Source organism: Athene noctua, chromosome 10 (genome assembly GCF_965140245.1).
Source record: "Athene noctua chromosome 10, bAthNoc1.hap1.1, whole genome shotgun sequence".
Taxonomy (NCBI): Eukaryota; Metazoa; Chordata; class Aves; order Strigiformes; family Strigidae; genus Athene; species Athene noctua.
In genome coordinates this window covers 23,325,639-23,469,817 of record NC_134046.1, presented here as the reverse complement: position 1 = coordinate 23,469,817, position 144,179 = coordinate 23,325,639, and the positions used below count along the sequence as shown (strand labels likewise).

At 41.1% G+C, this 144,179-nt stretch overlaps 1 protein-coding gene across 1 annotated transcript; it reads right to left on the bottom strand.

The window, feature by feature from the left end:
* Positions 1-51,460: 51,460 nt before the first annotated feature.
* On the bottom strand, positions 51,461-129,758 carry FBLN2 (fibulin 2). The gene is made up of 16 exons (XM_074914005.1): positions 128,420-129,758; positions 87,252-87,363; positions 82,998-83,127; positions 78,758-78,944; positions 77,138-77,344; positions 74,544-74,660; positions 74,008-74,109; positions 66,504-66,638; positions 64,204-64,341; positions 63,742-63,885; positions 60,007-60,135; positions 59,356-59,481; positions 58,603-58,719; positions 57,673-57,801; positions 53,390-53,513; positions 51,461-52,354 (listed from the first exon to the last, which is right to left on the bottom strand). The coding sequence occupies exons 1-16, from the start codon at positions 129,756-129,758 to the stop codon at positions 51,997-51,999; spliced, it is 3,594 nt and encodes a 1,197-aa protein (XP_074770106.1). The 3' UTR covers positions 51,461-51,996.
* Between the last annotated feature and the right edge of the window lie 14,421 nt (positions 129,759-144,179).

The following is a 144,179-nucleotide window of genomic DNA, read 5'->3' as shown; positions in this document are numbered from 1 at the left end:
ATATAGGTAAATGATGTACTCTCTGTTACCCAAATGCTTTACTGCTTAGCTGAGCCTAAGCTTGTTTCCACTTCAATCAAAATAACATGGGAGCAAGTACAGAAATTGGACTTTTAACAGAGCTGTGCTGGCTGGCACCAGCTGTTTTACTGCTTGCTGAGAAGATGGTGAGGCACTGCATATTAATATCAACAGCTTTTCTACTTACTGTTGCACATTGTAGGCCCACTGGCAGCTACTGTTTTATATGTCATGATGGAAAACACTGGATTTGTGGCATTAAAACAAAACAAAGAAGCTGTAATGCATCACAAGAAAGGCGGAAACGCCTGTGACTGGCGCAAAGCAAGGTGCAGAGGACTGGCCTTTCCTTCCTGACCAGTGACAAGCACAACACTGAATTAGTGGCCCTTCACTACTCTAAAACATGCTCCCTGAATGCTAACCCACCTCACCTCCACTGCTCCTGCCTGTTCCACCACGAGAACTTTTAAGGCTAGTACATACTCTTCAAAGGCTATTCTTTTTATGAGTCATTTTTGGGGTGGGAATCAATAACACATGTTAGGGATATTCATTTATACTAGCAACAACTCATTACAGTGATAAGAATTTTCGCTGATTTGTGTTATGTTGCCAGGCTGTTGGAGAGTGCTAGCAAGGTTTTGCTGAGTGCTGTTAATCATATCACTGCTACTGAGCAGAATATATTTCCCTTAAAAAAAAAAAAAACAACCAAAAAATCCCCCCCAAACCCACACCTCAACAACTCACAAATGTCACTTCAATACAGCACCTAAATATTTATCCCTTTAAATAACTGGAACACCAAGACAGAAAAACTATCAAATGCACTGAGATGATTGAGTTCCTACAGTTTATTGGAACAATGGGATCAAAGATATGGAAAAGTTCACATTTACAGCAAAAGTTCACATTTATAGCAATAGTGTTCTAGTTACAAAAATAGATAAATTAATTTGTCCGGCTTATGTATTTTTGCAAAATAAAGTGAATTTCCAAACCAGACATCTATTTCTGACTACAAAAAGTTGTCTCTAATGACACCATTCAGCTGCAACCTGTGCATATACTGCTGTCAGATGGATACTTTTTTAAAAATTTTGCTGTTTCTTCTGCAGCAGGTTTTGCTATATAACCTGAATGCTCAAAAAGGCTTATTCCATCAGACTTATCAGAAGAATTTGCTAAATATTGGCAAAAAGTTTTTACTCTTATTCAGAACGACTGGAGTTTTCCTATAATTATTTGTGCCAAGATTTCACTGTATAAGGCCTTAATCACAATTACTATAAATGGAGCTGCAGAATACTGAAAAATAAATGTCCTGTGTGCATAAGTCCCCGCAACTCGATGAAGTCCTATTTTGAATACAGGTTTCCCTTGTCTCTATTCTGCCCTCCAGTGGTTTAACAACGGGACAGATCGACAGATCTAAACAAAAAAGCACAAACCAAAACAAACTAGCCTGTTCCTGTATGTGGCTAACGTACTAGAGATGGGTATGAGAAACAGGACAGGTCAAATGCTGAAATTATCGTATTTTTATAAAGAGAACAAAATAAGATCATTTTTTGTCTGATAAAGTAATAATAGAACATAGTTCCCAAGACAAATGCTTCTCAACCCTTATGAAGCTCATTAAGAAGTAAATTCACTTTGCAGGTATAATTTTTAAAGCTTCATGCAGAAGACAGATTTTAATTGAATCTTTCTGAATTATATCAAAGATGTGCATGCCTACCAATACAGTAATGTTGATGCCAAAGGAACTACAGCCTTTGGTCATGGTTTATTCTTATAAAACACAACCTCTTCTTTTTGGAAGAAATTTCTATTCTCACCTAAAGCCTTTTAAAGTGATTGTAAAAGTGTATGTTCCCGAAGTGGCTTTGTTTTGTCATTTGGGAATGTACTCAGTGTTTGCTATGGCATCACAATCCACAGAACACAGATGAGAGGGTGGCAGGGGACACTGTATGCATATGCATACCCTGTAAATACACTTCAAAAGCATTACTGACACATTTTCACTTAGAATAAAAATTCAACTTTTGTCCTCTTCTGAAATTCTTGTTTTCCCCTGCAAGAATCATTGCTTGGAGAAAAGAAAGAGAGCTCAGATTTTAACCAGGTGCAGATTTTTTGTAGCCAGTGTCAAGGCCTGCACCTGACCATTATCATCGCATGGTGTGGTTCCTGCCTGGTGGAATCTATGCTGTGAGCACATGGATGGTAAATAGTATCAGCAGCAGAAGAGACTAGCAGGATGAGTGAAATAGGCCCTCCTCTCCTGGCTCTTACCACTGGGCTTTCTCTGCAAAGCTGACCTCAGAGACAAGTGTCTCACACTCCTGAACTCTGCCTGGGCATTGGGATTCCCCCCAGTTTCCCCTTAGCCTGCTCTCATTTCCCCATGTAAGACCCAAGCTGTGCTTGTTTTCTTCTCTCTGAGACTCTCTATCTGATATAGGTGGGGTTTGTTCAGGATTTCTTCTGTCACTCCCAGATGCTGTTTTTCAACCCATGGTTTGACCTCGTGATGTGTTTTTCTGCCTGTGGCAATGTTCTTTCTAATTCCACCTTGTTACAGCCTTGCCTGTTTTCTGTCTCTCTCTGCCACACCACCACCTCACCCCACCCCCCTTCTGTATCCTAATGGTGTGGAAGGATAGGTCCCATGCTATACATCTTCCCTTACTGTTGGTAACTGGCTGGAGAAATACTCCGTGAAAGAGTTGGGAACATGGCACTATGTAGGAGCAGTCACAGAGTGGTGCACAGAACTGTAGTTGCAGTGACAGCTAAAATGCAAGGAAACTGCTCAACACTGTGGCAGCTTGTGGGGCATTATAATATCACAATTCAGCAGCAAGTCACAGAGCGGCAGAAGACCATTTTCACAAACCCAGGGCTGAGGAACAACCCTGCAGTCTCCTCCTCCCCCAATTCAGACAATAGGTTAAAATCAATGAGATTTTAAATTAATACTTCTTTGACTCTATGTTACTTCTGGTTTTGAGCCTTTAAACTTTTCTAAGTGTAGACTGAGATCTTCTCTTAGCAGTGGGAATCCATTTGTTATGATCCTCAGAAAATAAAGTGTGTAGAGAGTTTCAGCCAGACCTCTGATTTTTCTTACTAAGCCATGGAAAGTTTGCATTTAAACAGGAACCATACTGCTTTGCTATATAGCCCTGCTATGAGAGCTTAATATGAGTCTTAATCGGTCAGTGTGTCCAGAATCGGTCCCCCTGGGTCCAGAAATCTATCCGGATATGGAGACAGTGCTCCAGCTCATAGCACCAGTTTAAAAATTAACGAGTCAAACCATCTTTCCCTGCCCCCAGCATTAACCTGTGCCATAAATCCATGAGTTGGTTTCTAAGTAATAAGATAGGTGACTTAAAATATTCTGTCATTTTTTAAACCTCTAAATCACATTTTCATCTGTATAACACCATGAAATCTCTAATTCTCAAAATACCCAGTTTCTTATGATTAAAAAAATGCACATGCAAAAAGAGCAGTCTGCGTTAGTTTATTCCTTGACATTATAGACACTTTACCTGCTGAGAAGGGGTTTAAAAAAGAAAAAACCTGCATAATTCCCTCAGCCATGGCAAGCAGATGAATGGCAATTATTTCTACACCAGTTGTACAGGGTCTTTGTTGCATTTTGACAAAGCCTAGGAGAGTACTAATTCTGTTCTGCATAACAACAGGGGTGGAAGAGACTCTCTTTCACTGGAAGCTTATGAGCTTATTGCTCGTATTACCCAGCACTGTGCAGCACTGTGAATGACAAAATGCCATAGTAGCATTCAGCCCACATCAATACTTAAGTAGGATGTGGATACAAACTGTTACTCTGCTGACCAGGTGGCATTTGACACCCCCCACGTTCATATGTTCTTAGTGCACAAAACAAACCAATTTAGTGTGGAGACTCCATGCCCTGATTTTCCTTCCAGCTTCTGGCACTCAGTTTCCATTCAAAGTCTAAGCAAATATCTTAGTGAAGTTTTAGTATTTAAGGCTAAAATTACGAACCATTCCTTTCCCCTGCATATCAGCTGTCTCAATTCCACAGTCACTGCATATTTTCAAGTTAAAGCTCCCTGGAGGTTCATACCTCTGCACACACCCAGAATCAACCCTGCATTGAGACCTGCACCTAATCAAGATCTAAAACTCAGCTGTTTCACTGCCTGTGCCCTACAAGAGACTTGTCATAGTAGGTATTATTAAGGAATGCGTAACACACAGAGACAAGACTGTATTCCTTACAAACTAAGTACCAATTTCTGTAAATTTCTGATAAGCAGTAGTGGATACGATTTTTACAGTAGCCTGATTTTGAGAAGTGGGAGATAAAGCTCAGTTGTGTCCCAGAGAAGGACTGAAGGCCGTATCCCTCACCTTTGCAACAGAACTGGCTATTCGGCCACTGTCCGGTCTGTGGAACATACACTGAGAAGTACCTAATTCAAAATTCACAGGTGGACAAGCTCTTTTTAGTATACTCACATTGGAGAGGTTAAGGCCTTTGACTAAGTTCTGGTCCCAGCTCCCACATTTGCTTAAGCATTTTTGATTTTAGTTGGTAAAAACTGAAGTGCTACAACAAAGGGCTGAGACAGAGGCTTGCAGCAAAAATGCAGCAAAAGGAGGTGGGATGAAGTTATGAGCATGACTTTGAGAAGCAGACACAAAAATTCTTCCGCCCAGAGCTTGTTGTAATGAAACAGGCTGTCATTTCTGCTCATTGTATGGAAAGCAGGTATGCACATAGTGAATGTTTTGATAATCCCAAACCCATATTTCTGGTTCGTAACATAGCTTTTCCCTTCAAAAGGGAATGGTCAAGCCTTAGCCACCCCTGCTTGCTCAAGAAGCCAGAACTTTATGAAGCATGTTCACAGTTGTGCAGGTGAAGGTAGGATTTTTGCACAGACAAGAGATACCTGGGGTGAGACTGATTTTGGAGTTATAATTGATCCAATATGAACAAGGAAGCACAAAGCACACATGACACACGACACACATGACAGAGGCATGGCAACAGATATACAAAAAGGATATACCTATATACCTCTACAGTCTGGAACATAACTGTTGATACGTGGAGGGCACTCCAACACTACAGTGATGGACAGTACTAAAAAAAAAAAGAAAAAATCTTAGAAAAGGTCAAAATCTGTTCTTGTTTCACCCCCTATTTCTGAGTACTTCACTTTCAGTCGACTGAATTACATTATTCAAGATTTCCTCCATGAGAGTACACTGAACTGGTCCAGTTGAAGTCTTGGTTAGGCCCACTCCACAAAGACTTGAAATCCATGAGCTGTTTTCCTCTCAGCGTCACTGAAGTAACTGAAATAGTAAAGGGAGTTTCTCTGATCTCACACAACTAACTATAAAGGGAGGGTATTTGGCTGTAGCTGAGAACATTAAAACATTTTGATTGATCCTTGTGAGCCATTAGGAAATGCCATCAGTACCTGCGTACCAACACAATTGTTATTTTGGGTAAACTTCTGTTGTGCCCGGAACCATGATTATACAATATACAATAAGAAACGGAGAACAAGGCACCAGCTTCCCATTCCTGTCTCACCACATGACACACTTCTTTCCAAAGGCAATGTTTAAACATTCTCTATTTAATGTTTAATCGCAGATGTGCAGAAAAGGGGAAGGAAAAAAGGGAATTAATGATTACATTACTAAATTTAGTTATAACCACCTGCAAAATTATTCCCTTCATTTACCATAAGTGGACATGAAGAGGGAGATTGGAGCCACCTTTAATAATGTTTAATAATTTTTAATAATAAACTCCATTATTATTATTATTATTATTACTATGACAGACTTCCAAAAAGCTGTGCTGATCTTTAATATTAGTTCCACCAGGCAACCAGAACACTGATTTTTTTAATGTAATGATAAAAAACTATAATCTGTGCAGTTTTCACAAACCATAAGTATTCTGCAAATGCCAGCTACCGTACTGATTATTCTCTTCTAGTTTGTTAGTGAATCTTCTCACCCATTCAATCAGAATGTCTCTGGTTCATTTCCCATCACTTGGTATTACGAAAAACAGCCTGGCATTTAGTCAAACTAGGACAGCTTTACTGATAAAGCCAGTGGGGGAAGCAAATAATTTGTCAAATCTCACTACTCCTAAACATAAAGAGCACTGCAAATCAATACACGGAAGTGTTCTCAGTTTGATTCTGACTGCAGAGAGGAAAGGGCAGCACTGTGTTCACTGTCTCCATGCTAATTGAGTGAGAGTGCATTCTCCATCATATCTACTTCTTACCAGAAAGGAAATGTGCAAGATACTGTGTAAAACTCAAGGGGGAGAAAAGAAGATTAAGAAAAGACTTCTTGATTTGCATCTTCTTTAGGTGAACACCCCCCCATCCCATCTTTATCCTCACACAGCTGACTGCATATCATCTGATGGAGGAAACAGAATTCAACAGTTTCTCATCCACGACTCTTGGCGAACTTAAATTTCATATCAAAGTATCTATATACAGGCTAGGAAAATACAAATCCACAGTGATACCTTTAGTTGCATTTATCCGTTTTCCATGTTATCATTTGACATGGCTGTTATTTTGCGACATCTGTATTTTTGGAAACAAAAACTCAAACCATGCATGCAATCCCTGTGCCAAATTAAAGTTCAAGACTTCAAATTTTTCCCAATGTCATTTATCAAAAAGTTTATTTTATTTTTGTGAAAAAATATTTGTATCTGTTACTATAATGTCAAGCTTATCTGAACTTTAACCAGCCTACATGCTAACACTACAACCTGGAATGTTTACTCACCTCCCCATGTTGAAGTGGTCTATTAAAATATGCGCAAAGACTATGCTGAGAGCCCTCATCTTTCTAAAAGGACAGTGAAGGTAACCTGTTCGCAACTCAGTCAGTAGAGGATTGTCACAACTTGTTTAGGTTTGTTTGCAAGTCAGTAGTTACGCCAAAGACTTCAATTTTATATGTCCCAGGAATAGTAACACTGAGAAGACTATGCAATATTATGACAGTTGTATCTACATTTCTTTTCATCTAAAACTATGCAGTGAAGAAATCTGACTTTCATGTAGTTTTGCTTCCCCTCAGTGTCTCAGGGCTGATGCTTATTATTAAAAAGGAACACAAGTACATTCTTTCATGTTATGCATATATTTTGCTCAGCCACTTTGTATATCTCACATGGTTTCATGCTTTCCAGGCATGTTCAAATCCTGTGTATGGGGCCTCTGCTGGCTAAAGATTTAAGATGCTCACGTCTCCTCTTTGTGGCTGGTTAACCTTTATACCAAAGGCTCATTTCTCAAGTGCTCCGGATAGTTTGCCTCCCTCCCCTTAAGCTACTCAGTGCTACTCTCCTGTTTCTTTTCATCTTGGGCTGGCTCCTGTTGTAGGAAAGCAGCCACCAGACTTCCCTGCCGGCCCTGGCCCGGCCGAGGGCAGCGTGCTGCATTCCCAGGACTCCATTCCCAGCAGAGCACGGGGGCTTATATCACCAGATGTGTTTTGAAAGATAGATGCGGGATTAGGCGGGTTCGTATTCCTTTTGCATTAGTTCACCCAGCCTACAGTTGGTTCTGCGGACATGGTTATGTAACTGGAAATGGGCAGCCTGCCTGAACAAGACAGTGCTTATCCAGAAGATGCAGGTTCTACACAATCTTTCAACATTGAGAATAAACCAAATTAACATAAGCCCTTTAACTTTCATGTTTGTGGACTTTTCTGTTACCCTAAAGCTTCAGCAATAACACTGTTACATTTGTTATTTTTAAGTACATGTTGAAAATATTTACACAAGCCAGGAAAGCAACGTGCATGTGTAAAAACCATTTCACTGGTTCATGTTAAAACGACCGTACAAACCACCATTTCTTTGCCCCAAATCCTTTGTTGTAGCAGTGTGCAATATATCAGAGCTTATCGCCTTTGACATGACAAAGCATCTTCTACTGCTTGCATTCTCAGATCTCAACCAGCCAATTAATTCTCGTTCCTCCATCAGGGCAAGTACTCCAGAGTTAATAGCACACTAAGGAGCAGCTTCTTAAGGAAATTCTCCCTTTCTGGGATGTTTGCACTTGTATTCTGAGAGGGGAAAAAAACCTGAACACTTTTTCTCTAAAAGAAAGCTCATGAAGTAATTAGAAGAATTGGAGACATATGATTTTGTTCTTATTAAAGTGGACATTAGGAATGTGAATTACAGCAATTCTTTAAGGACCTTGATACTCTGAAGCTGGCTGAATGTGAGCTTCTGTCTAGAAGTTGTGTAAGTGTATTAGTATGGCATGATGTCTGGGCTATTAAGTCCCATATCTACACAGCTCTACACCCAAGATGGCTGATCTTTGTCTGTTTGAAGAGCAGAAAACCAGCTGTCTGCAGGTTCCTAGACATGCTGTGAAAATTAAATGGCTGTACTAGCCACTACAAGAACAAGAGTCAGCAGGTGAGTCTGTCTGAGGCTAGGAATAACTTAACTGGGTGTAGAACAGTACCTTTGCTTTATTTCAGAGCCCAACAGCAGCACTAGATTCAACTAGATCCAAAAGGGATACAGCAGTGCAGAAAGTTAGATCTCCAGAGTGAAAACTAAAACCCTAAGGTGAGTTCATAGATTCTGTATATGGTACAGCCCTTTAAAAATTCACTGTCCAAACTCAGCCAGCAATTGAGCAGGAAGATTCCTAAAGTCGTGCTTGGTTTATGGTTACTGATAACAGTACAATAAAAACTCATCTTAGCATGTTTTAAATCCCAGCTCTCCTGCAACACCTAAAATTTTCCCTGAAGTGAGGGTATCCACTTAGAAACACAGCCCAGTCTCTATGATTAAAAACATCTACCCCTTTATTCTGAAAAACCTGAACATGACACTTTGCTGAAAGTGGAGGTGGAAATGCAAGTGGTTAGAGCACTCATGCCAGCAATGATTCTGCTCCAGTCTCCATCATGCCCTAACCACCAGCTGGCAGCCTATTCTGAGTGGTCACACTCACCTCCCTTCTGCTGGAGCCAGAGCATTACTCAACAATGACTTTGCTGAGACAGCAAGAGAGTATGAGTGCATAGTGCAGGGATTAGAGCACTTACCTGAGAGGGAAGAGTCCTGTGATCTGAACCCTCTTTCCACAGCTCCTGCTATATTTGATACACAGCTTAGTGCTGTAAAAGGACAGAACTAGTCCTGGGAGCAGGGAAGTGAAATCTCTCCTCCTGAATTACTTGCTTTCCCCTCTATCTGGCCTAATTAAAATTATTTACTACAGAGTTCAGCGGGATCGGTGAGCATTGCCCATGCCCAGACTAGTCTGGCAGTTTAAGCATTCTCCTTCAAGATGGGAGTTGAGGATGTTAATGCAACCAGACACAGGAGGAAATTCTGTATCTCTCACTTCCTGACATCGAATAGCAGGTTGCAGAGCAACAAGCTAAAAAATAAAGAAAAAAAAGTGGTTTTTTTTAAAAAAAAAAAAAATTCCTGCTTTCTGCAGGAAGCCTGATCCTGTCTGTGCCACAGAACACATAAATTGTCCAAGGTCATGCTTCCTATCTAAGATGATATTTTCTTGAACATGACAATCACACTAGCAATAACACAGTATAAATGCTGTTTTCTAGGGCAGAAATAGATTGCAAAAATATTTAAATCATAGCTGGAAATTATATTTGGGGAAAAAAAAATCACTCAGTTTCAGCCACACAAGACTAACCTCTAAGACTGAATGTTCCTTGCTTTCAGTCTTGACCCAAAGAAACTTTCTGTTGAAGCATTGCACATCTAATGGCTGTTTGGAGCTGCATAAAGACACTGAACATTGAAACTTACATTATAAGGTAAGAGAAAGAGAAGAGGTTTAGTGGCCACAGTGCAAATGAAGCTGCCAAAGAGCCATATTTAAGAGCACTTCATTAAATGTTTTTTTCAGCATCAACTGCTTTATATTGATTGTATGCAAACATTTTGTATTCCAGATCAATAATTCTTTTTCTCCACATTCAAGTCCTCCCAAGACATGAGAATGGCAAGGTCTACACTGAAGTAGGAACGAGTGATATGGATCTAGATAGCACCAGAGATGAGTACCTAGAAATACGTATTTTAAACAAAATAGGTCAATTTATATGAAAGTATTTTTTTCATCACTATAATGATTTGGCCAATGTATAACAACATAGTGCAATGCAGCATCAAGACACATACCTTACAAAAATGTCTCTTTTCTGAAGCCATATATAATAAAGCATCCCAAGCAGAGACTCTGTAAAGAAAAAGGATGCCCATTTACCTTGTGCCAGTAAAATTATTGCCCATGTTATATTTAGCTAACAGACAAAAACGTTATAGGGCGTGATCAGACTTTTGCAGGAACATCCTTTGGCAGCTGATTCACTGAGAGACATTGACTGTGGCCTTGGGAGGAGAAGGCTGCAAGATTAGCTTTTTCCTTCTGGTGAGAGGAAGGCCCATTGCCTTGCTGATTGCAACAGAGGCAGAATAAATTACATTGGGGGGGGGGGCATTAATATGTGCCAGGAGGTATCATATTCATATGCACCAGACCAGGATTGGGTAACAGCCATGGATGCTCATCATATCTCTTCAGAACTATAAATCACCTCTTTCCTGCCTGTTTGACCTCTTGTCTCCTACTTTGCAGTCAGGAAGTACTCACACACTTCATGCACCCATGCCCAGTGTGTGAAGGGTATTCAGAAAACAGCTCCTACAGCTGTGCTCTGGCAGTGCAAGCTAAGACATAACCCTCAGTGTGATTGTTAACATTATCTGCACTATGCACATACATCTGGGTTGCGATTTATTGAGCAGAGGAAGGGAGCAGAGGAGAGATGATGTGCGAGATGTAAACAAATGTCAATGGATTCAGCACTCCTAATTACCTAACTGAAAGATACAATATTTTCCTATGCAGTTACAATCAAAGAAAAACTATTCTTGGGCGGGAAAAATAGTTCTGGGCTTTTCTCTCTCTCTCTCTCTCTCCCTCTCTCTCTCTCTCTCTCTTTTAAAATAAGGAATTTAAAGGTGTCTCTCATGCTTTCAGATATTAGATTATTTCTGGCTGAGCATAATCACATCCAACTGCATTCCTATCTAATAAAGTGAGATGATGTATCCACATCTCTAGTCAATGTTTCTTTTCCTGGAGCACTGTAATGCGGCCCTTTGTCTTAATCGATAGATCAAAAAGACACATCAGAGTTCCCGAGTTACTGAGGAATAGCAGGTGACGTTTTTCGTCTCCAGTTTATGTATTCAGGGGAGGACTAAATGACGCACACAACAGCCCGAACTGACTTGCTGCTGTTGCACAGCATGTGCACAGACTGATTATAAAACTCTGACTCATGAGCTTCTGCAGCATAGATTTACAGAATACCTGCCAAAGCAGCACAAACAGGCAACAAAAAGCAATCATTTAAATGAAAAGGAATCACTCCTTTGAACAGTATTTCACACAAGTATGTGTGTGTCAATAGAGTAACATATATATATACGTGTACATATATATTTGTATATACAGAGACTGAATTAGGGGAATAGAACTGCTGCTAAAATAAAGAAGATTAGCCTTGCTTCTGCAAAGCTAAGTGCCACATCTGCAAGAAAACTCCCTTCCTGTCCTTTTGCAATCAGCTGAGAGAGTTGGTTTGCTGCTATTTCAGCTAGTGATAGCCGTTCACAGGAGCACAAAGGTCCTGTTCAAATGAATGTTTTCTTAATAACAAAAAGAAGTGTGTGCCTTACTCTTTAGCAAAAAGGAGAAGTCCTCCTCTCACCTGAGATCTGGACCTTAGGAGACATGGGGTTGCTACCTTTGCTGTCAGATGTAATGCTACAATGTAGAGCAGTTTTAGGGAACCAGTTATGCCCCCAGACAGGTCTCTGGAGCCCTGAAAATGGCTCAGGGTTAAGTAAAAGGATTGGGCACCATCCCAGTAACAATATACCCAGCTTCCCCAGCAGCATTCAGTTCCCATTGTTTCCTAGTGGTATTTTCCATTTGCTTCCTAAGTGTTTACATCTCTTGTACTCGGTAGGCTCTTCAGGATACCCAAGTACTAGAGAATGGTCACCAGGCAGTCTCAGACCACGGAGGGTGAAAGACTACAATGACTTTAAGAAACTAACTAGGCCAAGATATGCAGTGCCCAAAGCTCATAATCTGCCTGCAATTAAGATACTACCTAAGCAAGTAAATGTGTCCAGTCTGGAGAACTTGAGCCATAACTCCCTGAGAGGAGTCGCCAAGACAGTGAACCTTAAAGAAAGATTCTGGATGCAGCTGCTGCAGGTGAACCCATGCAGATGAACAGCTGGACAAGGGCTCCTTTGTCTCACATTAAGCTATCCTGGATTAACATAGAGGCAGGAGCTTTCTTCACTGGTAGAGATTTACATCCTGTGATGGAGCTGAACCCAGTGGTTTAATTATTTTCCCTCCTTTCAGTGCAACTGGGGAATTTCTCAGAACACTAATTTTTCTCAGAAAAGTCTGTAGCTTTAATAGGTAAATAATTTACAACATTTCTCTCATAAATACATGTGTGGTATGCCTTCCTGTCCACACATGTCCAGTGCTAACAAGGGAACTCCTTGGGGTCTGAGCTTGTGGTCAAGAAAGGGAAGGGTGAAGACTGCTCTTCTAATAATTGTAAAAGATTGTGAAAAGCATAAATGGAGCCACTTGGCCCAGCTCTCTGACTGCCATTTTCCCTTCTGCAAGCTTTCCCCAGTGAAGATCAGGCCACCCGTGAAAAACTGATGTGGAGAATTCACAGGAGGAATGTTTGACAGCAGCTTCCACTACCAAGTGAACGTGCTTCCAAGGGGGATGGCCAGGACCGGGGCAAAGGAAGGAAGCACTCACAACACAGCAGGTCTCCAAGAGTCCAGCAGATCCACCACCCTGCCTTCTGCTGGCACTTGTGCCCCTCCCAGTGTCTCAAACTTGCAACTTGCCTCAGCAAGGGGATAAATGCTTGCTGATCTGATGATACTGCCTACCAGCTCATGTTAAACACATCTTATAAGCCAAGTGAGCTGTAGAACAGAAAACCTTCAAGAGAGTAGATCAGTCAAAACTAAAACCAGTACAGACCAGAGCGAATGAAATGGTATTTTTACCCAGGAACAATGTGAAAATGGACAAGCCCCATCTGTAAGTCAGGCTTTGCCAATAAACTGATACCAGTGCCACTGTTTACAACGGGATGGTCTGCAGTGTGTTATTTCCACTGAGAGAAACAGAAGGGGATCTTGGGGGGAGGGGGTAAACCAATGTATTATGAAGAGAGAGTGAAACAGTAATATTATGGAAATGCATGTCAAAGAGAAATTAAATTACACTGTAATAAAGGAAATTGAATTAATTGTTTACAACTAGCTACGATTTATTTTTAATGATACAAAAGACAATGATCTTGAATGGAACATTCAATCCCATATATATCAATGTCCAAGTCTTTTTCACACCCTTTCCTATATTTATAATTAAGAAGGAAGTCTTCTGATGACGTGCCTCAGGAAGAATGAGAAATTACTTAGGTAAGTTAAATAGCAGTTTCAAGTCCTCCTGGAAAATGAATTATGATCAGAGGTCGTATTCATCAGTAGATCTGAACAGAATGAGAGAAATTCTTTGGGCATATTACCCATGTGTAAATCAGCCATGTTTATGTCTAACCAACATATGGCATATAAATAGTAGGTGACTTAAAATGGTGGGTTTCATATGAATCGCTTTTTACACAGGTACTGAGAATTTAATTTTAAAGATAATGTTAGAGCTTTACTTTGATTCCGATGAGAAGAGATCCTAAAACAAGAGTATGGGTGCACAGAATGGTGGCTTTGAGTAGGTTAAACAAATTAAGAGACCTTTTAGTCATCGAATAGCATCTTCAGATATAACTGAAAAAATAGTACTGGCCTTATGTTGGCCTGGGTGAGGTCAGCAGAATAACTGAATGCTGTACTGATGTGAATCTCCACCTGCTTTAAACACAACTGCACTTTCCTAGAAACATCCTCCAACAGCTTGTGACACCCCATTTACAAGATCTGAATGTGAAGCACGCATATAATTATCACAACTGTGTACACAGCGTAGGTAGGTAGAAGACTAAATTAGTTGTCATTTAAATGAAACACTCTAAAACACTTTAATGCTGCCATAATGGCACCCAAACTTTACTGTCACTGCTGCTGTGGGTGAGCATAGGTCATTATAAGAAACTATGATTAACTACTCTGTTTTCATCTCTTAGCCTTGTACAAGGGCTTTGCAATCCAAATTCTTACAATCTGTTTTCAATTTACTTCTTGGATACTGAATCTTTTACCTATATGAAAAATTTTCTTTGCTGCTCTTAATGTGCACTGAATTTTGTAAACTACCTAAAGTCTTCTTGAGGACTGCACTTTTCTGGGTGGGAACACAGCCACTGTGAGAAGGTTGCTTCCCCCCATAATCAGTAGCTTTAATTCTTGAAATGAGTGTCATCTTGAAAAAACATGACAAAACTGGATTGAGCTTGACAGTGCACATTTTCCACCTTCCCTTTTTCATACACAACTCTAAAGATCCATTCACTTTGTTTTCTAGCCTCTGAGATCAGCCTCTCTCCTGCAGCCACAACCTAAATTATGGTATTGTATACCATAGGATATGGTAGTTATATGATATGTTATCTATGGTTTCTACATATCACATAAATATTTGGTTCCATATTTATCTAGAATTTTGTTCCTTTTGTGCTCAGCTTGCATTTATCCATAAGAAATAGCCATTTTCCTTATGTAATAGGTCATGCAAGTCTCGCTCTCCTAAAAGGCAACAAGTCAGTAATATTCCGACAAAGCAAGTAAATGCAACTGAAAGAGCAAGCTGCTGGGAAGAGGCGGGCCAGAACTTCCCTCTGTTTTTTCACCTATATTGTAAGGTACTTCTTTTGACTAGTCCAATCTGAAACAGCCTGGGACTAATCCACCTGAATTACTGCTTTTCTCCTCATGGCTTCTTGCCAGAGCTACTGAACCCCCTGATTATGAAAAAGTAAGGAATGGGTGTTCTTTGGGTGGAGTCCAGGATGCTGAAAGTAGTTCTTTATCTTGGCCCACACAAACTGAATTTGTTGCCCTGCTAGGCATACTGGGAATAAAAAGGTTTGAAGCAGGTCCAGTTCTGCTTCCCCCAAAGATCCAGAGAAAAAAGGCCTGAAGAGTCTTTGAGCTGTCATCATTCACCCACTCCAACCCAGGCTTAAAAATACCATTTTGTAAGATAAGCGCTAAGAGGGAAGGGCAGGCACTGACAGGGTGGGTTCATGCAGCAGGGCACTGGCAGTTGGGAACAGAGCCCAGTACCTCTCCCAGGTCAATATGCTGCTTGTAAGACTAAGATAGGGGGCATTAATGAACTGAACAGTACACAATGAGTTTCTATTTGTGCTGTTATTGCTGAAACTGACACTCTGCATTTGAAATCTGGAATAGCTGTGAGCTTGTATTATTTTAAACAGTCAGATTTTTACTTGGTATGAATTTGACTGAGTAAAGATTGCATAAACGCTGAGGGAATCGGGTACATGCAACTGGGTGTCACTGAGACTGCGCAGCGTGTCTGGGTTTGCCCGTCTCAGAGCAACTTCTGAAACCTCTGACGTGACTAGATGTAATCTGGCTTGTTCTGGTGATGCATGTTCACAGGTCACATCTTGTGCGTAACATAAGGTGACAGCTTCAAGGAAGCAGGACATATCAGTTATTCCGCATCAGCAGATTTAATTTTTAAAGTTTATAGTGAAAGTTTCCTTTAGAAATACCTCCTTTTTCCCCTCATTATTTTAATTTGTTAGTGAAAAAAATTACATGCTAGGGTCAGCAGTGTACTTGGCACATGCCTGTCCCAAGGAAAAGGATGAAGCAATTATACATGCAGCCTCACAGCACAGAAAGTACCAGATTACATCCCAATTCTGACAAGACCTGTGCGGCCAAATTCCTCTAAGTCAAGCATCTCTATGGCCAGACTCATTTATGCTAAATTTACACTACTGTAGTCAACACTATAGCATTAAAAGCATGGCTAAGGTTGAAAAGCACTCCAGAAATACCAAATGTCTCTGTCCAAGTCAGTGTGTCCAAGTCAGCACCTGTCGCACAAGCCAAGAGGAAGAGATTCCACTGGTTTTGGTGGGGTTTTGAGGTGCTTGGTGGTGCAACAGTTTACAACTCCTACTGGCTTTGCCCACTGCCCGCCAGCATACTTTCCCTCAAATCTGTTAACCTAGGATCTCTTTTAACCATTCAGAACATGAAATTATAGCACCTTTTCTCTAAATTCTTGGCTGCCCATGGTCCTCTCTCTCCTGCTTCCCTGCCTGGACCTCCCATCACACCATCACACAGCCCTGGCTCCCCATTACCTCTCCTCAACCCACTAACATTTGGCCATTACCTCATGTGCTCCCAGATGAGGCCTCTTGTGCCGTGTCCCCGCTTCTCTCCGCTGCTCCCCACAGCTCCATGCAGGCCCCTACCATGCCTTGTGCTCTCCACCCCAGCCCTGTGCTGGGCAGAAGTCCCTGGTGAACAGCCCAGAGGAGGCTTGTTCCACACTGAGGGGGACGTGCCCTGCAGAGGGGGACCCACTGCCCCCCACGGAGGGGGACACCCCACACTGAAGAGGAGACCCACCACATCCAGAGTGAGGAGGAACACACAGCCCTGCACTGAGGGACCAGGTCTCGCCTGCTCCACACCAGCTGCCCCTTTCCACAGGGCCGCCAGCCAGCGTGGCCTTTTGGGGAGGATTTGGAGGATGTTACCAAACATCCCAACCTGCCCAGCACATCCCACCCACTGGGTCTGCCTCATGCCTTCCTCAGCCCTCCTCTTCGCCACCATGTGGGACTCCAGGCCCAGACCAAGCCTGGCCATGGCCAGTCTCCCCTTTCCCCTCCCCTCATATCCCTCTGACATTTTTCAGTGCTGATTCTTCAGCTCCTTAGCTCATATGGGGCAGGTATTTCGCTTCACTTTCCTCACAAAAAAGGTTAAAAACACCAGAAAGCGTCCAACAGAAAAAACAACAAAGAAATCCAAACAAAACAAAACAATCAACAAAAATAGCCAAAACAAACACCAAAACCTCCAAAAATCCCTATTACAGAAACAAGTATTTTAAGGGTTTAAAATCACAGACTTAGGGTAAATACAATATTGTCTGTTCCTCCCTCTTAAAAATCTACAAAAGATGGTCATGCGAATGGCAGGCAGGTTACTTGTCCTCATCACTGGTAGGATATTACTGAGAAAACCCTGTAAGGAATCCTTGACGACTTTTGCAGGAGTCTCAGGAATGTGCAATAACACCAAACACCACTAGATGTCACTGTTGGCGCATAAAAAGCAAAAAAATGGCCCGTTTAATGTTTTTAGCTGAAAACGCCTTACTGTCTTAAGAAAAGTTACTGCCCATCCGTGACAACATTATTGGAGATGAGTGGTTTACCAGGCACATTCCTCCTTCCAGGAATCCTGCACACGTGTCAGGCAATGTGATGCTTTTGCCACCTCTGCAACCCTGCCACAGGTCTGGCAGGGAAGGCAAAACACTTCTGACTGACTTAGCTGCATATGTTCTGGCAGGGCTGGAGTTATCACTCAGGCTTTAGATGGAGTTGGCCATCAGGTGAAAAAGAAACCTTTCTTCCTGGGGTTTGAAATCCCAAGTCTCAGGTATTCGAGAGCAAGTTGCCTCCCCTTCCCTAGCTGGGGCCCTGTGCCACCTAAACCTCTCCTGCTATCCCAGTAAAATGTTTTTCATTTGTTTAAATGGGGGTAAGCACACTTTTCCCCGGGGATATATGTTACATTAGGGATGATGAGAAAATTATTTTTTATTTCTTCTTTTCTAGAGTATAGCTAAGGAGGGGGATGCTTGCAGAAACAAGTTTTCAAAGAGATCCCAAAACTAAATGGCACATCTCTACCCCAAAAAGCAGAGAAGAAAAAAAGAGGGAGAGGAGTTTCAGGGATACTGCTGAGCAGAGGAGGCAGGTGAGGGAGTGAAAGCAGATAAAGTAATACATGCTGGCAACTCTGATGTTTTGACATTGGCAGCAAGGATAAGGTGGCACTTGATGTACCTCATGACAGTGAAATGACCCAAGTAGTAAAGGCTAAAATTGGCATCTTGGTGAGATAACAATCTACCACCTGGGAGAGAGCCCTGCATCTGGAGGCTAGATGCTTAGAAAGAGGAAGAGGGACAGGATTGATTTCTCTTTCTTCCTGATAAAGAAGGTGAGGAAATGGCAGCAGTGGTGGTGAAGGGCATCAGCAGAGTTTATGGGGATGCACAGCTCATGGGAGAACAAAACACAGATCAGAGGTCCAAACAGCAGGGGTCACCTCAGGACAGTCTACAGAGAGAAAAAATGGTGAGTTAAAATACGAGAATGAAAAAAGCAGGTAGGTCGTTTCCTTCACACACTATCCACCAAGGAGTGGAAAGCAGAAGTGTTCACAGTTACAAGTGTCCCAAACCTTAAAAGCTAAACTGGGACTAATGGTGAATAACTGCATCAAGAAGCACAGCACTGTTTGGGGTAACAGGTCTGCAGTTTCTATGTAAGAAGGTCCCAAATTGTTTTTAGTTCTCAAGCATGGGAGCATCCCTGAAGCCATGAAGGCCCATGGGCTTCATCTGGAAGAGATTTGGCGAGTGGTTAAAGCGATGTGCACTTAATAAGAACTCAGAGCAAAATATTCCTATCAGTTGGAGAAAATATATTAAAATTCATGCTGCAGAAAGGGAGCAAAGACCTTTTCTATATTCATTTACACCAATAATTCACATTAGTGGAACTACGCTGATATAAAACTTTTAAAGAGAGAACGGGACTTGTATTTTGACAGCTTTTTTTCTTTGTTAGATTTTTATGGCTTGTCTAATTGTTCCACTTCCTATTCTCCCTGAAGAATCCTGACTAGCTTTATGCTAAATTGCTGAAAGTCAGAAATCTAGTAAAAATATAATTCTACTCTTGCTAACAACTGGAGAACCAAAATCAGTTTCAGCAGCTTTGAGTAGTAAAATTAGAGGACTCAGAATGGAGAGAAACCTCACATGACCAAGTTGGAGAGCAACACCATCATTTTTTTTTAACCCACTGATGAGACACCCTTCAGACACAGCTCAGAAGGCACCACTAGGCATATTTTCTTAGTGGATGTTTCTGTTAAAAAAAGTGCAATGATAGATCACAAAAAGCCTGATTTGAACTAAATTATGAGCTAATCCACAAAGGAAGATACTCTGTAAGTTCTGATACCTGTACATGTACATCAGCTATCTGCACAGCTCAAACCTCCTGTAGGAGTAAGAAATGTTCACTGGGAGAGTTAGTTGTACTCACCAGTGTCAACTATTAACCTGGGAAGCTGCCAGAGCTGACTTAGCCATTTTTAAAGTTAGTATCTGCGGTTCATTTTTACTCAAATTCTTTAAGAAGAAAACGGACAACCTGCACCATTGTTAGCCAGAGTTCTGTTCTGCTGTACATCTACTGGAGGAAGCTCCAAAGAGATGCTCCTCTACAAGACAACTAACCTGAGTGAGACAACTCTCATAGTCACCTTCCAGATATGACTGGACTTCCCTGGCTGCTGACCTACCACCCTCCATAAAGCTCATGAGAAAAAGTGCTGAATTTTCTACTCAGCAGTCATCATGCAATCTGAAATTAAGGATTTGTCCACAGTCACACAGGTCTATAAACAGACTGAGGGTGAAAATAAGCCATGGAGCAAAGAAAGAGCTATCTCCATCACTGATTAAAGAGCCATTTCTTAAAAACAGACCTATGGTTTGCAGGTATTAGATTACAGATGTTGCTGCTACCAGGTACATGTAATGTCTCTGAGAACAGGGAAGGCTGGTATCTAGACCAGTAATGTCCATTTTGCAAAAACTGTAAAATGAGCTGAGGGCTCTCAATGTGTGGCCTAGAAAGTCAACAAGTATATTTGGATTTGTTATTGTACTGCTTACTTGGCACACCCCCTTTCATCGAGAGGATCCTAAAGCCTTTGCAAGGATCAACGGGTTGAAAGTCTCAGCTCTCTGAGATGGACAGGTAGGTAACAAACCTGGAGGGATCTGCAGGACTCAGAGATGAAATCAGCAATGCCTCCAGCTCACAGGGAAACAACCCTCCGTGGGCTTTTCCTTTACTGTATGATCCTAGTTATTTGGAAAGGCAGAAGAATACAAAAGATTTTGTCCCTAATGAAACCCAGAAACTGCAATCCTCTCCCACTACCCACCTCCTCCTCCTCCTCCTCTCTCAGGTGGTTATACACAGCCCTGTGTGCTGCTGCTTACTTCCCAAGCGTGTTGGAAATGAGAGCAGTAAGCTATGCCAGAGGCAAGAATGCAGTCTGGGCTCTGCCCGAGTAGAAGGACTTCATATTTTTCAGAAAATGAAGAAGATTTACATTTTTTGGGACACTGTAGGTACTGGGTGGTGCAGGCTGTGGTGCCTGAGGCATCCTGACTATCCTTGCTTACAAAGGAGCTGTGCTCAATGTTTCTGTGAGAGAGCTGCTGCCTTTAAAAGCACCTCAAGTACAGTTCACAGGGAAAAGGATGCAGAAAACAATTAGTGGCTTGAACTGTTATGTCATGGAAATTAACTGAGCTTTAAAAAGCACTGATGTACTTAATACCCTAAAGAGAGACTACAAAATGGCTGCTGTAAGGCCTATGTTACAAACATTTGCCCTTTCCCTTCATGATATCCTTCCACATAATAAGGAATAAAGGGATATCCAAAGATCATATTTTCTTCAGCAAAGAAACCTTTTAGGGGCAGCAGTCAGCACAACAGTCCCTCCCTTCTTGCTTCTCCTTGGCAACCACCACAGCAACTCAGCTCACATGCATAACAACAATGCTACTCTGCCATTGGTAACAGCAAGATTACCAGCATAGGGGTTGGTTTTATTTTATTCCCCCCCACCAACATGATCTACCACATGCTTGATAATATTGTTTTTATAGATGCTTTATTTTGTACTTCTAAAAACTGACTACAGTAAAATGTGATATTCTGGTTGGCAGCCTCTTGAGAAATAAGGAGGAAGGAATTGATGTTTTGTAGAAAATAAAGTGATTTAAATGCAGAAAGGAATACTGAAAGATGATGGCTTTAATTATGTTTATTATTCTCTTGCTTGCATAGAGGGAAACGTTTACAGACTGGCTTAGAGATTAGAAAATCTGATATTGGAAAGTGGCCGATAAGTGGGGTTTTTTTTAAAGCAGGTTTTGAGTTTGAACTAGACTGCTTTATACGGCAGAATATTCATTTATCACCAACATACAAGAACCTCCTTTTATATCACCAATTAGTGATGTTGGCAAAGTGTGTACTGGGGGACACACTCCTTGCAGGATAAACATGTTTATGGATTGGAAGAAACCCACCACTTTGTCAATGACTGTTTTCTGAACTGATGGGTGGCAGCAGCAGCAATGCTACTTCCAGACGTCTGATTTATGTGGGCATGGAACTGCTCATTAAAATCCATAATGTTTATTTGCAATATGCAGCTGGCAGGGATTCCCTGAGAGCCAGTTCTGCCAGCAGGTATAGTTTCCTGCTGGATAAGAACTGCCTGTCATCAGCAGACTAAACCCAGTCATTTTTCCATGCAACTGAAAGGCAGGCAAGCAGTGTCTTTATAGGGAGAAAAACTATTAAAAGTCAATCTATGCAGCTATGAAGGCCACATCACCTTTCCCCCATCCCTTTCCTCAGTATCAAGCCAAAAAAAAAAAAAAGAGTTTCAATGGAGTCAAACTCTTGACTTAGTGTGTAGACTTCAATATAGTGTGAACTGGGAAGTCTTCAGAACATGGTATCTACAGTGCAAGTACCAAAACCAGCATTTCTAGCAGAAACCCTATTCCTTGTTGCATGCTAGCCACACTAGTTCTCTTCTGCTTTTACTCCTCGTACAGATGTGTGAAATAAAGGCAAAGGCAACACCCAGAGAGATGGAAAATACCTTAATGATGTATTTGAACAATCTGTATAACAATCTGTATTTTAATTTCATTCAGGTCCCAACTTAACTGTATGTTACCTTGCTCCTTGTCCCTAATTCTTGCCTAAATTATCTGTTTTTCTCTTCTGCAGAACAGATAGATTCCTAAATCCTCTGAGCTCATTTCCTGGCACTAGCACACACAAAGTGCACAGAGCAGCATGAGTTTTATGCTGCTCAGAGTACTATGGTCCTCAGGGGTTCATCTTCCCCATACAAAATAACTTCAAACACTATATACCTGAGGTTATACTGTCAAACAGACCCTAAGAGACTGCAGAATATGAGATTCAAACATCAACTTTTTACTGCAGTGCAGAATCTGATCAAGGAAAAAAAAGCCCATGAGGTAGCACAACCTTTATCCCTCACAAAGGCATTGGAAGCATCAAGATATGACTTACCTGCAAGAGACTAGACTGCCTGGGGTACTAACCATCTCCAGACTGAATGCTACTATATGATGACAAGAAGAATGCAAACAAGCTGATTTATCTGTCTGAAACAGCATGAAGTTCTGTGCAGGCTCTAAAATCCTTCCAAGACTTTGTGAATACATGTGTGATTGACCTACATAGGGCTCCATGCTGCTCTGATGGCTGAAGCTGCTCAAGTTGAAGCTGGCTCAGGATTAGGTGCATATGAGGCAGTCATGCTTTTGACTGCAATTTAAACTTAACTGAACTGTCCATACAGTATTTAACATAACAGAGGCCCAGTGTTTGAACTCTTGAAATAAAAACATTTCCAACCAGAACCTGTTTTTATATAAAAGAAGAAAGAGGATGAGAAGTTATAAAGAAAAGAACATAATTCTTAAAGCTACTCACTCTCACAAAGTCTGTGCTTCCTCCAGCCTAGTCCGTGCTTTCTCCAGCCTGCCTCCTTACTCCAGCACTTTCACTCCGGCAATTTGGTTGCCCATATTTGTGGAAGGAGGACCCTTGGAGAAAGGCCTCTTGCTCTTCCTAGAGAGTTTCCCCTGCTGTGGAGAGGAGACTCAAAACCAATCAAACAGCAGAACCCACTGGGCCAGTGCACCTGGCCTGGTCTCATGCCCTGAGTCTACAGGGAGAAAAGGAGTATCTAAATGGAAAATCAGGTTTTAACCTAAGATAGAAAAGCACAGAAAAGCACTTCACCCTCCAGTAAAAGCACTGAGTAAAACAAAAGAAAGCAAAATCCTACTTGAAAAACTCTGGCTTCAAAGAAAACATGGCCATGATATTTTCAATACTTGGTTTAAAACGATTTCCAGGTGGTAGTTTACACTTGCATTAACTTCTTGTGCCTGGAAGAAGAAAAAGAAAGTATTTTAGTGTAAAAACACTCTGAGGTGTATCAAGAACAACATTGCCATGACAACAATAGTGATTCTGACTCAACACCACCAAGAGAAATCCTTGCCTTAAGTAAGGAACTCAGTCTCTGGGGCGTTTCACACACACATCAAAAAAAAAAAACCACCAAACAAACCCACCCCAACAACAGCAAAACCAAAAATAAAAAATCTACCCACAAAACAAACAAGACAAACCCAAAACCAAACACACCATGTAAAAACCAAAGTGATCCACCACCACTACCCCCCTCCCCCCAAACCAAAGCCCAAACTAAATACGCTCATCCAAAAAAAAAAAAAAAACCCCAAAGGATAACTAGCATAGCAGACAGTAGTATTAATTGCACAGGTGAACCACTTAAGGCTAAGGGGAAAAAACAAGTAGAATAGAGCAGAAGTGAGAAATGAAATCACAAGCAGCATGTAACTGTTAAAGACTTTTTTTTAAAGGGGTACAATGAACTCAGATATTTCCTTCACACATAGCACTGTGCACTTTATTTATTTTCATGAAATTTTCATTCTTTGTAGGCAAGAGCACCCTACAAAATTTAGGACAGTTTTCCTAGTCTAACCCAAACCACCTCAGCATTTATATTCTAAATGTTTTTCTCATGATTGATGCAGTGTATTTGTTTTTTAACATTAAAAAATATAATCATGTAGGTAGATGCTTGACATTCTGGCTCTCAGCCCAGGAGCTCTTAAAAGATGTCTGAAAACAAGAATCCCTTGACTCTGTAGGTTTTAAGAATGTACAAATACAGAAGTTTACAAATAAACATGGAAATCTAAGAGGCCTTTCTTCAGAAAGTTTTCTTCATTTTTTTTTTCTTTTACAATAACAACTGAGAAACAAACAACTCCCTGAGTGACATAAGCTTGTCTATGAGGAGCTGGACTCACACTGGACTCTGAACATGGGCAGCTGGTCTCCCAAGGCAGAAAGTCAACTTTGCCTACTGCATTGTTATCCACTTTCTTTCCCAAACCTACAAATACATTCCACATCTAAGCATGCCTGGAGTTAGGGGGAAGGACATTTAGTATGAACTGACAGCTACTCTTTGGAATAATTTGAAGAGATGAAATAGGAGGGCTCTGTGCAGGAAGAGGAGGGAGTAGGGATCTGGAGGGCCTGTGAGGAGCAAGGCAAGGCAGAGCTCTGCTGCAGTTACTAAATATAAGAAGTGACCTCTCTCATGTGAATGAAGCATTCCTAAAGCAGTTCTTCCTTAAGGGTGGAATGAGTCTCTATCCCGCCCAGCAGTGCAGATTCTCTTGTGGGATTTCTTTTAGCAAAACGGCCTGCGGAGAAATATGGAGTAGCTTCTGGCACACAGCAAATTCTCTTAGTTTTGAATTACTGTGGAGGTGGGCCTGCGTAAGATTTACATACCTTGTAAACTATGTATTTATGGTGAACACAGGTTGTAAATGGGCATTATGTTTTCATGAACATGAACTTTATGTTCATTGTGATTCAAGCATGTTTTAATATGCATATTTGCAAAGTTTCCAAGAGGAAGTTGGATTAATTTTGCACCATTTATGATCCACTGTGCATCACTCACTCTAGCAGCCAATGTTTGCCAAATTTTAATCTGCCTGGGATTTTAAAAAATAAGTATTAAATAAATAAATATCTCAATAATCAGATTGGTTGGCTAACATCCCAAGGCATGATTAACCTGCCTAAACCATGAAGCAGAGCTGAAAGTGCTCAGCTGCATTCTATATTGGTTTTATCTCCTCCTAGGCCTAAGAAAAACAAAATCCCCTCAGTAAAATCTTTCAGCAATGAGATTATTTAGGTGGCTCTTGTTTAATGAGTTAATATAAATTCTTCATAATCTAAGCACGAAAATGTGTGCCTTGTGCTTTCTTGTGTCTCAGAGGAGCATGTATCTCAGCCCATCCTCGCTCTTCAAAATACACTTTCAGTAAAACTTTTCATTGGCAACAAATGTCCATGAATGCATGTCTGCAGTTAAATCACATGCAATTCATACATCTGTTAGGACACTTACCCTGAAACATAGTTATGTTGATAAAGATTTCAAATTCAGAAACCAGTCTTTTGTATCTTGTTTTGCTACTGATTCGCTATGGCTCTGTGGAAATCTCTTCATCTCTGTGTGTGGCAGTTTCTCATCAGACTCAATAGATCTTCATGTCTTTAAGACTAGGACAGTCTCTAACCATCTTTTACAGCTGGTTAATAACCTTGACTAGTTATTAACAAGTTTTAGTTGAGAATGAAATTGTAATCCTAATAAAAAAATACCTTCCACTTGTTTCTAAGGAAAAAAAAAAAACCTTTCCAAACTGTCCTAAAGTATCTTAATGAAATATTTTTTCTTAAGTCTGCTTTCAGAAGTCTTTCATATCAATTTGTCAGCTTTGCATCAGCTGAAGTCAATTCTGTTTTAGCAGTGCACTACAGTAAATCATAGCTTTCCTCTCATTCCCTTCCCATCTTTCAATGCTAACAGTACCTATATGGTTACTAGACAGATAGTCCTTGCTAACCTGCTTCTGGTGTTAGCACACTGCTTGAAGTCAAAAACCATCCTCAATGCCTGATTCTGCTTGGAACTACGGAAATAACTACAAACATGTAAGCAGGAGATAGGAGCATATGTTTACGGCTAAATGCACCTAGTCTGGAAGTGGCCCTTAGTCCCTAAATGAAACGGTCAGAGTGTTTTTATGCACACTGCTCAGGGCTGGCCTGCTTTAGGCCAGGTGTTTCTCCAAGTCTTCTCTGGGCTTCTCAAGATGATCATGTGGTCATAGGTCATTACTATAATTTGTTTCTGGATTTGTATTCTGTTGTGAGAATTTCTTTCCAAAGCATTTGAAAGAACTGATGCCTTTCTTGAAGGCCACAAGGGTCATACATTTTTTGGAATGAATCCTAATGTGTGTACTGTGGGCCTCGCATTTGAAGATGCAAGTCTTTCTGGGGCAGCAAGGACTGTTCAGGACAAAGGTAGCCCTGGCCTGGTCTCCTGCACTCTGCACACTGGGGAGGGTTTCTTGGTGAGATACCCCCAGACCTGCACTGAATTCATCTCAGAAAGAGCTAAATGGTTCACAACAAAAGCAGCACCCAAGGGGGAACACATGCACAAAGGGACCTCAAAACAAACCAGAGCGTTAAGATATTGCCTGTACAGACATTCCCCAAGGGTTTCATGTTGGTAGTCACAGCAGTACCACACAAACATGCAAGAAGTTGCAGTATGCGTTCACTCTTGGTATTTATAATCTCTGTTGTAGTAACACTCACAGGTTTTGCACCATCTGTATCCAAACAGCTAAATGACTGATAATCACAAAAAATGACACTTGTGAACAAAAAAAAAAGTTGTGATGGAAATATTATTTAGAGCACATTTCTACAGAGATAAGTACAGATCTACTGATACATCATGAAAAACCACAAAGCATGTGCCCCTGCAGTTCTTAAGTCTCCTAAAATGCTGCTGCACATAGGACTACTGCTGCACAGAGGACTAAGTTTATTTTCTTTACGATTCATCATGATCATATGCAGCAAAACAAAGCAATTCTGTTGTAAGGGCTGGAAATTTTGAAAAGCTCCACAGTAAAGGGAGACCATCTGAATGACCCTGTGCAAATATTGTGCCTTTCTGAATGCAGCAGTGAAACAAAACTTTTCACTAGGTGGTGGTCATGAACCACTACAGAACAGTGCAGCTACATGCTTGGTTAATGATGAATTCCAAAGCACCGTGGAGAGAAAAAAAATGTTCAGTATTTAAAGTAATAACATTCAGCTGGTACGTGTAGAGCTTTACTTAAGAATTCATTGTACATACCTGTGAGTTTGCCCTCCCCAGTATGCTCACTAGGGCCCTCTTGTCTTCCATGCAGGAGGGAGGGTGGCTCAGAGGTGCACAGGGCTCAGCCAGCCTTGGGGCTGTTTGGCTGAGGAGGATGTCCAGGAGGGATCCCAGGCATGGTCTGCAATCGCTCTCTGGAAGAAGGGGAGGCATCATCTTTAAGCTAGCAGCTTGAAGCTCGTCTCTGAGCACCACAGCAGTGCTGATAGATGGGGTTGAGGGGAAGGTGGCAGGGCCTTCTCACTGCTTCATGGCTGTATGTCTACTGGACATGATGATGAATGAAATGCTGTCATGGTGTCTGCATCTGAAAAGGGGTTATGCAGGGTGAAAACCCTCCATCTCCCACAATAACCATCATAAGCTACAGGTTAACATTTTCCTAGAGGCCCTGGTTTAGGAGGGAATAGACTCAGATTTTCGCTGGATCCCTCAGTCTTTTTTCAGAGTAGCAAGCTATGATTCTTTGTCAGGTAGTAAATTATTTTTCTACCATTTAGCTTTTTCACAGTGGAACTATGTGTTTTTTAAGACTACTGTATAAACCTTACATTCCTCAAAGAAAAAATTTCTAGACCATACTTGACAGCAAGCCCTTAAACACACACACACACACACACACATACACAGACACACATCCACACACCCCTCTATTGTCTTCCTATTTCTACAAGTAGTGTGTTTTCAAAAAAAATAATTCTCCCTAACTCCTTTGGGCCATGAGTCCAAGATGAAAAAAATGAAGGTACGAGTGGGAGCAATGCAGTGAGACTGCAGCATGAAGTTAAATGACAAAAGCAATCTGTTTGGCTTGATTTAAATTTCAGTCTTCACATTAGAGACTGCAATAAACCTGAAGGTCAAGAGCTGATAAGCACTGTTGAAGGGCAGCCTGTATCTTGCCCGTGACACACCAGCAGGGTTAGAACAGTAATGTAGCAGCCATGCCATCCCTCCCTATACCAGCTGGCCTGCTTTAGTAATTCCAGCAATAGAGACAAAAACTACACCCAAACAGGAGATTCAGGTACTATCCTGAGTCACCCACAATGGTGTATTTTCCCTTCCCTTCCCTTCCCTTCCCTTCCCTTCCCTTCCCTTCCCTTCCCTTCCTTTCCCTTCCCTTCCCGTTGATCTATTGTCTTTCAACATTACTGACTGTCCCCCTGTTCAGAAACTTTTTCTTCCTAGCCATCTGCCCACTGAAGCCCGCTGAGAAGACAGCAGACATCTGGATGTCTCAAAGCCCAGCAAGTATTTTCAGCAAAACAGTTTTTCACACACTCATAGTCTGTCTTCTGATCAAAGAAATCATGAAGCAGAGCCTATTTAATAGCAGGAGTAGTAATGGGAGTAATAGGGTAGCCCAGTGCTAACTGTGGCGCTTAGTGACTGTGACACTGTCTGACATTGATTGATTAAGAGTCTGAAAGTCTGACTGTAGCACTGGGCTGTTAAGAATAAAACGAACTTCTCATTTGCACACATCCATCACTAGCAGACAATGTTAGCTTTTGTAGTAACGACTGTCGTTTCTTTTGTGAGAGAGAGATACAAGTAAGAAATGTAAATGCATGTGATTTCAAAAGCTTTTTAATTCAACATTTTTTGAAAGGATCTTTAAAGAAGAAATAAAACTATTCGGTAACACAGCTGGGTTTCAGCATGCTCAGCATCTCAGCTATCAAAGATTCTTCCTTGTTTGGCTGAGAACCTGGCTAGAGATTTTGAGGCAAATGGCTGTTCCCTTGAGGAGGCAGCAGTCAGCCCCAGTGCAGGACAGCTGTCAGCGCCTGCCAAAACACCAGGGTCTCGCCTGTGTCTTGAGCGTTAAGGATGCTCTGAAGCCCTTCCTTGAACAGAGGACATACGTGGGTGCTATAAAGGGCATCTCTGTGGGATCAGCTGGAGTGTTGCAGGCTGCTCTCGTGTTTCTGTACTGTCCTATATGTGCATCTCCAACTGTTTTGGCTTCAGGATTGACCGTTATCGTAGCTGTGTGATTCAGGGCCTGGCTAATCTAAATGAGACAGTTCTGTGTATTAGACATTGCCAGTTTTTAAAAAATAGAAGGAGGTTCCCCCTTACTTTGGGCTTCTGCCTTTGGCCTTAGGGGACCCTCATGCTAGCAATTCTTCCTGTGACACTACTGTGCCCATGGGCTGTTGTTGGAAGATGCCTGAAAACTTCATCAGGATAGCAAGTCACAACACTGAATTAATAGGAAGAAGCCAAACCAAGCTTCTAGAATGTAAGGATTATCCTTAGAAGTAATGACAATACCACAGATTCCTGAAGAGGTTATTGTTCTCAGCAGACACTCAGGAAGACAATATTACAAAGTCATGTAATACTGCAATTTGAGTGTGTCACTAAACAGAGACAGTGAGTGTGAAAGCACAAAGACCAGCTCAGCTAAATGTTTAAAGAAGCAAATATTCATCAGCTGAACCATATACTGCCTAGACTGGCTCATATGTAAGTGAGCTGCTGAACCAAATCTCTCAGTACTGTTGGCATTGCCATGTAGAAACCATATTACAGTTTCCAGTATTCATCTCTTGTTCAGATCATAAAGTGATTAGGGTTATTCCTAATTAATTTCGCATTTCCCTCGGCTGCATTTGGCTTCAGTCTACTTTGATCTCTCTCTCTTTCTCCCTCTAGCCCAATTTTGGCCTATCTTAAAAAAAAAAAGAATTTACATTACAGTCAAATTAAAGCACATACAAACATTTGCCATTTTGAGATATGGCTTATTTGTATTTCCAAAAATAGAAAAAAAAACTTCAACACAAGTTTCAGGAGAATTCCATCCATCCATCCATCCATCCATGACATTTCAGTTGTTTGAAACATGGCACTTCCAAACTCCATCATCTTCCTCACAGGGCTACTGCAGCAACCGAGTAAGACAATGCTGCTGAAAAAAGCTATTTCAGACTACAAACAACTTCAATATCACTTGCTTAGTTCCCCACTTCATCAACCTCAGTTCCTCTTTCAATCTGTCTCATCCAGTTACTGTATCTTGTCATAACCTATACTCCAGCTGCTTCACAAATGGACAGCCTGTCACGTAAGTGCACGTCATCTAATACGGTGCTCTAAAATGCAGCAGCTGTACCAAAGAGCACATGTTCTTCACTGCAAGTGAAAAATGGAAATTACCAAAGGTTAAATGCTGTTTCATTCAGACCTTTACTAGCCTCAGATCAAATACTACACAAATGTAGGCATCAACTAACAACATTTGAATAATTAATTTGCCAGGTTTTACTGTCGTACTAATGTACTACCCAAATCACTATCAGCAGCTTCAATTATTCCCAAGACACACACATTGCTCTAGTTTCCTAACAAGATGAGCATAACTTTTTATATTCTTGATCAAAATAGACCTCCAAAGCAAAATTAAAAGTCACTATTTGCTGATGTCCATGCTTCCAAGTTAAAATTAGTTTGCAGTGAGCATACCCACGGCAAAAATAAAACCCTAATGCCTGGATGTTCATACAAGAGGAAAATACAAAGAGAGAGTGAGCATAGCCACAGCTAATCCATTCAAAAAGTTGAACAGCTATCTGCAGAATGCTTTTTTGGAGTAGTCAATCAGTGCAGACAGATACGATGCTTTCCTCTTCAAAGAATGCCAGCCTTTCATGTAGGCTGGCTTTGTGCATAAGGGAAGTATTTTTAGCAATGCATTGAATAACTTGACATTGAGAGAACTGAGGGACATTGTCAAACTGGGAAAACTTAGATTGTTAGTACTTGTACTGAAGACTTTCTGGGCCTAGAGAACAGCTTTCTCTGATACCAGTCTGGAAGCATTCATAGACACTATAATTATTTACATTTCTACATCATGCATTTAAAAGAAACCCTCATACTCTCATATCGTTGTCCAATCTTCACAAAGATTGCTAAAATATTCCTGTGTGGACATCCCTCCTCCTATTTCAGAACCAGGATTTAGGTAGACAGAAGATCAAAGATGTTGGAACAGGAAACTGGCCTGGTGCTTTAGTGGGTATAAAACACAAATAGAACGAAGTTTTTCTCCAAATATAACCCAGTATAGTAGCTGCATCCTTGTAGCACTTGCAGTCTCTGGAACTTAAGATTTCATGAATAAAGGTCGTTTCCACAGAAAATCTTTGTTCCTTGGTCATCCCTATTGCAGGAAGCAAGCCTTTGGAGCCATAGCATCCAGGCAACTTAATCTAGTGTGGGCAAGAAACTACCTCATCCCAGCAGCCTTGTGATGTGGAATATAGAAAGGTGTGGCTGGATGGTGTCCTTCCCCCACTGTCCCTGCTGAGCACAGCTTCCCTGTACCAGAGATACTTAACCAGTGCCTGGAACCAAGCAGATACTACAAGGATAGCACTATATACTGATGTTATTACAGTCTTAAAAGGAGAAACCATGTAGACAACATCTATAGTTATAAAATTACATTTTCACCTTCACTAGCCAAGTTTTTAGCCATCACATTAATATTCTGCCACTGCAAATCCTGAAATCTGTACTTGGCTAATTAGGAGCTGAGTGTTACCTATATCATATAAAATAGATCCGTGCCATTGCCTGCTATTACATGATGAAAACCTACAGTCCTTAAAAAACTACTCAAAGCACAACATTCTTAATGTCTAACTGAAAAATAAGAAAGAACTAATCAATATGCACAGTCTTTCATGAACCAGAAATTTAAAATTATGGCTGGTATTAATTGTATAGAACTGAAATGATCAATTCCTCAGTATAAATCATCTCTCACTTGTAAATTTTACAAATTTTTTTTTCCTAAAATTTATAAATAAGTTCTCACTCATAAGCATGTACAGATTAATGCAGAGCTATGGAAGTAATTTCTTTTCAAATGAAGCTGTGTCAGTGTCACTGTTATTTGTTAATCTCTAGACTTTTTTTTTCTTTTAAATCAAGTGTAACAAGTTATGAATCAAGGCATTTTTTAATTGTTTGGTGTGTAGGCCTTAAGAATCATAAACAGGCTTTATAATCCAATTTCTCCAGAGATTATGTAACAAAAGTGATAAACTTATAGTTAGTACAGCAATGGTTTTGACAGCTATATTTTTTTCCCCAGAAGAAAGTAATTTGAATTTAGATTAAGACACATCACTATAGCTTTCCTTATAAACTGTTGGATTAAGTTTCTTGATTGCTCTGTATGCACATTTGCCTGAGTGAGCCAAAATGTGGAAATTAAAAATGTAGGAAGAGAGGATCTTACGCATTCCATTGACCTTTATATTAGTTAAGCATTTGAATTTTAATATATGTGTGATACATACTTTAATTAAAGTGTAAATCAGAACTCTGGATTTCTCAGATTTATGAGCCATGGATCACTGAAGCTTCATTCTAAAGCCTTTCAGCCAGCAGGCTCCTTTGTGGTAGAAGCACCATTGCCATATGACACACTGCTAGATGTGGATAGTAAAAGAGCATATAAGTTAAAGGTGTGAACTTCTGGCCAGTTTTCATTTTCTTTAATTTAAATTCGAATATGAAGGCAATCAAAAGAAAAGATTAGAGAGGAAAAAAAATCTAGCTGACTGTGTAAATTAATAGTGACAGAGGAAGTCTTTTCTTTCTGCTTATACCCAGTACTTTTATAGTATAGTATGTCTATATTTTCCCCCAACCTACTCAATATGTAAGGTAACACATATGTGCTCATCTTCTTGATGTAGAGTTTAATCAGTTCTTAGAGCTTCGCTTTAGTATATTGAGATAATAGAGGGTCTGCTGGCTTCCCTGCTGCCATGGAAGGGACAGGCTGTATTCCTCTTGCTTTCAACACTATTTCATAGGGAGATATACAGAAAACAAACAAATAAAACCCCCAAACAAAAAACTCCAAACACCCCCCCATCAAAGTCCCCCACCCCCCAAAAATACACCCTCAGCCCAAACTACTGTGGAGTACGTGAGGCTCAGAAACCTGCCTACGTACATATTTTTATATAAGTGGAACACAACAAGCACATCTTTCACAAATAGCAACTCTGGAGGATGTTAAAAAAGATAATAAATACTCAGATTGTCTGTTTATTACTTATCCTCGCAGATCTTTTACAGTAAGTTGTATATTTATAGCAGCTGAAACACATTCGTCACAGTTACCATTACTCACTACAGCATTTCCAGCATGTTCCTTTTCTCTCTTACCTTTGGTTGTACTGCAAAGCTGCACAATTCTAAAAGATTCTAAAAAAACAACCTTTGGTTGAGGAGATCTCGTTCTGCATTTCCATTGACTTTCATTAGATTATTCATACGAATGAATGAGTTTAGAACACCAATTTGGATGGAAGAATTCCAACAAACTGGTTTCTTGTTTGGATTGCACCTCTCACGAGGGCATCCCAGTTTATGCAAAATAGACCACCCTTGTCACCCTCTGCTCCTGAAGAAAGGGTTGCATGGCTTACACAGCCCTCAAGATCTGAAGTACGCCTATTTGAAAGCCCTGTAACTGCACTGTGTCAGAAAAGCAGGATCACAAGAGAAATTAATCTCTGGTTGGAAAACTTCTGGAAGGTTGTTTAGTTCTGAAAGAAACCCTTGAGGTGTGTGATTTGATATTGCTTGTACTTCTCTTCCTGGGTGTGATGGTGGTACCCATCATCTTTTGGACTATTTCTGCTGATAAATGTAATGTCATGATGTGAATTTTATCTAGTTTTAGATCAGCTGATGCTCCTCTTTAAAAAGAGGCCTTTATTCTCTGAAGCTAAGAAACAGTTGTCTCAACAATTTATCACAAATGACAAATTCTTTCAGAATACCGTTCTCATTCTGGCCTATCTATAATACTTAGATGTGGTTTCCACTCAGAACAATATTATCTGAGAAATGCATTATCGTTTGGTTGTAGTTCTGTGAACGCCAGTGTAGAAGAGCCTCACGGTCTGTCTGCTACCCACAGGCAGCCTGATCCCGCCTCTAAGGCCATGCACGGGGAAGGGGCAACAATACAAAAGCAGAACTTTGTATGTATGAAGGAAACGTACAGGAACAAGAGGCTACCAGTAACCCTGGAGTTAAATGAAAACTAGCAATTTGTACTGCTGATTGTCTTTGAAAGCTATTTGTTGCCCCTTGTGCATCCTGCAATTTTTGCCTACTCAGTTCATAAACTAACTAACTAACTAAATGGATTTATGCCATAACTGAAGGCAGTGGTCATTAGTTATACCTTTATTTTGACTTATAAAACCAAAAACTTTTGCTTAGTCAGAGGGAATGAAGAAACCAAAGGGGGAATGACAGCTGTAATGTTGTCTTCTCATATTATTGTCCAGTATGTGAGCATGCTGCCAGAACATCACTAACTGCCCACTAAAACCAAAGTCTACCTCAAATGTTAGCGCAGCATCAGTCAGTTTGCAGAATCTGATGTAGCACCAATTTATGCAATGCAGCAAGATAATTAAGCAAGGTCATTGTGGGTATAACTCTGTAAAGTCGGTGGATTACATCAGGAATGACTTGGGCCCAGTGTAAGTGGTATTGGCACACTCCAAGCCTGGCTGACTAACTGACTGGGGCTGCAGCCAAAAAAGGTGAAGAGGTGCAGGTGTGGGATGCAGTTCCTGTGAAAATGCTGTGGTAAGAGAACTGCTAATTAATTCAATACCAAAATACTTGCTTAGGTAGAAAGCTGCTTCTGTCATCCATGCAGACTGAAACAGCCAAATTGCAGCTTCGACATTGCTTTGAGATTTGCAATACTTTTCTGAAAGACTCCAGAATTTTAATCTTAGCAAAGGAGTGAGATAACTGTAAATCAGCTCTCCTCTCAGCCATATGTGGTGGTACCCCCGTTCAGCCCACGCAGCAGAGTTCCCACTCCTGTCCTTACAGCTAACTTATCTTTAGAAACTGTCCTGCTACCCATTTCCCTCCTCTGTCTCATTCATGACAGCCCCTCCAGATTTCCACTCTGAAGGGAGCAGAAAACATTAGTTTCCCTTCATGTATCTGTGGGGTAAAGATCATATTATTTTCACTGTTTGGTGGTAAGCCCCTAGGAAAGTAAGATAATTTGAGGAGCACTGGCATGCTCAACGCCTTGGAGAAGTTGCATTTATTTTACATAACAGGTCTTAGCTGTCTCTGATATATCAAGGGCAGAGTCTTCCTTTCCCTGAAAACTTGTTTCCTTGGGCAGGTTTGTCCTTTCTTCCCACCCAGTCTGCCTTCGCTCCTCTGCTGGCAGAGCGGTCCTATCTCCCTCCCAGCTACGGCTGCCATTTCTTTCTTTCCAGTTACCATAATCCAGTTTTGTCCTGGAAAACACCGTGTAGGTGTAGCTGCACCCATCACCCCTTCAAGAGGTTAAACAAAACAAGAAAAGGGATTTCTTCTCACGTCAGCTCTTCTTTCCCCGTGTTGCTGCAGAAGTACAGGCAATGTTTTAAAAGGGTTCAACTCTGGCATAGTTGTTATTCCTTCCATCTCACAGAAAGGGAGGAAACACCAGTGCAGTGATGGTGTGTGGGGGTCCCTGCGCTCCAGGGAAGCAGAGCTGTGGCCTGGGCCTCGTCAGGAGCTCCCGGCTGAAGGTCGCTGCTGTGTTTTGCAGTAGCAGCGGGCTGGGCTCAGAGTTACCCTAGTATCAACTTAAAGTGCTGAAACCCAGAAAAATGCAGATTTTTGTCAGTTTTCCACTTTACTAATTAAGGCTTCACACAAAGGTGGACTTTTGAGAAATTAATGCAAAATACCTACAAGCAACAAACTTTTCCTATGAGGTTTTGAAACGTATCTGACAGAGAATCCCTAAGGCAGTCATTTCCATTGATTAGTTTGGGTATACATATTTATTCCTTAATGCTGTTAATTTCACTTCTGTTCTATAGAAGATGGATAACATAAGATTCAACTCTATTATGATTATGTAATTCTCTAGCTTAACATACACCCTGAATGTATTTCACAGCACTTGTACGAGGCAGAAGAACATTATTATATTTCACTGCATGTCTGAAATAGCAAGGCTGGTGGGCTGGGCAAGCAATGAACACTTTTCAGTCTGAACATTTTATATAGTTTAGGGGTAAAAAAATTAAAATAAAAAGAAGAAATAAAGAATCTATCTTGAAAATATTCTACAACCATAAACTAGTTGCCTAAGGTTAGATAGGATGTCTTCTGCGAGAAGAAATTAAACTCGGGTCTCCCAGACCTTGTGAGCATCTTGTCACCTATCTAGCCTGACAGTCGTCTATGTAAAGAGCAAATAAACACCCTTGCTGCCTTAACAGTAACCACACAGCTAAGGGACAAGTTTTAAAGGAGAGAAAGGAGGAGGGAAAGAAAAAAAAAGAGGCAACTGTGTTCTTTCCTTACTTATTCCTTGAAAGAAAAAAAGCATCATCTCTTTCACTGCCATTTTGCCCATCTGTTTTGAAATCCCCCCTGAAAGCTGCTAATTGTCCTTGATAGCTATAAATTTATTTTTGGTTTCAGCTTACGCTACTCCATCGCTTGCACAGTAAGATCAGTGACTGCTCTAACTTTGTTAGTCTGGATGTTGCATCTAAATGGGAGCAGCAAACCTCACAGCAGTGACAGTGGTCTGCATAAACTTATGAAGACAGTAGTGGTTTTACTTTATAACAAATTCTTTCTAAAGATTCTGTGTGTTTGTCACAGAAAAGACAAGTTGTGTCAAAACTGGAGACAGCCAACATTGTCTCCAAGAAAATACATATACTTTCTGCATTCCTCAGTGCTGGTGCCTGGGGAGGCCATTAGGATAAAGCCCAGGAGTCAAGAGGAAGCGTTGGGAGCTGAGGGACAACAATCCTAGAGTACCAGAAAAGGTTAGCCTGACCCATTCCCCTTCTAATGAGACTTGTATCTTCCATCAGTAAACTGATGAAGGAAAAAAACTAAGCATTCTTGTTCTTTGAATACATTATGTTACTCTGCATGATGATAAAAATGTGATGATAATAATGCCAGTTTCTCCATTTGTAACTTGATGTTACCCAGCCCTAATCTACTGACAGCCTTGGTAGAACATGAAAGTAGTGGGAGAAGCATTGAATAGAGAGTTCCTGCAGGGTCCCAGTTTCTTCAGCAAGCCTAAAGGTATACTTAAGACTACATTTTTGTGCATACTTATTTAATAACACTCCAACATACGTTTACGTTAAATGCATTTATTTAAGTTAGAGCTTCAATGTTTTTCAATTCTTCTGCAAATAAATCATTAGATCGGTATCCATCATTTACCATCCCATATTTGCCTCTCCTAATAAGAAATAATTTGCCTTTATCACCACATTCTGTCATTGTTTATCATGGTTGTATTCTGTTATAATCCTTGGACAAACCTCTCTTCAGCACCGAGGACCTGCAGGATTTGGCCCACTTAAATTTAATGATAGAGACAAATTCTTTCTGAAGTTTTTCCGATGTTAGTAACTCAAATGGTTTTCTTTTCTTAGATTTGGGTTTTTTTCCTCATATTTAAGGCTCAGATAATTAAGTAGGTTGACCTTTAAATTTTCTTACGTATTTACTCAAGCCTGTTACTTAAAACAAGCAGTGACATTATTACTCAAGTACTTATTATATCCATAATCTAAATTAAGATCCAGTACAAATGACTGCTTATTCTGACTTGGTGGATAAATAAACATTCATCAGTAAAAACAATGAGAACCACAAATAAACCCTTACTCTCCCATCCCCTACCAAGTGTTCATGACAGACAGCATGCCTTAAAGGTGGGTAAACACAGACATTGATATCAAATATGGGAAAACGAGTTAGAAAGTCAAACCCTACTAGTATAATTCTGGACATGAAGGTCTCAGGATACAAGCAAGACCAGGTTTGAAGGAAAGAGATAATATCTTTATTGCACATAAGGATAAATTGGAAAGAAGAAAGAAATATCCAGGCTCAAAATGCTTTTTCAGCTTGCATGCTCTAAAGCTTGTCTGTTTTTTCCAAGTATATCATTATATCTCAGGAACGATATTATCTCTCCCTTAAGACTTTATAGTGCTTAAAATGTCAACTCTTCTTGAAGATGTCTGCTTTGCACCTTCCATCTGTTCCCAGAGATGAAGCTGCTGTCCATCACTGCTTCTCACCCCTCCCACAGCAACGTGGGAAAAGGTACACTTTTGTAGATAAGAGTTTCCAAATAAATTATGGCTTTTAGATGAACATTAACCTTATTTCCATATCCAAAACTAGTGGCAGAGACCACAGAGCATGGGTATTACATGGTTGCCATATGAAATTCTATTTATAGGACCCCGCTCTCAGAGTGGGCACAAGAAAAAAAAGTTACCAGTTGTTTCAGTACACTATGTGTACAGTAAAATCAGTCTAAAATCTTTAATAAAAAATTTTTACTAGAAAAAAAAGAGTTAAGAGGTAAAGACTTTCAGATCTTCCCAAAAGAAAAAAGAAAAAATTAAAGCAAACAGGAAATACCCTAAATTCCTATTTTAGATGCTTAGCTGGCATTTATTTTTATTAGAACTGGAAAAAATATTACAAAACGGTCTTCTGTGTTTGTACAAAGTGAGTTAAGGGGTGGTATATTTCCCATTTTGGAAAGGAGAGCAAGGTAGAGGGTGTTTAGCTGATTTGCCCAGGCACATCAAGTCCACAGCAGCACAGGTCTCTTCCCAAGGAGATGCCCATACCACAGCAGGTCTCTGTCCTTTGGACAGGGCATCCCCGTGGAGGGCCAAAGTTCTGGGCCGAAACAGCGCTCTCGGGTAACACCCCACCATGTTTTTACAGAGGGCAGAAGGGAGGACAGGCCTTTCAACCAACAAGGCATCTTTTACACTCAAACCATTTTGCATCATTCTCCCAGGGTAAGGCAGCCTTACAGTGAAGATGATAGGTACAATTTATGTCCACTGAAATTAATTTATACACTGATGAGGTAGTGCATGGTGACCTCACCATCAGTGAAAATGAGGCCCAAGATCTCAGGTGCCGTGTTCTGGGCTGGCGTCCGTCTCAGCATGCAGGCAGTGCCACCAGCCAAACATAAGGGGACAAGGTCACAGACAAATGTGGTGACACCTGCATTCCCGTGAAAGGTCACTATCTTTCTGCCATGCAGATGGAAAAGATGCTGTCTCCTGGCCACTGCTGGTACCTGGAGCAGCCCAGTCTTTAGCAGCCCACTCACACTGAGCACTCATATTACAAATGCCAGCCACACTCGCGTACTCAGGAGTGCCAGCAAGAAATCCACCCACACTTCTGGCTCCTTTCTTCAACATTATGTCAGACTGTTATAAACCAGTGAAGCCAGCTAGCTCCCCCATCAAAGCCCTCTACTCATATAGTCAAAAATATTCCTCCCTTCTGTTCCTGCCAGCTTTCAGCAACAGGGAGTTTTGCTTTGCACCATTTTTTAAGCCAGCCGCATGCCATAACGTGATGACTTCATGCAAGTCTATAGACGAATCTTGCCAAGAACCCAGAACTAAACTGCATCCACTGAACCATGGTAAACCTCAGCGCTTATGGTATGAGGGATGTAATTCCTGGCAGTGATGTCCTAAAGTGGTGCTTTCCAACACTTCACAGTGGAAAGCCTCCAGAAGCATGGCTGTCCCAACATTCAGTCTCTGATGTGTATGCCACTATGCAAGGAGCTGGTGCTCACTGCATGGTGAACAGCTCATCCCGTCTGTCCATGGCTTTATTGATGTGCATTTCTCCTCTCTATGAGAAAATGTGGGCATGGCAGAATGAATGGAAATGCCTGGAGGTGTGCTACTTCCCAAACTGGTACGAATTAAAAGTAGATTATGAACCATCCAGTTTATTGGTTCAGGGTCCTTAAAATCTGACACTGTTAAGGCTAGTTTTAAACATTTATTATGCCTGCTAGCAGATAATTAGCAGACAGCATAGCTGGGATAACTGCAACTAGTTCAGTCATTGCTTTTACCAACTGCACTTAAAAGAAAGTCTTAATTTTTCCATGGGTGACACCCCCATTTATTTTCCTTTTTATGTGGTTCTTCCATTTACTCCTTTATTATGGTCCTCTCTGGCAAACTGATAATGGTAATGTAATGAAATGAGGTTGGCCCTTTGCTTTCCCAGGATACTCACAGAGGAATATTCTTGTCCATACATGCAAATGCAGATCACAGATATATACACAAGGATGACTATTAGGCTCTGAACCCCTTCTGCCACTTGCAGGGAAAGTTATAACTGTTGTTCAGGCCACAGAAAAACTGTACCACAAAACACCCCAAAAAAACAGGAGCCAACCATAAGTGTGGAACAGGTATAGAGAGCTATAATAACCACAATTGAAATTGAGTCAGGTCATCAAAACTAACTTCTTTCACACCCAAAAACATTGTGCCATCTTGAATCACTAAGATTCAATGTTGCCTTCCCTTTCAGTAAGTATATATTAATACTTTCAGACACTTTCCGCCTTTTGTTCTCAGTTGAGTAGTTATTCATTGTTTCTAAGATGGTCATTCAGTACAAGAATGAAGGACAGTAGTAATTTCCCCAGGCAACTCATAAAAATCCTCTTTTAGTCTATTCCAGAACACTAGTCAAGAAAAAAAGAGCAAATCAGAGCATCTCCCATATTTCTGGGAGTCTTTACATGTATCATGGATCTTGAGATGATTACATGCCAACTCAAGTAAACACAGAGGCTTCTACCAAAAAAGTCAAGCTTTGTTTGAGACAAAAATGTTATTTTTCATCTCAGCATCAAATTAAAATGTGAGGATTATTAAAGATGTCAGGATTTCTGTGAAAATGGTGTTTATGAAATGACAAGAAAAAAGTCTGCGCTGCACAAAGGCTATCCAACACCTTCAGTCAGGGGCTGTACTGTGGTACTAATTCTCCAGCCCAAACTTCCTCTAGGAACTTCAGCCCTCCAAGTGATTGCAGTGAACTCCTGGACCTTTGCCACTCAGCGCAAGATATTCTTGGCAACAGTGATAAGGGCACTTGCTCCAAATAAGGAGAAAACTAGAAACTGGTTTGTCTCGGCACCCTTGGAGCCAAGCAAATCTGCCAAAACTCATGGAGCCGGACACAGGAGGGGGGAAAAAAAACCCACAGAAAAACCCAAATGAAGCAACAGAGTGAACTTATGACTGCCTGTCTAGCCAGTACCAGCAAAATCTCATTACAGAGCAACAGTGATGAAATCCATTGACAGTAAGAGTCACATATCTGATGAAAGACCGTGAAAAGTTTATGCTAATTCAAAGTTTCAGTTTCACGTTCCACACAAGCTTTTCAAACCAGAACAGTGCCAGAAAACACGGAGGAATGATCTTAAATTTTACCTCTTTTAAAAAAACAACAACCAAACTAACAAAACCCCCGCTCCCCATTTTTTCATTACAGCCTGTGTAGTTTGTAGGACAGGTAAAAAAAGTCTTTCAGCGTTGGAAAAAAAAAAAAAAAAAAAAAAAAAGATTCAGCTTGCTTGTAAGAGAAACCTGCGTTAAAGCCATACACTCCTTCAGACTGCAGTGTGGCCTAAACATCAGTTTAGAGTTTGGAGAAACAACGTGGTCCCAATGGAGCCCCTGGTAGACAGCAGCACAGCTGCACAGGCTGATGTGGCTATAAGCCTTTTTTTACATCGGGGAGGATCTATCCTACTACCTTCACAGTTACCACGCATGTATTCACCAGCAAGACACCCGTATGCAGAGAATGAATAATTTTGCACTTTGAAAGCAAAACAAAAACTCCAAGAAAGCTCTAGTCCTGGTCCTACTCCAAACATCTATTATTTATTCTGACTGCCCCCATTCTACTTCCTCCACTTTGATCAACTAATGGCCAAGAAAAGCAATTACCAGCATAAGAAAAATATATTCTTGGTATCTTTGAACTGCTGTGGCAAGTGTAAATGCATTATTTTCTATGAGAACAGAGAAAATGTGGCTGAGAAATGAGGGGGAAAGGGGTAGGAGGAGGTAGGGGAGAAACTATTATTTTTTAACTAATTAGATCAGTGTTAAAAGAAAATGAGCCTGCCTGCAAATCTCTACATTATTGATTCTGAAGAGGAGCTGTAGTATACGATGGAGATAATGAATCACCTTGATTTGCATTTGAAAATGGCTAGCCCTGCCTGGGCAGGGGAATATAGTGATCTACAAAATAATCTAGTTATTGTAATGAGAAAAACAAAACCAAAACCCCCACTGCCAACTGACAGGTTTTAGAAAACACTGACTGCAGGTAACAACTGGTTTTGGACTCTGTTGGTTTTTTTCAAAGTCTTCCAGTGCCAGCATGTGAAAGAGAAGCAGAAATCCCCCTGCCACTCCTTTAGTTTTTGTGACCGGTTTATGAGCCCACTATTACTCTACTGCTGCTTCCCACAAATGTCTCCACTTCCATTGTTCTAGAGAGTCAGCTGTACCACCACTAAAACCACCCAGAATAAAACCAAGCAGATCTGCAGTCACAACAGGGCCAAAACTGACCAAACTACTTGAACACCAACCGTGGGTTGGGCCAGGCACTGCCACGGCAGCACCCACCACTCTGCCTCACGGTGTTTTTTATGTGGCCCATAGTGAAGATGATGCTTAAGGACATAAACTGAAAAACCCAATACCCTCTCAAAAAAAAACACCTTTACCTGAAGAACACGTGGGAACAAATATTTAACATTAAACCCCACATTTGGTTTCTTCTACAAAAGGACTCCAAGAAAGAATGAAACATAATGCCTTATAAAAAAATCCAAATAAATCAGTGGAATTTGGGAAAATATAAATCATCTTTTATTAGTGATTTCCCAGGGCGCTCATTCAACAACGCACTCTGCAAAGTCCCAGAAGTGCACAGAACAGCTGCCTTCCAAACTTGCAACACTGTACAGTTTAAAGCCATGGTGTAATTTAGAATAATATTATTCTTCAGATTCTGGACTGGCAGCTCAGTGGTACTGCCAGTGGATTAGTGAGCTGCTAACACTGGTGCAGTCTCTAAAGCAGCAATGAAAAAGGGTTGATGGATTTTTGGATGTTTCTCTTTTTGACCTGTGCCCTTTTAAAAGGGAGAGAAGTGATGAAACAAATACCTCCTGGCAATGGGGTAAAAGACAATCTACAGGAGGCAAGTGCAGACGAGAGGCTACAAGTGGAATTCATAAAAGGAAGAGATGAAGTAGGTTAAAAGTACCAAAGTTACCAAATACAATGTGAAGCTCAGGGATTCCTAAGGACGGGAAAGTTGTGAAGTGGGGCTGGTGGAGGCTTTTTCAGTCCTGGGCTGGTAAATACCACATGTAGCAGGACTTAAGCTCTACCCAAGTGGCGTGCAGATTACCTGTACAACATACCCATGGCAGAGATGTGGATGCCCACTACCTCCTTCTCTGGACGCTCACTAATCCAAATCACTAAACACACAGACAAAACCCCCAAACTCCCACTGACAAACTCCCCACACACCATCTTCATACAGGGCGCAGGACTGATGGGTGGCTGTGTGTCTTGCACAGTCTGACATCTCTAATACTGTCTCTTAGCTTCTCAGTGTCCTTCTGAACTGGAGGCCTGGCCTTCACCCTCTTCTGATCACTTGATTTACAAGTCAAAAGACATTCTTTGAACTATGGTACAGGTACCTATATGGAGCAATTATATTTTTAAACTGCCTTCATTATTATATATGTCAGTCACCCAGGTATGATTCAGGCAACACCACACGCTTCATGTGTGCCTTTCTTCCTGTCCCCAGAGGAAGATTAAGTTATGATTAAAGCTGTGTCATCACTGCACCTAGCCTATTCACTTCAATGGAGCTCTGCATCAACAGCTGTTGGGAAACTGTAGAAAACTCTGCTTTTTTTAATTAAGTATTTTTCTTAGGAAATCATTATTTTCAAGGTTATTGAGGTTGGTTGTTTTGGGTTGGTTTCTTTTTAGTGCTTCCTGAGTTAGCAGATGATGTGGTACACGGCACAGCCCACAACAGCTGTACATTTGTGACACCTTGAGAACACACTTAGCCTCATCCTCACCCCCTCAGCTACCGGCACCATCCCTGGTGTCTGGTACAGGAGATCCTCAGTGACAGGGAACAGTCAGTAGGATTTATTCCACCCTCTAACATGGTAACAATAGATAAGCAACCACAAATACTCTTACAGGGTGAAGTAGAGAGTTTATTTTATAACTCTTATACTGGATGCAAGGACACGTAGAGGTTGTAACCGTGTGCATCACAATTGCTTTGTGCTCAGTTATCCATTTGGACAGAGCTCAGAAAAGACTCCACCTCTTCCAAATCCCAGTCGAATACTCAAGCCTTCCCAGCCAATGGGATTACTTGCATCCATAACTGCTCCTTTTGTATAAAGGGAGAGTGCAGACTCTTGCCGATGTGGACCATCATAGTTCAGAGCACCATTGTCTAATATATGGGAACATACAGGAGAGCGTCTGCTATGGAAAAGTTTATGAATATCTGCATCTCCTGTTACAGACTCCCCTGGTCTGCAAATATAGTAAGTGCTGACTTCGGGAATCCCTAAAATTGTGACTAAACTCCACAATTGTGCCCTTCTGACTCGAGTGATAATTGAGCATGTCATTACAGGACTATCTTTTGCTCTCAGCATTACCACAGCACTTCATGTCCATTCCCATTGGGTTAAGCATTACAGTACATTGGTATAGTATTGCGTACTTGCCCTGAATCTAAGTTAGACAAATATCTGCAGTGTAGAGTTCAGTTATTATGACATGTAGCTAGTGATTATGCTAATGGCTAGGCACAGTCCTTCCCCTATTCATAGCAGCAATTCTAGACTATGTTGTGTCATTACTCCGGAATTACACTTCTACATTAGTCAACTTGAAACTCTGTCTGAAATATTCCTGGTCAATGTGAAAGTTATTTCTCCAAGGTGCAACTGAAAGATAATAGGATTAACTGTAACAGACCTCTGCAACAGCTAAAATTAACTGGGATTACACTTACAAAACTACTGTGAAGAATGTCCATAAAAGAAAATTATAATTTTAGATTTCAGTGGCTACAGCACTGGCATGGTACAAGCTGCCCCAGACGGTCAGAATTTCTGATACCAGCATAGGAAGGCATATTCTCATCTACCCTGGAATTAGTTTGGGAGCTGGGCTTTACCATCCCAAAACCAGGAGGTCAGTGGGCACCTCCTCCACTTTCAAGGTTGTGTGAGCTGTGTCCGTTCGATATTCCAGCCACGCTTAGATGTGGGAAATGGCCTGGTCAGTCTCCCAGTCATGCACCCCCAGGTCATCTCACTACTATGATCTTTATCTGTTGATCAGAGCTTTGTTATCACCAAAAAAGCAAACTTTTCACCATGTATCTTCAAAAGATCACTTTGTGTTTATCAGCCCTGTACCATTAGTTTACATAGTTTATTCAGACTCCAAAGATGGCAGCGCTCCACTTCAGATGTACCTCGTTGAAGATTATCAGTCTTTTTCCTGTACTGAAAATATTCCATGTACATTTTTTCTCCTGGCCATTAATGCTGGGGAGGATCTATCCTCTTCTACAGTGCATCTGTCTGCAACCAGTAATTCTGTAATTACAGTGAGTCAAAACCCCTCTCTGAAGTGTAGCCTAGTGGAGTCCACTGTTGCTGCAAGGCACTCTCATTGACATAGAGAAAGGCATCTCCACCCTCCAATTCTCTCAAAGCATTTATATCTCCATTTTCGATGTATTTTTGTTAAATTGGATCAACTGGTGTTACCAACATGGTTCAAAATTACTTTCTGGAAATGGTGGCACAGAGGAGAGTTTCGTACTCTGCACATTTGACCATTATTCCAAAATAAAATTAGATTTTAGATCTTTACACCCTCCCCCACCCCCACACCCCCCGGGTAGCATTCATCACTTGTTCTATTGGGAACAATTTGTTGAACTCTGACTTCTTCTGATGGCCCTTTCTATAATCAGTGTTTCTCTTCAGAAACTTGGAGTTTCTCTGTGAGATTTGATGCAATGCTTTAGTTATAGACCACTACCAAAGAAACAAATTTCCACAAACCTTGGCCAGAACTAATTTCTATCTGCCTTCTCATACACTGTATGTTGACTAACCTAGCCCTGGAACACTTGTAAGTACAAGGGATCACACCTGAGACCAATTCTTTACCTAGAGTGGACCCAGGGTTACTTTCCCATCAGTCCGTTAGATCAGATTGCCCGTTTTGCCACAGCAGCTCCTTCAAGCCCTGCATCACCAGTTCAGTTCTCTCAGCCCACCACTACTGTTACACTGCCCCAAGCTCCAAGCAATTAAAACATCCTGCTGTGAATTTATGCAGTTAGCACAATTCTTGGCTATGACACAGAGGAGTCACTAGTGTACAAAGGATCTCCTCCTATCCCTCCCTTCACAGTATGTGGGGCACCACAACGGCATCCTCTTCCTTTCCAAACTCAGCTAAAAAAAGAAAATCCACAGCAGATGTTAGAATATTTAACTCCACTATGATGAGACCCTCAGCTCATGGGAAGTCAATGTCACCATCTTCCCTGAAACCCTCCCTGGGCCAAGTGAGCATCTGCATTGAGGTGCAGCTGGAAGAGGCCATTCTTCTTTGGGAGTTGGACTCAATGACCCGTATGGGTCCCTTCCAACAGGAGATATTCTGTGATTCCCACACTGCCAGCAGCAATGAGAAGAGCCCATGGGGCAGCCTTGGGACACGGAGTGACACTGAGCTGGCCTGGGGCTGCCAGCCAGCTCCCCCAGCAGCATGTCCCAGGGGACATCAGGCAGAAGCCTTGGGAGGTTGAAGCTTATCTAGAGGCTCCAAAGCTCTGGAATAGTCCTACACATTGACTGCTATTTATAGAGAACATGCAAGATAAAGAATTGTGCTTTAGAAGACAAAAGGCTCGAGTTTGTGGCTTCAGTTTCACATCACTGAAACTGAGTATAATTAAAACCTGGTTTTCAACAGTCACTTCAAAATGAAGTGATGCAGAGAACACTGAAAGTGGGAAGATATTTATTTAACCTCAAAATCTATTTTTACTCCAGAATCCTAATTCTGGCTGGCTGGAAGTTTCTCTTCCTCATGGCATGGGTGTGTGCAATGGAAAGATGAAGAAAGAAAAAAAGAAAAATGAATGGGGAAGAACAGCCAAGGCCTCTCACATAGGCTACAGGGAAAAAGGAGGGAAGGACACAAAGACTATGCAACAGATTCCCTGTATCCTGCGAACCAGATGAAAGCAACTCTGCACCCTGCAAAGGTATGAGGGGAAGTACAAAATTTACCCAGCCACAAAGGACACCAATTTTAATTACATACTCAAGACTTTATGCCAGGACCACACAAATGCCCAAATTCAGCACCATAACAACCTATCACAGTACCAGTGAACTGCAAAATCCTACTTCATTTTTGTTGCTTTAGTTCATTGTTCTCCTCCTCTGCTTTCCACCTTGTGCACACCGTTCTCAGCACTCTTGCTTTTGACTGGACTGTGAAGAGCAGCATTTTTCAGAGCACGCCAGCCCCCAGGGCCAGGTGAGTGAGCAAAGGTGCAAACACAGGCAGTGAACCAGCAGATGCGGAGGAGAAATGTCACCATGCTGGGGCCCAGCTCCACCCAAAAGCTGAGCACTGCCCGGTGCAAAGCCCTGCCAGCTGGGAGAGGGAGGCAGCCTGGCAGCTCCAGTGCCCCCTGCTCCCCAGGACTGGGGTAGAGCCCATGGGAGGGCAGTGACCTGTGTGCTCCCTGGCCCACGGCGCCGGGGGCACTCCGGCCAGCTTTCTCTGCTCTGCAAGGCAGCAGCCTCCTCGAACAAACCCCCCTAAGTGAAGAGGGGTGAGGAGGAGGCAGCTCAGCTTCTCCCCCACTCTCTGAAATACCAGTATCTGTGCTGATAGAGGTGTCCTGAGTTGAGCAATCTGATGCCTTTTCTCTACATCAGGCGCATAGAGGGATGCTACCACAGGCTAGTCAGCACCTGCTGTAATCCACATACATGTGTTTTTCACATGCAAAGAGATTGTAAAACACTTCTTCCCTGGTGCAGAAAGGCAACCATTAAAAATACTAGTAAAAACATCTTTCTCACCCATCTACTGTTATTTCAACTATATGTTATGTAAATTCCAGTCAAAACAAAACCTGATGTGTCATTCTGTGACAGACATATCCAAATTTCCAGCAAACACACAGATTTTCATTTCTTCTTCCTTCCAGTGACACATTTGACCTTCCTCAGTCTCTGGAATTACTGGATCTCTCAAGGAATACAACAACCAAGTAGAGAGAGGTCAGATTTCATACAGGCAGGAGTAAGTAACCTGCAACACTAAGCAGAACATGCATTGTTCAGACAGGTCGCATAAAGGCCATTTCCTATTTTGGGAACATACTAATAATCTGAGTTTTTACACATATATAACCATATGACCCAAGGCTGCTATAATTCTTTATTAGGTTTGCAGCTGTTGTCTTCCTCATGAATTTATCAGCTTGCATAGTTCTTGCGTAGTCGTTCTTAATTCACCTCAACCAGGCAATGCAGGGGGTGCAGGGGGTGGGGCAGGAAGAAGCTAAGGGGGTACATAAAAGCTACTTAACTCACTTGATAGAAATGGAGAAAAAAGAAGAAAGAAAAACATGGCTGTTCAAGAGAGGATTCAGGAAAGCTATTGCTGTCTGAAGAAAGTATAAGAGACCATAAAGGTATAGTCCAGGTCTGAACTCTTTCCACTGAGATCTCCTTTGTGTACACGGATACACACTCTCAGTCTCTGTCTAGGTTACCCAGACAAATAAGGTGGAAGGTGCATTACTGAAGATGGTAACTCAGCCTTCTAGGAGCTAGATCGCTTGAAGGAGACTCAAATTCCAGTCCAAAGCCATTGTGACCTCACTGGTCAGTGGGTCTTTGGTGGACGTGTCTGTTCAAGTTCAGTCATGAGCATGATCCTAAGAAAAAGCAAAGGATGCTGTGCTAACTGTCCTGCATTGCAGCTTCTACTGAAACAGACAGGGCATACACTTTGGGTTGGTAAGAGGTAAAAGATTCCTCTGGTGATCTGGGGAACAGAAGAATGTAGAATTATCTTCCATAAGCCTTTCTTTTGCTTCGACCAGTTGCACCGAGCAACTATTTCTAACCTTTTTGAATGCCTACTGGACACAGCGCTGATGAAGACATGTTTTTTTATAACATAGTGTTTTTCTTATAATAGTATGCAAAGCCTCTCCTCAAACTTTCTTAATCAATTACCTGTCTAGAAAATGAAAAGTCAGTGTTACAACTGCCAGATCCTTAATATGATTGACTATGGCTGTTTTTAGTCAGCAAAAGGTCTCCAAGTAACAAATGGCTTGTCCATTCGTTCTCTGACAAGAAAGACTGTCGAGTCTTGAATATCATTTACGCTCAATCGAATACTAATGTTGATGGAAAACTCAGGGTTTCAGTGACTCTAGATGTGCCCCACTGGGGCATGGAGAAATGTATCGCCACTTAACATGTATACTGCATAACGGATCTGAAAGGCTCTCCTACTCATTGCTGAGGCTGCCTCTTCATCTTGCCAGGCCTGTAGCTGTAAGATATGCATTAACCAAAATGACAAATTGCATAAACATGTGTTTCTCAGTTGGCACTTCCCTGCTAAATGCTTATGAAACTGTTAACTACAGAAAACAAAAGATGGATGGAAGAAGATCACTTTTACAAAATTATTTTTATAGAAAAAACAAAGGAAAGCTTTATGTATGCAAACTCACAGATATCCTGGATTTTACAGCTGAGGAATATCAATAATCTTTCCCTGGTAATCAGTCTTTATAAAGTCAGACACAGGAAGATTTGCACTTTATTATTGATAAGAGAGTCCAAATTAAAGAAGTGACTTGAAGTGGTTGAAATTGGCCTTGGGATAACAGTGAATGCAGAACATCTTCCTTCTCACCATATAGGTGGTGTTTACAAGATTTTAAGATGCAATTCAAACAAATACTTTACAATATAATAAAATCGTTGATTATGGCATAAAAAGCCGTAAGATTTCATTTCTCCATATTTTTTTTTGTGTACACACTGGTCAAAATAAGATCAATTGTAGAAAAGAACAAATTATTATTTTGCCAAGAAAGGTTGGACCAGATCATCCTTGAGGTCCCTTCCAACCTGGTACTCCATGATTATTAAACTTCAGTGTCGTAAACATCAATATATTGCAGCTATGTTTTTCCTTTAAAACACTGCAGAATAATTATAGCAGGAACAAAGGAAGCTCAGAAAATTTCGACACTGGAGCTTTTTTGCTTTTTGGGGAGGAAAAACAAAAGAAAACAGTCATAAAGAAGTTCTGATATCAATTTCTAAATTCTAGAAAATACTTTGATGTTTTGCTTTGCCACATCTGGCCTTCAACTTTGGACCTCATCCAGTTTCCTGTAGAACTAGAGGAAATTTAGCTTAAAACTTTGGTTGTGCTGTTTTCTAAATGGCATAATACAAACTGCCAATTTAACTAGCATTTTCCTCTGTGTCATTTAGTAACACAACAGAAGTAATTTTCCAGAAGAATAGAAGCAACTCCCCTTTTTGTTTACTTAAAATTGCAAGTGACTTCTCAGTGGCACACCCAAGCTTTAAATTAAAGAGCAGTAATATATTATTTCATTATTTCCGTGTTTCCTCTTGGACATTCCTATAAGAATTACAAAGCATCGAATCTGCACTTATAGGTACCTAAATAGAATGAGTCTCTCTAGAGAGGAATCCCAGCACCTATAAAGACAACTACTAAAACCAGCAATATGTGAGCTTTTACCCTAAAGCATGACATTCTCTTAAGGCCTTGGTCTTGCAAATATTTAACCCGTAAGTAGTCCTACTAAAGTAAGACTCATTCATAGGCTTTTCACTATTGGAGTTTTCTTTTATTTATATATATTTTTAGGCAACATATTATGAAAGTTGGAAGGAGGAAAAAAAATGGTAATATGAGGTGAGCTAACCGTCAAATGTACACATAAGGCCTTTGACACAGCATCTCAACACAGAGAAACCTCAGCGAAGTCAGTGGCTAAATCAAACCATAAGTTGGTGTAATAAAGAGAAATGCTCAAGGCTTTTTCCCTTAGTGGCAAAAACCAATACTCCCAAGTGAACATCTTTCCTCTCCAGTGCAACACTATGCAGATGTGACTAAACCTAAAAGTAATTTCTAATAAAAGGTTCCAGCTTTTAACACAACGTATGTACTGCCTTTCTAACCCTTCCTTCGTTCATTGTCAAATGATGATGTAAAGAATTGCATCAGAAAACAACAACAAAAAAAGATAAAAATTAACTTAATTTACACAACCGATAAAAAAGTATAAAGCAATGATAGAAAAATAATATAAAGGCTAGATACATTAAATGCCAGTTCGACAGTATTAAGCTTTGGTAGAGCAGTTAAAGAGCATAGCACCAATAAAATCCAATGTCAATACATGCTTCAGTACGCATGAGCTGTGATGAAAATGTAAATTTTGGCAAGAAAGGTAGTGTATGTTCCCTGACGCCACAGTTTCATTTCAACATCTAGCAAAAAGTCTTTAGGCTCTTTCACTTGTCGCTGAAGATAGACGATGCCCGTGTATGAGTTCAGCCTTCGAGTGCTGAAGTAGTTTTCTTCATTTCCCTTGTTGATAGTAAGGATTATGTTGTCTCCAGCATAGGCAGGCGATGGTCCAATACGGAAAATATGAGCTGGGACCACGATATTGGTTTGGAAGTTCAGCTGGTAATAGGTAATGCGCACCGGGGTATTCTGGCAGTCCACATAATTAAAACAACTGATTCGTTCACACCTCCTGAGAGATGAGAAATGAAGGACATTCAGTGTCCATGTAATAGCAGGTGAAAACATAGGTATTTCAGAATATTGCAAAAGAGTTAGACAAACAGGAGTCCCAAACTTGGGCTGCTTGTTCTGCTTCTACAGTGCCCACAAAGCATTTGTAATTGTTAGAGTACAACAGTGTGAGAAAAAGATCATGGACACAGGGGGTTCTGTTGGACATGGGGAGATGTGTTGGGAAACTCCACGAGAAGGAAAGAGCCAGAGTCATGCTGCAAGCAGCACAGAGCTTGGAAGAGGAGTCTGTGGTTCATCACTGACAGCACAAGCCTGGGACAGTGCTTCAAGAAAGTAAGAACAAAACCACTTTGAAAGGCAGCTAAAACACGGGAATGGGAAACAAGCTCCTCAGCCTGAAAAGCTGCTCAGTTCTATAAGGCAGGAAAAGTATGTTTATAGTCACAAGCAACTAAAGCTGTCTTCCCAAAGCACTGTCAGCCATCGAGGCAGGAAATGGGTAGGGAGATTTTGGGGCTCCCTAGCCTCAGCTGCTGAGAAGCTGGGAGCTGTGGAGGTGCACCATTCCCAGAACCCTGTAGCCTAGCAAGCTCATTCTCCTGCCCCCCTTCAGTGTTTCAATACACTCTGAGGAACCACAATCTGAATATTAAACAGGGAGCCCCCAAACCGCTGTAGAAGTGGTGCACTGAGCAGCCTGGCAGCTACTGCAATGACAGGAGCAGCACGGAGGAGCGTATTTTTTTTTTAAATTTACACAAACTTAAACAAACAGAGCGCTTTTAGAGCTGCAGGCTCTGATGACTGCTGTCATAGCAGCAGTTGGAGGGCAAATGGGGGATCTAGGGCTTGGAAGAAGAAAGAGGCAAAATCAGACAGAAACTCTATATGGGGAAGGTCCATGTACTGCAGGTACCAAAGCATCTTCTTAGAGCTCTGAGCGCTTACACCAGCCCACAAACTAAAGCACTACGTAACATCCACAGCCACTGGACTGGGCTGCTCGCTTTGTTGCAACGGCGATACTTACATGTCAGAGACTTTTCTATAGTTGGAAGGGCACTCGAAGGACAGGCAGCGGAAACTGCCCTGGATGTTATAGCAAGTCTCTGCAGCTGAACAGTTATGGGTTCCTATTGCACATTCATCGATATCTAACAAGGAGAAACACAAGGAAAAAGACATGGTGAGTTCAAAAATAAGAAGGAATCACTATTTATGGGCTGTAGTATGCTTGAGACTGTATGCATGACAAGCAAGAGGAGTCTGTGGGTTTGGCTCTGCAAGCTGAGGGCTCTCGTCTTCACCACTCAGTTGCTGTGTGCTACCTCTGCAGTACCTGTGCCTGCAGACCAGGACTGCGAGACCCCCAACACCCGGGGTATGAAATGCACATTCAGGTGCAGTGTGTCAGGTTTATCTCTGTGCACAGACACTTGCTGGCATTAGGAGTGACAGGGTAAATCACGCTGATTCCAATTCTGCTAAAATTCATGTGTCTTCAGTGGAAAAAAACTGCCTTCATTGACATTATCAGTTAATAAGAGATGCCAGTACCACTTGGCAGTGTTTGCAATAAACAAGGGAGCCTCCTCTTTCCTACAAGCAGCTTGTGATCCTTTTCATGCTGTTTGATAGTTCTTCCCCAGCTTGGCAGAGAGCGTGGCCACTTGCAGCCACCCAGCACAAGGCCAGGGCTGGCCTTCTACCACAGGGGAAGTTTGTTTCTTTACCTGTACTTTGCAAACACTGACATGCTCCTATGAACCTAGCCATTCTCATTCCAAACACATCTGAAGCAACACAGGGTTTAATTTTCAGTGGAGAATAAACATGAGAAGGAAAATAAGTTCTCAAAACCCAAGATCCTCCTAGATTGCCACTTCCCACTGCAATAAACACCAAACTTGAATATCTAGATAGAATGCCTGTGTTCTCATATTCTCCCTTACTCCTGAGATGTGTTGTAAGTGATACTATAAACTAGGCTGAAGGGAAATTGAATAAAATAAGTAGATGGCAGTAGTCTCAGGCAGTGGAACCCTAAACTTCTCAGACGAGCCAAACTCTCCATCCCTGCAGCTGCTGTGTAAGCTCTCCACAGCTGTTCTGATTGAAGATAGTATTTAAATGGTTTCCTGAAAGTGATGTGTCCATTTTTACAGCCTCACAGGTCACTGGTACTCCCTGAACCACAGTTTCATGCTTAGAGCTAGCCTATGTCACACGAGGGGTTTCTAAACAAGTGTGGTGCTCATACGCTGTTCAGCACGTGAGCACAATACATGCATGATAAGCTCCATAGCTGGGGGAAGCATCCAACGGGTTTCACACAGCAGAGCACGTGCACAGACTTGTGCATCTGCAGACGCTGCATGCAAGCACAGGAGTATGAGAGACAGTCCTTGATGAAAGGTAGCCACTGCTATAAATCACTCATACCCTGCATAACGTGTCTGTGATCACAACGGCTCCTTCTTCACGGACAAGGCTGTAAAATGCCCACATATCCCAAGCAAACATCCCCCCATCATCCAGTCTGCAGAGAGACCTTTCCCTCCCCAGAGCAGACACACGTGACAGAGGGAAGGATACCCTATGTCTACCTACACGTTAGCCATTCACGGCCTGTTGTGACAAAAGCTATCTCTCAGGTACAAACAAATCCCATCAGAATATAACCAACCCATGTTAAAAGCCAACAGGACCTTCTCACTGACTTTTTGAGAAATGGAGAATTGAGAAAGCTGGGTTATAGCTGGAGAAGAATTTATCTATGCATGAAGGTTGCTCTGGATTAAAGCAGGGGGCAAATACAAAGCAAAATAACCACTGCTGTACAGCCGTACGATCCAGGAGATGTAAGCTCCACCAGACTATTATGAAATATGGGAACTTAAGAACAACACTTTAGAGCAAGGCATGCATTTTTGAAAATTTAAGTTAAATATAAATATCGCCCCGTAATGAGAAGTAATGTTGCAGAAGACAAAAAACTGAACACTTAAAGCTCAAAGACACTTTATGGCCTAGAGTATAAACGTGGTTACCTAAATAATACATAAGCACAAGCCCAAGCAATGGACCTTAAAATGCTGAAAACCAGATGCAGTAACAAGGATCCAGCTTGAGCAGAAAATATTGGCAAAGATCTCACAGTCACATTGTGTACTCCCAAATGTCTAGACAACGCACGGAGGCTTTAAAATGAAATAAATGCTAACAGACAAACCATGTGGACTGTGTAGGGCTCTGCAGTTCTGCAAATTGTCACAGAGGAGAGAGATTCTTAGAGGAAAACTATAAACTCCCGCTCTCTCCATTCCCTTGGGATGAGAACTGATCTCATACACTGAACTGACTGGTTTAAAAGTCTTGCAAAGAAAGGTATATAATAGGAAGTAGGAGAGAATCAAAGTAAATGAAATCCCTTGCTGATTCTCAGAAGTGCCCCTAGGTGAAAAGAAAATTTCTTCCACATTGCAATCATTGCCATGAGAGCACTCACTTCACCAGTTCGGCTGTGTTGCAAAATACCATAGGCAGTTTCTCCAAAAAGATCCATATGTTGAGATCCTATTACATGAGATGCAACTCGTCTGTTTGAAAAAAAAGGTACAAAGAATGTACCACCAGTAACTCTTAAGAACTGGAGATGAGGAGCAACTGGAACCAGATCTTCAGCTGGAAACCAATATAGTCTTCTTGAGTTTAGTGAAGCCGACATTAATTTCTCTGACCACGTTTTCAGAGAGACCTCAATATATAAGCCTGCTCAAACTTGTAACTACAACTTGCAGAGCTCAAAAAAGAGGCACTTACCCAGGGGTTACTTCCAGTGCCTGACTAAATGCCAGATCACCCAGCCGTGCACAGAGCTGCTGCACACACGCCAAGCTTTGCAAGTAGACCAACTTTGCTCTCTAAGCATGTACCAGGTGGCACAAGGATTTCAGAAAGCTTTTCCGAGTGCCACTGTATAGCTCACTTAGCAGGGCTAGTCTATACAATAGGAACCCTCTCCACACAGGGTGAGTGTGCAGGCTGATGTCACACCACACCAACAACACAAGTGCGATCCGTAGGTCGGTGTGGCAAACCTTCCTCCACCTCCAGCGCCTGGAGCACGCTGGGTGCCTCCGGCTGGGGAGAGCTGTGCTGGCCCGTTACCGCAGTGACTCACACTGTTAACTCTGGAAGATGTCCTCAGTCCTCTGCTCAAATCTCACTGCTGGCAGAGGTGGCAACTAACATGCCAGCACTCAGAGTTAGCATGAAAAAAACACACAAACAAAGCCTGAGGAGAGTTATAGCTGCAGTTTTCTAAAGGTGACTTCTATGTAAGAATTTAAATGCACATGGATGTAACTGCATTCATACTTAAAAACACATTTTAAAAAAAAAAACCCAACCAAACTTAAAAAAGATTTTGTCATTTAGTCTGTTTCTCTGCTCCAAAGTCAGGAGCAGGTATGCTCATGTCATTCATGATTTACACAGTGTAAATTCACTGCTGTTACCACAGAGAAGAGAATTTAAGCTTAAGGAGATACATAACCAAAAGTTATGTGAAAGGTTCCTGAAAAACTAAGAGCAGGAAATGCCTGGTAGTTAGTGTAACTTACTGCAGGAATGCGTGTAAAGTACGTAAAGGTAGTCAGATCTTCAATCATAATTACACAGTCAGTGCATCCTTTGGAAATAGGGGATTTTTACTTCAAAACCAGACAGCTGTGCAGCAGATGAAAACCACCACATATCCAGAAGATATTTCTGTGATTTTGAAGAAAAGGGGTGTGTGGGGAGGATACATGTCATTTACACTAACATCTAACTAACGCCAACATATTTAAGTTTAGGTTGCAGACTTCTGGATGTCCAAGTCCCCATTATAGCTTCTACATTCACTCTCCCCATTTTCTGGGGCAGGAAAGTGCAACTCATAATGAAGCCACAGATTTCTACACCTGGCACCTCTAAAACACCAGATCGCTTCCTGCTGTGCCAAGGTGCACTGCACATACAGCTCATGCAAATAATCCAGTGCCTGAATTTGAATGAAGTGGGCTCCCTTAGGAATTAATTTAAACAATTAGCTCACATTGACAGCTGAGCTGCCACAGTACTTTTTTCTAACATGGGAAAAAGCTGACATTGCAGATACCAATATTTGGCAACTTTGCCAAACACTGGCTTTTTAACAGTGACTAATATAAAACATGGAGACTTGACAGAATAACCATAACAGCTCAGATTACTCCAATGATCAAAGCTTCATTATATAATCCTTTCAGTTTTTAAACTCCTCATTACCTCGACAGGTTCTTCCATTTGCTGCCATGGTATATCCCTGCTCAGGACAAGCACACTGGTAACTACCAGGAACATTCACGCAGCGGAAAGTACAAAGAATGCCTGCACTCTGTGTGCACTCATCGATATCTGGGGGAAAAAAAACACAAATACAAACATATGAAAAAAGAAAACCAGAAATCTGAAAAGGGAGGGTGTAGAACACAAAGCAATTCTTATCTGATGCATTTATAATATATTCTTAAACAAGACACAAGCATGTAAGTTTGACATTGCCCTAGGACTGCTGATGGTGCTTTCTGAAATGCTGAACACAAGACTGATCTCAGAAATACTGGTTGCAAGTAGGATGGACTCATGGAAAAGAACAAGTCTAGAGCACATCTGAGTTTGAAAACCTCTCCCTGATACCTCTGTAATTCTTCTAGAATTGCTTCGGGGATTTTCTTGTGCTGGGAAGAATGTGGGCTTCTTCACCATTTCTTAAATCAAGATTCTCCAGTGTGTCAGTATTGGTAACTTCAAGAAAATAGGGAAAATCCTTCCTTTCTCCATTCTGATTACTCCTCATTTGCCCACCAGGAACAAGAGCAAGGCTTCACTCAGCTGTGGCTGAGTGGAGGCTTTAACTGATGCAGTGTAGGTAAACGTATCTTCCCTTCTAATTTTTTCAGTCCTAAGTTCTAGCCCCATAAAACAATAACCTCACTGGTTCTACAGTCACACAAGTGTGTTCCAGCCCCAAGCAGGAGACATGAAAATGAACTGCATTTTCCAGTAGATGGAGTTTCCTTTTGCAGCTTCTGCAGTGGGCTGTAACTCACAATCGTACTTAGGCATCATGTGCAGCATTAGGTGCTGCTCAGAGTTAGACAGCCCTGACTGTTAAAGGGTCTACACACCTTTAACTTGACAAAGCAGTGGCCTTACCTTTACAAGAATGCCCATCTTCTGCTAGCTGGAAACCTTGCCTGCAGTAACACTGATAGGAACCATAAACATTGGCGCACTCCTGGCTGCAGGGACTAGTATCGCATTCATTCACATCTGTATCCAAAAACAAACCCAAAGACATTGCCACAATGGTTCAGAACAGTATCTCTCATCTCTTGCTTCTGAGAACAGCTACCAGATCCTTCTGGTCAGAGTGAATAAGGATGGAATAATTTGTCCCAAGACTACTCCTTGGCACAATGCCAAGAAGTGTGAGGATGCCTGTTGCACCTGAATTTAATTTCTATATATGCCAATGAAAACACGTACACATGCAAACATGTGTTTCAGATGTTATACGTTGAGGTTGATTACATATTTACAATCATTGCCCTAAGAAAATCGTGAACTTAAAAAATGTCCTTTCAATTTAAAATAAAATTTTTCAAGTTTTGTCACTAGCAACTTTCATCTGTATTAACATATGAATGAACAGTCTCCTATTCTAAGTTTGTTATGTTCTCCTTTTCTCCCATCTGTACAGAAAGGAAAAAATGTATGTAGGGGAAAGAAAGAAAGAGGAGAAACCTGTTGGCCTTCATCTGACTGTTTGAATGTTTGACTGAATAACTGCAGATTTGAGCACACGTTAATCATGGGTTTACTGTATTTATATTTCACCTCAACTCCTTCTCTAAAGTCCCTTAATTCACACTGTAATTTATTCTTCATGGAAAAAATGTCTGGTACCTTCACAATGCTTCCCATCATAAGACAAGCGGAAACCAGAAGAACAAGTGCAATGGTAGGACCCAGGGGTGTTCTCACATGTGTGCTGACACAGGCGTCCAGGGTAATTCCAGCACTCGTTTATATCTGTCAGCATAACAAGCAAATATACAATCAATCTAGAAATAAAAGCATCAAACAAGATGCAGGAGGATAATTTAAAAATTGTCAGAGATTGATTTTCAAAGCATGAAAAGCTGCAACCTCAGGTTTTATGCTATCTGACTTTGTGCTCTAATTAGTGTAGAGTAGTGATAAAATACAAAATGTTGTATCATGGTCTCTTATGAAAAAAGTTGTGAAATCTTCAGAAAGATAAATTTCTACAGCGGCAGAAGCATAACCCGTAAGAAATTACTTTGCAGATGACTTTAATCGATAACCTGCAGCTAAACCAAACCAAGGACACCTGGTCCAAAATGACAGCACGGGGCGGCAGAGCTCTAAACGGCTGGTCGCGCTGAACGACGGCTGCTTTGGAGGTGATTCCATTATCTTTTGAGGCACTGCACTGCAGAACTAATAAGTGCACACTACAATGGTGCTAAACACTGCCTTGAGGTCCAAGGCTCAATCAATCAGTCATTTCATCTCATCTTGTGCTTTACATACCAATACAGCTTCTGCTGAATGCATCGTACTGATATCCCATCTTGCAGTCACAGCGATAAGCCCCAGGAAGATTATGACAAATCTGTCCTTCGCCACAACGGTGTACACCAGTTTGACATTCATCCACATCTGCAGAACCAGAGAAAGGAATTAGTTTAAATATAGTTTGCTGAAAATCAATGTTTAAGAAGAGAAAAGAAAAAAAAAAAAAAAAAAAAAAAAGAGAAACTGTTAGGGTTGTCCCCTGGACAGAACAGCGGATATCAGCTTTTCCCACTGTGCTCTTCTCAGAGGCAGCTTTACATATCTCTAAGTCAAACTTCTCTAAAGCAATACATTATCTTAAAAGTGCAACTGGTAACTGTAACTGCATAGACCTTTCCCAGCATATTCTGCATTTCAATGTAAACACATTTTGATTCTCATCAAACCATGACATTTAAACACCCTATTCTGATGTTCTGCCATTATGTGAGTCACGGCAAGCCATTTAAAGCAAAACAAGAAATAGCCAGAAATTCTGCTCATCCCTTCAATTAAAGCAATTGCTATTTTCATCTCCAACTGCCCTTTCAATCTTCCTTCTGCTGTCTACCTTTGCTCTTTCCCAATGTTGATCTTTTTTATTTTCTCAATCTACTCAGATTTTGATATTCCTCGTGGCCTCTCATCCAAAATCCAATACCAACAAATTAGTCACTTCTCCACTCACATGCATCACTTCCAATCTCATTTTAAAAATCCTCAGATGAAGATGAGAGTTTTCAATACACGCTGATTTACAAGACTTGCAACATGACTAAATAGCTCATCAGTATCTAACAAATCCCTGTTACCATCTGTGACAAGAAGCATCAAAAAGTCTGATTAACCATCAGAAACTTGTATTTCTTCAAGTATTCTGAGTTCTGACATTTCTTAAGACATCAGAACCTGCTTCCTTCCTATTATTCACATCTTCAACTACTTTCACAGTCCAAATCCCTGTTCATGTAATATTAATTAGGATGGTAGTCTGAGGCTGGGGGTTCTCCATAATGCCCTATCTGAGGTCACAAATGTGAGCACTATTTAATTTTAAAGGGTTTCTGGGCAGTTCTCCGTCAAACAACAGCCTTGGAGAGTGCTCCAGAAAGCAGTCATTTGTTGAGAAAATGATAGGGAAGTGAGAGTTACTTAATCACAGAAAGTTATTTATCACAGAAACTTGGATTTGGAAAAGTGGGTCAACCCTGATGAGAGGTGCCAAGAACTACTTTGTTCAGTATTTCAGCACCAATTCCCACCAACACAGTCCCTGATGGCACCGGGGTGAGGGATGGCAGGGAATGCCACTCACCAAGCAAGGGATTCCTGACAGGTTCATAGATTTCTGCTGAAACACTGTCTCCCCACTTTCTTTTAAGATCAGAGGTAGCATCAAAACAAGGAGTTTTTAATGCAGATACAAGTTTGTAAAGTAGCAGTTTTATTTGCAATTAATTAATCTGTGCAACCATTTCATTAGTTTGTCCAAAATTATATATTCCATTGAGTTCAGGCTTCAATTAGTTCTTAGTGTGCTATATTTCATGATAGTCACAGTAGTTTTCAGTTAAATGTAAGAGGTAGTTTTTAATAACTCATTTACTAAACTAGAAAATATGAACATTTTAAAGAGAGATGAATCCTCTAACAGAGAAGATGGCCATACAAGTGTAGTTCTGCTGGAGAAACATGTGCAGATGATGTATTTACTACTGTGACTAAATCTGAATCAGGAATCTAATTAGCTATTGTAATGCCTTAAATAAACTAGCCTTTGTAACAGAGAGCGGAAATTAGGATCATATGCTTTTCTTTTCTCCTCTCCAAGCTTTCTGTCTACTTAGAGAAAGTCATACCAGAAAAATACCAAAAGAGACAGACTGCAAACAGAGCGCATACAGCAAAGACAGAGAAATCACCAATTAACATTGAAGATTTGTCTTCCCAAAATCAAACCAGGAAGCTTCCTTATAGGTGCTCCTTAAAAGCATTGTCAATCATGTAGAGAGAAAGTATAATCAGTAATTATAATACATTGTGTTATCTCATCATGCTTTAAAGATACAAATGCTGTATGAATAATAGCAATTTCCTCCTCTGTCACATATTTACACATAGTCACTTTCTTTTAGGAACAACTGGGAGAAAAAAGCTGGATTCTTTCTATAAATCATCAGTTTGAAATTTAGGAACATAACTTGCCCTAGCAATTAGCATGGCTTGAAAACAAAGGCCATTAGCTCTACAGCCAGGACTTCTGTGCTGCTCAGTGGTGACTGACGACTTGTGAAAGAAATGGTATACATGGACATGTTGGCATGGTGGTAACCCTAAAACCAGTTTCAGGGTCACCACACTTCAGGTGGTGCAAACATACCTAACCCAGCTGACTTTGCTGAAACAGGACTGACTGAAACCAGCTGAAGAACTGTATCTTCACAGCAATTGAGAGAGATGGGACTTTTGGACCTTCCCTTTGTACAGGCAAAATATTTCAGGCTGCTATATAATAAGACAGCAAATAAGACTGCACTACTTTGCCCTGAATTTATGAATACAGTGCCCTAGAGGGCAGGAAGCTTTCTCAATTTCCTCAGTTACACACATAAACTGTCCCCATTTTCTGCTGCTTCCAAATCTTCCCCACATTCTCACTGGCCAAGCATAGTCTGGACAGTCCTGGGGGTAAACTCATGAAGGGAGAACAGCGTAATGAAGAGCAAAAAGGAGAATGCGGAAATTGATGCGGAAATAGGATTTTCTAGCTATAGCGCTATTTTTACTACAAGTTGCTAGTCGTGACCAACAAGGCTTCCACCCATCTGTAGCATCACAAAACTGTATTTTGTTTATTTTTTCATCGTTCCTTTTGTTAAAAAGGAACATAAGTAGGAATTACTAGGATATAATCACTAAGCAAAACACTGATTCGTCTTTTTTTTTTTCCCTGAAGTTGTTTTATAATTTCCTATCTCATGTAACACAGAACATAGGGAATTCAAAAAAACATAGCCAGCCTTGCCTTGGGCACCAAGGACCAAGCTTTCAACTCCTTTGAGCCTAGTGTGCTCGTTTACAGAACAAATGTTAATAAGAGATGAAATCTGCTATTCTGAGTCAGTAACTCCATAAACACATTGGAACAAATACAAATCAGTATCAAGTTGCATGCCAGCCTATATGAATATTTCAACAATCTCTTCACAAAGAAAGTAAGAATTTATCCTAAACATACACACAATTGGATGTAAATGGGGAGCACCATTCACCACGCTACAAAAAACATCCACTGAGTACTACTCCCATGAGTCCTCAAACTCAGTGGTTCTTGTTTGCCCTCTCCCATGGCTACAGGTCATATCACTTACAGTGAGATACTGCAAAAAATAACAAAGGAACGTGTTTTTTTCTGACAGCATGAGTTTAAAAAGCAACTAAATCCCATTCACTCCAGAACAGAAGCCAGTAAATCCCATATGCAGACAAAACCTGTCACCCAGGGAAACTCCATGCAGCAGTCAGACATCAGTGCAGCATCCTGTAGTGTAAACAAATCACTGAGCTGCTTGGACAGCAAATGCATATGACAAATTCCCATTCCTCAAATACATTTAGGAATCCAGAGGTAACTCGAAACCTCCTTTTAAGACTGAAATGTACTTTTTCCTCTGAGAGGGCACCTGACCAGACGCTGGAGTCTGACCTTACCAATGCATCGGGTTCCCTCCTCGTTGGAGTGGTAGCCTCTGCTGCATGTCAGCATGTTCCTTTGGCAGGTGTAAGACCCAACGGTATTGATGCAGTTGAATCCTGGTTTACATGGCTCAGGGAGAGATGTGCATTCATTAATATCTAGTGAAGAAAATTAATTAGAATAGTGAGAGAAGCTAACTTTTATGGTCTGTTTTCTTCCATCTGTCACTTCTTTTTCTTCATTTGAATTTATTGTGGGAAAAGTTAAGGTTGATGAAGGTCTGTTCTAGTAACGCTTTCAAATTCAATATGCAAGTATGCATATCTTTAAAAGGACAGCAATGTTTAAATTAAATTCACAGCAGGATTTGAGGAAAACTACATGTGGTCAATATACACTCCTTGGACAGGCTAAAAGGAACAAGAGTGGGCCAGTACTGCTGCGCATATTACAAATATATTGCTGGTCACACTTACCAACACAGTTTCCCTCAGGGTCTTGTAAAAATCCATCCATGCAGCGTTGCTTTGACTCACAGTAGAATGATCCTTCTGTATTCTGACAAATGAAGTTTACTTTACAGCTATGAGTTCCTCTCTCACATTCATTGATATCTGTTAATCAGATCAAACCACCAAATTGTGACTAGTTAAGCTATAGTTTTTAGTAGTCTTCATGTCTTCATGACTAGTTAAACTTCTCAGAAAGAAGTTAAGCATTATTTAAAATAGACATTCAACATTGGCTATGGGAAATCTGAGATTTAGGTGTGTTTGTTCTTGGACATTCACTTCAGCATAGGCTTCAGAATTTGTCAGGTCCTGGAGCAAAGCTGATTCAGGTCTCAACTGTCTTGTTCACAGCATCTCTTGTAAACCACAAATAGTGAAACATCTGCAGTTTTAAAATCCTGAAGACCCAAATTAAAATTAGGAATAAGGTACACATAATAAAACGTGCACTACACTCTGTCAAAAGCAAAACAGTCTCTTATTCCTTATATAGTTCAGGAATTCTAGGTAGAAAGCCAATTCCACTGAAATTTATACTAAGAGGGCACCTCATTTGAACAGGGCTGGGATTTCACCGTGTACACAGGCACATGTGTATATATATGTACTTATGTACACAGAACAAACACTTATTTGACTCTAAAAACTTCTGAAAAAATCTGAATGAGAGGTTGTAATATTAGTAACAAATTTAGCTTTTTTTTCTTACTCTGCAGTTAAAGCCCAACACAGCTTTTAAATTTTTTATTATGTATATGAAATTATTTATCAAATTATAATCACCAACTTAATGCTTGCTTTCTAGGCACATTGAAACCTCTTCCTGCAAGTTTCAAATTTATAAATTTACACTCAACAGATACATGTTGAGTAACTGCATGGATCAGCTGCTATAGTGGCACTGCTTACATTTTCCAGTTGAAGAAACCCCACCTGGGAACAGACTTTAGCTATAAATACGTTCGAAATTCAGTTCTTGTGATTATTTACAAATGCTGCTTTAACATATGTTGGTTCCTGAGAACACTCCCTATGATTAACATCTTTACTAGAAGATAAAGACAAGTGGAGGAAACTCTACAACTGAGGAGTTCCCACCCCTCCAGGCAGACAAGGGGAGAACTGCTGGCACTTCTCTTTCTATCCTAACTCCTCAGTCAAATGTTAAGGACATGAGGGAAAATCACCAGTCTCCTAGAAGGTACTATATGGTCTTCCTACCATATTTATTGTCTGAGACAAATAAAAAATGTGGAATTCCGTATTTCACAAACCTCTGCAAGTTCAATAGTTATCTGTAGGCAACTTTACACAGAGTAGTTCTGGAATTCTAGTCTTTCTTATAAGCAGGTAATTTAAAGGCTACTTTGAAACAATTCTGTAAATTTTATAATCTGTTACAATCTAATTTAAAAACTAGAAAGTAATTTCGATTAGCAATAAATGCTACAAAGCTACAGAATAAGACAACAGAACAAGACATTCACAAACAGCCTCTTCAAGTAAACCAAGGTTTCCTTATGACAGCTCTATATAAAGCAAGATTTCCGATCGTTTTGATTTTATAACCCTATGTTATATGTCAGACTTGAGTTCTTTCCTTAGGCATCTCTTCGTCCAGCTGTCAGGACACTCTGTGTAAAACATTTAGGAGTAAATAGCACTGACTTATGCCCCGGAAGGCAGAGCACATGTGTCTCTTGCATACTCCTGTGCTGCAAAGCAACTTCTGCTGTGCTTTGACTACTGCTGTTAGCTTCTCCATTAGAGCTCAATACAGGCCAAGAACGGGGAGATGAAGAATAACTTCTTAACCCCAAGGCCATTCAAATTGTAAATAAATACAGACAGACCTCCTAAACACAGGAAGGTCTGGACCAAGTCAGCCCCATGATCCATTCAGGCTGTGATTCAGTGTTCAACAGCAAAGAGTCTCAGACCCTTCAGAGAAAAGCAGAGCTACCCAGAGGAGCTAACAGGAATTCCTCTATCAGTAAGGTCTCTCTCTAACCCCTTAAAAACAAGGTATATCCCATTTCATAAGATTTCATGCATTTTCCAAATTATTTATATTTATTGTTGGAAAGTGTTTCAAATAAATGAATGTACAGAAGGGGCTCAATGAAGCTAAACACTTCCATAATGATCAGCCTTTTTTAGCTACAATCCTGGTATCACAGACCAGTAACAATAAAATGCTTTCAAACCCTTTCCTTTCCTTTTTGGTAACAGCAATTGCATCAGCTGAAAAACACTTGTCTTACCAACACATTCTCCATCCTTAAGTTCATAACCTGGCTGACAGCTCAGTTCCTGGAGACATTTGAATGATCCCATCGTGTTGACACAGTGCTCTCTCCGCTGGCAGGTGTGCGTATCTGTTACGCATTCATTAATGTCTACAAGAAATAGTTAAACAATTCAGTGCCACATATTTATCAAGTGATCGGCAGGAAGAGTCCTGCTCTTTTGGAAGGAGTCAAAAACTCAAGTGAAACCATTTCTTCCAAAAGATAATCAAGACAGACTTTGCTATAGTGTTATGATGAAAGATGATTTATTCCAGGGTCTTTTGTTAACACAGAGTAACTTGAGACACAAATCACAGGGAGATTTCCTTCTCCTCCTCTCTTCCCAAATGTGCAGTGGATGGTGCAGGCATTGAGGACAGGGGGTGGACACAACTGATTAAATGCAGGGTGGGCAGATAATCAGCTTATCTTATACTGGATAGAAACCTCCTGGACAACTGAATGAGAAAGTGATTAATGCCTATTGCTCATTACCAGGTCTTCACAGCTCAGGCTATATATCAGTCCTGCTGCTTCATGCCAGATAGACAGGTGGTGGTGCTGGGGTGGAACTGCTGCAAGAGATAGGTACTGAAACTGCCTGCCTGGCTGCAGGTGGAGTCATGTAACATAACTGCTTCCTAAGGAATGCCTCATTAGAACTGGATACACAAGCAAATATAGAGAAAGGAATCCTGAAGGCCCAATCAAGTTTGTAAATTTGTATTTAAATTTTTAAAGAGATCTGATTTTAACAGGTGGAGTAGTAGAAATGTTCCTCGAAAAAAATCACTTAAATACCAGATCACAGAATGTAGGACACAATTTGGAAGGGAATATGCCACACCTTTAAAATGGTACATTTTGATAGGCTTGGATGAAATAATCTCAAATTCAGGTGTTGCTTATGTTAATAATGAAAGCTAGGAATACCATGATGAGAAAATACTTACAAGCAACAAAAAGGGGTAGAGATGGGAAGAGAAACTTTCTTGCTCTTCTCCACAAAATCTTACACGTTCACAGTTCTATATAAAGCTAAGAAGTATTTCTAGAGATAACAAAAGCCAAATGTGACCATAACTATTACCAATCATCCAGCCTCTCTGTACATGAAGCTGTTTTCATACTACACAATAAAGCAACTACTGTTTAAATCAGATTTTCATTTTGGCTGTAGAACCTCATTCCCAGATAAGTACAACATCAAATATATTACTTCCCCTCATGGAGCATGAAAACAGGAAAAGCCATTTTAAAAGCCTTTTGTCTTAGAAAATGTGTCAGCCTTTTTTCTACCAAACATGAAGATGAGTACCAAGAAATTTCAGTTCCTGCTGAAGTCAGCTAACTTCTGATGTGCACTTAGTTTTGCAAGACCACTATGTTAGCTTGGTGCCATTTCACTTTTCATTTATTTGTGTTTTCTTTCTGTCAGCCATTGTTATTCTTCACACACTGTATACTTGTTTTCCAAAGCCAGCTGATTAATCCACAGCAAGGTCACTACCATCAGCTGGATATCTTTCTGCCTGTCCCACTAGATGCTTGTGTACTTTCACTGACTGGCAGGCAACTCCCTACCCCAAAGGTTTTTGGGGTTATGTCCTCCTAATGCTTGTACAGATTCCAGTTTTCACACATTAGCTTGAAGTGTAAGCAGCAATATTCTCATAAGTGGTCTTGGAAAAAACCCAAACTGAACAACAACAAAACCCAACAACTAAAAAAACCCTCACGTGTTGGGATAAGAATATGAGCTACTGTGGTAGACTCCTCCCACCTAATTAGACTTAGATCTTAAATAAATTTGAGGTTGTGTGGTTTTTTTAATTTTGGGTAAAAATGGCTGTGGATAGGCACTTAACAGCATCCAAATCAGTACAAGAATTTCTACTGATTTAAGAGGCTATACAATAGATCTGAGACCATCTTTTCTTGCAAAGCACAAAAAGCCCTCTCATATAAAAAGTCAGCACTATGCTGCATCACGTAAACTTGTCAGTTCAGTATGATGTCAAAAGAGCCACGAAGAGGAAAACGTATTTGTCTGAAATATTACCTAAATAATGCAGGAAATATTCACCTGATTAGCAGGTGTAAACAGGTAAAAAGAAGGTTAAGATTTCACAAAGAAGATCTGATGTAATTCCGTGTTTACTCTATACTTTCTGATTCAATTTTCAAATTTCTTAGTACTTGAGAAAATAAGTACAGCTGGCCAGAACACATTGGAGGAAATTAAAATTATGGAAACTGGAAGATCACATGCCAATTTTTTGCGTTCAATGACAGTTTTGTGCACAAGTGATATACTGATGATCTCTAAAGTCAAATGATTGTGACCTGGGCTGAGATGCAACGCTTAACCTATGAGCCATGCAGTATGCAAGGCTCTGCCCTGTCCTATTCAATGTTAGGGCATAAATCTCCACCTCTGATGTCAGGCCAGTTGCCAGCCCACCAAAGTTTCCTTTCCATTTTATTAAACAAACATTGCCTTTTTTTGTTCATTTTCCTAAAATAATTCCTAAATGGTCATGCCACAACATGAAATCCCAGCAGACTTGAAGCATCTTTCTCATGAGTTCCCATCAGTCCGTGTCGTTGCTCTATCAATGCCTATTGCAAATCAATGTCCTTTAGCATGAGCGTGAGGGTGGGAAAAGGCATCTTTGTGAATATAGTCCCAGTTTGTGTTGGGGCAGCACAAGAGCGCCTGTATTAGCTCTGTTCAGCCTAGGCTGCACCTAGTATCATTTTGCTCTGCCAAGGTAGAGGGGAGTGAGGACTGAATACGTTTTTATAGAAGAAGACTCTCTGCCAATTATCCATAAAATCAAGAGAGACTACAGCCTGTCTCTCTTCAGTACTGGAAACCAACTCAACATGTCAGTAAGATGCTTGACAGAGCACTAGGAAAAATGTGAGTTATGTTTGCAGTTTGAAACAAAGTTAATTCCCAACATTGGACCAGTGGTAGTCTTCATCCAACACAATTAGGATTGTGAGTTAAGGCAAGATTCTATTTATAAAAAAAACAGGAATAAGAGGGAAAATAATGCAGTAATATATTAAAAACAAGTCATACAGTTAATTTTTGAGAAATCTACTAGGTCCATGTGTGTGGCAACAACACTGCTCACTTTATGTCAGTAAAAACCAGAATGAAATGTTATTGTGTAAGCTTTCTTTTTTCCCTGGAATTGTTGAAAACAGCAACATATACATGATCCCTAAGCATATCTGTTGCATCTAAGAAGCTGACATTTTTGTAAAGGAATATCAACATCTACCTACTTCTTTTTAATATGCAATTCAACATTAAAAACTAATTTTTTTCACATTTTATAAAAATGTGAAATGCAGACTTTTTTTGTCCTGCATATGTATTTTCTCATGCTTTTTTTTTCCTCTTCAAATTACTTCAGCTCAATTTGTTTTATGGAATACATCTGTTTTATTTAGACCCGTTGTTATTTTGCAACCACCCATCCTGTGCTGACGCACAGTCCCTATGGTTCAGCAATAAAATGACCACTCACTGCTCACTCTGGCAGGAAGGAAAATTTAAATAGGAGTAACAAAGAAAGTAGCAAAGTAGTCTCCCATCAGTGTGCATGTGGGTGGTGGTAACGACTTTGCCTGAAAGTCACCAGGAAAAGCAATCGACCTTAAAAACACCCAACTTGGCTCTTATCTCTAGAGAACATGGAGCTTTCAAGCCTAAGACATTTTAATATCTGTTCACAAAGTTACACAAAGCTGGTGTGTGCAAGCTATTTAAACAGCTGGTGGCTCTTCATTGTGCATGGTTGGCTTTCAGGAATTCTCGATATCTGCTTGTGAATGCACCTGGAGTTATCATCTTCTACAGTTTGACTAAAGGAAATTCAATAGATAAAAGGTTATCAGCTGTTCTGTTGCTGTGCAAAGATTGTTCCTCCCATCCCTAAAATATGCAAAGAGTAACATCATTAAAACAGTAATAATTTGCAAACAAATTACCAAAGCTTTCCTCGTGATGTTTCAGATAGCTCAAGATGGAGCACAAAAGCAGTTAAGCTGGAAAAGGATACCTTAGGCGAATATGGCTGCAATGAGGCAGTTCAACAAAACAGAAACCACAGTATGCTTGTGGCTTTCCCCTTTGACTAGAGAAGTAGGAAAAATGTTAAATACAGCAAATGTTCTCCAGCCACCAAACACAGAACAGAGCTGCATACAAGTAGGGAGCACACAGGGTGTATCTATCCAAAAAGAAAGAGACACTACAAAGTTTTCTAGATTATTTACAAGGATAGCTATAAAAACCTGACTTGCACTAGAGAAATACAGAGGTTTATTATTTAGTGAGGGAGAAGATCATCTTTTAGCTTTAGAAATGAGAGTTGTACCTTTCATTCTATTAGCTATGCCTGAGGTTTATCTTATATCAGTCACAATAAAACTCTGTTATAAGATCATGAGGTAGAGGACAGGAGAGGAAGAACGTGAATAAAAGGAAGCACTTGGCATCGACTATAGCACCTTTTGCCAAAATTGCTGACAAACACACATTAATTTGGAACAAAACACTCCTGAGACGTAGAAAAGGACAGATGTATTTCTACTGCAAAGTCCAGGAAAAATGTCAGGGCATAAAATGGCAAGATTTTCAGAAGCAGAAAACAAGGTGAGGCAGCTTCTTCACTGCTCACTTACTAGACCTTATATTCAGAAGTGTGGTACATGCAGCAGGCTCTGTGAAAGCCATGAAACACACCATGCAGACTGTGGCCAACTACAAATACCATCTTCCATCTCACAATCTGGTATTTTCTCTGTAAAGTCTTCCTTCCAGTGGTGTCATCTCAGTCATTTAATTTAATCTAAATCATTTCATTAGTTTTCCATGCTTACCAGTATCTCTGATTTCAAAATATTTTTTTTTTTAAATCCCATTTTGAAAACAGAAAATCTGAGAAAGACCCAGAAGATAGCAAATCACATTTCTGCTCTAAACTATGCACTGTATAAACTTTCCCGCTCGTGCCCTTGTGCCATATGATGCTCACTGGTAAGATGAGATCATAGAGCTTTCAAAGACAGGAACAAAACCAAAGCTGTGATGATCAGAAAAACAACATTATAAATGTAGAGAGAAGGACAAGGGTGGAAGAAGGTAAATGTATTCACACATGACATTATAGTCACAGGCACTGCTGCTTTCATTAATTACTAGAGGTCTCCAGTGCTCCGTTCTTCCAGGCATTACCACACAACACTCCTGCAGCTCAGGTGCCTCCTAAAGCAGCCTCTAGAAAAGTATCCCAAATAGAAACTATTTCATAAGCTTGGGGCTTGGCACTTTGAATCAAATGAAATTCTCATAAATACACTTTAAAAATAGATTAGTTTCTTATATGAACTTAAATAGAAGGGATGATACAGCAGAATTATGATGCAACTTTTGACTTTTACACAAAGAAATTTGTGCCAGAATCAACAAAGGATTAATCTGAATTTTAAAATTCAATCACTGTGTAATGGATCTTTACCGCTGCCTAGACTTATGCTGATTTTTCTAACTGTATTTGTGAAGTTTTGTTTCATGATGTCTGTGGATTTGGCAGTATTGATGCTGTCCAGAGAGATCAACTGCGATGTTTTCTTAGTCCAGTTTAATAGTCACCAGTACTGCTGTGGCCATCATACCTGCAAACCTTTTTGACTTATGTGCAAAGTTATATGTGTCCTGAGAATGTATTGCTAGGGAAAAAGCCAAATAGCATACAACTCATGACGTTAAGTGGCTGAGAAAATGGTGCACATGTGTTTTTACTAACACATATTGAAATGTCATATGCAAAGATGGCCAGAGAGTATTTTAGCACAAATGGTTTAAATGCATTGCAGAGCATGAAGAATTATGATGCTGTGGTGAATGGCTTATACCTATCATCTTACCAACACATTTTCTATGCCTGTTGAGTACAAAGCCCTCTGCACAGATCACTCTGTGGTTGACACAGTAGAATGATCCCAATGTGTTCACACATAATTGTCCTCTGGAACAAGCGTGAGCACCTGTGAGGCACTCATCCAAATCTATATCAACGTGTTGCAACCAAAAGGGAAAAACAGAATTCTATTAGAACAATTTCTGAAATGAAACAACACTTCTTTCACACTGGAGATGTCTAAATGAGGTGTGTCGGAGCTACCACATCAGCACCGTGCTCTAATATATACAGTGTTACACTGAAAATAGGGCTGGAATAAACCCTCAGAGATCATCTAGTCCTTGCTTGTACCCCTACACTTTTGTAATTCCAGAAAGAGCCATTCTTAAAAACAGGCAGTCACACAGATGCACTCTTTGCAGGAAACCTGTTCCAGTGCACCACCATCCTTAGCATCAAGTACTCACTTTAATATAGATTATAAATGTCCCTTGCTACAATTTAAACTCACTACTTCCACTGACATTTCTGAATTTTTTCACCTCCTGTTGGAAAATGATTGCTTTGAAATGCCCGTTTTGATTCTGACATTAATTAATCAAATTAGCTTCCACCACACTTGAGTAAGCAATGCAAAGTGAATATTTTATCCGGTGATATTAAATTCCCATTTTCTTCACAGACTATCTAGAATTTAATGAAAATTAATCGTTATTCAATAAGATCTGAGATTATGAGGGATGTGGATCACTTGTGAGCAATTCTGAGCATCAGAAGCATCTACTTGCATTTCCCTGCTGGCTGTTATTGTTCACATACTTAAAGATTTAGAATTAGGGTATGTCACAGGGCATTGCTTCTGGCCCCCAAATCTCTCCTGGGCAAACATATCCTTTGTCACTACCCAAATATGTCCATTTAAAATTTATATAATGTGAATGATCATGATGCCACTTTAGAATTCACTGTTCACCACTGTGCAGGCCTGAACTTCAGTGTCAAGTGAAAAACATGGAGCTGGACCGTCTCACAATGGCACATTCTTCATAGCAGTAAAGCCTCACTGAATTCAGGTTTTCAAGGCAGGCAGAAATAAATCCAAACAAAACCAGTGACAGAGCTGTAGCTCTGAGGGGGTTCCTCAGGACAGGTCCTGCTAGCTGCTCCCATCCTCGGGAGAAAAGCTGCATGTCCACAGCTGCGTACAGACACCCTGGGGAGGAACAGCAGTGCAAAGAGAAATCAAGAGGGCTGAAAAAAAGCCTGGAATGTGAGAGGAAAAGAGCACAAATCCAGGCTTGCCTTCACCTGAAGTCCCCAGGTAATAGGCCCACTGGATAGATGTGCTTCAGGAGTTATCTGTGAAGCAGATCTGGTGGTATTCCTTCTGCCAAATGGTCTCTGTGCTGCCACTTGCAATTCACAACACTGAAAATAAGGAACCCTTAGAGAAACGCATAGTGGTATGAGATCAATGAGATCTATATAAAAGTGTTTTAACCATGTCTCTGTGGTGAACCTGAACCACTTACCTTCACAAGAAATCCCATCAGCCATGATAGTATATCCAGGCAAACAAGAGCATACAACATTTCCTTCCACAACACTGCAGATGTGCTTGCAGGGGCCATTATCTAGACAAAGCAAAATTGGAAAATACATTAGCATTCACAACACAGATCAGCTGAAGTTACAAACCTCCAGGTCATCCAAATATAATCTCAGTTTAGGCAACGGGGAATGCAGTTTGTAAACAATCTGTCCAAGCAACCTTAATCACTACTTACAACCCTCCTATTACACAGAAACACACCTGTGCCACTCCTACCTGTACTGTGCACATTACGCTGCACAGCTGCACTGCTTACCTTAAACTAAACAGCAGGTGTGTAATAACCCTGAAATCAGAGCATAGCCTCAAATTACTTCCTCAGGTTTCCCTTGACAATTCCTCTGCTTATGCCAGAGGTAACAAATTAAGGATGTGTGCTGAAATCATATTGGTGAAGGGACGTGTGGAATTTTATTCCAGCTCTCTAAGCATCTGCAGTTTACACCTCCAACATACTTTTACACTTATCCTGCTCTTCTTGTAAGGACATGATGAGAAGAGGCTGAGAAGGAGAGGTTGCTGGAGGGATGGTGGCTTCTGCTTCCAGCCTTGTCACCTGTCCTCTGTCAGGATCTGTAAGGCAAGGGAGGCAGACAAAGATCAGGGACGGCGTCATTTCCACCAGGCACCCCATGACAAGGGTCCTGGTCCCATTCATCCCAGTCCATCATGGTTTGTAGGAGGAAACATTTTGGTGACCTGGACAACTGTCTATGCCTGGAGGTGAACAGTCAGTTTTGGAAGCTGCCATCTGTTTGATGTGAACAACTGTCTGACAGCACACACACACACACATAGTGCTGCATGCTAATGGAGACGCTCACGAATGTCATGGATAAAAATCAGGGAGCTTGGCTGAAAATAGCTTCCGTAGAGTAAAATATTGCAACACCTAATGAATCAAACAGAAAGTGTTAATTTTATTTTCTAAAAGGCTGCTATTGAAAGACAGTGGCTTTCAGAGACAGAGACAGTGGTTGTCTTTCATTCAGTCTATGACAAAAAAAATAGCTGAACCTAAAACAAGTCTAAACTTATTCTGTACATCCTGTTTCAATGCAGATGAAAAGCAGATGTTCACCTTTACAAGCACAGGATACTCTGGAATGACTTTTACACAGCCAAAGGGAAAACATGACAGTTGCTATCTGTCATGAAGATTTTCAACAAACAGTAATGTTAAAGGTATCAAAATAGTTTTTTAAAAGTTCTGTTACATTAATAAGAGTAATCCATACCATAAGAGTTTATCAATACCATCAAAACAGAAGCCTAAATCCTAAGGCTAAATTCTTCCTTAAGAGGGATGGTCCTGTTACCACTGATTTGAGTTCAAGTGTCACTTGGAGCAAAGTGTGAGCCACCAAACAATGACAACATTAAATGATGAAGTGTGATTGCAATACAGGTCTTGGGTACAGGAAGAATGATTTCATTAAAACAAACGAACAAACAAAAAACCACAGACATACAATGGGTTGTGACACAGAGGTAAATACAAGACACCTGCTTGTGGCATATGCTGAATGATCTCACCAGAAGGAGAGCAGAGAAGTGAAAAGCAGCTTGTGAAGTTTCATCAATGCATGCTTTCTCCTTGCCTCATAGAGCCACTCCAAGAACATCACTTCTTTCAAGCCTCATGAAAAAGCGACATGCATTTTAAAAAATGAAAGTTAAATACAAAAGCATTCACGGTCTGGCAAAGAGCATGAAATGTACTGGGACAGGTACAAATACAAAAGCATCAGATAGAATCACGGGAACGGCATGAGATTTAAAACTGCTGGGTGTGGGTCTCCATGCACAGACCACATGACAGATGTACACATACACAGAGGAAAAATGAGAAATAAAAGGCCAACGAGCCATGTTGACAGGTGGAGCACATACAGTTAGGCAAGCATAGCAAGTGAGGTGTCCTGCCCTGCCATCTCCCTCATCCAGCCTTTTATGTGCTACAGGACTCCAGAATGACCCTTCCTCACTCTTCCGATGTGTCCCAGACGTCTCACTTGCAGTTCCCTACCCTCGCAATCCTCTACCTCAGCTGAGCTCTGTAAATCCCTCTACACTTCTTGGCACAGCCGTAAGCACTGCAGTCTTGAAGATCTGCCAAGAATACTGACTACCCAGATACTAGATGTATTAACCCAAATCTGCACTTCAACGGAGAAGCAAAGCAAAGCAAAACAAAAACACACATACGTTCCAGGTGAACCATCAAGCCAAATTTTGCAGTGCTAAAATAAGAACCATTTTCTTTGCCTCTTTTGGATTAGGTTTCTTCCCCAGAACTTTAATATAAACAACAGAGCAGACAGCTGCCACAGAAACACTGTCAAACACATTATTGATGTAAGTGCTGTAACATCATGTTGAGGAGAATGACATAATGAATGCTCATTGTTTGGCTTGGGCGGGAAGTATTTGAAGTCTAAGGAATTTTGTCACTGGATGGCAACACTTATTTTGCTTGTTAAATAACTGAAAGCACTTGTAACTAATATAAGGTTTCAACTTTTCAAGTTATCTGATTTGAAATCTTGCCATTGGAGAACTCCAGACATCAAAACAATTACAACACAACAGGCTTTCTTTTCAAGACTTCCACCACACTAGATATACTTAGATTTTGTATCAACTGAAAGATGTTAACGATTTTAGATAAATATCAAAGTTCAGGAAGCAATGCTGTCTGTCTGAACTGAGTAAAGTTTATCTAAAGGAATGCTAACTGTGAAATACAAAATGACTCTAAGAAGAAAAGGTATTTCATTAATAACCTTTAGAAATCCTCTTCTAAAAATTGAAAGCAGTCTGGATTTGAACATATTAAATATCACCCCGATCTCATGCCACCAATACACAGTAATAAGGCATAATAAAGTTTCCTAAATGGTTGCTTTTCTTTATTAACCTGTCCCATGCATCAATACCCATAAAAAAACCTCACAGACACTACAGAGAAACTAATGAAAAGCTTGGTAGATCAACGCAGGTGGCACAAAGATACCATCATTCATGGTGGTTCCTGCCCATTTTCTCACCCGGAGAGCAGCTGGTCCCATCATCTTGCAAGGTGAATTCTGGAAAACACGAACACTTGTAGGACCCCACGGTGTTTATACACAAATGCTGACAGAGTTCCCCACCATAGATAAGACATTCATCCAGGTCATCTCCAGGCAGGTTATTTGACAGTTCAGCTTCATTACTGATGGACAAAGCTTCGTTGTGATCTTCTGTCTCTGAAACTAGAACAGAACAACACTTGTTGGTTCTCTAACAGGTGTTTTAGCATTAGGACTGTACAGTATGAATTGTTTGGTCACACAGACTCTAGATACAGTCAAATCTACCCAGAAGAGTTACTCCAAGAAGAGCAAATGAACCCATCCTGAAGATAAGACCGTTGTGCTGGAGGTCTACCACCTCCTTCCATAAGGCTGGAGGGACAGACATTTTACAAAAGCCACTGAGAAACAGGGGGACCCTGGGAGGTCAGGAGCTCACCTTTCACACTGACTACTCACACCATTGCTAGTGGTATTTGAACTAAGGTATCACATTGAAGTCCCATCTGAAATTTGCCCCACTGAAGAACCACACGGAATTTCTAATTTCATGAGAAAAACTTCCCAGCTGTCTTGGAAACTCTGATACCACTATTAATTTATTGGTTATTTTTGTAGCTATCACTGCAAACATTCTGGGATCCACTTAATAGTGACATGGCTATCCTACCTACTGCTTTTAAACACTGGCAAAAGCACTATCCCCTTCATTTCCTACCAAGTTTGACAAGACTTTCTGCGATACTAAAATAAATTGTTCGGCGAGTTTCTCAGTCAGCTTTTCTTAAACACATACATGCAAAATTCCTTGCTCAGTGAGGTCTCAGCTCGGTCAAAATAAACCCTTACATTTGTTGGCAAAAGAAAATACACATTTAGCTCATGAGAAGAGAATGGACAAAAAATTAACCCTAGCATATGCAGGAGGTTACCATGCAACTCACGCATGACAGGTGGCTGCAGTGTGATACTGGAAGGAGCGCGTCCCCAGGCTGAGGGAGGAAGCACAGCTGTCCAAGCTCCAGATTTGTCATGCTGCTTTGTCATGCCTCTTTGGCTGCAGGGATTTGACTCTTTAGCATCACTATGTTCATATGTTGAAAGAGTGAAAAGAAACTTGCAGTGCTCTGGGGCTTCTTCAGAGTGTGCTGTGAGAGAGCTGCTGTGGTGTTCAGCAGTACAACGGGAAATCTATTCCCAGGATATTTCACTGGTATCACAACAATCTATAGGACTACTCTGATTGGAAAAACTTCATAATTTGCTTTATGCAGAATCTTCTAGGATTGCTTCTGCTCAAAGACAATGACCAGCTTCAACTTTGCTTCTTACCAATGGCTAGCGGTAGGTCTCTGTGCTATGTGACTTGGGGAAAAAAACAAAATAACCCCTGAACTATTAAAGAAGGTATGTTTTAAGGATCAAAACCGCATATTTTTTTCTTTTTCAAAACTGTTTTAGGAACAAGGAAGTCTGTCTAAGAGGTAAGGCAACTGTGCCTCTGTAGCATTACTCCTTCCAGCACCTCTCTGTACGATCATGTGAGGCAGAGACCTTATTTGTAATGTCTTTGAATCATAAATGGACACTTACCCTTCTCAGGTGTCACTGTTGGCAACGGTTCAGGATGCCGTTTTATTTCTGGATGGATAAAGTGATCTCCCCCTTCACAGCAGGACAGCATCACATGACTGCAGGGGTAGCCCAGATTTATGTTGGACTCACAGGTTTTCCCCTCACTCCTTAATCGCAGGCCCAGATTGCAGCAATCACAGCATTGCTGCAAAAGAAGGAGACTATCATTAACAAGGGTTTAATACAATCCGCTTCAGGTATGAGCCCACACACACCCCTGGAACTGCTCTGCACTTTCTTTAATAGTGGAGCATGTGGAAAAGCACTTCGGGTTTAGACAGTTGCAGACATCAAAGCTTTACTTGTGCTTGTTTTTGTCATCCTGCACAAATGGGTCAACTGCAAGCAGGTTAAACACAACTCCTTGCTGTGACAATGATTTCAGCAACCTCGCATGCAAGGGAGCGACGGTGCTGCAGATCACCTCTTTCTGGCTCTTGCACACAGCCATGGCTTTGTATATAGTGTATTATAAACAAAATAATACAGAACTATACCTCTTCACATTACATCTCAAGAAATGGTTAGTTGTTTGAAACATGTGAAAGGAACTGTAAATATCTTGCATGGACATGAGGATCAGCAGCAGCGTCTGAGCTCTGTCAGTATGTCAGTAAAGACACTTTCCTCTATGCACCACTGCCCTGCAAACCTACTGACCTTTAATTACTGCACTGTCCTGGACAGCATCCCGCTGAGCCAGTGGCTAGAGAAAGGCCAGGGTATATTTTATGAGCTATTTGCCCTCCTTTCATTCCTGAGTGCATCTACACAGCAGCTTCACTGACAGGTTGACGCAACGGGGCATCCCTGATTTGTAGCCTCTCTTGCAGTTTCCTCTGCTGGAGGTGGCAGACAAAAACTGTGTTGTGCTTTACTCAGCCACATACAAATCACAGTCAGGCGACAAAAATACATCAGATAAATGATATCAAACTCAAGAAGTCCATACTGCATATGCATAGTGGATACCTAATCAAGCAAGGAAGCTGAGGAGCTGTAAGTCTGCTACAGAGGCATACAGGAGCCATATGTGAAGATGACTGTCTGGATTTAAATGTAAGTGTCCTGACAACCCTCATATATATATATATTTAGGTGCCTTCACTGATAGAATAGTTATAAAATGCAGAGTCTCCTTCCCTCTGCAACTCCTTTGATAGTCAAGACATCCAGTCCAGCAGTACTCATTTATCGTTTGCAGCTACACCGAAACAGCTTCTCTGAATCAAGAGAAGTGATTTCACTCTATTCAAATATTCAGTCTAGGAAAAGGCGTCAGACACATAAAATGAAGGTCATAATTCAAACTGGCACCAGTTAGCTATGTCAACAGAAAGACCAAGGACAGAACAGAAGAAAACTGAATGAAGGTCCTGCTTCCCAGGAGAGATCTCTGACCTGAGGAGAGCAAATAAGAGAAGAGGTGCTGTAAGGGTTGGACACAGTATGGAAAGGGAAAAGAATCATGTTTCATGATTAGCAATCCTAGATTGGCATTCGCAATAAACCAGAGTCTGTCTCCACAGCTCAATCTGCAGAAACTCGTCTGCCGAGTCACTTTTTTCAAGATTCAAATGCTGTAGCTTTGGGTTTCTTGAGCATTTCACATGCAGTATGTATCCTTTGCACGCTCAATCCAGTACCTGTGACTACAGCTCATGTTTTATGTCCCTTCTTTCTAATCTGAAAAATCCTCAAACATCAAAAATAGTAGACATTATTCACATTTGCAAATATGCACAGCCATATAGAGCTGCCTTTTTATGCCCGAACACACGTTTGTGAAAAATTTACAGTACAGGTCCTCAAGATGCTGAATTATCTTTGATGCTAAATGGACTAAATCATCTTTTCAAAAGAAGTATTAAAAAAAAAAACAAAACAAAACAATAATGGTTTGTTGTCATGCTAGAAAAGAGAAAAATCCTGGTTTTATCCTCCCCAAATTCAGAATTCTATGAACTGAAAATTTTACTTCCTGTAAATATTTTTAGGTTTGGTACAATTTTTTCAGCTTCAGTATGCAAAATAAAAGAAGTTAAGGATAATACACATTTTTACTGAATTATTGTAAAAAAAATGGAATATTTGCCTTAAAGAATATGGCTTTTTTCAGTCATAGTTTTGGTTCACAATTTATCCCATGTGCAGGCATCACAGAGAGTATTAAATCAGTCATACACCTTTTGGTTCACATATTTTCCAGATGAATACGAGTGTCTCATTTTCTAGTGAAAAAAACTTGTTCATCAAAAAGTTCCTTTTAAAATGCAAAAACTTGAATATCTTTATCTTCTATTAGCTATGTTTTGAATTTCACCAGAATTCTATAACTGATATAATAAAAAATATTACTATTTTTACATTGCAATCGAGAAACATAGAACCACTGTTTGATTCACAGTTATCTATTTCTATCAAAAATATCTTTGCTGGAATCCAGCATACTTTCATTTATGATGGTGGCATCCTCATCCACTAGGAAAAAAAGTCCCTAAGCATATGCTTTTTGTAGTAAATAATTAGTAAAAGCAGCCTAAGATTAAGTTCTATTGAACACAAGCTGAATATCTGGATCTAAAGAAATGGCACTGCTGCATTCATCTTGAAGCAAAACTAAGGACCCCACATCTAAAATGCCTGAACAAGACCTACACATGTTTGTTACCTGGAAGCAAAACCCTCGGCTTTTGGCCAGGACAATGTAAACGTTGTGCAAAGTCTTTGGGGCAACAAACTTATCTTTCCACATTCCAGACAAACTTCTTTGTCTGGACAGAGCAGTCATTAATAGTGGAGCGGATCAGGGGAAACACAGCTATACACTGTCAGCATTTTCTGCGAGGCCACCTCTGAAAGAATGTTTAACTATAACAAAATTAGAAAGCTTTCATAAAGTCTCAATATTTATTCATTTTTATTGGTTTTTTTCAAGCAGTAGCTGCAATGACTAAAGAGCTAAAGGAGCTAAAGAGGAGGGCAAAGCTGTTCCTTCAACAATTTTATCTTTTTAGATGGTTTCTCTTGAAGGAAAACATTACACTGCAACTGGCATGAGGAGCTATTCCACGAGAGTATTTTCTAACTTGTTTCGGTTCAGACAGGAATGATGTTTTTCCTCTCCAGTTCTTTCTCAGGATAGCATGTGTGATAACACTTACTCTGCAGCTTGTGCTCTGTCTGGCATGCAAAAGACTCACAGTGAAAACCTAAGAATAATAATTTTGTCACACTTCACAAATATTAATGTCTTCTCCCAAGTGCACAAATTCTCTGTTTATTCTAATGGTAGACTCCAGACCCAAGTAAATAATAGTTCTGAAAATGACAAATTGGTATAGCTAATTAAACTTTAAACTCTGCGGTAGACATCCATGTATTTTGCTTTTTCAATGAACAATTATCTGCAAGAATCACCAATGTATAAGAACAGACAGAACTAACCATTTTCCTGCTGAGACAACGGAAGCTGCACTTAAGCTTAGATATAGCTATGCAAATTATTATCAGAGTGAAATGACTTCTGAAATGCACCCTTCTGGTAAAAACAAGACAAGCGATCAAGGAAGATGCTGAATCTTCAAACTGGTTTAAATTGGTTTGGCTCCACTGATTTTCATGAAGCAAATCTCATTTATATAAGCTGAGGCTGTGGCTTGTGATTTGTGATTTGAACCATTCGTTAATGGTCTGCCTTTATTTATGAACAAAAGCTTCCATCATCATCTAAAATGCTTGTTCCTCTAGTCCATCATTTTGTTTAACTGAGAAATGAGGCTGCACTTCAACACTGTAGCCAAGCAAACTGTTCAGTAATGGGTTTTGCATTATATCTTCTATTAAGTTTTGCCCTATCATTTTGTAAATTCTTCCACATCATAGATATAAAAACTAAAATGGTCTTTTCAGCTACTTCCAAAGTGAGGAAGCAAAAGTAATACAGCAAGTTAAATCTTAAAAATGGAGATGGAAATAATTCAATTAAACTTTACTGTAAAGTTTTAAAAGGGGCTGCATCACCAGGCAATAGAAACCTAAATACAAATAGTGTAATTTCCCTGCCACATTCCTGCAACTTTATTATGGAGCAACTCCTGTGCTCCATAATAACATATGAAGAAATTACTGCTGAATGCAGGAAATGAGGATGCCTTGAATTCGGAACAAAACCTATAGAAGCATCAGAGAAACTTACCTTATAAGATGATCCTCCACAGGGATCACTTTCTTCTGGTCCACACACATCTCCTTCCTTTGCAGCAATCATGCCAGCCAGGCAGCTGTTCTCCTTTACGGTGGAGACACAACACTGCTTCTGAGCAATTCTGCAAAGGATCACAGAGGTCAACTATTCACTGACATGGACTGGAAAAAAACCCCAAACCTATTGGATTCGTAATACATTCCACAGATTTGGTCTCTCTTTGACATGTGTGTCATTGCTAGTATAATACAGCAGATACCACTGACCTTTGCAGAATATATATTTTATTTTTATTTCTAATAAAAAGATGTACTCATAAATGCCGAAGTAGTCTTGTGTTTAGATCACTGTCCCTCAAAGTCTGGTCACCAATATGCTTTACAGCTCATCTATATTTGTGTAACAGTCTGTCTTTCCCACATTTTGCTTCTCAGAAGGCTTCAGAAACAGAAAACAGACAGAAACCTTCTTCCCTAGGAAGTGGGGAAAGGGAAACACACCTGTACACACTTACTTCTTCACCAGCTAGAGGACTGAAATGCTGGACAGGACTTAGGGAAAGTGTCACATCACAAAATCCCTACAAACTCTCCTTTATAGCCCTGCAGATTGTAACCCAGGATTCAAGCCTTCCTCTAACTTCAGTTATCAAAGAGAAGGTTATGGGCAGCTTGACCACTGTATACTTAGAGAATGTGTATTTCCTGTATATGGCTCTTCGAATCAAACATTTTAAGAAGATTCAGTGAAGGTTAAAATGAAACAGATTAAAAATCTAAGTGGTAAATTCCTAAACAAAATTTAATAGATGTTCGCTGAAATAATAAAATACTCTTCCATACTATTTTAAAGTCTATAGTGGATTTCCCCCCCACCCCTTCCAAGAGGTATGTGCTTCTTTCATGCATATACAAGAGGGCAGACAAAATCACACAGTCCCTTGGGCTTTACTCCATGGCCCTGCTTCTCAACCAACGCAGCATGGAGACTAAGAGCACCTCAGGAGGGGGGTGTGTCTGGTCCCGGGGTAGGGAAGGGCCGCTACAGTGGGGAAGGGTGAGGACTGAGAGCTGCAGGACACAAGAATTCTCCTGACCAGGTTATGTTGAGCACACGACCTGTAGATTTGGCATATGTGACACAGAGAAACATGTTAAAATTCAGATGAAATTATATGTTATGAATAAGGGTAAATTTCAGTTCTGGACAGCTTTGGTGGCAGGAAGGAATTAAGCAAAGTTTTTGTTTTCCCAAGAATAACCTTGATTTGTAACTATCTTTTGCTGATGCGTTGCCACAGGGCACACTGCCTTATGGGGCACCCTGGTAATGATGAATGGGAGGTTGACACATTTTAATAGCCAGCGCCTCATAGCAAAGGAATTCTCCTGCAACAGAAATATTTGCAAGGGAAGAACTTCTGCCAGTCAGATACCATTATTACTGCAATAAAATACATTTGTTCTAGGAAACAAAACCTCTTCTGAGAAGAATTCACAGCTGTCATCTTAGTGCTTCAATTAAAAAAAAAAAAAAAAAAAAAAAAAAAAGGAAAAGGAAAGGGATGTCTCTTATTCTAGCAGAAACCACCCAGTGACAGCCACTTAGACACTTTCCTGATACCAGTGGCCTGTTGTGGCAGCTTTACGTTATGCTGGACAGGATAAGAGAGGTGTAACCAGAGCAGAGGTTTCAGTTTGATTACAGGAAGGGGATTACCACCTCCATGTGCCTTGTTTTCAAGGAAATTAGTTTTCTAAACCAGTATTAATTGCCAACTGGGGAAATACCATTTTTTGAGCAATGAATGGTTATTACCCAAATATATGCAAGTACCAATAACTCAACTATTATTGCTTACATAAGATGTACAAACTTTCATTTAAAAAAAAAAAAATTAAAACACCTAAATGAAACATTATTGTTTGTAGAAATGACAAAATGCTACTAGAAGCATTTTTATATGTGCAAAGTGTTTACCATATTAAAACACTGAAATCTCTATAGATTCATGTCCTTCTGAAATGTGACATTTTGCCATAAGAAATTCATTTCATGTATGAAATACATAGTAGGAACAGAATTGTCTGGAGCACTGAAGTATCAGTAGCCATTTTTTATTTTAGTATTTCTTTAACTAGAAGCTACTCTATTACCAGAAAAGGAATTGGGAACAATGCTAAACACATTCTCTTGTTTCTTCACAGACCTACTCTTCAAAGACCAGATAAATGAGTTGTTGGTTCAAAGAAGATTCAGATCATTTCTGCTTTAGGGAAAGAGTTAATGAGTTAAGATTAGTGAAATTCCATCAATATATTAAACTGATGTGAGTCTCTAAGTGGTACACAATGTCAGCAAAAAGCAGGATTCATACTTGTACAGCTTATATAAGTGCCATCCAGAAACACCGTTCTGTTACAATAAAAGACATACCAATTATGAGATAAAAAGTACTATACTGGGTCAGATGAGATTTCATCTAGCCTAACATCCTATTTCTGATAGATCCAGTGGTACAAGCTCTGGGAGTAATTTTACACCCGGCTATCAATCTAAGGATTTCCTGTAACTTGCTTTATTTGAAATTCATTCATCTAGTTACTACCCATGATCTCTTTTAGGTAGTCCCCATTCTGCAGTTAGTGGTCTTGGTCACTACACTGAGACAGGCCAAGTTGGTACATGAATGTTCCAGAGACATCAAGATACATCAACAAGTACCTTTAAGTTTTTGCCACTTGAAAACCCCAAAATGGCATTTGGATACAACAGACATCTCAATCTGCAACCTCTATATAAACAATCTGCAGCCTCATTAGACACAGGGGGGCTTCACTCATTTGCCTCAGCTGAAAAAATCAATCCTTCTGTGCAATGATGGTCACTTGTAGAGCCCAAGTATTTACAGAAAACTATGGCAGAACAGTTACTAATTTTTACAATTAGTATATACATTTTACTTTTAAAAATCTTTAGACACCGAATCGAGGTAGTGGCCGACTCCTGGGAGCCTGCGTTACTTGCCAGCATTCTGGCACACAAACCAGGACACTTAAGTTTGGATATGTGCCCAGTGACCAGCTCTGCACGCTGGCATGTCTCCCAGTGGGAGCAGTAAGTTTTTGTCTATGCTTTCAAGGTTCTGAGGGCACAGATTTGAATACTTTTTACATGAAATGTTTTCTTTACACAGAATATTTACAGGTGTTTTTTAAATCTTTAAAACATGGACACCACTGAAATTCTGAAAGTAAAACAACTGAACTCCTGATCTCTTATTCTTTTAAATCCCAGCAGATTTACAGGGACTGAAACATTTAGGACCTGGCTTTTTCATCTAAACCCAGCCTCAGATGTGCAGGTGCAACTCATTAAGGTATTGGATTTGCACCTACTTAGGCCAAGGCTGGAATTTTTTAATCTGTCTTTACTTCATATACAGTTGGTATGTGTCAGTTATGTCATGCCAGATCCCAGTGGGGAGGATTTTAATCTCCCACTAACTTCAGAAAGGTGCAGTGACACTGACTTTGATAAAACCGATTAAGCCAAGCTTTTTTAAGGCCAAAAATGTTGGGATGGCTATTAGAGAAATCCATCTGGCTTTTGATGCACCATGTGAATCTCAGATAACTTTGCCTTCATCCCTCCCTAAGGCCTCTTTCAGACTAGGAGGGAGAAGAGAGAGATGGGATGAATTGCAGCAAGTGTCAGATGTTGTCCATGTTACCCTGCACCCATTCTTCTTTTCTTGCTGTGCAGTTTGAATCTGGCACCCTCACTCAGACCAGATGCTACTGATACCAGTGGCATTATCACAGCGTAATGGTCCTCCTCCAGCTGAACGCAGACATCAGAACCAGCAGCCATTCATACTGGACAATAAACACATCATTTAATGATATGGATAATCATTGCATTTAGCATTTGCCAAATGGAAGACAAACTCTGCCCTTCTATTTATCTGCAACTCCACAGATGCGCATAAAACTGGGAAACAAAAAATTGTGCTCTGCTCACATGAGAGAGGAAAAGAAACCTTAACAGGCTTTTGTTTAGATTAGACTTTGGGGAAAGGGAGGGGGAAAATCATTCTTTCTAATTTGCCAGCCTACCAATAATTTATACAATGAATGGAACAGTTCTCAGTTTCCTGGGCATCTCATGAATTGTACAATCATTTGGTTTCTTCTAAAGGGCTGCTCTTTGTTAATCTAAAATGCTTGGGTTTGCCTTACGTACCTGCATATATCACCATCCATTCCACTTACAGGGATTTCTGTGCATTCCCCGTTGTCTATAGCCCACTGTTGTCCAGCTCCACAGCAGCTCTCAATCAACTCCTTTGTGGAACCTGTATAAAACATAGACCCAGAATTTTTTGTATGGAATGGATTGGTTTTAGCTCTGTTTTCTTAATTGAGAAGATCTTTAAAATAACAATAGTTCATCTTTTTCTTATTTTTTTCTTTTTTTCATTCCACATTTTATTTGGTTATATGCAAAAAAGAAAGAGGCAACTGATGGCTGCCGTATCTTGACATAATTGATTACCTGGTAATGTCTTTCATGGAGGAATAGCAGAAGCAAATTAGAGTTTTAAATACAATAAAAGACATAACTGGTTTGAAGACAACTCTACCTTTGACATCTCTGACCAAAAAACCCTGAAAAGTCATCCTTGGCCACTTAACACAAGTTGATTTAATAAGTCATTATGCTGTTGTAACAGTGCCTTCACTACCACTAGCTGGGCTGTTCACAGCAAATGAAATACAGTACACAGAGTGTACAGAGCTTGGTATATGGCACATACAAGCCTCAGTAAACTACCCTTACACCAGATTGTAAATATGAAGTTTCACTGATGAGTAACAACAAACCCAAATGCATTCCTTGCCACAGTCCTTTACAGTTCTTGATATTTAGCAAGGGTGGCTTTAGTAGGCTTGACATACGTAGCATTAAGAAATTGTTTCCATAAAACAGATTAAGAAATTTCACTCCTCAGAATTACCCGAGTACATATACCTAGAGTGCCCTACGGCTGAATTTGAGGGTTCAGCTGGTTTAAAACTATAAGGAAAAGGGGTTGAGAGACATAACCTGAGACTGCTAATGAGCTCATGTAAAACACTGGCACCAAGATGTAGTAAAAGAGACGGACTTGAAGAATGCTGCACTAGTTTTTACATTTTTCCTTGTGGATTTCCACTTAGGATGTAAATTTTCAGGTTACAATGAAAAAGGACTTAAACTAGTGGATTTGCAATATACTACATACCTCTGCATAGAACAGACTCAGGTCACATCAGACTAGGCAGAAACAGTGTTTTTTTGAGTCTATACAGAAGTTTACTTCATGATGGGACATGTGCCATGCTGCTGTGGAGCAAACACCAAACAAGCACTAATATAAGCCAACTAAACAGATGCGTGGAGTGCAAGGAGCCTGCTCTGTGGCAGCAGCTGGCTCGTGCTGTGCTGGGGCTACAGGAAGGTTTTCCCTGCGACTGCTCACGCAGTGGATGGTCTTCGCTGCACGAAGCATGTGGTCTCCCCCTTACCAGCTTCGGGTCTGCAGCAGGAGCTCTCTGTTTTGGGAACAGTTACACAGATATCAGGTAAGAAAATGATTAAGAGGTGCCTTAAGAGAGACATGAGGTGCACTACAACTGCTTGGGAACTAATTTCACAGTATTGATATACATGCCAAACGCACATATTAAAGATGGTGTATCAGACACGGGCCCTGTGCTGATGAGCGGGAGCAGCATCTGCTCTCTCCACTGGCTCATCAGCAGCGCTCCTGTTCCTTTTAAAGTCATTTATATGGCTATAAGGAACATTTTGTGCCTTTTCATACTTCCATACTGCTCTGTCATAGTTTGGTGTTACCATCAAGAGGAAACAGGACAAAACCACCCCATAACTGAGTTCTGGATGTCTGAGTGCAATGGACCTTGGGTAGCTCCACATCTGAGCACTCCTTGACCAACACCCAGCAACCCACACTGCAGAAAAATGTATTTTCAAGAACCCTCAGTCAGTTTTTAGATAAATCTCTCCTGAATCAGTTCTGCTTACAGCGGGAGGGGAGAATGTCTTTCTCTACAAGGATTTTTGGAAAAATGCCATTGCTGCAGAATGGCACTGCTGAAGGTGCAGCTCTCCTGTCAAGACTTGGCAAGAAAGCTAAGCCTTTGGAAGCCAGCCTCTGCTGGACTGGCCTTGCGCAATTTTGATCTGTCAGGGAATTACATTCTGGTTGACAGGAGGGACTCTGCAGTCATCCCATCTGAACTGAGCAGCCTCTCCTCCTGCATATTAACAGCAGTGTTAGATGACAGCTTCTCCAATAGGCCAGATTTGATGAAAAAGTCAACAGAGTCCTTTTCTTTGTCTGCATTCGGTATATGGTATTAAGGCAAATAAATGTTCCTTGCAAAACCGTAACACTTAGCTGTAAGTGAGACATTTTTAGAAATGGCTACAATTCAAAACATCTGGGTATCCACGCTGCACAATTCAGAAGAAACAGAGACAGCCTACATTACCAGCACATTTCTGCTGTCATGTATTTACAGCAGTTATTCTGTGTTTCAAACAACGGTATATGAACTTTATACAGTGTCTTGTAAAGCTAAGTAAGTAGTCATTAGATATCAAGGGTAAGAAGTTTAAGTGAAATGTAGTGCTATCTTCAATGTTAAAAAATACTGGCACTTACACAAATAACACAAACCTCCTCAGCGGAAGACTATTCCTTTATACTTACTACTGTTAATTTAGCAGATAATATTACATTTTGGAAACTGGAAAGTTCTCATCACCAGCATGGCTTGCTTTATAAAAAGCAACTAGAAAAATTAAGCACACACAAAACATAGTGCTTGCTAGCATGAAATGCCTGCTCATGAGAAAACAACTTGAAGAAACTATCCAACAGGAGGGAAAATGAGGGGGAGAAAGATGTCCCATCACTGACCAAGAGCTCATGGGAGAAAAATTAACAAATGCCATTTTCTTCTGTGTTTTTTGATCCCTGATAGGGTCCATTTCACGCACTATAGCAGTGCTTTGCCAGATATGAGTTTAATTTGGCTGAGCAGTGTTGACCACTCCAGTAGCCAGATGACACACAGTTTGGGGGACAGTCTTGCAATACGATTATGGTACCAAGGATAGGTAGGATTGCCACCGCTCCTCCTGCAGGTAACCTCGGGGCCAAGCCTGAGCCACCTCCGGAGGTGATGGGGCTCGGTGAGGGCTGCTGCCTCACGCTCTGCTCTCAGCTGCGCAGTGGTACTGCGGGAACTTCATTTCCAACGTAGAGCCCACACTCATGGGTGGATGGGAATGTTAAAGCATTTCCAAACCACACTTCTTGTTGAAAATATTTCCACTTTTTAATTACATTTTTCCCTGAAAAGAGAAAATAGTCTATGGAAAAATATCTCCATCACTAACTCAGACGAATGGGTGAGAGGAGGAGATTACAGCAAGCGACAAGATACGGCTCCTCACAGCTGCAGCCACGTGTGCCCAAACCAGCAGCAACCCTGTGGCCCTGAGCATCAAACCTCACACCACCTGCCACTCAAGCACCCTTCTGCCCCAGCCCTGATGCATCTTCTGTTAGTGCATCAATCAACAGCAACTCAAAAAAAGTAGCAACAGTGTTGGCAGCTGACACCAAGAGGGAGATTTGGGCTTCCGGGACAAAACCCGCCCTTTCTGTGCCCACAAACTCCAGTCGTGTGACTCCAAAGAGAATGGGAGAGATGTTATGGCAAGTGAATGCTGCAGAAAAATCCCACACACAGTAAGGACTGCAGATAAGATCATGGCACAGAGCACCTCTACCCTAAGTCCTTATTTATGTGCTGGAAAAAAACCTAAAGGACTGATGGGGGGAAGAGGGTGCACTTCAAACTTTGGTAAATTTTACTTTGTTTTCTTTAAGGCTTCGGGGAGAAACAACCCAAAACAGTCTTGAAGCCATTGCACCCTCACCCGGTGGAACCCCGCTCAGAGGGGTTTTGATGACTGAAGCCATTTCTGCCCTCCCACATTGCCACATGCATGCTCACACACAAGGGCACATAGCACCATAACAAACTGCAGCTGGACATCAGTCGATGTAATGCTTTCATTTTATGCAGCATACTAACAACGATAAAAACATACTTGAGTCTTGAAAGCTGTATTACGAGTAAGAGTTGCTCTATGACATGAGAGGGATGATATATGCAGTTAAACTAGGCAGGAAGTACACCTGGTACCAGATAATTATAAAACATTGCTGTAAAACATATTTTCAACATAGTTTTAATTCAGTCCCTTGGTGGAAATTCCATTCATTTTACCAAGTGCTAAAACACATTTGCTGCTACAGTATTGCTAGGTTTAAAACGCAAGAATACAGCAGAACTTACTAATCTATACTGCAGTAACCTACATGATTTATAATTCAAATAAAAATGAATTACTCATTCCTCACTAAAGATTCAGTATCAGATTGCTGTACTGAAGTGCTATGCTATTAAGCAGTCATATTTACAAAATATATTGCCTTTTGTTATGATCTTATGAATAATTAAATCTAGAATGCAGTTATAATAAAATGAACAAACTGTTGCATTTTATCTCAATCAAGACTTAGAAAAGCTGAATAATTCATAATAGGACTCACAGTCATTGGCATGAATTTACGATGTTTTGATTATACATTAGCAAGAACAAATATACACAAGCAGATACATGCAAAAGACTGAAGATCACTCCCTTGCTGGATAGTGACTTTTAAGCTATATGTATAACAGACTTTGAAATACTCAAACATTCAAACAGAACTTTGTTTATTTGGGGCTTTCATGATATTAGCAGATCTAGAAGTAGATTTGAATTTCCTCATGGAAAACAAAGCCATTTTATTTGAGAAAACCATAATCCTGAATATTTGTTGTACTGTGTGCATCTTTGATACTTCATACAGTCATTTAACAGGACACCTGTGAACAGATAATTTGCTATTTATTAATTTCTTCACTAGAGAAAAAAAAAGTCATTTATTTCAGGCTGCACTATAAAACAGCATCATGTCTCCTGACTTGTTTTCAATTTAGTAACTCATCTCCTACAATTATCACTCTACATCACTCTGAAGATACGAACTAAAGTACATTTTGGCCTAATTTCAAAAGTTTGTGTATAGCCTTTTAGAGACATTTATAATTTAATTCAAATATTTAGAGAAACATTTTACTCCCAGAGAATTTTAACTCATCCTTGACCGTGCCTTAAAACATCATGTTGTCTCAATGCCTGCTTCAAAGCTGACTAGTGGTGGGATGGCCTCCCACTGACTCAGGGTCACATCGATGTTTTCTATAGCTACATGATACCCACGCAGCTTTTACATGCTTCTACCCAGGAATTTCATCTTTCAGCTAGAAAAATCTGGTGGGGGGTGTGTGTGTATTTTAAAAAGTTTAGTTGAGGCTCAAACATTACACTGAGGAAAACAGAGATAAAGACTACTAAATTATTTTCCCCCACTCACACAGTGAACCATAAGTTTATTAGAATAGCAGAAGAGACAAAAGGGATTTTCAAAACCCCTCCTCTCTTTTTTCCCCCCCAGTGTTCACAAATTATGTTCCGAGAGTGATAGAACATCAGCCAGCTCTATGATGGGTCAAGAAGGGACAGAATATTTCAGTTACTTGCCAGAGCTTTTTTGACACTCAAGTTTCACTGCTTTTAGCTTCACTTGAATTTCCACTCAGAACATTTAAGAGGTTTAACATCTCTGATTTCATTGCTTACTTCCATTCTCATTTTAGTTTTGCAGCTCTGCAGACATTTGCATCGATTGACTAACTCCTGTTGTGCATTCTTGGAGCAAAATGCCTGGACTCACTGACTGTGCTATTAGGCATGTTTGCCCTGCCATTCTCCTGTTCTAAAAGGGTTTTTTGTCTAAGCAGAACACAGACAAACAAACTTTAAGACTTCAGCACTTCCTCACATGATGAAAGCAGGGAGCACTGACCCATCACAGTCTATCCAAGCCTTACACCCATGAGGGGCAAGTGATGGGTTAAATCTTGGCCATTAGCTTTAACAGTACCAAGATTTCGTTCAGTTAAAAAACCCAATTATTTTCATTTCTACTAAAATTATTATAGGAGCCATGACGCATTAGACAGTAATTTTTATCTACAGATAGACCCATGTAGGTAGACATAGTGCAAGAGTTTGGATATAACCATTTGATACAAGATATAGATGAAGTCCAAAATTGATATTATTCCCAAGTAGGATTACCTATTAGCCAAGGCAAGTCAGCGCACAGTATTCCAGATGAAGCATGAATCACTGGGATGATTGGCATTTCAGGGGCAGCGTGATGTTGTCAGCCCCAGGCAGCTACATCTCCTCACTGCTGGCTTTAATTTAAGCTGTTTATTGATGGATCAGCACTCACATGCAGAAGAGAGAATGTTCATACCTACAGAACAGAGCTGAGCTCTTGTTCTTATGATGAAGCACGCTATTCAATTCCTATACCTGAGGAAAATAATTCATTTTCCCCAAAACTATAGTATTTACTCTTTGGGGTGGGGGAGGGGAACAAAAACCAACAAACAACACCGGACCTCGCAAGGAAATGAGCTTGTGGACTAAGATTAATTCTGATGTGGAACCTTCTAGAAATGAGGCACTTCATTAAGACAGATCTTCATTTTGAGGATCTCATTGCTCATCCACACAGGAAGCTGACAGCCGTAACTCTCAAGCTATAATGTAATTTTGAAAAAAGTGACTGCATTAACTGCCTAAATCCTAAACCAGTATAAATCACCCACCCCACAGAGCTCGGTGGAGCGGCCTTGCAGCCCAGCATCATCTGCATGAGGGCAGCAGCTGCCCACAACACATGAGGTTAATGACTCGGCCTCTGAAAGCGGTTACTCAGTCTCCTCAGCAACACCCGTGGCAGATTAGGACCTCCCGAGTGGGAAAGCATGAAGGCTGACTCCTGAGATACTGGAGTACACTAGCACCTTTTCACACCTTAAAAGAAAATTGTTATGAAGGCTGATCCAGTGGGAGAGGTTGATATCACCTGCTGCAACCATCCTCACCCACCAGAAATGAGCGGAGAAAGAACAGAAATGGCATCGAGTAGAACAGGAGCAGTTTCCACCACCTTTCCATGAGCACACGTGGTCAAGGAAGGGATCAAAGCAGAGTGCTGCTTTTCCTGTCTAGTCAGTGCTCATGACTTTTTCCCACTCCATTATAAAACAACCAAAAAGCACCTTAAAAATACATTTATAGTTTTATATATGTCTATCTTTCCTTTTAAAGAAAGGGGTATCTAGACCTGCAATACACCCAGCACATACATTTCACAAGAACTGTTTGCTCACACTGGAGAAAAAGGGATTGTATTTCCTTATCAAATACCTGCCTGAGAACATAAAACCATATATTATAGCAAATAATGAAGAAGAACTTCACAGAACAACAATTAACTTGATGGAGTTCTCCAAATACTGAAAAATAACACTTCCCAGTGGGTCTTTTTTCTCCTCTAATCTCTTCATCATTTAAAGCTTTGATAAATAATAAAAAAAGTACTGTAGCTTTACACCTTAATAGGTTGTCATTTCTTATCAATAGTCTGAGAGGCTTTATTAAATTCCTTCATTGTATTTCACCATTTGGTTGTGCAGTCTAACGTGTTCTTAACTTGATTTATCTGAGATGTCTATGAAGACATTTTAATGACTAAAGGTAAAGAGAAGAACATTTATCTTGGCAAAGATGGGGGGGGGGGGGGGGGGGGAGGAGTGACAACACAGCCCTGAAGCCAGCTGCTTTCACTTGAAACTGAACTATCACTTACGTCATCAGAACTGCTTAAGCTTTCTTCAGGACCTGTTCCCAGATAAATTAACGTATAGTTTATTCTGTGCAGGTTACTGCAGGCTTCTCAAAGTGCCTCAGTGTTCAGCAGCCTGTTTGACTCTAAATCTTACTGAAATGAGAGTAGCACTCGAGTGTTTCCATGATCAAATTCTCAGTTAGCTCATTGCTGGGGAAGGGGTTTTAACCCACATGCACTCATTAGACTTTTAGGCTCCTCTCATTGGAAGGAACGAAAAAGCAGATTGCAGGAGAAATACAGGCTGAGCTGCAAGTTCAACACACATCTCAAGGCTTCAATCCAGTACCTAATCCTTCTCTCCCCTTCTCCATCATCCTCCTTCATTCCTACTGGACTCAATTTGCCATGCCATCACCACAGTGATGTAAGTGAGGTCCATCACACTTGCAGCAACCTGTCTTCATTTTAAACTTCATACAGCGAAGCGTTTTTCTACGCTCTCTCACTTCCTCTGAAGTCACCTGCGTCTCTTTAGAAATTCATCCCACCATTCATCCAGGACAAGTTCCTGTTATATTGCCTTTACTCCTTGGGAGGCATCTGCTTTCCATTTCAACCTGAAAACACTCTGTTTCCTACATTATTCTTTTTTCATAAATTCCTTATGCTGGCTTGCTTGGCAAAATATAAAGAGTTGTGTCTGCCCAAAGGCACAATGAAAAACTGGATAAAACAAACTGAATGTTCTCATTTTACTATGCACTGTACAATAGAGACATACATCAACATAACCTCAGCCAGGATTGTTTGGCAGATTTTGTTCAAAGTGTGAATGAATAGCAACCTTATATTCCCTCTAGCTTTAGTTCGGGATAATCCTCCTAAGTCAAAACTTGTATTACCTGTGCCAAAGGTCAGATAATTCAGACTATGTTTGGTCTTTCATGTTTCCATGACAGCACCCCTTATTAGCTCCAGGTTAAAAGAAGGCGGGGAGGGAAACAACTAGATAAATTCTTTAACCTTTTTCACCAAAAACCTAAGCAATTTCTCTTCCTACCTTTAAAAAATTTGGCTCATTTGGATCTATCCTGTTGCTGAGTTTAAAGTGAAATGGTTCATACACAATCATCCTTCTATTAGCTACAATAATAACTGAAAGTAGGCATCATGTTTCTTGCCCTTCAGCACAGTCTTGGCTGTATTTTCCTCAACTTTCCTTCCCCAGATATTGCACAGAGTATATTTATGCTATTAACTTTCAAAAGAGCTGAGGCTTTGGAAAGCCTGGTTCCGATTATCCTTGTAATTCCTGTCTAAAGAATTTTATCTTGGGGGAGAGCATGGTCTTTCCATGCTCCTTTTTGTGGCTAGGTAGGCTCCTTTCTTCAAAGCCGGCATTTCCACCAGTCCTGTTTAATTTTCAAGTTCAAATTAAGAGGCATACTGTTTATCAGGGGATGTAGTCAGGGACTGTCCATCAGAGCACTTGGGAAATTTAGGCAGGATCACTGAATCTGTTGCAACTCAAGCATTTAGTAACACAAGCACTTTTGGTGTGTTCTTAGCCAGTTACAAATTGATCTGAGGTTGTAATGGTAATTAAATTACAGAAATAATATTCAATTTGTTTAAAAAAAGCAAACAAGCATAAAGAGGCAAACATATGTGTGTGTAAGGCTTTAATTGAGGAGCACTCCTCCTACTTCTGCATGTTTATCTACAGAAAAAAAATCATTAGTTTCACCGCGTAACTATTAACCCCCCCCTACAATATTAGGGACAGCCATCCATCAAAACATGTTGCTGCTTTAAGTTTTAAGACTGTAGCAATGAAAAAGGTCTTTGTTTTGGACTGGGAACATTGATCAAGGATAAGCCAAGCTATTGTGCTGTTCTGGAGTTCAATCGGTTAACAATGCTGGACATCTTAATCATGCAACCCATATAAATACATAATTTGATCTCTTATCCTTCACAGCAGAAATTGTACTTTTGTTTAAAGCCACAAAGGAGGATGGTACATTTGTATCTGAATCATATCTTCTTCACAGATTCCAGGTTTAGACACCACACACTGGCAGAGCTAACATGCAGGAGGGAACTGGTTATGAATTGTCAGATGAAGTAATTCCAAAGTTCACTTGTCTTTCAGGTTGCAGTTGTGAGATTTTAGGGATTTGAGTTTTGCAACTTTGGTAACTAAAGAAAAAATCCCAAGCAGATGACCAGTGCTTGATCTGCTTTGATCAGTATAACCACATGCAGCACAGACTAAAGATACACACCTTTTAACTGCACTCTAGGAGAGCCCATCCAGAAACTGTTCACAGAAAAAGTCTTGAATCATTTTTTGGGGGAAAAAAAAAAAAAAAAGGCCAAGATTTTCTTTCTCTTCATAACCAATTCATGCAAAGTAGAAAAACAGTAAAATTCATCAGAGAAATTATTCACTGTGAATTGGATGCTCATCTCTATTCAGAACTTTCCTGAAACAAACTGGGAAAATTTACTCACTGAGTCATCCCCAGCTGCTGGTGTCAACTTGTTTTCTCTGCTATATTTCTCAACACAACTTTCAAAGTAACTTGATACAGTCAGTATGTTAACAGCAACAGCAGCCCTAGCCAAACAGCCTTGCACACCTTGAAAAGGTAAGAAAAGATTACACTATAGCATCAATCAGGGAAACGAAGCAAGGAGCCTGACGTATTCCTAGTGAAGTATGCGCCCTCCAGCTCGGTTTGGACAGGGCTGAGCATTGTTGACCAGAAAATTCTGAACATCAGAGGAAGGAAACCTCCGAGTTTCATTGAGTTTCTAATTAGTGCATAGGGATGCTTAAACTGAATACAAAAGTTGTTGTAGGGCTCCAGCTCTCCTTATTTGGGTATCCCACTGTACTCCTTGCTAGTCCTTGTCAGGTTTATAATCATAAATTACATTGTTTATTTATTTTATGATGTTCTGAAGAGCTCTCTCATTTCCTTTGGCTTTTCTTTATGAAGTTCTGCAATCATTGTTTGTGCAAGAATTTCAGCAATAATGACTGCAGCCCAGGGCATTTCCTGGATTAATGACAGGCTGGAAGAGCTGATGGCCCACGGTTCTGCCTTGATCCATTAACCCCAAGGAGATTTAAATTCTCCAGGAAGCACCCACTGCCAGAGCAGTTATTTTGAAGGAAATTCAGTGGGACACTTTAGTCAATAGCAACAAAACAAACTTCCTTTTATCCCTCACAAATGTAGGAGGAAATATTAATTTGAATGGGATAGTAATGATGTCTAGAGTGTTTCTGGGGAATTTAGCAGCCACTAGCAGGAAGCACAGCAGGAAATTTCTCTGCTGCCATGCAGTATGAACCCGAACCAAAGCTGTTTGGAAACAAGGTTTTTCAATTCCCTAAGAAATTAATGATCAGGGGTGGAAATTAGGAAAACGGAGTTTTTAACTTCTAAATGAAGCACCTTGTTTGATAGTTACTGTGGTTTCACACAGGAGGTATTGGGTGAGTCATTTCGCTCATTTCTGCTTCTTACTTTATCTCCAGGTCAAACTACCTGGTCTCCCATGGTGCAGCTCAGTGTAAGTCCACTGGAGCCTTTGGCCACAATATACCAAGAGAAATACAATTTCATGAAGTGTTTAATTCCCTAATTCCTCCCTGTCAAAAATCTACACCACTCAGATCACACACAAAATTCATGTTTTATTTCAACTCCATGTTCCTAATTAAAAGTAGCAAGTCATGCTTGTATGTGTTCATCAAGATTAACAATACTATTGTATACTTGCAATCACTGTTCCTGAAGTCACCTTCGAATAAGGCAACCATTTGCAAATTGTTGTAAACTATGGTAGAAGTGAATGTTTCCATCTAAATCTAGGGTTTGAACCAGTGCCCATGGAAGCCTACAGGCCCTGACTGATCCTTTACTAAAAATGAAAGCAAAAAGCCTTTGAATATGTACAATAAATATGAACATGTTTATATTTAGGCAAATCCTTAGTTCAGCAGCACTGATGAAACTCGGACACGTGTTGAAGTCCTTTGCTGACTCAAGTCCTGTATGAGGCGCAGTGAGATCGAGTATGACAGTGTTTCCTACAGGGAAAATTCAACAAGTAACATCTGTCTCCTACAAAGTACTCAATAATCATAAGGATGTTGTGAATAGATCAGCATTTCATTAGATGACGGCTTGTATCTGTTTCTACAGAAGCTATTTCTTCAGCAATGTCAGCATTTTATGCGTTTTGTAAGCTGCAGAGAGAGTCACAATACTTTTCCTTCTCAAGCTCTTATGTATACACCACTTGAAACAAGCACAAACACGACTGAAAAGACAGAGCCACGGTCCAGCTTAGCCATGCACTCCATACACAGCTGGGAATGTTTTTCTTTCTGGTCCTGACCAGCCAGAGGAGGAGGCCTGTGTGCCACAGCAGCACTGGGGCAGGCTCCACCACCCCACACGCAGCACCTGAAACAGGCACAATTTAAATCTCAACTGGAATTCGATCTCCCTACAATGGACTCTGGCTATACTTCCTACTTGGAAACTACAGACTGCAGCCAATTTTAAAGGAATTTACATTCCTGAACATATTTTACTTTGGAACCAGAAATGAAGAGAAAAGGGACTGACTTGTGAAATGCTCCAACTCTCTGATTTAAATGTGTTTTGGAGCATTTGGGATAAGGCGGCAAATTCTAATGAAGGGTGGAGGAGTCTCTTCATCTCTCCCAGAAAGGTTCATTACAGTTACTTACTGCAGGAGACATCTGAAACAGTAAAAAAAAATATTAAAAGAGGTAGAACTTTGCATACCACTTCATCAATACATTTCCAAAACCCAGGTTCTATTATTTGTATGTAAATAAGTAAAGAGTCCACTGCTCATTTTCTTTCTTTTTTAATATTCAACCATGAACTGGGAAAGCAATGTCCATTCACACACAGCACCAGTTCAGGCTGAGGAAACAGAAGCTAGATAAGGGAGGAGATGATGGAGAACAGAAGTAACTTAAAGCCACAAAAGTCTGGACATAGCTGCAAAAAGAAAATAATCTGCTGAGTTATCATCCATGAAGTAGGGATCTAAGTGGTTGAAACACCAGGCTCTTGGTGGCTGAGACGTTCTGGAGCACCACCAAAGCGTACAGGCCCACGCAGGCAAGCACAATGCTTAGGAAGGCCAAGGTGCTTTACATTATCCTCAGAATTTCAGTTGTTAGCTTAACAACTGTGCTCCATTAGCTAAGTTAGCCAATAGCTTCAAGTGGGACAGTGTTTGTTTATAGTCTTAGACTACAAAATGTTGATGCAGAGTCAAGCTTTTTTAATGTTGCATGTGTTTAAAATAAAAGTTTTTCTCTCACCCCTCTTGAGGGGCCTATTCATACGAACACAACCCTTGCATCTTCACTGAGAAGGGATCTGCCCATTTTTTCTAGAGAATGGAAAAATACATTCACAGCCCAATGAAGTATAAATTTTGTCTTCACATATGAGAAATTACTTCATACTGAGCTGCTTGCATGCTTAAGAGCTACAAACACATGCACCATTCTGGTAACTACGGACACATCATTAAAAACATTGTTTACATAATCTGCATTCAGTCTGGAGGTGGCTTCACAGCCTGAACTCTGTCTGAAGTATGTGGTTACCACCTCGACCGTGTTTCAATAATCCAGCTGCATTTCCACCCTTGAAATCAAAGGGATATATTTATATCCTGCACAGAGACCAAAATCACTAGGCAGGTACTTTTTTCAGTGCCTTTTTCTTCCTGTGTCGATATACTTCATGAAAAACAGATTATTTGAATAAGGTCAGAGACTACTGAGAAGATGGGTAAAAGATAAACTCATCCCTTTCGGTTTTTCAATAGATCCAGGCCAGGAGGAGAAATATCTTAGTGCTAGCTATGCACATTGGCTGTACTACTTACAAACACTGACATCATTCTGTAACAGGCACTGTAGATTTTTAGTTCTGTACCCAATTTAATCTAATTTATTTTGTTATTTATGTACATGAAGGTAAATCTGCACAAAATAGTTCTTTTATAAATTGCTCCATAGAAGCAGGACTCTGACTCTATGCATAGTATTTGGTGTCTCCAGCAATTTTAAAATTTTGACTTCTCACTGAAATCTAATTTGTTTTAATTTGGATTTGCCAATTACACCTATCTATTCTGTATCTGCAATCTCAAATGGGTGTGAAATGGACCTTTAAAAGCAAAATACAACACCAGGGAGCATCCACAGGCAGCCCGTAGGTCTCAGTAAAGTGGCATCCCCTTACTTTCTTTCCCTCATTTTCCTCATTAGGTTCAATTTCTTCATATTAATTTCCAACAAAAGCCTCTCTTTCTGAGAAAGGCCTCTGATGAACCAAACAGCACATCCCACACATCCCAAAAGGGATCCTGGAGGCAGGAAAGGAGGCAAGTTCCTGTTGGAAGGACCCTTCTTACCTCTACCAGTCTCCAGGTCACACGTAAACCCACTAAGTCATAACCTCAATACATGATTAACTCATGTGAGGGGAAATCCTCTCTCTTACAGTGCTAGAACTCAAATGTTTTAAGACTTCAGAGATGAAACCTGATGTAATGCAGACATGAACTCCAGAATAATGTGCTTTCCGATGACACCTATGAGATGAGACCTTCTGCACTTAGCGCTAGCTGTGTCTCTGCAAGGTCCAGAAGCTGCTACACTGCCTTCCACCCTCCACTGCCCCCACCACTGATAAACTGATCTAGACCTCAGTGGAAGGAAAAAGGGAGCAATGTGAGGGACAATGCAGAACGGCACAGCACGTTCTTGGCAGTGGCTAAGCAGCGGCCCGATCCCTCCCTCAGGAAGGAATGCATTTTTCTTAATCAAGGGAGAGGTTCAACTTTGAACCTGCCGCTTCTCCCAGTCAACAAACACTCTTTGTTAACAGTTAGCTGTTTCCTAATCACTGCAAGACATCAGCTTTCACACAGGACAAAGGCCATGCAGGGGTGAGAGGGAAGAATTGTTTCCCTTGACCATATAGTTGGAAATGTGGGATCAAAATCTCATTTTTGGTGTGGCTTTGCTGCTCTGTATAAACCTGCAATGAAAAGGAAGAAGGGTGGAGGAAAGATGGTGTATATATGACTATAGCAAAGTATCAGCACTTACCTTCACAGTGTCTGCAAACCAAAATGAAAGCCAGAAATTCTTATCACATCAGATAGGTGAGTCCTTATAAAAATTTGAAGAAAAAATGTACCTGTTTCCAACACAGGAGCATTCTGGAAGGCCACTGACCCAACTAGTCCAGGCTGCAGGTATCTAAGATACATTTTGATGTGAAGGACTTTCCAGTCCTTTCCACAGATGAGACAGAAAACCTTCTGAGGCCTAACACTGTCCCTATGGCTCTGATGTTCAGTACAAGGGCATGGGAGAAGGCTTTTCTGCAACAGCAGCGCAACTAAAGGTTAAAGCTGCCATGCCAGGGGGAGCTCCAAAGCTGCTGGGAGAAGCACCCTCTCTGAGCAGTGCTCCCTTCGGCAAGGGTTAGGACCACCAACAGAGTTTATTGGCAAGGCTGCTTTTAGGGAGGAGTTGTTTGTTTTTAAATTCAAGTTAAATGCACTGCAACCACATTATAATGAAAGATTGGCTATCTGCAAAAGACAATATAAAACCTCTTGGGATCACAAGCTTTCTAGGCAATTTGTTACAAAAACTTCATATAAAATATGAATATTCAGTTTTCAACAACAGAAAAGTGCCATCCACATGTTTCAGGTTAGGACCACTCCCTTTAATCTTCTTGTCTCACCGAAATTACACTGGGCAAAGGCAACGCTGTGCACACAGTTGTGACCACGAGCTGAGTCTGCTGCTGACATGGCACTGTACCATATTGAAAAAAGCATCATTAGCCCAGCTGCCAGGGCAGACAGAAGGAACTGTAACAGCAACAGCCCCCCACAACACTAAGCAATGTCATCTGTGTCCAGCTGGCTTCCTGTAGCTCTTACCCTGGAAGTTTTTTCTGTTTCACTACTGGTTTCCATCTCTGAATCCCTTAGTCTTCTCCCTTTGCTACCTGCACACATTACTCCTGTTTTTCTTGACCCTTTTTCCTTATGTCCCCCCAAATGCTATCTCTTTTCACACGTCTTTTTTGGAAACTCTCCAACAGAAAAAAACAATCCCTTTCCCTCTATGTCAGGACACAAACCAACCTGGGCAAGCCCATAATTACTGATGTTACATTTACTGGCCACTGCTCATATGGTCTACGTGTTTCCCAGAGCCTTTTAACAGTCCTTTTGCACATTCACTTGCTGACTCAGCAAAGCTTCTGATTTCAGTCAGGATTCCCAATGTTCAGTGCATTCAAAGTGCTTTTAAAAGTGCTATTAGCCCTCAGCTCGTATTCAGCAGGTATTAAAGGTCTGAGGAGATCCATTATATTGTTGGCAGCACCAGCACGTACTGTGTCTGTGCTGTACCACCCCACTACAAAATTCCTGTTTGCAACCACCTCAAGCCAATGGATAAAATCGAAGTAATATGATACTTGCATTGAATTGGAGAAGATTTTATTCCTGTGCAGCGGTTTATTGACTTTTATATGACTTGTAATCTCCAGTGTCTGCACATGAACTGACTAGCACTATAACCAAATGAATAAGTTTTCAAGAACTTGAGAGAACATGGAAACCTGAGTTAACAGTTTCATGAATTCATAACGATATTAAGATGACTTACATTTACAGCATATGAAGTATAAAGCAAAACTGCCTGGTGTAGCCTAACAATTTGTTATTGAAGGCTAATTACTTTTCCACACCATCATCTGTTAAAGTAATGATTAGTGCAACTCTGCGCACTTGATTTGTGGATTAAAGTTATTTAGTGAGGAAGTAATACTGAATACTGACAGGAATGAAAAGAAGCACTCTAAATACAATTTTGTTTTCCACATTCTCTTCCTCTCCACAATTTTACCCATATTATAGCTGCTTAATTGCCTAGGTTTGGGAAATTTTTGCTACTTCCAGCTTTCCAAGGCTTTATGTCAATTTACATCTATGACATTAAAAAGTTTAATGACATCAATTGTCACTGAGAACCAGTGAATACTGAAAAAAGTTACATTAGTTCCCAAGAGTCAACATCTGGCTTCGATCAAAGAAGCCCAAGACCAGAAAGAGCCCAAGTTGCCCAGTTTTCTGCCAGCAACATACAGATCCAACTCGAACAGAAACAGTACGAACAGGTAAGACTTTCTAAATGCTATTTCCATTGAATAGTTCCAAAACACTTCATATGTTTAAGAAGTCAATTAAATTTGATATGTTTGATATGTTAAAACTCAACATTTTTAACTCTTGATGTAATATTTTCACAATCCAGTCCAGTATAAGAAAACAAGTTATAAATTGAACTTATGAACTATGTACCCAGCACCATTCACTACCAACTCTGCTGGAGTAAGGCAACTGACCTGAAATTTTACAAAGATATACCTACAATCAGCAACCAAAAAATTTATTATTGACTATAGCTACAGTCACAGCTCCACAAATGCTCAGCCTCTCTCAATGTTTCCCATTGTCCACTTTCTTGGCAACTATTTTATTACTTTAAATTCTGGGGAAGACTGACCTAACACTAATTAGAATGACCTCAAGCTGAGGATACTTTCCCTTCAATATGGCCATAAATTTAAATCCCAGCAGTCCAACTCACAATAGTCTCTCTTCACGCATATCTTGAAAATCTTCTCAATGCCTTAAGAACTGTTTTGACTGCTAGCATGAGGTATTGTTCCCATCTATAGAGTTATGTACATCATGGCTGAGGTCATCTTCATTTCATATACATCTCTTGCTCAGATGACCTTTTCCTTCATCATCTCAGATAAACAAATGGGTCCATCACACATCACCTTCATGGAACTGCTTTTTTTAAAGTACGACCAAGCTAGCATGCAATTTTTATATATTTTTAACCATATAATCAAGGTACTTTTCCCTTAATATCAGTAATCTTCAGTTACCAGATTTGTATTTGTAATACAAATCCCCCTCCCAATCCTTCTTCCCCCATAAGAGAAAAGTTTATGTAATTTTTTGTGTTTAATAAAAAAACATATTCATTTTCTTTTTGTAACTGTCAGGATTTGATGAAACTAGGATACAAGGAACAGATAAAAAAGCAGTGGAGCCAACATCCCCTGGGCTCCTGACAACAGCAGAAAGGGACAGACTCCTCCAGACAACAAGGCAAAACATTTAAATTGAATTCCTGCTCCACGTCACTCTCTCAAGTGAAGTTGCCAATTCCCGTGCCAAAAGCCTTCGCAGGTGCCAAGTCACATCAGCTGCTGAGCCAAAGGGAGGGGAGGCTGCAGGGATGGCTTCTGCACAGGAGGTGCCAGCAAATTCCCTCGAGCTGGATGGATGGAGTGGCACACCCGGGTCCTGGGATGACCCTCCAGCACTGGACGGGAGCCCTGTGTGCTGCTCCTGTGGCCCACTGCTGGTGCCTTGTGCCATCCCCCAGTGGCAGAGCCCTGTGCCAGCCCAGGGCTACAGGGGACTCCAGGGCCACTGGCTGGCTCTGTTCTAGGGTAGCCCACATTCCTCCTTCACCTGGGGAAGAAGCCAACGGATCAGCCTCTCTAGGCTAAAGTTACCCTTTTCAAGCAATCCACAGCTCTGCTGACACTGAGGAGTTCATGCAAACCGTGTGCGTTGTTGATTTGATTTACTACAACTGCATAACGCATTCCTGCCTCTCCCCAGGAGACTTGGCTCAACTAGCTCCAGCTCACAGGTATGAGCATTTTGTTAGTTACAATTTACTTCCACATAGCTACAAGTTTATTTCAGCAGACAAAGAAAAAAAGAAAAAGAGGCCAGCCATATGTCCTATTAGATCCAAAGGATCACATTTTCTACAGCTTAATGTGACATTGTGAAAATTTAAGATCTGCCTTGTCTCATAGTACCTGGCTTTTGAATGATATTTCCAAGGATTACATTTGTGAGTAAATCATAATTGGAGTAAACTGAAGGACACAGGTCAAGAAAAGCAATGTCGTGGCAAGAAGCCAACAAAAAGTAAGAACTACGTGTACTAAGTTTCTGTCTGACTTCCTTAAAAATGGATAAGGATATTCACCAAAAATTCCTTCCACATTATTTATTATTCTGTGTTTCTTTAAAAATATCTGAGAATTTGCAAGTGCCAAATATACCCATGCCTATAAAACAGAGATGAAGCTCCAATTACTCACCTGTTTATATTACCCTGATACAGTACTCCCCTGTTTTCTCTTTCTTTTTTTTAATGGATTTCATAAACTGCAAATGACAGAAGTTGACATTTACCTGTAGGGGTTGTTGCTGCTTATCATAACACAGTATCCAAAGGTAAGTCACTTTGTGTACATTAATTGTTCATAGAAAGACCAGACTTAAACCTGTAATGACAGCTGAAGTAGGGATGCTGAGTACATCTTCAATCACCCCAATCTCTATTCAGTAAACCTCATGGCAGCTTTAAGCCCTGTGTGGTGCAAAGCTGTTTGCTTTGCCAGACTGTAAGAAGACAGAGTTAGCCTTTTTTTTTTTTTTTTTTCCCCCTTTCCTGGCTGAAGAGCCCGAGTGATTGACCTTACATTTGACCTTGCTAAAGTGCAAGCAATCCACAGAGCTCTGTGCAGGCCTCCTTGCTACTCCTCGCTCCCTCCCCACATGTCATCTACAGGCTTTATCAGCAATGACTTTTAATTTTAAATTTCTGATTAGAAAAAGCAAAATAAAAACGCTAAGTGCTGTTACAGGACCCCACTGGAACACCATGCAGATTCTCCTCTGCCTTTTTTGGCTTTTTCACTTTCATACCTCACATCAAAGAGAAATGCCCCACAGAACTGCACATTACATGTCTCTATAACAATTACATGTCTCTGTAACAATTTCCAGTCTCATATGTTTTTTAAATTGTTAGCCAGACTTCCGGTTGAAGTTGCCAGACAGATAGCAATATCAAAGCCATCCAGCTCCGGGAATGCTGTGAGGCTGCCTGGCCCAAGGGGAGAGAGGCAGCCCCCCTGCAGTGCCCCAGGGAGGACCAAGCTTAGTGCCGGGCAGGACCTCACTGCAGACCCACAAAAACCCTCTCTGGAGGATTTTTTAAGTACCTGCCCTCCTGAGACTCATTTTGGACAACCAGTATTTAGGACAACTAACACCATATTTAAGTGCAAAATTGGCTTTGATGTTTTTAAAATTGGTAGAACTATACCTTCTCACACACACACACACACACACACACATTTTTTTTCGATTTAGAGACTGGAACAGGAAAACCAGTTTTGCTGGACTTTGAAATCCCCTCCCCCAGAGCAGTTTCCAAGCTCCCAGGAAAGGAATGGTTGAACTAAACTGGTTTGGCCAGAATGAAGATGATACTCTCTGGATCTGCAGCAGAACCTGCAAGTGTCCGACACTAATTTATGGCCTGGCAAGGTCAAGCACTGGGCACTCGGGTGCCAAATTTACCCCTTGCAGTTCAGTTCAGTTCCCTTCTTTCCTTTCAGAAAACTTCAGCTGCAAATATGAATAGTTTCAGCAGCATGAAGTTAAATCACAGCTAGTTCATTGGTTAACTAGAACTATTTTTATTTTCCATTGTTTTTATTTTCCACAGAGGTACACCACATTGCTCATCCTCTGTATCAGTCACAGAAATGCTTATCACATAGGAAATATCAACGTCTGCCTTGGGCCTCCCAAAAACAGGTATTACAATGTCACAAGCCATCATCTTCTCTCCTCCGAGTGGTAGGATTTTGTGTCAAACTGCTCTCAGCCTGGAAGAAGCCCAAGGCAGAGTCACTCCTGCACACCAGTGGAGCCAACCCTGCACAAACCCTTCTTTACCTGGGCACAGATGCGGTGCAGCCATGAAACCTTGTCACTTAGCAAAGCAGCACCATATTTACTTATTTCATATTTCTCTCAATACACCTTCAGGTGTTCTTTTTTATTGCAATACAGTGACATCTCACTGGTGATGCTGCAGGACCAGACCAATTCACACTGCACTGGAGCTCTGCTGTGCAAGAGGTTTTTCTTGGACCACAGATTCTGCTGCTCAGGTCATAAGTACAGCTCCAGTGATGAACAAGTTCAAAATCATTATGCTAAATGTAACTCCTTCAAAACCAAATATATTCTTAAGTTTTCTTACATGAGTGTTTCTGCAAATGGCAAAAACAATTACAAAAATACAGATATTCGTAGAGTTGGGAATCATTTAGGGGTTCATTTCTGGCTGTACTAATTCCATCAAGTATTAAATATGGAGTAAAAAAAATATCTCTGAAGTGAAAGATAAGTTTCTTCTTCTTTTAGCTAATGAGGGTATTTAAAAATCAAGCTCCATTAAAACCATCAGAAACTACCACAACAGCCTGCTACCTAGCCAAGAGATAACAATTTCCATTTGTAAAAACACAGCCCTGAAGTGACAACCGAAAGTTTTAGAGTGATAGAGAAACCTGCTTATCTGCTCATTAAAAGACAATTCAAAAATAAATTTCTCATTCTGTTCAACTAAATTACTAGCAAACAGATAGCTATTAAATGCTACTAAATAAATCTTTGCAAGCCTCAGACTCATAATTTCTCGATTGTATGTGTAATAAATACCAAGAGCTTGAGGTAATACAATACGCAAGAGGACTGAATCATTTTTTGGCCATACAAAGAGCAGATAATTTTAAAACTTTATGTAATCCTAACAGACTGACAGCTGAGGTAACCACCTCAAATGACAGATATATATAAAGAACCATATGAAGCATGGCACTATCCCAAAACTCCTCTCTCTATCATCATTCATTGAAAGCTATTGTCAGTGTGAAGCTTTTAATATTAGAACCCATTTTCAGTATGGAAAGAAAACCTTTACCCAAATATGACCTAAGAAGCTTAAATAACTGCCAATAATACAGAGAGTGGAAAAGTCGATCAAAAGTAAAGATGATCTGCTATCATGAATTGCCTGTACATCTTGCAGTACAAGTGACAAGATGATAAGTCCAAGTAGTAGAATGGCAGTGCCAATTCAGAATGCATAACTGAAGTAATGAAAACCCTAGAAAAGCATAGCAAGTTATTTATTCACTGCAGTGCACTGTATATTAAACATAGCATTCCATTATGCTCATAGGAGGATGAAGGTGACTTAAAAAAGGAGAAGAAAGCTTATCCATATGACTCAATGCTACTTATGAGTTGGACAATGAACCTCCTGACCAGTAACCCAGACCAACATGCAGAGGAACTATTGAGAGAAAAAGGAAAGACTCATCCGTGGAAGTGGCCTTTCACTTCCTCCTCGCACACATCCCCATCACCCGCAGGACTCCTGGCAGAAACTTTTGGTGTTGTCTCAGGATCAAAAATTTATTCTAACCTTAAACTAAGAGCAGAGTTAAGTCTTAGAAGTGTATTTACAGTCAAGTAATTCTAACAGGAGTTAACTCCTTGTGCACACCTGCACCCTTCATCCCTTTAGCCCAAATTGCAAAGTGAGAGTCATGAAAAGTTCTGCTGTACACCCTAAAGCTGACAAACATGTCACACCAGCAATACAAACATCATGAAGACTTGCCTGCAGCTGTACCACAGCTCCGAGGGCTCCGAATTTAAATGTGCTAGAACATACTGCTTGGAGGCATTTAACACGTCAGAGTATTGTAGCCCTCTAAGCTGTATATTAGCCAAGGGTTTCTTTGAATCCCGTGGTTTTGTTGCTTAGCTCACCGTCCACCAATTAGCTTTCTTAAAACTTTATATTTACCTATAAACTCCAGGAACAGAATCTCAAACCTTGTTACAAAGGCAACAGCTGACATGCACAGCACTCCATACAGACCCATGCACCACCCATCTCCTTTAACCCCTTAAAGTAAAGTTTAATTGAAGCTATAGACAGATGACACTGGGAATTTGTTATACTGGCAAGTTACTTGCAGAAAATCTGAAAGGAAGATTTGTTCCCATTTTAGATAGCGATAAGGACTTGGAGGCATACATTTTTGCAATCTGGGCTTCTCAGCTGCAGATTCAAGACTTTAGACAACCTGAAAACATGAAAAGTGAATTTTTAACCCAAAACTTTTTTAAAACTTGAGTTAAATTTAAAAGTGTAGCCAACAGTGCCAGTCATTTTTAAGCTGGAAGGAGAATGAAGTCCTTAGCGAGGCATACATTTTCACAACACAATAGCAACTAGAGAAGATGCTGATGATAAAGAAGCTGAGTCAGATCGGGAATAGACAGCTTGAGAGCATCTGCAAAGCAGAATGGTTGAGAACTCTGCCGTGATGAGTCACCAGAGATATGCAGGAAACGAGGATTACTCAAAACAGGAACAATTATCAGAGCAAGATAATGTTTTTTAATGGGAAATTAATGTTTTATTCAAGTGATGTTTGCTAGATGTAATTCCTTGTATCCAAGCAAGTCTAGAGTTCCAGCTCCACCTTTAAGACTTGGATCTGATTTTCTGCTCAGTTATGAACTCCCACAATTGCACAAGCCTCTTGAACAACAGACTGTGCCTTTTCACAAGCTGGGAAGTTGAATGGTATAAATCAGATTTATCATACATAATGTGATATAGACATGGATGAACAGGGGTGTTTTTTTAATAGATAAAAGCTCTTTGGGAACAAACATTTATCCCAGTATATGGTATAAAGGATAAACAAGCTCTATAAAGTCTTCCACAGATTCTGAGAAAGACTGAACCACAAAGAAGATTCAGCTCCAGCCTTATCCAGAAATGTAAACAGTTTAAGGGGGCTGGTTGTTGTCCACAGCCTGCAAGTAATTAAGTACTAATTCTCCGCCACCTACTGAGCACGAAATTGGAGACGAAATTCGACACAACATTAAGTATGCACTTTTCAGGCCACTCAACCGTATTCTGTGCATCTCTGTCCCATTCACCAGACCCATAGCGATTTGCCCTCCCCATCTAAAAAAGGACAGATGAAACTAGAAACCCCCAAAGGCAGAACGACATATTTTTATCTCAGACTGAGGGTTTTCCACTTGTCAGCTGAAATTGTCCCAATACATCCAAAGACACCACAAAGCAGAGGAACAGGGTGAAACATTTCCAGTTCCCTTAAGTGGGACTCATTTGTGATAACCAATCCTTGAAAAGATCTTCAGACATTTCACCAAGACATTTTCCACTTTATTTGCAGATTCTTTTTCACTGAAAGAAGATGAAAGGCTTAGTTGCCTTATCTGTAATTAGACACACATTTGCCACACATTCCTGGGACAAATAAACTGAATTTACCTTAAAAGGATGCTTTTATCCAGCTGAACTACTTTAAATTTGCTGCTGCTTTCTTGCAAAGTAACACTTAAAAAATAAAAATCAAAACCAGTCCCAGGAAAGCAGCATTCCATGGCATTTTTCCGAGCTTTACAGACCTCCTGGGGCAAAAAAAGGAGGAAAACGTTTGAAGCATGAAGGATTTTTCCCTTCCCAGAGTCTCCAGGCCCATGTGAACCCTTGCTGGAGCTTCTCAGTGACATCAAACACATCCACATCCTCTGCATCGCGGCTGAATCACTGACTGTGGCAACGCAAGCTTCGGCATGACTCCTCAAACCTACTCAGGTTTCATCACTCAGGTCCAAGTTTTGCTTTGGCGGACAAACTAAAAGCTTGGTCCAGACCTCTATTTTCAAATTTAGTCAAGTATCTATGGCAACCATGATACTATTTTAAAACATTCCTATTTAGCCGCCTCCAGGTTGAAAGTAAAATAGAAAAAATACCAAGCCCACCCCACCACCCACTCCTCTAACAGCTCGTGGTGTGTGACAAAGTAGGACATACCTGTCTGCTAATCTCCCTTCCCTTGCTGAAATTTTCAGCAAGGCTCCTTTTCCCCTCTTTAGTGATTTCTGTGGGTCTCCACAAGAGAAATGCCTTAATTTGGCTCTTACACTCCAAATTTGCCTGGATTTTCTTTGATTCCTCCTTGCTGCAGTGACCTTCCTATGAATGTGCTCCAGTTGCACACCAGGAGAGATGCTCACAGACCCCCCCATGCCCACAGAGCAAGGACTGCAAGAGGGGCTGAGCAGAAACATACACATATTTGAAATCTTGTAACTTGCTGTTTAGCAGGTGGGGCGGGGTTGGTTTGTTTGTTTTTAAACACTTGAGACTGAGTTTTTCTCTTTAAGGAAGACTCTGTGGCTCTCCTACTTTAAAAAAAAATAAAAATCTTTTAAATGAAAGGTAATTTTTTGTGGGGCAGCCACGTGACTCTGGGAGATGGAACCTTACAAATAATCTCTAATATCATATTATTCGAAACAAGTTGTAGGATTCAGCACTCCTTCCTTAATTTTGTAGGTGATGTCCAAGGCACACATTTCCACACTGGAAATTGCTTATTAGTCTCCTTTAGAAGCATGCGTGGCACAACACTTGGCAAGCACCTTTCCTGCATACTAGATTTTCAGTCTTCCATTTTCTGAACATGACTTGCTACAAAAGGCAAAAATTTGTCAAATTAATCATTTGTCAAACTAATTAATTTACGGAAGAAAAAGCCAGGCAAGTCTGAGCTGCAAGAAATGTTGCAGTTAAGTGTGAAACCAGGTGAAGTCTGCTTACATATTCTTGTTATTAAGCTACAGTTAGAAATGCATTTGCTGTGTTCTGTTGGTTTTGCAAACCGGGACCTACTTTGCATTACTTTGAGGATTTTCTAAGCCTTGGGGCTCAACTCAGTTACCCAAGCAAACACTCCTTATTTCACTAGGGATACTTTGCCGTATGGCTTCACCTGCAGCTACAAAACCCATGGGGCTCTCTGCAGCACTGCACTTTTAAAGGACATGAATAAAGTTTCTGTCTGCCTATATACTAAGTCTTTACATTGAGCTGGCAAGCATTCCCATAGCACCGTGTAAACCTGTGGGGTAATTTTACCACCTATAAACTCCTACTTAGAAAACTTCTATATTCAATTACATAAATTGTGGCAATGGACATCACTGTTGCAGAACTGAAGTCTCCCCTGCTTGACAGACTGATTCAGAGAACATTAGGAAGCATTTCAGAGAACATTAGGAAACATTTTAGAGTTTTTTTAAGTATACACAATTAGTTAAAAGATGCTCGACAGTTTGAAAGTTAGTAAGCAAATGTACCTTCCAGGGAGTAAAAAAGAAGGTGGCAAATGAAATAAATAAATTTCTAGTCTTATCACACAGCTCCCCAACACACAGCTGGAAGTTACTTTGTGCCTTTTTTAAGGCTTTTGATACCCAACAGAAACACACACAATCTGTACATCAGTGTTGGCTGTATTTACGCATTCATCCTGCATGCTCTCTGTGTGTAAATTCTGTAATGAACACCAACTTTAAATTCTATACTATAGCTCAGCCTGCACATCTATTCATGCAGGTATAGCTGTCTCCTTACTCTCCATCAGCTGCATGCACAAACAAGCCCTGAAACTGGTCTGCAGGAGCCAGCATGTAGTGTCCTCTCCTAATTAGATCAAGATACAGCACAGACAAAGCCTGAACTTTACCTTTTCAGTCCCATGAGAGGCACTGCTGAACAAACCTGCACTGTACCGCTAGAACTAGCAGAGCATCAGAGAGAAGACAGGTTATGAAAGCAGATAATCTGCTTTCCGTTCTTGGGAATACGAACAGGTAGGGCAAACACACATACCCATGGCACCGTGTGGCATGGGCTACAACACCAGAAATGTGGTCGTCTTAACACCTGTTGCTAACTTGCATTCTCCTTCCACTGCACCAACACTTGCTCCTTCTTATTTGTCATCAGCTTTGGCAGTTTTCAGGTTCTGAATAGTGTGGAGCTGATTCAAGCAGCAAAAGAAAAATCTCAGCAAGGTGGCAGCAAACAGCCAGCCAAAACAAACAAGTTGGGTTTAGAAAAATTCTCTAGTTCATCTTTGAGAATAGAATCAATCACCATTTCAGCAGTGTGGTCCTCCGGTCTTCCAGGAAATGGACTAATTTCTTAATCTTGCAGCATACATATATTTTTTTCATTCCTTGCCATAAAGAATATAAAATATGAAAGTGCTGTGAAGATTTCTTTGCTAGTACCAAGGCTTACCTGTACTGCAACTGGACCAAAGTAAACCAAGATTTTCTCCCAGAACATCAGTATTCTGACCTAGTATGAAGGCAGTGCACAAGGACAAGTCTCATACTAACATATTTAAGACATAGTGTAATTACTCTGGGTTTATAGAGTAGCAAAATAATTAATTGGTCTCCCTCTAATATCTGAAAGACAGAACGATACTCATCTACAAAACTGACCATAATCCAGATACTTATGCTGAGGTGCAGGATTAACTCCCTGGGGGAGTCTGGATGTTTCTGTGTCACATCTGAAACACAGCACTGTGAATCTCAGTTCTATTATATGGGCATGGATGGGGGAAGCATATTCATCGATCAACACCAGTTCTTTTTTCCTAAAGGAATGTGGTGTGTGATGCCGGATCAGTAGGCACCAAGCCCCTTCCTGCCTGTCATGGGAATAGGGGCTCATTCATGACCCTCAGCACTGTGTGGTGCTGTGGACCCTGTCAGTGCTATTGACTGCATCTCCATTAACATCCATTACCCAGACATTCGATTGGTGGAATTTACAAACAAAAAGACAAATGGCTGTAATAATGTAATTGTATAATGATCATACATTTTATGAGGTATTCATTTACTATAAATTAACTGTAAGATCTGGGAGAGGAATTGGAGCCTGACCAAAAAATATAACAATTTTTTAATGACTGCAAGGAAAGCTTTGTGAAGTGAGACCAACAGTTGTATGTTCACGTGAGGTGTAAGGAGTTCTTTCTTAAAGACAGCATTTAATTTTTAGAATTTCTAATGCTTAACTGTTGCCCTTTACCATTTTAAAGTAATACAGGAGGAAGCAATACAGCTAAAATGAGTGTATACCTTACTGAAACTAATGGAGTTAATATGGCATTGACAGGACAGGATCTGACCTTCAAAGTCTTTCATGAAATGTTACTGACTCCATTTAAAAGCTGAATAACAGTGAGCAATCTTGAAATATCAGGGTCAGATTTCAAGACTATGTAAAGCTGTTCACCATACCAAAATGGGTCTTTAATATTACTTAATAAAGGTCAGATCCCATAGTTTAAAGGGGTGCAGACAAACAGCAGTGTTGATGAAGCGTCCACATTCAAAGCCACTGACGTTACCTTACACACGCTGCTTGCTCTGCCAGACTGCGCTGGCATTTTGCAAGGTCAGCACTCACCAAAGTGAGAATGGGGACTCAGGACTGAAGGTTAAAGGATGCTTAGTTCAGCCCCAAAGTATTAAACTCATTTAACCTTAGTACAGGAATGTGAGCATAAATATTAAGCCTAAACTCACCTCTCTGCCACATGCCAGAATGTTTCAGCATACAAAATTATTCACACTGGAAAGCAAATATAACTGGTTGACTCCAAAAGCTCCTATTCATTCTAACTGGTTGGTTAAATTAATCAATAATAAGAAAACCAGCAGTATATCTTTTTTCATATGAATTGTTAGTTTCACCTAATACCAAGGCAATGAGAGTCCCTGCCCGTCCTACAACGGATTCCCGGTAATGCCACAGTACAAACCTGCTCTTCTTGCCCCTGGGGCCAAGAACAAAGGAGAAAGAGTGCAGACACTACAAGGAAAATTGCTTCCCGGGGCCATAGGCCAAGCAAGACAAAAACCTGCCTTTCAAGAACATATGTAAAGCACATTCATTAGTTTAATGCACCAACCAAAACTTCTGAGACCAGTGCACAAGAATTTGGAAAGTTTCCATATTTATCCTCCACCTCACTTAAAAGATACAAGCAAACCCACAATTTGTTTGTGACCACAGTCAATTCAAACCGATTGAAATGAAACTTCTAATAACCTGCTAATGTAAAACCTAGTCATCACTGATGTTTACTATACTTTTCTTTTTATTTCAGTGTCATGAGTTAAGACAATGCTTATCAAATTTGATTCAGAACCAGTAAAAGTACACATTTTATCATTACACGAGACATTACTTAAGTATGTTATCTTCAGTGAAAACAGCTCCTCAGAGTAAATCTCTTACAAAATAATTTGGCTAGAATACTGTAGTTTTGAAGCTGGAAATGAAAAGTACTAGTAGTTTCATGCAAGGCAATTCCAACACAAGGAAAATTAATGCACATTGCAGAGGAAGAATTCTTGGATAAGAGGGAAAACTATACTAATCTTCAGCTGCTTTTAGGCCATAAACAAGATGTTTTATAGAGGTAGCTGAAGAATTACAATTGGGTCTACTTGAACTTCAGAGAGAAATAGCCATCAACTGAGAGTTTGATAGCCAAATACTGACAGCATTTGGCAGAGTTGTTGGGTGGGTGTAAGGCTTTCCATGCCACCAAGCAGATAATGGATTGACTTCATATTCTTATCTAGAAGTCCTCCTCCTGTTGTTTTATCAGAATCATTATTTTTAAAAGGGGCTTTTTAAACACCATTAAACCTGCTAAAAGTTTACCATTCTGCTTGTTCAATGCAAAAGAGCTTTTTAACCTTATGGAAAGAGTCATAAGAAATGACCATTATATATAGTAAGTTCCATTTGCATTAAAAAGATGTGTTTTCAGTAACAAACTTTACTTTTTTAATGACAAACTAGACAAATTTGAACATGAGTCTTCTACAAAACCTGTCTTCCCAAAACCACAATGCCTACATTAGTCACACAAGGCTATCTTCTTTCAACGCTAATCTAGCTGGAGGAGGACATCCTTTTCCTTTCAGTGTTTGCTTTTCAGGAAATTCTGTTCCCCAGTGAAGCAAGGTTTGTGTTTCTGGAATTTCTTTTGCATATGCCATGTGCTATCAGCACACAGTAGGTTTGGTATTAAGTATAATGAATTCTATGTTACAAACCACTGACAGCAAAATATAATCATTTCCTAAGTCCCTGTAGGATGTCTCAATCAGAATACAAATAGAAGAAGCACTTTTGATGCTCCACTTCACACAAGAAGTATGACTCTGTAATATTAATCAATTTAACTTGTGCTCAGAAGAGTATTCCAGTAAGTAGCACATACAATGTCTTTCAAAACTCAGACAGAAACTAACATATAAATAGTGAGAGGTGAGAAGAAAAGGAAACTGAAGTACAGCCAGATGTTCTTGTTGCAAGAGCTCATTCATTTTCTTCTCAATTCTGTTCTCTGCATGTGAGCCAGCTCCAGTCAAACTCCAGCTCCCTTGCTCCAAACACAGCTGATGCTGTTGCTCACACTGGACATGAGGAGGAGGTGAGTGCTGTTACAACTCAATGCCAGTCCATAGCCCTCACACAGTGCTATTGAGCTTATTATTCAGAAAAATACACCAAAAGCATGTCGGTGACATACTAAGACCAGAATATATTGTGTAAAATTGGCTTAAAATTTCTTGGAATATGTATGATATCCATGGCAAACGCCATTTTCTCCCATCAGGTACTCTTCTGTCCCTTTTTGAATGATCCTGCACTGAGCACTTAGTTGCCTTTTCAGTTTATTTGGTTTCTGGTAACCTGCTGGCTTCCCTACACCCCTGGAGGCACATCTTCCTCCATTTCCTTCCTGCAGCTCTCCCAGAAGAGTTCCTGTACTGGTCCCGGGTGTCCGGTGGCCACACCAGGCTGCAAAGTCCCTGTGCTTGGCCACCAAGGCCCCATGCTGGGCTGCAGCCACCCACAGCCATTGCAGCAGCCAGGGGCTGCCACTCCTCCAACCTGCAGCTATCAGCATGCCCCAAAGGGCTCACTTCAGGTTAAAAGAAACATTTCCTTAATTGCAAAGCCACAAAAGTTAGCTCCTCCAGGGCTATAGGAAGGGGAGGAGGAGACCCGCAGCAAATAAGGAGAAGGAAATTCCACAGTGAGGTCTAGTGACAGCCAAAAAAATCAGGGAAGGTAAAGGTGCAGCACAGATGGCTAACACAGGAGAGAAGGTGCAAATTATTCTTCTTGAAATAAAATGTCTGCATAGTGACCTCATACAAAATAAAGCTTATCCTAAGTACTTACCTTATCCCTGAGACTTACTCATGTGCCCAGTTCAAATAACCTTAGTGGAAAGGCATACAACAGGGTGTACAAACCTGTTACTTGTGCAGCACTGGTCACTGGAGATGCAAGCAGTAACTTGCCCTATGAATGATAACAGTGAGGCCAGGAGGTTTCATTTGATGCTTTTCATTATTTTAAAGAAGTATGTTGTACACAGAGCAACAGTTTATAAGAGCATTAACTTCCATAACATCTTTTAAAAGTTACTGATGCAAATCCTCCCCTTTCAATGCAACTGCTTGTACTGTTAAAAGGTTTTAAACCCAGAGTTGTTGGAACCATTTTAGCACTTCGTAATGCCAAACTATGGTCAAACAACTCTGAGCCCTTTTCAAAACAATCAGCATCCCTATAGTTCACAACAGCAACGAGAGCAACCAGCACTCATATCAACAAGGGAGGAGGAATTACTTTCTGTGTGTTTTTCTAAATTGGTCCTTCTTTTGGTGTATGATGGAGTCAAATAAATTGCAGTCAGAGCCACACACAGCATGACCAGGCCGTGTAGGGCCAGGCAAGTGCATGCGTAGCCTCAGCACCCTGCCTGCACAGCCACCTTGGCCCAAGGCCGGCTGCAGGGAGCAGCTGCCTCCCTCTAACACCCCTGAGCGTCCACGTTAGCAACTGCTACCCCTAATTAGGCACCATCACCATCAGCGCGCCCCGGTGGTGGGAGTAAAACCCAGCAGTTCCTCCAGGCAGCGAACAATTGCAGACTCAGAGGCTCTGTAATGTTGCTGCTTACAAATTCATTCACTTTAATGTGCTTGGCGAGTCACAGCCACTCCACATGGAGTGTCAGAGCAAAGACAGGGGCTCCAGGGGGGCACTGCAGCTCCCTGCCCCCCCAGGCAAAGGCAGAAGAGGGGAGAGTGTGAAGTGGAGGTTTCCTGGTCCTAAAGATAGCACAGTTACTTTTTTCCCCATCCCTCTCTCAGACTTTGGCTTAATGCCAGCAACACCAGGGCTTCGGGATGGTGGTTTAGGACTTTTTGGTGGCTTTAGAAAAGCATTGGTCATCTCAGGCACAGCACAGACAGACTGGGAATGGTCAATAAAACATAAAACCTCCTCACACATAAGGGGATCTTTATAAAATTCCAATTACTGCTGGCTTGTTACCTAAGAATCCCTAAGAGGTAAGAGATATTGCTTGCTGTGAGGCCCAGGGTAATGAAATTACAAATCCTTTCATGAGTAAGCATATGCTAGAAAACTACATTTATTTGGCCTACATATTTGAAACTGTTCAAAAGGTTATTGTCTCACAAAATTTGGATCAGAAATTGCTACTTGTATTTCAAGAAGCTATATTCAGGGTCATTTTTAATTCCTCAGTGATTGATTAGAATACTACAAACACTACTGCAAAGAAGTCTCATTTAAATTCTGTTTTCTGAAGAAGTATCAAACATGCATACAAAAAAAAAGTACTCTCAGATACATACTAAAAATAACCAAAAAATGCAGTCGCCTTGAGAAACCTGGTGAGCCCAACAGCCTTGTCTTTTCAAGTGGTTAATTTGTACAAGAAAACTCCCATCTTATTTCCATAGTTTGTCTCCAACATGTTTTAATTTCAGAATTGAGATCAAATGTTCTTGTTGCAAATCATGGATGGAGCTCACTTTTCACAAATGATGATGTTTACCTCTACAAAATAGGTACGCGGGATGGGTTTCCAAAAATATCTTGATGCCATCATAGGTTACATGCTCAACTGCTGTTGAATTTATTATTTCAACACAGAAGTTTTAAACTATCTTGGTAACTAAATCCCATGAAGTTAAGGATATTTGAAAAACCTCGTCTGTGTTCAGTGTCACTGTGGGAAACCCATCCCATGCAGACACTGCCTTTTGGGCTTGTGCCAGCGTCAAGAAGTTTTGGGCTCCTCCAGGGCAGGATGGGACACCCACACTGCCAATAGCATTCCCCAGCCAGGTGTGAATGTTTCATCCTGTTTCACTTTTTCTTCAAACATTCTCTGCACCTCCCCACTGTGTTGTGTGCCAACACTTAACACAATGAATTTCCTTATAAAAAACTGCTCCAGCCAACTGCATGAGTAATAGTCCTTGTGCTGCAGGAAAAAGAACTCAGTGTATAAAATGCCCCATCAGTGGATGGGAAATCTGACTGCACCACATCATCGCACCAGGTGCTGGGAAAAAGACCTGGCTCTTCAGGGTGTATTTAATGAAGGCAAGACTAGCAAGATCTGAAGGAACATACATGTTTGTCCCACCTTGTACTGTACGTTGTACCTGCTTGCCATGGTCCCCAGTGATTCAGAGCCTCATCTGTAAGACCACACTGAAGTGAGGAGCTGTTACCTTAATTTTATGGGTAACTCAGGAAGACAGAGAGCCACCTTCTCAAACATTTTAATTACTAGATTGACAGGTACTGGGGTTTAAAAAGAAAAGACCTTGAGACCTAAGCATTTCTGTAAATTTTTTAGGCTCTTAAAAATCTGCATTCATCTGACTATGACAGGTTACACAGATAGTTTTTAGTAAAGCATGGCACTGAAACTCGGCATTCTGCATACCAGGCTTGTGCTTGCACCACTTCACAGATCTTCACATCTTTAAGATCCTCTAAACTATTCTCTCTAACTAAAGATCATGAGCTCCTGGTTCAATATACAGGTACCATTTAAAATACTGTACAAGAGTTAAGGACCAAAACAGCACCATAAAAGCCTGACACAAAAGTATTGCTAATCAAGAGCTCGTGACCTGTGGTTAGTATCTCCATTTTAGCAAGGAGTTGCACATGATGAATAATGGAAGCAGGTCTGTGGTGAGGAAGGCTTGGGCTCACCAGAGGGATTCTTGCAAAGAAAGAATAATGCTCCAAATTCAAAGCCTGCAGCTTTGAGAGGCATGCTGAAGCCCAGCCAGCTGGAAAACCAGCAGCAGTGGTCTGACCCATAACATTTTCCAAAACACAAACAGGCACGCAGCAGTCATGCAGCAACACGTCCAGAGAGATCACCTAGACACAAACACCAAACCATCAGCACTGACCCCAGAAGTGTGCTTCTGGGTAGGGCAAGTCTGGATACTCACAATTCAGCTGCTGCCTACATGCCCAGGCTGGCAGGCTAGCTCAGCCCTCCTGATCTGCGTTCAAATTCCTCAAGTGGGACTGCTCAAAGGACTTCATGCAGGCCTAGTGCTGCATCCACTGAGAGCAACTGCCAGGCCACATCTAGCAGTCCAGTGCCTGGAGATTTGACATTTCTGGCTACTGTTTATTTCACAGTCTGCACACAATTAGTCTGAATATGCTCCTCCGTGTCACTGGGGTAGGCTTTGGTTTTCCTTGCATCCTTTGCTCACAAATTTATGCCACAAGCAGTGCTTAGTGCACACACACTTGAAATTACTGGTCTTGTTAAAGCAGAAAGTGCCGAAAGGGCCCATCCCTGCACAAGTGGTTCCCTTCATCTTGCTGTCCAACCCCAGCCCCTGCTTACACTTTTAGATATTGGAAGGAAGACAACTAAAAAGACAGGGAAACACACCTGCGGTGGCTACTGCAGGTTTCCTTCCAAACCTCGCGTGCAGGGGGGCAGATCCCGCCGTGCTTCATCCTGCAATGCTCTGCTCAAGCACAAACTTGAACGGACGGGTCCACTGTCAGCAGGGCTGGTGGGCAGCGGCCCAGCAGCTCAAACCTGCCAGCTGGTCTGAGAGAGGTCCTGGCAGGAGATGCTCATGGCTTCACCACCAACCCGGCCCGTGGGGCTGGACAAGGAGGGGTGGCTGGGTATGGGTGCTGGGGTCACAGCATGGAGGTGAGCAAGGGAAGGGGCGCAGGAAGAGGTTGTGCACTGGAAGCATGAGAGGATCAGCGCACACACACACACGCACACACGCGGTATTTTTTAATTAGGAAACATTTCTTCTAATAAGGTATGAATGCCATTTTGGCAGAACAGACAGATCTATTTTGCAGTTCTCTCTTAAAACACTTATTGATTTTACTATTATTTTAGACTTCATCTTTCTATCTCAGGCTGCCTTATACCCATTCACACTATATTCCTCTATAATCTCACTATCTCAGAACTTTAACTACCAAAGAGACAACTGAGCGATGTCACCTGGGGCTGTAATTCATGCTGATTCACACTTGGCCTGCACCCCACTCTCCTGAGATTTAATTTTATTCCTCAGTTATCCTAGTTTGAGGGCTCAAAGCTGATTTCTTCCTGTTGCAAAGAACTGGGACAAACAAGACGACGTAGGATTAAGCCTGAGGTAATTCAAATAAATGTGAAAGAACACTTCACCTGGTATCAAAAAATAAAAAGTGCTATTCATCCTGCCAAAACCAGAATGCAAATATGTTTCTGAAGCACCATCCATAGAATTCTCCCACCTTCAGTGCATTTTACAGTGAGAGCAGGAGGGACGAAGGGTTGGTGTGCTCAGGGAATGCCTGGGAAACCCTCTGCTTTATGGATCTCGTTTCCTGTTTGTCCTCAGTTCAGAAATTCAAGGTCTTTCTTCATGAGCCTCAATAGCAGCAAACATGGAGCAGATGGGTTGGTTGAAATCTCAACTACATCCTTAGAAGTTACCAGAGAGCTTCCCAGTTCCTCCTAGCCGATCAGGATTCACATGCAATAAATGCCATTCTCATATCCACTGATCTTGGCTTGCAAATATTTACTTGGTGCAATTTACTTCAGTTGGAGAGCAATTATCCTTATCTCTAAAACCGACCATAATACCCCCCCACCCCCACCGTGGATGAGTTTAAGTGGAAAAACACCTCCATCCTGAAACACAGTGGTTCCAGCTAGACACAATTTGCTATTCATCCTGCCAAAACCAGAATGCAAATCATAAAACATTCACAATGAGGCTGTTTTCTACCTGAGTTACATTTATCCAAGAAACAGCACTCCACTGGCAGAGCATAGGGAGATGGAGAAAAGGGGGAAAATCATAACAAAACTTGACAGTAAGATCTTTAAAGATATTTTATTCAACCTTCCCCTGTTCAGGGCATTTTTAGGATGAGGAAATAGGAAATACAAAAATTAAAACTCCCTCTGTTTGCTGCTCTTGCAGTAAATGACAGGATAAGATCAATGTTTGGAAAGAGACTGTATAAAGAGAATAGTCTCCATCAATCTCATCCCTTCCCTTGGTGAAAGTACTTAATTTACACTTTCTTAGCTGAGTAATTGCCTCTACTTTACACTTACAGTTCCTTTAGGAATGGAGTAATCAGCATTTGCCACAGAAACTTCAATAGGTCTGTATGTTGCCAAAGGAGGTTGCTCTTCGGTCTATATTCAGAATCTATGACAAGTGCACTCACACAGGGACTGAAAGACAAACGTTTCCACAGCAGGGAGTGCTACAGGCTGGCACAGAGCACAAGGTGGCAGAGATCCACCACCAGCAGCAGTCATCCAGGCAGAGGCAGGAGAGCATCCATTGGTCTCACACAGCCCTGCAGAGCTGGTGCTGCGCTTCCCATCTTGGAAATGGAGAAACCCGCTCCCCAAAGTCACCGTTTTACCAGTGGGTTTGCAACAGGACTCAATTCTGTGGTGGCAGCAGCACCCACATCCTCCCTGGAGGCCGTGAGGACTGCTGCTGCTGCCCCAGAGAGCCACCAGTGAGGGCCTGGCCTCACCCAGCACCCAGAGAATCAGCAAAACGGCTGGTCCAGAAAAGCTCAGAGCAGCCAAAAAAGGAGAGGAAAGAACTCCCCAAACAAACGGCAATTCACTGGAGTCCATGAGTGAAGATGCTAAAGAGATCATCTTAGCTGGCTGATGCGAAATACAGTGCAATATTACATCTCGTTGTATATGCTTGTGTCTAACAACAGCAGCTTTTCAGATGCAGAGTTATTTCCGTCTGCGGGCAGGCAGAGCTCAGCACATACCCCAGGGCAGCCTCGCCAGGGACGGCGCCTCAGTGAAAACTGTGTGCCAGCCTCAGAGTTGTACTGAAACACAGATGAAAAACGAAGCGCAGAAGGAGAATCAAAACACAGAATTAACCTTTCCAGAGCAAAGTACTCCACATTGTTTCCACCATTAGATTACATATGAGCCATCAGAGATTTGGGAGATGAAAACTCAGCTACATATAAAACCAAAGTGAGATACATAAAATATAAGTAATGAAGCCAAGTTTTTAACCAAAGGCATCAGGGATCCAACCACAGCTGAGTTCTGGTGCCAGGATACAGCTAATAGGAAGAACAAATGCAATAGTCATCTAAGTTGGGCTGAATTTTTAGTGGCAGCAAATGCTTCTGTGAAGCCTCCTATACTTTTCTAAACTCTGGAGAGAAAGACAAAAAAAAGTTTTAAAATGTCAAATATCCCTACTTTCACAAAAATGCATCACTCCAGGACTTAAATAAATATATGTTTCCAGAAGAAAATCAATTAAGATGAAATGTTAATAACCACATTGATGATTTCATGGAAGGAAAAACACAAAATAAAGAAAATCCATCCCCATACACCAGCTGATGAGAAAACCAGGAAAACTCAATTAAGTGCAAAAACTCCAAACAATCCCGTAAGCCAGCTCTGCTCTGAGGCAGCTGCTGCTGGAAAGGCACGGTCACCTCCAGCCCCTGGGGCTGCATGCACCTTTCCTGCGCACTGCCACCCTCTGCAATCACAGTGTTCACAGCAGCCAAAATGCCCTCCCCGCACTGCGAGCAATGGCCTCTGCACCCCGCAGCACCCTCCTGAGAGCTGGTCCAGCACAACCCCTGCTCGCGGATGCTGGGCGCCCATGGGCAGGGCAGGGTGCGGCCGGCGGCCTGGGAGCACCCGCTGGTTTGGGACATGAGTGACTCTGTGCCCACCTGAGGGCTGGCTCATGTCACACCCCAAAGGGCTGGACAGCACCTCAACATGGTCTCGGGGCTGCCCGTGTGCAGCCTCCAAGAAAAAGCCCAACTGCACTCAGAGGTGTGGCGCCACCCCCCTGGAAGAATGGCAGCCTCATTAGGAAACAGCAAAATGGCCTCACAGGTTTTAAAAATGAGGTGATTGACAGAGTTTACATCATGCTGCTGATTCTTACATATAGAAAGTTATTGGCAATTCTGGTAAACTATGCCATTTTACAGGTGGAAATACATGCACAAAATTTATGTTCTCAGTCTATATCTGAAGGCAAAATTAATTTTTCTTTCAGGTCTGACAAATACCTTCACTCACCCTCTATCACTTTCTCAGGAGTCAAAGAGACAGAAGATGTGTTTTATTACTTGAAACGTGTGGATCTACTCACATGAGTCACAACCACATCAATTAAAACAACAAAACAAGTGTAAATACAGCAGTCCCTAGGCACGAGTGCTGGTGCTAGCCATCTCAAGGGAGATTCCTCTCTTCTGGACATGTTCTGTAGTTCCTTTACAGCCTGTACAGATCTGCTTCCACCAGCTATTCCTAATGGGAATGGTGGAGCAGACGGGGAAACAGGGTCTACCTGGCCAGGCCCCACTTGCCAGCAGCTGCGGGGTGATGCACAGGGTGCAGCCACTGGCTCTCACTCCCGGGACGTGCAGCAACTCTGTGGGCCAGAGAACCAGCAGCCTCAGCACTGCGCTGTGTTGCCAAGGGCTATTTATTTTCATTTCTACCTCTACAATATTTAAAGGAAATTATCTATCTATCTCTCAGCTAAGGCAAAAACGTCATCCAGTGATTTCCAAGCCTGCTTCTGTAGGCTAGACAATTCATGCCTGACATGCCATCCATTACATTTTGCTCCTATCCAACAGGCATCCCGACCTAATCCAGACTCCAGCCAGACCTGTCTCAGCCAAGCAGTTTCCAGGAATCACAGATTGGAAATCACCCAAGGATACTCTAAAATGTAGTAGTTAGCTCTGCTGCTAAACACTTGCACTCCAAAAGGATTTTATGAACCCTCTCATTGAAAATTCCAGGATGCTCCACCCATCTTTCCTTTTTGAAGGGGGGAAAAAAAAAAAAAAAAAAAAGGGAATTTAATTTTAAATAGACAGTTTTTAAGTTACATCAGAACATGGAGAATTGCATATTGGTCCTAACTCGGACCCATGTATTATGCACAGCCTTCATGCACAGCTCAGATCAGATTTTGTGGTATGCTGCAACAAATGTAAGGGAAGAGCTTCGCGCTTAAACTGCATGGTAGTACTAAGCAGCATAAAATCTGACTGCTGATGAACTCCGTGCACCATGTAGGCAGATGCTTTTTGCCACCTGCATTTGTATAGAGCAAATGAAGGTGTTATGGACAGATTGTCTTATTCAGGTTACACAAACTGGATTGACCCCTGTTTGATTCATCCTTCACATAACAAAAGGGGCTAGAAGTAAAATACAACAGGTGTCTGTGAAGAGAAGCAGCATAGAGGTAAGGCTTGGAGCACATTAACTATCTATTAAATCACCTTTGAAAGTCGACACCTCCTAATGGAATCCCTCTGGATGGTATGTGTGCTCAGTTAAAGTTCTCTTATTTCAAGACAGTGGTGTTCAAACACTGCTCCTGGTATACTCCTAGAATGCAGTGAGGTTCTCCAGGTAAGACTGGTTTCTAGAGCACTGTTTTGGTGAAATCAAGAAGTCAAGGTCCAACTCAGATTATACCTCTTATCACTAATTATGAGGTCAGCATTTACAATAAAAACATAAGTGGAAGTGAAAGAAAGGGCAAGGAAGCTGGTGAAAGGCCTGGAGCACATGTCGTACGAGGAACGGCTGAGGGAACTGAGGTTGTTTAGTCTGGAGAAGAGGAGGCTGAGGGGAGACCTTATCACCCTCTACAACTACCTGAAAGGAGGCTGCAGAGAGCTGGGGATGAGTCTCTTTAACTAAGTAGTAAGCTATAGGACAAGAGGTAATGGCCTCAGGTTGCACCAGGGAAGGTTTAGACTAGTTATTAGGAAGCATTTCTTTCCAGAAGGGGTTGCTGGGCATTGGAATGGGCTGCCCAGGGTGGTGGTAGAGTCCCCACCCCTGGAGGGGTTAAAGAGTCGACATAGAGCTGAGGGATCTGGTGTAGTTGGGAACTGTCAGTGTGAGGTTCATGGTTGGACTGGATGATCTTCAAGGTCTTTCCCAGCCTAGACGATTCTGTGATTCTGTGTGAAAAAGGCTAGCATCTCCATTCACAGACCTCATACATCTTTTGTTTGGTAAACAGTCATGAGGTGCTGTTTGTATTAGGACCTAGAGTTTCAGCTCCAAATCTGCTCTCCTCCTATATGCCTTAAACTTCTTGAGCAGATGGACTAGACAGCTCAAGATGTTTAAGGGCTACCTAGATAACCCAGGAAGAAATATCACTGGCTTGGGAGTAATCAGTATTCTCTACTCAGACTGCAAGTATTATACATCTGAGTCTCATGAGATCATTTTGTGCTGCATCTTGAGAAAGGAGATATTACTCTTGATTTGATGAAAAATGAATTGGAAATATGGGATGTATATGTGCTAATTTATAGCGATGAAGTTTGCATTCATTACAGTAATGAGCATTGCATAAAGCATATAATCAACATCCACTGCAGATGTCAAGAAGAATCCAGAGGCAGAGGGGAAATACGTACACTTGCCACAGTTGATCATAAATATCATAAACTTCCAGCCTCCAAAAAACACAAAGCAAGAGGCTGTTCTTTTTCTTCCTACTAGTCCTCAGGGGTATTTGAGTGTATCTATCAAGTTCTTGTACTAACGAGCTTAGACAGCCTTTCAACCATAGCATAAATATTACAACAAGCGCTGTAAATATTTTCGTAGTAGAAGCACAACTGCTTCACTTCCTCCCCAGCAAAAGACAAAAACTACGAATGTGATTACATTCAGTTGGTAACTGGAGGATCTGAGCAGATAACTAATTAAATCCTTGTAAGATGTTTCTCTAACATCACATTAGAAATTAAAAGCAAGTAATGGAAGGAAAAGGTCAGAGTTTAACAAATCATCATCTGGAATAAAGTTAAAATACCAGAAAACCCCATCCACAGTCTGCAAAATCAAAGCAAGGTAGGCAACAGTGAGATGGTACCTATTATGTCAAATGAAAATACAAACCATCTTCTTAAAGAGATGAAAGAAGGCAGCTGGAGTTTTTCCTGATTACATGCCCACGTGGAACAGTAAGAAGAAAAGAACAGTGGATATGCACCAATATTATAAGTAAATGTTCCCTAGACATCTACACTGGAAGTAGTTCTTACCTTCTGGTAACCTGGGGTTAGCGTGAATGGAGTTGGGGTCCCCATCTTCCTCAGGATGGTAACGATAAAGCGTCTGTGACTGCTTTTGGGATGACTGACTGCGGTCTTCCTTTAGAGCAACAGGAGGAGAGGTTGTTGCACTGAACTTTACCTTGGGGAAAGCATTTCCGTCGTGTGTTTCATGGGCAGATTTTGGCCAACTTGGTTCTGTTAAATTCACCTCTTTCAAGCCTAGATACATGCTGTTCCCTGGGTCTTCTTTTCTGGCATGTTTTTTCATTTTAGAGTGGGGGGCTCTTTCTTGCTCATGCCTCTCTTTGTCCCCTTGCTTCCCCTTTGGTCTCCTCTCCAGTTCCTCCAGGTGCTTGGGTGTCTCAGTGGTGGCTGTTCTGTGCTTCAGAGGAGCACTGGTGGTTACTGGTGCTTCCTTTTGTGTTGCTTGCTGGAGGGATGCTGCAGTGGTGCGGGGCACCCTCTTCCGCTCACTTCTTTCTGTGGCACTGAGAACTTCAGAGGAGGCCTTAGGCACTGGTGTGGTGAGCGGTGCAGCCGTCTCCTCAGTGTACGGATTGGCCAGAGCCAAAGCTGAAGGAGCAATGCTGGCGGGTAGGTAGTCATAATCCTCACTTTGCTCTTGGCTGATGCTCTCTTGCTCTAGGTGGGCTGAATAACTCCTGTATTTTTTGGGAGACTCCACCTGAGTGTTGTCTCCTTCTGGTGCCTCCTGATCGTAGCTGTACGGATCATCGTAGTGCCTCTCCGGTTCGCTGTCTTCAGCATCTATTGGACTTGCAGTGTTTAAGGCGAATGTGTTACAATCTGGAAGCTGGTAGCACATCAGCTCACCCCCAGCGTTCGGGCAATGGCAAACCTTGCAGGGGGGCATGTGGAAAGTGTGTCCTGCTACGTACTTCTGGCCCTCATGGAGGCAGCCTATTCTCCCACACTGAGGACACCCATCAGCTGGCACCACCGCATCAATGCAGTTTGGGGGCAACTCTGGGCACAGCATGAACTGGCAGCTGATCTTGCCTCCTCCCTTAGGGCACGAGCACTCAGTGCTCCCAAAGTCCACAAAGTAAGACTGCCCTTCGGGTACTTTGCCATTGATAAAGCCCACGTTGACGCAGTCATAGTATTGGTAGCCTTCACACGTGCAGCCGTGCTGCAGACACGTGGCACAGCACTCACCAGGCTCCAGCACGTCCTCGATGCAGTTGTCCAGAGGCTGGCACTCCACACCCGTGCAGTCCCTCTGTGCGTGGGAAATGCCAGCCCACAGCAGCGCAAGGAGGAGGGCATTCAGACAGCTCCACTGCCAGCTCTGGTGCCTATCCATAGTCTTCCCAAACAAATATAGCTCCAGTCCAAACTTGCACATTTATTTTATTTTATTTTTCCTAGAAGGCTGTAGATTCAGCTCCGACTCTGCAGTGTGTTCCCGAGTTACCTTTTCTCATAGATCCTAGAGTTATGAAAGAAAACTCTGTTAAAGACTATACTCAGCGCATATCCTGTTAAACATTAGAGGTCTTTAAAAGTTGGGACAAAATCCAACATCTGGAAACCTAAGTACAAAATTAATCATAATGTCTTCCAAGCATTGTAGGCATTAAGTTTGGGGTTGCATGCTTCCCCGCCACCCCCATTTTGAAAAAGAAAGAAAAATAAAGAAAAAAAGATTGCAACTGTTCATTCGAATCTGTTCACAAAATGTATATATATTTCAGTAAAAAGAAGGTCTTTATACTTCAATGCCTTTTTGTTAATCTTTCGAGCTAAAAAGAGAAAGATTTTTTGGCAGATAATAAGTAAATACACAGTTCTTCTGCAGTTGTAAGTTTAAGATAATCATTCTTCAAGTTTTAATTACAAAGATCCAAATCTTAAAGATCTTTCTTAGACAAAACTTAGCCTTGAGACATGAGAATTTGTCTGTACACATGTTAACTCAAAATAAGACGAGGTTTTTTCTGCCCCCTTCCCCCACTTAGCAATCTTCTGCACTTCAGACTCCGGCATTAACAGTTATTTTTTTGCCCCAGCAGTGCTAAAATAGAACTTCTTTGTATATTGCGGTTACTGTGTGGTTAAACATCATATTAGCTATCCTGTAATACATATTAGAGGCCGGATCCTCAGCTCACAGAAGTTGGCACAACTCCACAGCAGGCCTGTAGTGCACAGAGGGATCGAGTCTGACTTCACTGGAGTCACAACTGTATACGCATGGGATGTTTACACTAACTGAGGATATGCCACCATTGGCAACCACTTCTCTTATTTTTGACGAGTAATACTTTATATTGAACTACTACACTATAAAAAAAATATAAAAAATTAATTGGCGTAATAACACTTTGTTAAAATGTGTTGAGGAAAAGTTGTTTGCCTTTTGACCATAGAAAATCCTGAGAGTTAATCAGCTGTTGTCCTTTGTATCAAAGGCATGCTCAAAAAGCTACACAATTAACATGGAAAAGTAGTTAAAGCAGAAAAAGATTTGCCTATAAAATTTTATAGAATTAGCGATCTGATTATTTTTCCAGAACCACTTCCATCATCAAAAACATAAAGACCCTAAAACATTTATCTAGGGGTTAAAATGTAGTCACATCACCAAGAACAATAAACCACACATGCAACAGGAATCCTGCCAGAAAATCCATTCAGAAAGATTGCTTCTCCCATTCAAACTGGGCTTCCAACAAGTCTGCTTTGGCCCCGCTGGAAAGCGGCCAGGCTGTGGGAAAAGCGTGCCTGTTCTGATAAGATATGGACAAACTGTGCTAAGAATTTCCACAGTTCTGCCCTGGAATTTGTATTACTTCAGTACATTATACAGAGATATAATTCTTACAAATGTAGCTTTTCTACTACTAATTTGAGTAAATTAGTTGAGTGTGTTAAAGGACATCGATTGAAGGAAAAATAAAATTGTCAGAGTATAAAAACAGCTTGGAAGAATCTCACTTTTCCAGAACTGCTCTCAAAACTAGAGAATTTTCAGTATGTGGTGCTGAAATTAATTCTTCAGAATCCAGTCTGGGAATTAATAATTTATCCTACTTTCAGCAACTTTTCCAGGTAATCCAAATTTGTAATTATTACATAGCTTTAGCTGGGAAATAATGACTGGAAGGACACTTAAAGATAAGCTGCTTCTGTAAGGATCCCACAGCATGATTTTGTTGCCATCCCCTCCCTTTGGTACCTCCTGTGCTCCAGCGCACGTCAGTCCGTTGGTTGGGTCCTGCGCTCACCAGAGCACTTGCTGGTGGCAGCCGAGCACGGTCTGCCCCGGCCCGCGCCCCCCTCTCCCATGTCAGTGTTTCCGAAGCTCAGAAAGCCCCGGGACACCAACATGGGCCAATTGGGTGTCACTGCCCCAGGTTTGGGCAGCCTCTGCGTGCACAGAGGTAGGGCACAGAATTGCCTTGGTAATCAGCACCGGTGGGCGTATAAAGGGCAAACTTGTGTGCATCACCCAATTTATATCCAAACAGCAACTGCTCACAGTCAACTACTGCTGTCCTGGTGCAGCACAGCCAGTCAGGTAAATGGGACAACGGGGACAAGACACCCCTGTGAACGGTGTTTGCCTGCCCTAACCGCATGTTCAGGTCTCCCAATACAAGCAGTCACTTCTCAGGCATAAATTTGAACTCCCAACAAGAAGCCACCCCAAATTACCACACACCCTGAAGGAAGAAGTATAAAGCCAGTCATAGTTTATATCTAGCATGCTTAGAAGTTCAAGCACAGATGAGGGTTTATCACGGGACAGTCCCATTTTCATGAAAGGAGCAGCTCAACAGCCGTCCCCTGTACAGTTACCTCCTCCCCTCCTCATCTGCACCCCCTTTCTGTCCAAGAGCACCTCCAGTTTTGACTCTGTTCCTCTTCTCGCTCCCTTGCCTCTCGCCCAGAGAGAGGCCTGGATAGCTCACAGACCCTCTGTTACAGCAAGCCCTGTCCCTGCCTCACACTTCCAGCTCAATGCCTTATTCAGTCCCTCTGTACCCTTTCTCTTTTGATCATTTCCACATCCCTCAACATTTGATTTCTCAAGCTACCAACCTCAAACTGATAAGGCTGAAATCCTTATAAACCCTTTTTCCGTCGATAACCCCACAGTCTTCCCTATCCTCAGGCTCACTTTCCTTCATCAGAGACTCCTTGTTTCTGGTGTTACAATTCCAACAAAAGTATTTCTTTTTATTCCTTTAAACCATTGCATTTTCCCTATGCCTTCTCCATCTGTTCCCCACACCCATTGCTCTTCACCACTCCCCACCAACCCATAAACTTGCATATCAAAGAAACAGTTTCTACTTCAGGCAGAGAAAGACGGCTTTGAGTGAAGCACACAGATATGACTATTAAGCCCCACTAAGAAAATGCATCCCCCCAAACAGAGTGTGTGTGCTCTTGCCAGCCCACGCAGCTGATGTGCAACTGCCTCTGGAATTATGCCCTTGCCCACTGCTGAAACAATGCTCTGGAGACAGCAGCTGGCTCATGGCATCAAAAGCTGGAGCTGTTAAGCAAAGGTGTCTATACCAAGAGGGTAAAGAATGCACTACCTCTGGAGAACAGGGGAGTTTAATACCAGTAGATATTATTGTAATAATTTGTTTCCATTAGCTATTTAATGCTTTCTTTAATGTCCTTTTACACAACTGGGACAGTATGCAAGGGCTTCACCTAAATGAGAACCAGGTATTTTTTACTCTCGTCTCCATCTTTCACCCACTCTTATCAATGTCATTGACTTTTGCTGCTCAGTTGGGCGAGATGTCACAACAAATTAAGTCCTGCACACCTAAAAAAAAGGTCTTTCAAAATCTGTTGAAAGCTTTACAGAGCTCTACAGCAAAGTAACCCAAGTGTCATCCCAGTCCTCATGCATCGCTTCATGACTCAGAAGACTTCAATTTATGTCCTTTGTGAAGTCTCCTAACCTGCTGTGCTGCATATCTTGCTCTTTGGTTCAGGTGCTAACCCTGTTGCCTTTAGTGGGGTTGTACTGGGCCACTATTAAAGTAGCTGTTGCCAGTCCTGTGCACACAGTGCGTCCTGAGAAAGCATGAATGCCCATGCAAGGCAGGGCTAATGCTCTGGATTGGGACTAAAAGTTCCTCAAAGTCAACAGAAGTAAAGCTGTGAGGTAAATCAGCAGTGAATAGAGGATGGTCACACCACAAAGGAGCTCCTCACTCCTCAATTCCTTCTTTGAAAACAATTCCTAGGAAATGCAAAGCAAAGACACCGAATGGAAAAACAGCTTAAAAAAGTAAGAGTCCAAATGAACATGAACTACAGGCACACATCTCCATGGAAAAGGAAATGAGAATGTTTCACGTTGCAGATGAAACCAATATCTGTGTGACAGGACATCCAAGGCTAACAGCAGCAACCATCAAAATTATAACTAGCACTGGCTGAAAAACATCATATTCCTGTCTCCTGGCAGGGGAAGTGGGCAGAACAAAACAAGATTTCACAATGCTTACTTCAATCCAATGTGGGGCCAAAAAGTTATAAATTCCGACATTTTTGCAAAACAATATACTCAGAGTGATTTACTTCAATCAAAGCCATAACATAAAGTCAAAAGGAAGAATATTGACTTGATTAAAACAGTTCAGCTGTATTACGTGAAAATGTTGATGAAACCAGTGTGTTCCCAGAAAAGATGTAGACATTTTAAATGTGCAACTTCTTTAAATTAAGAGGAGTATTTTATTGAGAGATTCTTTCTCCAGATGGTTTCATTTCACTGCTGAATCAGAAAGCTTATTCTAGGTAAGCAGAGGTGACAGGAGGCACTTTCCGTCAAAGACTTCACACAAACACCATCTTTCTGTGAAGGCTGCCCCAGAGATGGCAGAACAACTGCAGAAGGTGTGCATGTATGAAGAGATGCTGCAGGACCAAGAGCATTCTTTCAAATATTCATGGCCTAAAAAGAGTCAACCACTTATAAACTAAAAGCAATAAATAAATTCAGCCTACGGCAGAGGACGACACTTACATGAGAACCCACTGACTTTCAGCTTTGAAGATGTACCTGTGATTTAACCCGCTGCAGATCCCTGCAAAGAGGTTTAGACAGAACAATCCTTTTCTCTATCCTACCTCTCAATTCTTCACTAAGTTGCCCTTTTCAAGGATGGTAAAAATAGAAATGCTGTTTTGATATACATCATCTCCTTTTGAACAGTGTGCAGGGCCAGATGCAAGCCTGATGTGAAAGCAGAAAGTGGCAGACATCTGTGTGATCCCTCCTGTGCCATGTACTGGGAGCACACTCCCTGTGGGGTGCAACTGTAGGGGTTAGCCACTTAGTTCATCCACTAATCTGCACCCAAGATTTCATGCACATGAAGGAAGAAGTTTGTCTATGCACTAAGCTGTGGGAAAGCAAATGTCGTAGTGGCACTCAGCACCTGTGCAGCACAAAGCAAGTTCATCAGTCTACAGAGATGCTATGAATGGTTATCCTAGTCTCCCAGTGCCACCCAGTCCAGACTGGTTTACAGGTTCAGGCTGTACTTGACCAGGGACCAAACACAGCCCTGGTCTGCAATGCTGAATGTCTTCTCTAGCCCACTGGTGAAAGCACTGCATAAAGCACAGTCGTAGGCTGAAGCCCATGTGTGCACCCATACTAAACAACAAGGCTAACGTATTTCACCAGTCTGTGTATTTTAGCACCTCTCCCCAGCCAGAACTCTCTGGTCTGCTGCAGCTGCCAGCAGCTCTTAAATGGCTGCGGTCATAGTTTAGACTAAGGGAGGAAGAAGGGAGGGGACGGAAGGAAATATCAATTTTAAAACAATCCCTTCTAAATGCAAGAGAAAATGGAAATTTGTGAGAGAACTTTCTTGTATGAAAAACAGAAAAAAACCCTAAACCCAGCAACTCCTTACTCGGCTGTGCCAGCCAGCGGATTAGCTCTTCCTTTCACACCCTCTCAATCCGGAAACTTGTGATCTCACCAACCGCTGGAAGGGATTGCTGCTGGCTGCTCCCAGCCCGTCTTGCTAGCAGAGGTAACTAAAGTGCTATTCACCAGACAGATGAATGAAAGTGGTGAAGGGTTTCCTTTACTTCTCTTATGCAATATACAGTGCATAGAGCCAGTCATTTCTGCCTGCTAATTAATGAAATTTGAGATGAGCTGAAGCCAGCTTTCTCATTCGGGGCACCTGGGCTGGGGAGGAAGAAAAGAGGGTAGGGTTAAGCCCCGGTGTAAATCCAGATTCAATGAGCTGCTTTTTCTTATCGAAAGTAAAGCACAAGATGCTTAGTCACTTCAGTGTTGTCAACACTCCAGTTCTTGGCAAAAATCAGCCTGTTTTCAGAAGTCATAGCTTTTGCAGGCGGTTTTCCTCAGCTTTATTTTCAATAAGAAATCAGTTACTGTTAACCCCCTTTTCATGAAAAAGCTTAAAAAATGGACATTTGGGAGTCTGGCGGATCATGACTTAATTCAACAGAGAACTCAAGAGTGGGACAAACAAGGAGCAAGCAGCATGGGATCAAAACTCACGCAGTTTCTCAAAAGCAGCTCCGATAAGACTTCCCTTCCCAGCAGAAGCGCCCCGGGCAGAGATGCTCCCAACGCTCTCCAGGACATTCCCCACGCTCACATCCAAACAGGAACCTGACACTGCAGTAATGGACAAGCATCACCCAAGGTATTTCAGCTGAAGTAGCCAAGCATTAGCAATAGTGACCAGGCAGCTCTAGGGCGTATTCTTCCAGAATGTCCAGCTTTGAAAGCCATTTTCAAAGACCCGGAGCGTGAAGGCAGCCTTTTTCCAAGTGAACAACACGGCAGAGCCAAGGAGGAGAGAATCGTATCTTGAAGGTCTATTGTGTCAGTGCTCCCTCTCACCCCAGACCAGCCCAAAATAACAGGGCAGGTACTTGGCTCACTTTAAAATGAAATTCTGTGTCATTGGGAGTCGCCACTGCAGCAGATCCAGAGTGACTCAGTGGGAGGATGACAGCTGCAGAGGAGCGAAACGACTCACATGGGGGAAAGAACGCAAAGAGGAACACTGTCCCGCCCAGCGCACGTGGCTGGTCCTCGTCCCAGCTCTGACATGCTGGCAATGGAGAGCTCAGCAACGAGGCTGTGCATGGACAGGGGGCTAGAGGAGCTGAAACATGGCAAGTGCCCTGCCACGGAGTCTCTGACAAACCAACTAAGATCCAGTTTCTCTCAGGATGATGCAAGTCCATGCACAGGAGGCTCAGCATGTACTTGCAGCTGGGCCAGGGTCACACATCTCTGCTGCAGAAGGAGCCTAACTCTTTCTTTTTAGTGAAAATAAATGTGTTGGTTATTGATACTTTTTTTTTTTTTTTACATCACCAAGTTTCAGGTGACTATATATGCACCTCAAATACACAGTGAAATAATCCAGATATTTCCATGACAGCCAAAAATATGTGGGAAAAGACTAAAGCAAACTCAGCAACAGCCACTCAAAAACATTTCCCAAGGCACAGCCAACAAAAACTTGTCAAAGCTCATAAGTTATGAACTAATTTGCACAGAGAGAGCTCTCTTGGCAGCAGGCAGGCAGAGCATGTCCCTCAGCTCCACAGCACCTCAAGCAACCACACACATATGCAGGAAGCCTCAGGAGATGTGGTAGCACAGCTCCAGTGATGGCCCTGCTGCAAGTGCTTGACACCAGCACCAGCTCAATGCTCTGGGGTGAACACTGTCAATACTGGTAGCTGTTCTGATAAGTGAAGGAAAAATATTTTTCTGATTTACTTAAAGAGCTGCACTCCTTCCTTCCTCTCAGGAAGAAACAAATCCCTCATTTCCAGGATGCTCCTCAATATTTGATACTTTTTGGTGAGAAACTAACTCAAGCAGAACATACCCTGTACAGTCTCATAACCATGCTCCTCAAAAAGCATGCTTTTGAGATCATGGATTACATTTCTCTCTTCTCCCTTCTTTTCCTAATCTTCCTCCAGGATACTCCAGTCCTCTGCCCATCCCCAGTGTTTTACAAGAGCTCATATTTGCAGGGCTGCTGTTGACTCTCTCAAAAGAAAAAAACAGCTGCAAACCTCAAGGACAGTGGCATGCAAAATCTTATTTCCACTCCCTCTGCAATCCCCTCTCCTCATTTCTTCTTTCCTCCATGAAATGACTATGATGCTACTTAGAACTTTCTGTAAGCCACAGATTTAAGCTTTGAGTTTGTTTGTTTTCTTAATCCAGTCTTCAATTATGAATGAGTCCTGCCAGCACTTTGAACCTCACTGCCCTAAACAGCGACAGTCAGTAATACAGATCATCTCCTTTTGTTACAAAACATACCAGTTGGAGCATCTGGGCATTAAAGAGAAGCACATCTGGGTACTATCTACCTCTATCAGGCAGCCCTTTTGGAATAGTTGGAAATTAAAATTCCCCCACCCTAAAATACAGATCAGGCAAAAGAAAGCCTACTGTTTAACTGACAGCTTAGCAAGTGGCCTTTCCTGCCCTGTGCACTGCCATGTGCCAATTTGGAAATAATTAACTGTTTTCACTGAGGGAAGACTGAAGGGAACTGCAACAGTTTTCCACAGTCTACCTGTGAGGCAAAACTACTCACCAGCCAGAGAAGTGGCAGTTCTTCCATCACCTGAATTTCAATCTCAGAATTGAAGAATTCGATTTGAGACTCTCCAGAGTAACTTGGAAGGGTTTGCTTTAGTCTGCCAATTAATTCCAAATGAGTGTCAAAACAAAATATCAATACAGTAGGTTTGTAGTAAATAATTTTTCAATAACTGTGTCCTGGCCTCATCATTTTCATGATTAATAATGAAATGCTGTCTGCTGATGACAATAACATGTAGTGGATAATGAATGTTTTTTACTAATTTGGTTCACAGCTCTCCACAACTTTTATACAGAGCTCTGTTAACGTACCTCTTTTGATCCACAGCACATACAGTTGCTGTCTACAAACAGGATTTCCTTAGGAATAGACTGTGAATCTTGACATGTTCCCCTCAAAAGGCACAATGATTTTTTTAGAATGTAGCAAAATCCCCAGCAGGACCCAAGATCAAGCTCTTTTCCTTTATGACTCAACAGGATCCAAATCTGTCCCTCAAGAGAGTAAATGTGCTCTCAGCAACCAACTGTAGCAACAAACTAACTCCTTTCATTAGCTGTACTCGCTCCACAGCTGAGAAAATACATCTCCCGCTCTCCCAGCTGCAGAACGCACCTAGCTGAGACTCACATGACTGTAGGTGAACTTTTGCACACCCACTGTCCTGCCTGTGCTCTGGCTCTTAAATAAATAACACCTAGCGACAGCACACAAGGCCATCAGTCTTTGTTCCATACAGAGGGGGCATTCTTTGCCCTATTCTTCTGCACAAAGCGTGGGGGGAAAAAATGGAGAAGGAAGACTCCTTAGCTTATTATAAATGGTGGATAAAATGCTAGCTCAAATTTATCCGTTGCAAGCACACCACAGCTTGTGATTCTTTTCAGGTTTTGGAGGCATCGCTGCTGTCGTCTTCATCTCCACCTCACACTGTGAGGAAATAGCTCTGTCTCAAGTCACTGGGATTGCATGTTCTTCCTTACATTAAGTGTTCTCAGAATTTCTCATTTATAACATTTTCAGCCCTCTATACAGCCCTAAGAACATTATTACTGCTGAAACCCTCCCAGATTTGCTAGTTCTGCCCTTGACAGTGATCCTGAGAGTTTACAGTGCTCTAATCTGAACAGAGAATCTTCCTGTTAGAAGGAAGGGACAAGAATAAGCAGTGCAAGAGAAACAACTGTCCTGACCCCTACTTCTACCTATAAGGCTTATCTGGAATAAGCCTGACATGCATCAAAATCTTGGAGCTTCACTGCAGGACAGGTTACATATGAACTCTACTACCAGAGGTCAGTCTGTGCCTGAACCTGCATGCGAGAAACATGGATACGAGATGAAATGGAAGTGTAAAAAATACACGGTTGGCTGCATCTCCCAATAGAAACTGGTACCAGTATCACAAAACAGTCATCTCCTTTGCTTTGCCACCACTCAGCCCCATTTCTTGATTTCCCACTCCTGTGGTTTTCTATAAGCCATGAAGGAGGAGATAGGGGTTTAGAAATAATCTCCAAAAAGACGGGCTGGGTTAAGGATCCAGCCTTGTAATTTTGCATTGAAAAACATTCAGCTAATTAATGTGGTCGAGTATCTGCCCAGATATTTTTTGGTATGAAGAAAAGGAGCTCAGATTTATTTCAACACTCACATATATGTCCTCTCTCCACCCACACCATGAGACAATGGACTGCAGACAGAGCCTATCTGTCCTAAGTGGACTGGATGTACCATGAGGCATATTGCCAATTATAAATTAATGAAGTCCAGAAAAAGCAATTATCATTCCTCAGGAAGAGTTTCCTCTCATATGGTGACAAAAGAAATCCCATATCAGGGTTATTATATATACCAATTAAATTTTTTTAGCTAAAGCAAAAAATTATTATTATTTTAATGGATGAAAAACTAGAACATTTGGTTAAAATGTTCTCACAGAAATGTTAATTACCACAGGCATTAAACAAATGGAAATCAAAGCCTACCATTTGTTGAGCACTTTAAAAAGTTTTAATGCAAAAAATGTGCTGGAAAGAAGCCTTCAATTTTTCCTCATGAATGAAAGCAAATCCCTGTAAATGAAGCTACATCTATCATGCTGCTAATCAGTCAACAGCCGCAGATGTAATCCATCAATCAAAACTGTTCCTGCACAAACTTTCCATAAAAGATAATGGAATTAATTTGGTTTGTTGGATACCAAAATGCTAAAAGATGCCTGCGCTGCTATTTCATCTCAGAGCCTATCATTCAGAGACAACAATAATGCCAGATGTAACTAATAGAAGTTACACTTGCAATACCTCCCATCTTCCACCCTGCGCTTATTCTTCACTGATCCTCAAAGACTGCGAAGAGTTGTGTCAGAGAAGTTGGGAGTTGCTGTGTGACTCCCATTTTTGGGAAGTAAACTATCCTGTGCTTCACTGGCAGAGCATGAGGCTGAGGGAGGTTTTGCTCCTCCGTGGTCAGCAAGTCCTCAAGGTGATGGGACAAGCAGGTCAGGATCCCACACACCCAGAATACACACACTGCCTGGGACCTTTTATTATATCTGCTCTAGCACACAACTGTATGAACTAAACTTGATGCTAGGAAGATGTCTCGCTCCTACAGACACAGAGATTCAGCCCTCTGCCAGAGAGGATCTGGATGGATACTGCTCTGAGCCCTCTTTACCCTTCAAGAGATGCCAAGGCCAGTAATGCTACCCTCATTTACTGAAGATTAAAATCTAGAGAAGTGTTTCAGAGGAGGCATTGTACTAGATGATGGAGAAAGTCTGGTTTGTTTCTTCAGTGATAAGACCTGTTCTCTTTTGGGAGGCAAATTTATTTATAACCAACCTGAAAGAGATTTAAAGCTATTTAGAGGCTGTCATAAAATGAAAGGACCGAGTGGTACTTTGAAACTCATAAAAACAAAATATCTAGCATTAATTCTTGCTGAAAGGTTTTAACATAAAGAGATATAGAAACATACAAATACACACATTTTTTTGTTCTCCCCTGGCATGCTTTACTCTTTAAGGAAGGTGCGCAACCTTTTTGTCTGCTGCACATGCGGGACTCCTTCCATTGATTTCAGTAGCTTTGGACCAGACTCAAATTGTCCAAGGTATAACCTTAATTTGGAGGATAATTTCTTGGAGATAGGATCACTGGGGTTTTTTCTGTATCAGAATCTCAAACTGACATACTCAGCGATCACCACAGATAGTTTGCTGTATGTCTAAATACATTTAGATGACTTCTTCCTTCATATGCATGTATGAAGTTCTTGTGTTCATAATGATTTGTGGTTCTGTACCATATTTACTCTACAAACCAGAATGACACTAGAAGAGCAAGTCTTGTTTACTTTGTAAGTTATACATTACATTTTCGATTACCACAGGAAGCTAGTATGATCTGCTGTGTAAATATGCAACCCATACTCCTGAATATTTTAAGTTACTGATCATAAACAAATACAAGTAAAACCATGATAACTTGCAACTAAAAGGCAGAGCATTCAAAAATTAGAAATCTTGACAATTCAGAAACACTGATACTACAAAATTTGGCTTTGTTCTAATGGGGAACATACTGGTTTTAAGATATGTAACAAAATGGAAATTTAACTGCTGCCCAGAAGAGAACGGGTGCCATCACTGAAGAAACCTACCAGACTTCTCCAACATTTTTTAAAAAAAGGCAGCTCCTTTCAAATATACTGAAAAGTAAGCTAGCTCCATATTCTCGTATAAAATTTCTGGGAAATGAAAACACTGATGTAAACTTTGCTTTTCATGTCAGGCCACAGCCAGGTATTCCTCTGATGTTGGAGGGAGAATTCTGAGCAATCAACTGATGAGAGCACTATTTTTGCATTAAATTATGTACATGCAGGTACTTCCGCTAACATAAAAGGCTGATTGAATATTGTTATATGTTAGCTTACAGAGGTGCATATAATTTAAATAAATATACTTCTTTTCATTTCACAACATCATGTTTTTGTTAAACACACTAACCAAACAGTAAATTGAATCTGATTTTCATTACAATGAACAATACTCCACAAAGGTAGTACTGACTAGTGCGCACAATTTGTTTGGTCTTGGTATGTTAAAATACATATATATGTTTGGTCAATTTTTCTCCTGGAAGGGGAGGAAGCCATTTTATATTCCAGCTGAAGAAATCCTGCAACTGTAAAGATGATTTATGCAAGGGGAAAGAAATCATTAATACAACAGAAGAAGAATGACCTGATACTCCCTCCCTCCACACTAGTTATGCACAGTCCAGCACATGACTGGCACGAAAAATTAAGATGACAAAGTTACTAATATGCAAAAGATAAAATAAGGTCTCCCAAAATCACAGAACATTTGGTATAAAAAAAAAAAAAAAAGAAAAAAACTCAAAGAACAAACCCCAAACATCCCAAAGACCAAGGAAATAAAGAAGGTGAACTGAGAGGTATTCCAGCTTTCCAGTCTTCTCTCAAATTCCTCCATTAGTGTTTCCACGAATGCAGCCTCCAAGCCTAGGCTAACGTGCAGCCGTCCGGCAGAAAGAGGCACCTGCAGAGAGCCTTCCTGTGGCACGACCTTGCCTCACCCCAGAATGATTTTAAATACTCTGGCAGCCCAGTCAGACGTTCACACCCAGCTGACTGATTTTGGAGGCTGGGAGAGGAAAGATTTTCCCTAGATTTCCAATAATATAAAGGTACTACAACTTTGCAGAATCAATTCTAAACCAAAGTTGCTGACACAGTGATCTTGGGTATTCAAAGCACAAGGAACAAGAATAGAACAAAGGGGACTACGAATTTAAGTTCTCTAAAGATCACAGGTTCAATTTAACTTCAGTTTTGTAGAAGTTACCTCACTGATGAAGCTTCCTCTATGGTCAGTGGAGAGGTGGGTAAAACTTCAGAGGGCAACTAATATCACTGATAATCTGTTTATGATGGATGGATTGCCCCCTAGACATGAGCTTGTCTTTATGCACCATACGGCGCCTTACGTGATTAATTACCTTACTTTCAGGTAGATAAAGCTGAAAAGCCTGTAGTTTTTCAATTTACAAATAACTCTACAGGGAGCATGAACAAAATTTATCTGTCTTGCTTACAACTCTATAAACTGAAGGGAATACTCCTTCACCAAATGTGGAAAATAAAAGTGCAGAGGTCAGTGAGGAGAAAGCAATCATTCTCTGAGAGGCCAACTGGAAGAATCCTCGCAGAGCTCTGAAAAATGACCAATTCCATCATCCTAGCAGTTCCTGGTCATTTAGAAGAATGGAGAAGGAAAGTGGTGCAACTTCTCACAGTTCTGGCAATCTTCTGAGTTGTAAGACTAACTTATGGAGGGTGTAAGATGTGCATCACGATGGAGATGTTCTGCTCAGTTCTGTAGGGGGTTGGCTACATGATACATTGCCATGATAAGGACTGTCAGGATCTGAGTCTCCATTGCTTCCACACTATTCTCACAGAGCCAAAGCTCTATAAATCAAACAAGACAGAACTTTATTGCATGGGGACAAGATGAAGACATTGCCAATCTATCTGATTATAAACATAACATACTCTTGGTATACACAGACTACTGTCAGTATATACTGACTATGTTATATACTGACCACTGCCTTCTGAGTCCTGATATATAAGATTTCCCATTTGGGATGTTTAACCAAAGTAAGTGTTTACCTTTAAAATAATGTTAAGCGTTACCTTCCGACATTACCTTCCAATGCATACTACCACCTCAGCCTACAGGCACTGTTTTCCCTTCAGCAGAGGATTTCAAGTTGTTTGACTCTACCCTGTTTATTTTACACAAATGCTATTCCCTTCTTACAGATGGATATGATCTGTTGAAGACCTGGAACATTTTATCCCATAGCAAAACTCATTCAAAAGTACCATCTGTTCTTCCTGCAGGGGCACAGTAATGCCAGAAACTGTTTAACATTCCATAAATTAAGACCATATAATGGATAACTCATTGTTAAAGTGAAGCAAGGAATCGTTTGGAACCTGATGACAGACATTTTTTCTGGGATTTTGCTTAAAAATAGTATCCAATGTATTATTTTTGGTTTGCTTCTTTA

What these genes read in the sequence shown, in the direction of transcription:
- FBLN2 (XM_074914005.1), bottom strand. Translation starts at nt 129,758, where the DNA reads ATGGATAGGCACCAGAGCTGGCAGTGGAGCTGTCTGAATGCCCTCCTC. An exon ending in TAAGGATGGAGAATGTGTTG is followed by an intron (nt 64,342 to 66,503) that starts GTAAGACAAGTG and finishes TCTGATTAACAG; the next exon opens with ATATCAATGAATGTGAGAGA. An exon ending in CCCTGAGGGAAACTGTGTTG is followed by an intron (nt 63,886 to 64,203) that starts GTAAGTGTGACC and finishes TTTCTTCACTAG; the next exon opens with ATATTAATGAATGCACATCT.